General features: G+C 56.8%; 7 protein-coding genes across 13 annotated transcripts; 6 read left to right on the top strand and 1 right to left on the bottom strand.

Moving 5' to 3' along the window:
- Window positions 1-30,658: 30,658 nt before the first annotated feature.
- Window positions 30,659-74,125, top strand: TACC1 (transforming acidic coiled-coil containing protein 1). Of its 4 annotated transcripts, XR_008440860.1 has the most exons (15): window positions 30,659-30,923; window positions 31,438-31,550; window positions 37,109-38,126; window positions 39,182-39,217; window positions 40,885-40,945; window positions 41,184-41,382; window positions 43,033-43,088; window positions 44,867-44,989; window positions 45,322-45,398; window positions 45,806-45,849; window positions 45,949-46,109; window positions 46,346-46,452; window positions 46,989-47,109; window positions 47,561-48,963; window positions 74,115-74,125. XR_008440860.1 is itself a non-coding variant. In XM_054000842.1 (14 exons), exons 1-14 carry the CDS (start codon window positions 30,748-30,750, stop codon window positions 47,627-47,629), a joined length of 2,361 nt encoding a protein of 786 aa, XP_053856817.1. In that variant the 5' UTR covers window positions 30,659-30,747; the 3' UTR covers window positions 47,630-50,723. The 4 variants fall into 4 exon arrangements, 3 of the variants coding, with proteins under 3 accessions (XP_053856817.1, XP_053856818.1, XP_053856819.1); XM_054000842.1 differs by lacking the exon at window positions 74,115-74,125 and having other exon boundaries at window positions 47,561-50,723; XM_054000843.1 differs by lacking the exons at window positions 39,182-39,217; window positions 74,115-74,125 and having other exon boundaries at window positions 47,561-50,723.
- Window positions 55,689-69,041, top strand: PLEKHA2 (pleckstrin homology domain containing A2). 2 transcript variants are annotated; one of them, XM_054000862.1, is made up of 12 exons: window positions 55,689-55,776; window positions 58,682-58,845; window positions 59,218-59,274; window positions 60,720-60,768; window positions 60,896-60,993; window positions 62,809-62,955; window positions 64,828-64,962; window positions 65,055-65,123; window positions 65,232-65,302; window positions 65,865-65,928; window positions 66,174-66,251; window positions 66,365-69,041. In XM_054000862.1, the coding sequence occupies exons 2-12, from the start codon at window positions 58,705-58,707 to the stop codon at window positions 66,707-66,709; spliced, it is 1,254 nt and encodes a 417-aa protein (XP_053856837.1). In that variant the 5' UTR covers window positions 55,689-55,776; window positions 58,682-58,704; the 3' UTR covers window positions 66,710-69,041. The 2 variants fall into 2 exon arrangements, with proteins under 2 accessions (XP_053856837.1, XP_053856838.1); XM_054000863.1 differs by lacking the exon at window positions 59,218-59,274.
- On the bottom strand, window positions 69,882-71,081 carry TM2D2 (TM2 domain containing 2). Its single transcript, XM_054000879.1, has 4 exons — window positions 70,862-71,081; window positions 70,688-70,775; window positions 70,494-70,609; window positions 69,882-70,380 (listed from the first exon to the last, which is right to left on the bottom strand). The coding sequence occupies exons 1-4, from the start codon at window positions 71,047-71,049 to the stop codon at window positions 70,167-70,169; spliced, it is 606 nt and encodes a 201-aa protein (XP_053856854.1). The 5' UTR covers window positions 71,050-71,081; the 3' UTR covers window positions 69,882-70,166.
- LOC128820212 (disintegrin and metalloproteinase domain-containing protein 9-like) lies at window positions 73,156-96,384 on the top strand. The gene is made up of 22 exons (XM_054000837.1): window positions 73,156-73,322; window positions 80,221-80,318; window positions 80,815-80,879; window positions 81,908-81,986; window positions 83,440-83,516; window positions 84,209-84,398; window positions 85,143-85,208; window positions 85,621-85,692; window positions 86,252-86,421; window positions 86,763-86,844; window positions 87,607-87,740; window positions 87,948-88,119; window positions 88,231-88,323; window positions 88,550-88,745; window positions 89,239-89,344; window positions 89,776-89,959; window positions 90,593-90,673; window positions 91,153-91,258; window positions 92,218-92,356; window positions 92,838-92,940; window positions 93,495-93,622; window positions 94,313-96,384. Exons 1-22 carry the CDS (start codon window positions 73,208-73,210, stop codon window positions 94,422-94,424), a joined length of 2,568 nt encoding a protein of 855 aa, XP_053856812.1. The 5' UTR covers window positions 73,156-73,207; the 3' UTR covers window positions 94,425-96,384.
- Window positions 96,385-96,767: 383 nt separating this feature from the next.
- On the top strand, window positions 96,768-104,123 carry LOC128820215 (disintegrin and metalloproteinase domain-containing protein 32-like). 3 transcript variants are annotated; one of them, XM_054000845.1, is made up of 18 exons: window positions 96,771-97,011; window positions 97,149-97,227; window positions 97,358-97,434; window positions 97,554-97,746; window positions 97,926-97,991; window positions 98,258-98,329; window positions 98,964-99,130; window positions 99,538-99,619; window positions 99,791-99,927; window positions 100,511-100,697; window positions 100,957-101,046; window positions 101,353-101,551; window positions 101,963-102,071; window positions 102,363-102,546; window positions 102,871-102,951; window positions 103,032-103,149; window positions 103,552-103,705; window positions 103,921-104,123. In XM_054000845.1, exons 1-18 carry the CDS (start codon window positions 96,833-96,835, stop codon window positions 104,093-104,095), a joined length of 2,349 nt encoding a protein of 782 aa, XP_053856820.1. In that variant the 5' UTR covers window positions 96,771-96,832; the 3' UTR covers window positions 104,096-104,123. The 3 variants fall into 3 exon arrangements, 2 of the variants coding, with proteins under 2 accessions (XP_053856821.1, XP_053856820.1); XM_054000846.1 differs by lacking the exons at window positions 102,871-102,951; window positions 103,921-104,123 and adding an exon at window positions 102,806-102,870 and having other exon boundaries at window positions 96,768-97,011; window positions 103,552-103,639; XR_008440861.1 differs by lacking the exons at window positions 103,552-103,705; window positions 103,921-104,123 and having other exon boundaries at window positions 96,768-97,011; window positions 102,806-102,951; window positions 103,032-103,049.
- A 945-nt stretch (window positions 104,124-105,068) lies between these two features.
- LOC128820224 (indoleamine 2,3-dioxygenase 2-like) lies at window positions 105,069-111,518 on the top strand. Its single transcript, XM_054000864.1, has 10 exons — window positions 105,069-105,275; window positions 105,865-105,960; window positions 106,527-106,646; window positions 106,824-106,942; window positions 107,252-107,266; window positions 107,626-107,725; window positions 107,925-108,042; window positions 108,134-108,185; window positions 109,940-110,088; window positions 110,743-111,518. The coding sequence occupies exons 1-10, from the start codon at window positions 105,177-105,179 to the stop codon at window positions 111,111-111,113; spliced, it is 1,239 nt and encodes a 412-aa protein (XP_053856839.1). The 5' UTR covers window positions 105,069-105,176; the 3' UTR covers window positions 111,114-111,518.
- A 13,209-nt stretch (window positions 111,519-124,727) lies between these two features.
- TCIM (transcriptional and immune response regulator) lies at window positions 124,728-126,324 on the top strand. Its single transcript, XM_054000885.1, has one exon. It carries the CDS (start codon window positions 125,152-125,154, stop codon window positions 125,470-125,472), a length of 321 nt encoding a protein of 106 aa, XP_053856860.1. The 5' UTR covers window positions 124,728-125,151; the 3' UTR covers window positions 125,473-126,324.
- Window positions 126,325-134,910: the final 8,586 nt, after the last annotated feature.

Below are 134,910 nucleotides of genomic sequence, written 5' to 3'. Positions count from 1 at the left end.
TTGGCAGAGCTGCTTGGAGCATGGCAGAGCAGGGATGTGCGGATCCATCCCAGGAAAGGGCTGGCATGAACCAACGTGGTCCTTGCTGTGGGGCTGCCTGCACTGCTCCAGGAGAGCTTCCATCCCCTGGGGGAAGGCAGGGGGTCCCAGGGACCCCGCAGCTCTGGCGGGATGTATCCAGCCAGGCTCGCTAGACTGCTCCTAATGGGATCATCTCTGGCTAATGCACAGGGCACTCTGAGACAGGCATCATCCCTGTGCTTACCAGCTCATTAAATAGGAAAAGGGAAATTAAGAATGAGGAGTGGCGTTTGTGGGGAGGAAGGAGCCCGGGGAGCGGGGGATGCTGTGCTCTGTCTGCAGGAGCTGGGAGCAGCAGCCCCAGCAGTAACACAAACCTGGGCTGTTTTCACTCCTGTAAGTGAAACTAATGCATTATTTACAGGACATGAGTAAAGCATCCAGGGAAGCACTCCAGAGCAGCTCTCTCCTTAAATACAGGAAATGGTTTGAAAACACTTAAAGTCTGTGGGTTCACAGATTTGAGGGCCAGAAACACCATGAGGCCACTGTGCCTCAGCCTGGCTGATGGGTCTCCCGCAGCCCCCCACAACACCCAGAGATGGAGTTACTGCTCCCTCTCCCTCCTCCCCCACTATCCTCTCTCTCACAAGCATGTGCTGGTCCCCAGGCAACCCCCGAGTGCTCCTGACTGCAGGCTCTGGCTGTGCCATCTATTCTGTGGCGTGATTGAAGAGCTCTCCAGTGCCCGGCATTTGCTGCCCACGGAGGCACTTACTCACTGCAATCAGGGAGGCACTTCAGCTCCTTTTGATTAGCTGAACACAGCACAGCCGAGGAGCCCAGGCTCATCAGGCTGCAGGCAGCACCCCGAGGAGATGCAGCACCCCGAGGAGATTATTCCCGATGCTCCTGGAGATGCTCCTCAGCACCCCAGGGAGATGCCCTGGCCCAGTGAAGCTGCTCCCGCTCCCACTGCCCAGAGAGGGGATGTGCTTGGCTGCTGGAGAGGCCCTTGTCTGTGCTGCAGCTCCCTGGCACAGGCAGGGAGGGATTTCTCAGCTCCCTGGCTTGGCTGGATGTGCCTCTGAGACCTCTCAGCCCCGGGACACTGCAGAGCAGCCAGACCTGCTTCTGTGAGCCAAACCCTGCAGATAACAGACCAGTTGCTGGGCAGAGAATAGGCTCAAGGGTGCAATTAGAGCACAGATATTGCACCTTAGAGCTGCCATGGTGCTGGAGGTAGCCCTGGCTCCCAAAATTCGTGTGCTCATAGAACCCCTGCCGCAGGAGCTGCCTCCCCAGCCCCCAGCAATCTGCTCCAGCAGACTTGGTGAGGGCACTCTAGGGCTGGGGGCAGCCAGCAGCCACAGATTTCTCTAAATCAAAAAGTACTACAAAGCAGGAAGGGTTTAAACCCTCCCCTCGGAGCAAGCACAGCCCCCCGGGTGCCGCCGAGGCATGCTGCCTATAAATCAGGGTGATTAGTGGGTTTCTAAAGGCGGGGAGCATCGATCCAGGCGGGAGCACTCAGCCAGCACTCCAGGCAGCCGACCCAGCCTAATGGACGCGGATGTATTTGCAGGAGCATCCGACGAGATCGTTGCTGTGGGGTTTTTGCTTTTCCAGGATTGTGAAATCAATTCCCCTGACCTGGTGTCCTCATCCCAGGGCCCTGCACTGCCTGCTCCGGGCCCACAGGGCTCTGTCCCAACAGTGCTGTGGAAGATGATGTTGGGAATATGATACAGAAATGGAATTTTTTTATAAACCTCCTCCTGCCTGTTCTGCCCATGTGATGAGAGTCTTCCCCCCATTCCCACTGGAAACATCAGTGGGCCTGGTGGGGGGGGCAGACCCTCATCCCTCCTCAGCACCACCTTGGGAACCACGAGTGAACCCTGCCAAAGCTGGGATTGATGCTGGGACCCTTTGGGGAGCACAGAGCACATTATCTCCTTTCCTGAGGCCTAATTAGGGTCTGGAGCCAGAAGTATATTTCCTCTCACTCCATGGAGCTGTGAGAAGTCAGAAAAGGAGCTTTTTGGCTACAGTGCCTGGATAAGGAATGACCACATCCCTGAGCTGTGGTGGCAGAGCCTGAGGAGCCTTGGTCCTGGAGCTTTTAAAAAAGGTTTTCATCCCAACTCTGTTCAGGCATCTAAATAAGATGGAGGATTCCCAACAGGATCCGGGCTGCTGCTGTTTGGAGTTGGAAGGGAACAGGGAAATTCTCTGGAGCTCTGGATGGGAACGGCTGTGTGCTAATGGTGCACTGGAAACCTGAGCCCACCCGACCAGGAATTTGCTGGCAATGGCATAAAACACAGGCTCTGTCCTGGGAAGTCAAAATGCCGGCAGAATTATGGAGATGCATACTTCGGCTTGTCTTCAAGAGAGACGCTCCGCCGCGACCGGCCCAGCGGTTTATGCAAAGGCCATGCAAATGAGGCTGATAAATATGTAGTAGGATGGAAAGGCGACAAGAGGTGGCTGAGTGACTCCGGCACAAGGGCCGGGGGGCCCGCGCGGAGGCACCGTGACACGCAGCCTCGGCTCCGCGGGACCGTCCCCGCTCCGGAGGGGACGGGAGCACCCGCGGGGCCCGTTCGAGCTCGGGTGCCCCCGCTCCCACCAACCCTGCCCCAGCTCCTGGGGTTTGCTGCAGGTGAACCGCTCTGCCCAGAGCCCCCTCCCGAGCTCCGCCCGCACAGCAGAATGCCTGTGAAACGCAGCGGGGGCGGAGGAAAAAATCCCAAACAACAACTGGATGCTGCCAGAGGATGCAGCAGCCGGCTCAGAACAGAAATGCCTCCCCGGCGTCGGGAGGCCAACTGCTGCCACCAGCCAGCGACTTCTCGGCTGCACAGGTCCGCGGGGAGCATCGCTGGGCAGCGACGGGGCCGTCAGGAGAAACGCTGTGCCAGCTGAGCCCAGCACTGCCCCGCTGCCTCCTCTGTGCTTTCCAGTAACCTGTTAAAATAACTGGAATAAATCAATAACCGCATGCTCGATCTCCCCCTCCTGCCAAGGAGCCCTTTGGACGGGCTGTGGGGAGGAAGGGCTGTGGGGAGGAAGGGCTGTGGGGAAGGGCTAAGGGGAAGGGCTGAGGGGAAGGGCTGAGGGGCTGCGGGGGCTCCTGGAACAGCGCTGCCGGGTGCCCCTGCCCCTGGCAAGCCGCTGCAGCGCTGCCCGCCTCCCTGCTCTCACCCAAGTCGGGAAGGGGCTTTTGTTCCGCGTGCCCGGCCTCATTTCAGCGGCTTTGTTTTTCTTGCGGAGCCAGAGTTCACGAATTCTGCTGAATTCAGCTGCCGGGTAACAGCGTGTGTTTGCACAAGTTATCGCCGCGCAGCTTCGCACCCGGAGGGCTTCAGCTCAAAGCAGCCCCTGTTCCTACACATGCCAGAGAAAACACGGCTCCCTCGTCGGAGAGTGATGGCGTTAGCAGGTTTTGCTGCTCATAAATCAGAATTTCCATAGAAATCACGCATCTGGAGCGTGGCCTCTTTTCCCGTGGGCCGGCAGTGGGGTGGGGAGGTCCCGAGCCCCCCGAGTGCAGCGGGTGTTGGTGCAGGGGTGGCACCACGGCCCCATCCCAGCACGGGGCCTCGGGGCTCTCTGGTGATGCCGTAGCTTCCCAGCCACCCTGTGGATGCTGCAGACAAGGGTTTGCTCATGGTTCAGGGGACGAGGCCCCAGCAGCACCCTGCGTCCTGGGGAGGACCCCAGCTTTTCTCCTCGCTCTCCAGTCGCCCTCCTCTCGCTCAGACATTTGTTTAAAAGCGCGTGGCCCGGGAGCAGCTCTCAGGCAGCTCCTCTCCCTCCCGCACCGGTGTCGTTTTCCCTGCGACGCTTCTTCCCCATAATTCACGGCTGGATCCCGGGTTTTGACACTCCGATCACTCCAGATAGGAATTCGCCAGCATTATTATGCAGATGAGCTTATGAAAGCCTCGGAGTGCTTCTTGTCTGTGCAGCGAGGGGGGTTAAAACAAAGCGGTGTTTATTCCTCGGCTGTGGGAGGAATGCCAAGTGGCATCGCAGGGCTGAACATCGTCTGCCCCAGGACCAGAGATGGGGCTGCCGCCACCCCCAGCCTGCTGCAAGGGGAAACAGCCTTTTTCCTGCTCCTTTGCCTTGGAAAACGGCATTTCAGCCCTCTGGGTTTGGTTGTTCTTATGTGAGTTCGAGGCAATGGGGAGGGGGTTGAGTTGCAGCACAGCCGGCCCTGGCCCCCCACCCCAGGCAGGCAGGGAGAGGGGGGCAGGATGAGTTTAGTCTGGAGGGCTCTGTGGCACAAGGATGGGGATGGAGGTGGACATGGCTGCTGTCTCCTGGCCGCTGTGTCCCTGGCTGCAGCTCCGTGGAGCACCTCGAGCGCTGATAAACGAAGGAGATCTCGGCTTGCTGCGGGCGTGGGAGCTGCGGCAGCCGCGGGAGCGGCGCTGGCAGATCCCGCCCGAAGATGGATAGGACGGCCGGGCACTCAGGAAAGATGGGAGAAGTGAAAGATGTGTTAAATGGCAATAACCCCTCGGTGAAGTATTTCTCCGCATCAAGGCACCAGTAAATGATGGTGGTTGTGCCCAGCCTTGATTGTTTCACGTCTGCTTGCAGCCTCCATTAGGAATCATCCACGCTCTCTAATCTTGCTCCCCTGCCCATATATTACCTGTGGGGTCGATGTTCTGCACAAATGCCTTCTAATGAAATTATAAGCAGAAGAAAATCACGTTTTAATAGAAATCCTATTGGGTAACCTGCCCTGCCAGAATCACATTACAGGGCAGATTCGGGGGGAGGGGAGAGACCCTTTTATCATGTTGGGTTGGAAAAAACAAACAGCTGTGGTTGAGGGGACCTGCATTTCCTCGAGTCCACAGCAAGGTGCTTGGAGATGTAACAAAGCCACTCCAGCTTTTGAGGGCACAGCATCCCTGTGGAGACCATCCCACCACTGGAGCATCCTGCCAGGATGATGCCAGTGCCTCTGCCAGGATGGTCCTGGGCTGGGCCTGTGAAATTCCACTTTCGAGGGTTTTTGCTCTGTGCAGACTCTAGATCATTTTCATGGAAAGTTTTGCTGCGACACCACGTTCTCCTAGAGCCAACCTGGATCTATTTTCCAATTTTCCATCAAAAAATTGGGATGTTTTTCAAGTAGAACAAGGCCCACTTCCAAGGAATATGGGCTAGGCTTTGGCCTGTTTTCCAAGAAAAAAGGGGATTTTTGCTTTAAAAACATGCCAAAAAATTGTTTTCTCAAGACTTTTTCTTCTGCATAAAAATTGCAGTTTCATTGAAATCGAAGGAAGAAGGGAATGAAAATCCCCATGCAAGGCTCTTTGAAAGAGGAGCTGCAGCGTGGGGGTTCACCCTCCCACAGCCACAGCCACAGCCACCCCTCGCTGCTCCGGAGCCTTTGCCGGGCTGTGGAGCATGGGAACGGACAAGGAGCAGCCCAGACCTTGGCACTCCGAATTTTCCTCAGCTCTGCCCTTGCCCTTGTGCTCAGAGCGGCGCTGGCGGGCACGGCTGGGCACATCCTGCCCCTGCGCCGGCACCTCGAGCCCGCGCCGCCGGCAGCGTCGATAATTAGATCCATTTCTGCTCCAACAGGGACTTTCTCAGCCCCTGTAATCGAATCAGCCTCGAGGTGCAGGAGACGTCACGGCCGTTGCCATGGTCCTTCCTGGGCAGGGGTGGAGGCCGGGAGAGGAGCAGAGGGGCAGGAGGGGACAGCGAGCCTGGGCAGGGAGCTGCGTCCCAGCAGAGCCAGCAGCGGAGCCTTGACTGCAGTGGAAATTGCAGTGACCGGATGGGAATGCACAGTGCAGAGCAGGAGGGAAAGGGGGAGAGCACGGGGATTCACTGTGTTTGCACAAAAAGCTTGTATTTTGCAGGAGTTTTTAATGGTTTTTACACAGCAGCGGCAGAGATAAAGCCAGTGTTCCCTGTCCACAGGCACGGAGCACAGCACCTCCTCCTCTCAGGGCGCTCTGGGCTGCATCAGACCCCATCACCACGCCACCCTTCCCTGCCCAGTGCCCCCTTCCTCAGAGGATTCTCAAGGGGCTGTCAGAGGAACTGTGGAACGATAACTTGGGAGGCACATCCTGCTGCACAGTGGGCACCAGCTTCTGGATGGATTTTTATGGCAGATTTTCTGGAGTTCCAAGATCACTTGACTTCTCCCCGAGGGCCTGGCCAGGCCACAGTGAGGTATGCCCTTGGTGAGGCTGGTCTTGCTCCTGGCAGCCATTGCAACAGGGTGGGAATGGGAATGGAAACGCCACTGGCAGCTGCTCTGTGTGTGCCCACACGGGAGCAATGGCCCTGTACTGGAGACACCCAAAGCTTTGCCAGGCTGAGAGGAGCAGCTGAAGCAGAAGGACTTGTCTGGCAGCCCGGGCTGTGCTCAGCTGTGTCCAGTGTGCTGTTAGGAACAGGCTGCAGAAGGAGCCTGGCACAGGGCAGCTGCTCCGAATTCAGTTCAGTGAGAACTACTGATAATAACAACCACCTTCCCCTTCACTGCTGATCCCCCAGAGAGGCAAGGCCATGCCCAGCCCCATCCTTTGCAGCAATATTGGATCAGTGGGACAAGGAAAAGCTGCCCCAGTCTGATCCTGGTGCTCCTCCAGCAACCCCTGTGTCCCTATCAATTTAAGAGGAAAGATGATTCTTCATTTGCTTTGGTTACTCTGAGAAGCCCAGAAGAAGCTGGAGCAGCTCCCTTGGGCCCAGAGCTCCCCTACAACGCAGCAGCTGAAAGGGATTGAGGCCACAGCCGAGGGCAGTGGCTCCATTCTGCCAGTGAGGAATTCGACGTGGGAAGGGCTTGGAGCGAGGCAAGGAGCTCCTGTGTTAATGGGAACCTTCATCGGAGCTCCCTCCCTGGCACATCGGCCTGCAAACAACCCACATCAGAAGTGGAGTTACTGCCTCGCACCTGCTGGACCTTCAGTTTAGCGGGACAACCCTTTCCAGGCAGTTTGGGAAGCCTGGCAGCCGTGGCCCTTGCTGTGGTTGCTGCGTGACCTCCTGCACGCCCCGAGCCCGTTGGCAGCGCAGGCGACGTGGCTTCCTCCCGTTCACAGGTGAGGGCGATGCCTGAACACCCTGGGCTCTGCAGACTGGAAAAGCAGTGGCCGAGGGGCGCAGGGTGTTTAGCTGAGGGTGGCTCCCTGGCTAGCAGGGACCCAGCCCCATGGGGCAGGTGAGGGCGGGGATGGGGCAGCATGGATCTGACCCCAAAGGGGACCAACCACTGCGGGGGGCACGTGCATGGGCAGGGATGTTCCCCAGCGCTGCTGCCCCTTCGTGAGGGACGTGGGGAGCGAGAGGCCAAGGCGAGAGAGCTGTGACTCCCCTGGGCAGGGGAGCCCTGGCCCAGTGCTGCCTGTGTGTGGCCTTTACGGCCCGTGACCAATGGCCCCGCTCAGCCCGTGCCGGCACCGGCCGCCGGGGGCTTTCATCCCAGGCAGGAATGCCAATTAAACTTTGACTTTCTCGGTGTCGCTTACCCAAGAGCTCAACTCTAACCCTTTGCCTTTCATATCGAAAATCGAGCCGTGGCACGCCTGTTAACATCTGCACAGATGTTTGGGGAGGGAGAGGAGGGATCCAGCCCCGGAGCGACCTTGCCGGTGCCACTCCTCTCCTCAGCCCCACCGATGTTTGCAGGGCGTGGCTGAGCACCGAGGTGCAGGCGGCAGCTGCAGCGGCTGACACGGGGTGTCACACGCCCTGCCATCGCTTTTGGGTTGAACTGCTGTGCCCAGCACTTGCGTTATCTCAATGTGAGCCCCCCTCAGCAGCGCTGCAGCTCTGCTGAGCGAGGTGATGGTTATCAGAGTGCATTGCTGCGCTTCCACAGGGGACGAGGAACTTCCAGGGATGGCTACGTCCCTGTGGAGTTCTGGCTTGGCCTTGTGCATCTCTAGGCCAGAAGTGCCAGGCCAAAGAAGGGCTGCCATGGGGACTCTCGTGGAATTCCTACATCCTCGCACCTCTCATGCCTTTATCTCTCGAATCCTAACAGAGCAGATGTTGTGTGCATGACCACAGGCAGAAACTCCCTGGCTGGACTTGCAGCCTCAGTTCAATTAACCACCTGAGCCCCATTCTCTCTGCTGGCAGCAGCCTCTCTCTTTAATTAATCATCTCACTGTGCCTGCAGGGAGGACACGCTGGCTGCTGTGCCTGGCTGCAGCAGAGCCCTGCCTGTCCTTATGGCCAGCATGAGGGCTGTGAGATGTGGGAGGAAGGCTGGGTGCTCTGTGGGGAAGGGACTGGTGGCCGTGGCTTGCCTGGGTCACTCACACGTGTGCTGCTGACTGCAGCTTCCCTCTCAGAAGGGAGGGAACAAAAGAGCAGCAAGTGCTGTCCAGCCTGGGGGGCAGCAGACCCCGGCCACAGCCTCGCCTGCTGCCCTGCTAAAGAGTCCTTGGCATGCCAGTGGCAATTATTTCAGCCATAAAATCGAAATTCAGTTCCTTTTCTGACCTCGCCTGTAACTGGATCCAGCGTGCAAACAGTACAGAGCCTGTTTCCACAGACCTCGTTTTCCTCGAGCCTTTCCAAGCTACCCTCGCTCTTCCTGGGAGTCCCTTGGGCTCCTGCAGCCAGGAAGCCTCCCCTGGGTGCTGGGGCAGCTCGGAGTGGTGCCTCCCAGCCCATCCAAGCACTTGGCCTGCAGTGGGTCAGGGATGCCTCAGCCTTTGAGCAGAGATCCAGGTTTAAGCACAGGCAAGTGCTTGCAGGTGGCTTTCTGGGTCAGAACTTCCAAAAATAGATCCTCTGTTTTAATCCATTCATTATTTCTTCATGGCTTGCACAAAGCCCTCGTTGCTCCTATGTGCCATGTCTATTTATCTTCTCCTCCCAAACCCTCCTGCTCCAGACCAGCACCCCCAGCAGCTGGATGTTCCATCCCTGCTGGGGCTCTCAGGAACTGGGCTGGGACCTCGTGCTGGACTCTCGCTGGTCCAGAGCCTTCCAGGGTAGCAGCACTGGATGCTATTTAGATGCCTCTGTGCCCGAGCTGGGCATTTTGAGGAGGTTCCTGCCTCTTTTTCTTTCTCCTGCAGTTGCAGGACAGTACCCAGAGATGCTTTGGGAAATGGATGAGGTGAGAGTGGGATGAGAAGGGGCTCACTGCTGCCAGGAGCGTGGCCTGCAATGGTTATCCCCTTCTGCAGAGGGAAACGCAATTGCTGCTGCCTGCACTGGGAGGAGGCAGGAGCAGAGGTGCCCTCGAGTAATTCCCTTCCTCCCCTGCAGCTGCCAGCAGGGGCTTACAGCTCTTCTCAAGGTTTTATTAGTGCCTGGTACAGACCCAGGCCTCCTGCCTCTGCCCAATTGTCAGATTGCTCATAAACCAGAATGATTTTGGAATAACTAATGCTGAAACTATTCCATATCATAAAGGAAAGAGGGCTCCTTCCCTGCCAGAAATGCTCTGCAGTGATGGTGCTCCTGAGCCCTGGTGAGCCACAGAAAACACAGAACATTTAATTAAACAGAGAAGCACCTCCTTCCCGGGCACCAGGGGGTTGGCACAGAGGAAACCAGCATGGTGCAGGCTTTGCTGGGGTGACAGGGTGTTTACAAACACGTGCTGGGCTCATGGAGATGCCTGGCCACAGTAGGGGGATCACAGAATCCTGAAATGGTTTGGGATGGACCTTGAAGCCCATCCAGTGCTCCCCATGCCTGCCATGGGCAGGGACACCTCCCACTGCCCCAGGTTTTCCAAGCCCTGTCCAACCTGGCCTTGAACACTTTCAGAGATGGGGCAGCCACAGCTTCTCTGGACATCTGTGGTACTGAAATGGGCTCTAAGATCTCCCTGCAACCTTCCCTTCTCCAGGCTGAAAAAGCCCAGCTCTCCAAAACAGAGAGCCAAGTCCCTCGGGAGCTTCCCCAGCCAGCACCCCTCCTGCTCTGGCGCGGAGCTGGGCTGGCAGCCCACCGAGGGGCTCGGCCCCGTCCCCCTGCCCTGTGACACGCTGCTGCCGGCTGTTGCCCTTCCTGGGAGGGGCTCGGGAGCGGGCAGGACCCAGCTCGTGGCAGGATGCTGGTTCTCTGCTCATCTGCCGGGTCGAGGGCGGGAGGCGGCTGCTGGGGCGAGGGATCGGGTTCTCCTCTCTGTGGTGCAGTATCTCCTTGAAGCGTGACAGCCACGATTGCTTCCAGATGTTCGCCTCCTCGCCTCCAGCCGGCTGGGGGGGATGTGGTGAACTCCACGATGGAAACCCAAACGCAGAGCAGATGTACCGTGTCAGCCTCGGCGAGGCGCGCATCTGGCCGCGCTGCGCGGGCACCGGCGCTCCTCCAGCGCAGCCGAGCCGCGCTCGGGGCGCTTCCCGCAGGATCCTCCGCAGGTACCAGCGGGAGCCAGGCCGGGCGGCTGCCAGGAGGCGTTTTGGGAGGCTGTGCAGCAGCTGCCCCGGCTCTGCCAAGCCCTCCTTAGCGCCACTGAGACCGGGACCTCGAGCTGTGCTGTGGGGCAGGGCACGGCCGGTGCCGCGGGTCCTCCCCTGCCCAGCCCCGCTGCCACACCGGGGATGTGGGGAAGGACTCGTGATGGCACTGGCGATGTCAGGATGGACTGGGAGCGGTGACATCATAGGATAAATTGGGACGGAGGAGGGAGCTCTGCCTGCAGAGGCTCTTGGCAGGCAGCAGAGGTTAGGGAAGAGCAGTGGGGAGCCTGAGGACACGCTCGGCTCTCGCCCAAGGGAGGATTTTCAGAGGTGGGAGATGCCAGGACCTCGGGTCTCAGCTCTGCAGTGGCACCACACTGCCCACCTGGGCTTTGCCTTGCCCCGAGGAGCAGCAGGAACATCCATCCGAGATGTTCCAGCAGCAGCCCTGGGGGCCTCCCCTGCAGCCTGCACAGCCCATCCTCTCCAGCCAGCGCTGGGACACCTTGGAACTCTGCTTTTACCTTGGATCCCGCTTCCCCCCTCACACCCAGCACTCATAACAGCTATCCTCATGTTCCCCCTTCACAGAGGACTCGGGAGAAGCAATTAATCTCAGTAACAGGCTTTGAAGAGCAGAAGTGCTGCCTAAGCACTGTGCTGTCTCCTTTTGATGGGGTTAGCCGTGCTGGAATATGAGCGAAGACATTTGGAGTAAATTAATAAAGCATTTAATGACATCCAAAAGTTAGGGGGATGGAGCATTTGAAAGGGGTTTATGGCTTTATGGGCAACGGAGAGCAATGCAAAGGGCGTGTTTTCTACATCAACCCTGTTCTTTGGGCTCCCTGAACACGATGAAGCCTTTCTTTGTGTTTTTTACCAGGGCGGGTCTGTCACCCCACTCAGGCCACGCTCCCACCTCCCAGTGGCCGGTGCTCCCCTGGCAGTGCTGCTGGCCCAGGACACGGATGTGTGGTCGTGTTCTGGCGCTCCAGAACGGGAGGATTTGTGTGAATGCACTGGCTGGCACTGCTGATCCTCCCGCTGCCGATGCCAGCTTTGCCAGAGCCGCGGTGGGAAGGTCGGGGCGCTGCAGGACAGTCATTTAAATCTCAGTTTCCCTACAGGTGATGACGAAGGATCATTAAAATGCAGCAGGTGCCACGGCCCGCTTTGCTCCGAGCTCTCCCTGCTCCAAGAGCACTGCAGAGATAATGCGTTTTCCTGGCGGTGTATTTATGAGAGTCGAGATATGAGCACTTGGCCAAGCTCCCGGAGCGAGCGTCTGATGCCGCACACCCCGTAGATGGTGTTTTTCATGTTGTTTTTATATTTTTAGCCTGATTAATACCCTTGTGGTGGCTGGAGCATGGAGACTGCTTTATGTTTTGCCAGCAGGTTCTCAAGCCAACGTGATTTACGCAGCAGCTGGTGGAGCGGGAGACACTGATGCAGCAAAGTGTTCTTCACCCTCTTCCTCAGCACCTTCCCGATGGGTTGTCCCTGCCTGTCAGCTGGGATCAGCTGGCCAGGGCATCTCCTGGGATGTGATGCTTTCCCTATAACAAATTTCAAGGCACGGCCTTTGCAAAAAATGCCTTTTGCTGATAATCCCCAAGGGTCCCAAAGCAGGGCCTGGGGCTGCGTGGGGAGATGGTTCTTCCCTGCAGATCTGCTTGGGAAAGCAAAGCAGGGAGCAGCCAGGGTGCCCTCCCTCTGCTCAGTGCCTGCAGCTCTGCAGGAGTACCTGGGAGAGTCCAGCACCAAAAGAGAAAAGCCCCCAGGGTACACCCTGGCTCTGGGGCTCCTCCAGAGGCGCTCCAGATGTTAATGTGACATTAATTAGCTGTTAATTAGCAATCAGGTCCCTCCAGGCTATAAAAGCTCTTAGTGACTGTAACAGCCGGGCCCAAGGCTCTGAGAGCTGGGCTGGGGCTTTGGGCATTTATTTCCACAGGCAGAGCCTTGCACGGGGCCCAGAGCCCTGTGCCACTGAGCTGCTGGCACCACGCTCTGCAGAGCTGCCAGTGGGACACAGGTGAGGATGAGGCACTTCCAGGGACAGATGCACCTTGCAGGTGTCAGATAAAGTGTGGTGGTGCAGCAAAAACATGTTAGATCCTTAAAGCCACATGTACATCTATAGAAACATACAGGTATGTGCTTGCACAAGGATACAGCCATCTCTCAGAGAGTCCTGTCCTCGTTTTCCCAGCAAACACATCTGCCTTTGCTCGGGCTGGATCGCTGTTCCATGTTCCACGTCACCGCTGCCCTGGTTTTGGCAGCACATCCTTCCCACCTCCCAGCCTGACCCTGGTTCTTGTGCTGCTCGGAGAGGCTTCCTTGGCCTCTGGGACCCTGCACTGTGCCTGTGGTGCCTCTTCCTGCTCTGATGGGCTCTGCTGGCTTAATCCAAAGGGAGATCTGGGATGGGATACCTGCAGGGCTGGGGCAGACCCCACTGGAACCTTCTCTCAGGCTTCAGCACATGTAGGGCAGTGGTTGGAGAACAGGGACAGGACAGTGCAGCCAGAACACGCCATCCTGCCCTTTCCATGGGGCTGATGCATTGCCCAACAGATCTGCAGTTATTCCTTAATTCCAAGCTGTAACTATGCAATCAAACTCTCCAGTGCAATAATTCCAAACCCCTTCTTGATTCCTGTATTAAATAAAGTACATTTACAGAGTATATGAATTCCAGATTCAGCCCAGGACTCCAGGGATGCATATTCCTCTCCTGGAACTTGTATATCCGGCCTGAGGATGAAAACCCCCCGAAGCCCTGAGCATAACAAGCATTTCTTGTATTTCTCCTGTCTCCGTCACATCGGGCATGTAGCGAACGCTCGGGCTGATAAACAGCATCTGGTTGGAGTCAGGTAAGGACCTCTCTGGGGATTTGGTTCGTGGTCAGCTGCCAACCTTTCTCTCCCTCCTTAATGTGCTTTTGCAGATGGATGAGAACTGCAGCCAGTCAAGGCTGTGGTTTCAGATAACGCTGGGGAAGGGGAGGGGGGAGAAGGTCGGGCTCAGGCTCGGTTCTCTCCTGCTGCCAGGGCTCTTGCTTAATGCACGGCACATGCACCGTGGAGCCCCCTCCCCTCCTCGCAGGGGGCTGAAAGGGACCTCCACTGGATGAGCTGAGCGTGTCAAAAGACCCTGGAGCCCACGTCCCCTTCTGCAGCAGGGCCAGGAGGAAGGTGCCAGGTTCCTCTCTGTGCCTGCCTTGCTGGTGCTTTCAAGGAAGAGGGAAGTGATGGTCCACTTGGTTTTTTTTGGAAACCTGGAAGTTCTGCAGGCACCTCCCGGGATGCCTTGGAGCCGCTGCCAGGTTCTGGAGAACTATCTGAATCCGTGTTTCTTACACAACTTTTTTTTCTGGAGGAGGCGGAGGAAATTCTTGTACAAAAATGGAAACGCACCCCTTCTGCCAAGCTATTAATTCTGCTTCCTATGGAAACCGAGGGGTCCCTGCCTTTGTGCTCTGATTCTGCTCTGAACTTCCAAGTTTATTTTTATGCCCAGATTTGGCAAAGCACCGGGGGCTGAGGCTGGTGTTACGTGTGAGCTGAGGTCTCTCCCTGCGTGAGGCTGTATCCGAAACACCTAACGGCACCCACAGGCACGTGCTCCAGCAAACGCCCCCGCGCTGGGCTTGTTCCTTACTATGAGACTTTCTTTTTTTGTCCTTGCCAAGTTATCGTCTGCTTTAATTAATTTTGCACAGTGAGCCTGGGAGCTGCTGGTGGTTTTGAGCCTCTGGAATAGTCAGGGAAGCAATTTAATCAGCATGAGCGAGCCAAAGTTACTTAAGCGATTTGTAATAAGTTCCAGGCTCTTCCACACCAAAGGGGTTTCAGCCGAGGACAGAAACTTCCTGAGCCTGTTCTGCAGGACGGGCTCTTCTCTGCATCTGACCGACACTTGTGAGGAGATGTGGAGCAGCCCTGAATGAGAATTCATACAATCACAGGGTGTTTGGGGCTGGAAATGACCTTTAAAGTTCATTTAGTCCAATCCCCTGCCATGGGCAGGGACATCTTCAGCTCCAGCAGGGTGCTCAGAGCCCTGTATACGTACAAAAGGCCTCAGCACTGTCAAAAAGTTATGAGTGGAATTTCACCTCCAACCACAACTATAAAATATTGGTGAGCCTTTGTCTGAATCTGTCAGCTGTACACTGACCAAGCCAATGGTGGTTCTGTTTTTTCAGAAAACATAAAATCCAAGAAATTCCCCAGTGACTAAGCAGGCACTGTAAATCGGTTGCTATTGTAAAGCTGTGGGTAACATTCCCTCAGCTTTGAACAGATCAAATATACAAGAGGAGAGTGGGAAAAAGACAGCTAGTGAGGAATGAACACAAAAGGCTGTGCCTTTAATTAATGCTGCTGTTTCCTTCACCATTTCCAAGGAAACTCACTGCTGATACCGAAACTAGATTTAATATTGTGACTCGCATGACAAGATGGTGGATTTTGAGGTGTCTGAATTCTTATCATCCCCTGGGACAGGATGAGAGGAAGAAAGGGTTCAGCAGGTGTTGCTGTGGGTTTTGCACCCCCAGGGATGGGGCTGGCTTTGGGTGCAGGGGGTGCTGCTCCCCCTCTGCAGCCCACGAGCGCAGAGCAGACACAGCAGGTTCTCATTTGTGACTGCCTTGGCTTTCCTCTCCTCTGCCACGTGCCCTGCAGCGAGGGAGGGCCAGGGGGTGTAGGCAGCGAGGGGACCCTCGTGTCCTCCCACAGCCGCCCTGGGCCATCCCCTGCCACAGCAGCTTTTGGCTTCAGGTATTTATGTACTCGAAATCTGTGATGAAGACGCTGTTCTCTGCTTGCTGGGAATTTCACGTGGGTGTGAATATCTCTGTGTGCTTGTTTTTGCAGTCTGGCAGTGCGGTGCCCTGGCTCTGCTGGTGTCGGGCTGAGGATGCTCCTGTGCCCGACCCCCGCCTCGCCTCGGGGGCAGGAATCCCTGCGCTGCATCCGCGGCCGCTCCCGCGAGCCTTGGTGCCCCCTGAGGCCAGCCCAGCTCCTCGGAGGATGCGCCAGGTGGGCTGAGCACGTCCCACATGTGCCGTGCTGCGATGCGGCTGCGACATCCGGCACAGGGAAACCGCCGCGGGAGCAGATGCTGCTCCTGGGGCTCATCGCCCCGTCCTGCTCCCGGGGAAGCTGCTCCTCACGGGGGGCTGAAGGGATGGGATCCAGCTCATCCCCGCGGGCTCTTGGCCGGGGCTGCAAGGCTTTGGATGCCTTTGTCCAGGAAAGCAGCGCAGTGCCACCGGCAGCGGCACGGAGCAGGTGCCGGGGGCTGGCAGAGCTGGGAGAAGTGGTGGGGAGAGCTCCCGCCCATGGGAATGGGAAACGGGCATGAAGAGGATCCCAACTGGTTCTGGGCCCCCAGTCCTGCACTCAGGGATGCCCTGGCAAGAACCTGGTCCTGGTGCCCACCCACAGCCACATTCCCACTTTGCAGGGGAGGCTGGAAGGGAGTGTAAATTAAACCCACACAAAAATCAACTTAATTACCGGGGAATAAAGATCCCATTATTCTCTCTGCCCTGAAGCAAGAAAAAGAAATTTCCCTCATTTCCTTCCTAAATTCAGATGAGAGTTTATGGGGAAGGTGTGCCTGGCACGGGAGCAAGAGCAACAGGAGCTGGTGGTGCGTGGTCCCGGCGGGGTCTCGGTGGCCAGCGGCACAGAGCCTGGCTCCAGTGCCCTGGCAGCATGACGTGACTCACCTGCACACCTCGGGGGGAGGAGGATGTTCCCAGGACAAAGCTCCTTTGGCTCCCGGGGGTTCTGTGATGATCCTCTCCTCAAGGATCTCAATCCACTGGCGCCTGTCTGACGATCTGCATCAGGTTTGCACCAGCCTGGAGCCTGGGCAGGAGAAGGTCCCGCTCCAGCTCCCGAAAATGCAGCCTTGTTCCATGGGAATGGATCTGTCCCCACCAGCCAGGCAGCTCCAGAGCTCCCTGGGACCTGACTTTGCCGTCATGCTGGGAACTAAGTGCTGGTTTTTCCCAGTCTAAGCCAGTCCAGCCTGCACCCCTCGATCACCAAGCCCTGGAACAGGCACACACCTAGGTTGACAATAACCATCAATGGGCCAAAACTGCTGCTTTTGGGAGGAAAACAGCTGAAAATGCATTTTTCTGGCAGCTTGACAGTTGCGTCTTAAACAAGACATTTTAAACTTACACTGCGAGCCAAAAAAAAGTTGTAATTTGAATATACAGCATGGCACATTCCTCCAAAATTGATCATAAAGTTCTGCTAAAACACAGGCACGGCCTGAGTAAAATAAATATTTTTGCTTCCAGAGAAGTGAAAGGTCTGGCCAGCGACTCAATTTATAATATTTTTAGCAGGTGATTCATCGAAGAGGGAAAAAAATACCCAGGGCAGCTGAATTCAGCAATGGCTCTTTGTCTCAGCAGGGCCAACGAGTCCAGGCGCGTCGTAGCTGCTGCGGTGAAGCTCCTTGGCTGGGGCCCCGGCTCTTCTCTGGGCTCTCTGAGCCCTCCAGGACCCGCTCCCTTCAGCAAAGCTGCAGGATCTGTGGCTGCAGCTCCTCCAGGCGCTCCTGGCTGCTTTGGGGATGGGGTTGTCCCCTCAGAGAGCGCTGGGGCTGTGCCTCAGTCCTGCTGTGGCACGGCTGAGGGTCCCCAGTCCTGCAGCCCTGGGTCACTTCTCCCTTCCAGAGCGGGAATGGGACGGGCAAGGACAGAGGGCCCTTTGAGGTTTCATTTGCCCAGAGCAGCTTCATGAGCTGTGGGTTTGGATGGGGTTTCTTGACTGAGCTCCACTTGCTGCATTGCTGAGGTCTGAGGATGGAAAACAAACCCTTTGGCCTTTCCTATCTCCGGCTCCAACAGTTGATTCTTTTCTTTTCCTCCCCACAGGTACTGGCTCTTCCCAGGCACAGGAACTGAGGGAAAGTACAAGCAAAAAGGAATTTGTCCGTGTCCCCAAGGCTGTGTTCTTCATTTTATGCACACACCCGTCAGTCCACGAAGCCCTGGGGGGGCCGCACAGCCCCAGCACTGGTCACTGTGGCTCTGAAGCCCAGGAGTGAGGTGCAGGCATGGCTCTGGTCCTGTGACCCTGGCCAGGGATGCCAGCAGTCACCCGGAGCCCTCCCTGCTCTCATGGCTGAGGCTGGGGTGATGCAGCAGAACCGTGGCCCCACAGGGCGTTTGTGGAGCTGGAGGGCACTGGGTGGTGCCTTGGACCCCTCCAGTGCTTGTGGCCAAATGAAAAGAGTGGTCTTTAGAGGAGCTGCTGGTGATGCACGAGACACCTGCTCCCGGCTATAAAAATGGATTAGCTGCATTGCATCTGGAGCCCATCCAGGCAGCAGCGCCTTCCCCAGCATCCCATTTGGCACGCAGAGCCCACCGCCTGAAAGCGCAGGAAAGGCGAGCGAGGGGACAAGCTGCAGAGTTAAAAGGAGGGTCTGGAGGCTGTGATCCTCTCTTGCTGGAGAATCAGAGAGCTGGGAGCAGCCCCAGACGCAGCGCTGTCACCAAGGCTGGGTCTTGCCCCCAGAGCCCCTTGCTGAGCCTTCCCATTGTTCTTTGTGCTGGAGCCTGGTCCCAGCGTGCTCCCAGCTGGCCGGGCTCTCCGCCGGGACGCAAACCCCAGAGCAGCAGATACTAACTCATTGTATTCCAAGTGCTGGAAGGACTCCATGGTCCAACACAAATTGAGCGGTGAGATATTCAATCGGAGGAAAGGCTCCTCGTTAACAGAGCATCCCGGGCACGGAGGTGCTGCCCCAGCCCTGCCCTGGGAACCTGCACCCAAGCCCAGGGAATTCCCCGGGGGCCTGCAGGGACATCTGCAGGAGCTGCTGCTGCTGGTGTGGCCCTGCTGTCCCCCGGGGTGAGGAGGGTCCCGCTGGCCGAGTGCCAGGGCAGCAGCTGGGCACAGCCTTGGTGGCAGTGCTCCACTCTCCCACGACAGAGCAGCAGTGAGCAGCCACTTCTCCTCAGCAGCGCTCAGGAATATCCCAAAACAATGGCTGCATGCACTTCCTTCATTCACCTGGAAAATCTTACTCCCCTGCTAGACATCTGCCATAATGCAGTCCTGCCTGGATTGTCAACCTCACGTGGAGTTTTATGACGCTCTGAATACCAATTATTTCAGGTCTTCCTGCAGCAATCTCTGGCCCCAAAGGATGCAATAAGGGAATTGGAGCTAAGCTGAGACCACGTCTGGGTGATTGCTACAGGTCTGGTTTTATCATAAGCTTTTTGGTCAGTGTGCCACTTGGTCCCCACTGCTCTGGTTCACATGACACACTCTGCAATCCCTTCACACAAGGCCAGGTGCCTGGGACCAGCTCCTGGAAAACAACTGCCAAGGTCAGGGCTGCCACCAGCAGCTCAGGTTTCTGACTGATTTGCAGTGCCTGGGGAAGCTCCCAGAGCTGCAGCACGGTCCTGCCACATGCCTCATCAAAGGTGGGATGCTGGGATGTGCAGGGTTTGGAGCAAGCTGCTGACCAGGTTGAGGAGGATGAGGGAGGAAAGGAGGCTGGAGAGCTGCAGGAAGCCAGATTTCCCTGGGTGGGAACCCGGGAGGGACTGCTGCAGCTCTCCGGGCAGCCTGGGCCATGCCCTGCTCCTCTACGACCCTCACCTGGAGCCAAACACCAGCAGCACCCCCGGGAAGGGCAGGAAAACAAAGGGGGGACGGGAAATGAACGTGGCCCGAGGCTGAGCTCGCTGACCGAGCTGTGGCCAGGGTGATGCAACCAAGGTCAATTAAGCTGCTACCACACAGCCTCACAGGGCACATTAAGTGCCAATTTTCTGCACTGCTGAAGAGGTAAAGAATGAAAATGAGAGCCAACAGGAAGTTTCAGCTGAAAGGAAAGAGCCACTTGGGAGATGGCAGCTGAAGGCTACACTCGGGCCAGCGATGAGACGAGCAGGCAAGCGCCACTGCTGCAGCGACCTCCGAGGCTGCAGCAGCTGGGAACCCCAAACCCCGGGGAGAGCTCGGCTCCTGGGGCGCCGGCATGGGCTGTGCACGGGGCTGGCAGCACGCAGAGCCGAGCCTGGCCGAGTGCGGCTGCTGCGACAGGCGGGACACAGCAGCCACCCCAGCAAGGTGGATCCTCTGCCTCCTGCTTGGGGCATCGGCCCTCTGCCCTTCCCGAGAGAGAAAGAGACGGATGGACGGGAAGGGCGAGCAGGGAGCAACGCGGGAAAGGCAGAAGCAATGGGGGCTCCTGGGCTGCCCCTCCCCGCCCTGCTTGTCCACGGAAGGTGCAGCAGTGTCCTTTCCAATCACCGCCCTGCTTTTTGCGGGAGGTGGGAGTGGGGAGGGCAGGTCCGTTCCCCTGCACGGATGCCGTGGGTCCTGGGTGTTTGGGAAGGGAATTCCGGGCAGGGCACAGGGCACGGCCCCGGGTCTGGCCGAGCACTGCGGGAACAGACGGCACCTTTTGTTTGCGAGGGGAAGTTCCCCGTCTGAGCGGAGTTTTCTCTTCTCTTTGGACAGCAATACCCCTGCTGACGCTTCCCGAGGACGAAATGGCTGCGCGGAGCCCGTGGCTCATTCCCGCTCCTTGCGCTCCCTCTGCAGGAGCGGGGCGGGAGGGGGTCCCTCTGCCGGGGATCCGGAGGGGCCGGGGGCGGGGGTCGCTGCCAGCCCACGCTCGCAGCCCGCACCAGGCTGGCACTTCTGGCACGAACCCTTCGGGGTGAGGCCGGGGCGATTTAACTGAATGGCTTGAGCCGATCTCCGTGTGCGTGTCGCGGGCTGAGTCCTGCCCGGAGGGACGCTCGGGGACCAGGCTGAAGTTTGGGCTTAGGCAGACTGGGGGGTGATGGCCTCAGAGCTCCGGGGAAAGGGGCCGGGGGGGGACGTGCCCCAAGGGGGAGCGGGAGCTGAAAGGGGACGAGAATGCGGCGTGTGGAGATGCTCACCAGAGCAATACCGCAGAGCCCCTCGCTGGAGTGGGGCCCAGAACAAAACCTTCAGACCCTCACAGCTCCTCTGCTCCAAAATGTGTCCCCAGATAAACCTCCTGCTGTCCCCACTGCCCCGGGGCCGCTACCCCGTGCTCCGGGCGCTGGCTCCTCCTGCCCAGCTGCTCTGGGGAGCTCCGTGGCTCTGTCTGTCCCTGCCGTGTCTCGCATTCCTGGGCTTCCATCCGCGGGCACATCCACCGCCCCTGACCTCCCCGGCCTTGCACAGCTCAGGAACAGCTCCCCATCACCTCTCCCCGCAGCCCCAGGGCCGCAGCTCCCACTCCCTCTGTAAGCGGAGAGGTTCCCTCCCCGTCAGGGGCTAGGCTGCCAAATTCCAGTCGAAAGCACATTTTTACGGCATGACACCAGTGGGGCCCCGGCAGGAGCCGGCATGAGCCCCAGGCGTTCACCCGCGAGGCGCCGGTACCGGCGCAGCGGGGCCGGTGCACGGCTCAGCCAGCGCCGTGCGCCCCTGCCGCCCTCGCTCTGCCCGTGGAAGCGCTCGCCAAATATTGCAAAACATCCTCCTTCCTTCCCCCACGGCTACAGGGTGCAGAGACACCCGCCGCCGCCCGGCCCTCCCCACCCCGTCCATCCCCTTCCTTCCTCCCGGCTCCTTTCCAGGCAGCCGCTTACGCAAGCGGCTTTCGAAGGAGCCCCGGGACAGGTAGCAGAGAGTGACAGAGCTTGGGACAAGTCCGCAGCTGCAAAGGTAGGAAGGAGAAGGGAGCTGAGGGCTGGGACACTCACCCAGAGCTTGCCTGCATCGGGCTGGAGGGAGGAGGAGAGCAGGGACCGAGGGCTCCTCGGCTGCCCGAGGTGCAGAGCTGTCCCCGGCTCCACCAGCCCCTTGCGATGGCAAACCTTGGAGGACACCTTTGGCCAGCAGCAGCTCCTGCCGCTCTGCCCTGCCAGGGAGCTGAGCTCAGGCGCTTTCCCGGGCAGAGCGGGGCACCGGCACCTGCCGGGCGGGCAGCCGGGCCGTGTGGCCACTCCGGGCTCTCCTCCAGAGCCCTCGAACTGGCCGGGATGTGATCTGCCGCCAGGCCCCTGTTGTGGCTCTGTTTGGGTTGCTAAGGAGGAGCTGCCGGAGCCAGACGGGATGATGTGCGCTGGCACGCTGCTCACGCCGCCTGCCCTCCCTCCCTCGGGAGCCTCGGGAACGGGAGATGCCACCGGAGCTCCGAGCAAGCGCAGGACGAGAGGGCTCCGGCACAGCGCTCCCGCTCCGAGGCGCTGTGCTGCTGCTCTGCCAGCCCCGGCGGGCAGAGCCGAGGTGTTCCAGGTACGCCCAGCTACCTCGAAGCCTGGTGCTGCCAGCTCCCGGCAGCTTTGGAGCTGGTGGCATTCGGATGGGAGGCTCCACGGCGGCATTTAAACACCATCCATGTGACACACCGGGCTCTTAGTCACAGACCCTGGAAACCTCTGCAGACCTCTGCCCCGGGCAGCAGAAGGGCTTGGCTGCCTCTTTCCCAGGCACATGGAAATTTCCATGGAATTAGCACGAGGATAATTATTACCAGCTGACAAACCACAGTCGTCCTGCCAGCCAGCTCCAGTGCTCCTCGGGGTGTTGGACAGGTTGGGGGCGAGTTCTGCCGCCAAAGAGTAGGACCTCACAGCTGGGGCACATCTGGCTGCTCTGCAGCCTGGCTGCTGAGTGACTGGCACCCAGCCCTGTGGGCACCAGCCCTGCCTGCAGTGGCAGCTCCCCGGGCAGGGTGCTGTGGCACTGGCTGCTTGTGGCTATTTAGGGTCCTGTGACACTTGGCCCAGCCGGGAGGCAAAGCCTCTCATGCAGCTCTGCTCACCTCCAGACGCCCAGGTGGGACTGGGGGCTGCTCTGGGACTCCTGGGGGTCTCAACAGCACCTGCCGCTGCTCTAAGGTGGAGGCTGTGGCTCACAGGCGGTGACACTCATCCTTCCTGTTGTCCTGAGGGGCTGGAAAAAGCTTAATCAGTTTTTCTTTGCTAGTTTGTCAGGTTGTGGGAACTCTGGGGAGTGTGGTGAAGGACGTCACCATGTGCCCTCAGGGTTCTTGGATTTGGAAACTGGTTTTCTCTGCTGGTGTGCTACAAAATTGTCAATTAGTTTTGGTGCCTTCCCCCTCCTGACTTTCCCTCCAGTGTCTGCCCGGAAAGCCAGCAGTTTCCCAGCAATCTGTGTGTGTTTACTCCTCACAGGGTGGGACCCTGCCAAGGAGGGTGGGGACTGTGGCCGAAATTGCCGAGCATGGAGCCACAGCGCTGGCATGTCCCCCGCTGCCTGTCCCCGCTTGCTTGGCATCCGTGGGCCCTGCCCAGATTTTTTAATGCTGGTTTTTAATGTGTGTGTGTGCTGGAGCCTTGTCTCCTGGTCAGATTCACCCCTCCAGTTTATATCCGAGCTCTGACAGGATGGGCTTTTAAAGGAAATGCTGAATTCCTGCCGCTTGGTAGCGGTCCTCAGCTCAGCAAAGCCTCGTGGAAGCAGATTTCTGGGATGAGCTGCTGAAGCCTGGATGGGGCATCCCAGCCTCGAGTGCAGGCAGGTCCTGGCAGCTCCTGTCCAACAGATGGAGATGTGTGTGTCCCAGCCTGGCCCGGCCGGGCAGGGCAGCATTTCCAAATGCACCACTCAGAAATGGCTGGAGGAAATTCCTTTGAAACCAAAGGCACGGGAGTGGAAGGGCCAAGCCCTGGGAATTCTGCCCGTGCCAGAGCCTGGCCCCCGGGCACGCTGCCTCCACAGGAGGATGCTGTGCAGGGACTGCACATCCACTCCCAGAGCTCATTCCCCCAGCAGGGATGTGCAGAGGCAGGGACTGCACATCCACTCCCAGAGCTCATTCCCCCAGCAGGGATGTGCAGAGGCAGGGACTGCACATCCACTCCCAGAGCTCACTCCTGCCCGTTCCCCCAGCAGGGATGTGCAGAGGCAGAGCTTGTCCTCGGCTGCAGCGGGGAGGAGGCACACGGTGACACACGGCACGCCACATACTGGGCAGCGTTTGGCCTTTATAACCCGTGCAGGAAGGCAGAGCAGTCTAAAACCCACTCCAAGGGCTGCACCTTGGGCCTGGGAACCCAAAAGTCATCTCCTCACCTTCTTCACTTGCTGCCACGAGCCATCAGGGCCTGGGGCTTCTGGCTGCAGCCTGAGTTCCCTGCTCAGAGCCATTCCTGACGGGTTTTCCTTCGCCCACGTGGCCGTGGTGCAGTGCCAGGAGGCTGCAGCGTCCCAGGACAGGTGCCAGCAGCGGTGCAGGTGCCAGCAGCGGTGCAGCAGGTGCCAGCAGTGCCCGGGCTGCACAGCGGGGTGCAGGGTGCTGCCTGCAGCGCTGCCAGGGATTATCTGGCCTCATGCAGCAGGCAGGGCCCCACGCCAGGTCCCACATGGCTGTCACCTGACTCAGCCCCGGTGACCGACCGCAGCCTCACCTCCGACACTTCTCCCCTGGCTCGCCGGCAGCAGAGGTAACTCTCGCTCCCACCGGGGGCATTTCAGGGCTCTGGGGTGGTCGGGCTGTTCTGGGAGCCCCCGTGGTCCCCATGGGTGCGTGTGGCTGAGGGCACGCTGGGCACCGTCACAGGCAGGTGAGCAGTTGAGCCTGGCAGGACGTTTTTTTTCATCCAAGGAAAGTTTGGTTGGGTTTTTTTTTTGTGTTTTTATTTTTATTTTTGTTTTAGGAAGGTGAGAGCTTGCAAGGGCAATGACACTTTTCTTGCCAAAAAACACTTCAGCTCCAGCCACAACACCCTGACAGAGAAAAAAGGAGATTAATTGTCCAGTTTTCAGTCTCTCAAAAGTAAAAAGCCGCAAATGTTGTCAGAAATGGATACATTCTCAGGCACTTTAATTAAAACCACTCCATCCAGAACGTTTCCTTAGCAGGGTCACCTCTGAGCTTTTAAAGAGCGTTCTTAAATCTTCCTCCCGTGGAGGGCTCTGGCTGCTCCTGGCATCGGAGCTGGCTGTTTGGCTTCCCCTGCAGGGCACGATTTGGGAAGAGGCTGTTCTCGGGGAAGAGATTACACCAGCACTTTATCGGGGCTTCCTGACAGAGATCAGGTGCCCTAGACAAGGGCTCAGACCCCAATTGCTCGTTGAATGTGCAACGTGAGGCTGGGCTGGTGGCTGCTGAGACCTGCTAAATGAGCAGGTTTAGTCTGGGGAACGGGGAAAATTTCTTCATGGAAAGAGTTGTCCAGCCCCGGCACAGGCTGTGGTGAAGTGACTATTTTTGGAGGGATTTCCCAGATTTCACAGTGTAGCTGTGGCACCTGGGGACACGGCTCAGTGGCAGCCTCGGCAGTGCTGGGTGAGTGCCGGGCTCCATGGTTCGAGGGCTTTTCCACCCCAAGCGATTCCGTGGATCTCTTGTTCCCGCTGCCACCAGAGCAGTGCCTGCCCCACGCCAGCCCCGCGTCCGCCGGGCTCCTGCGGGGGCCGCGGTTCTGCCCCCGGGGAGGGGCCCGGGGCTTCCCCCGCCGCTGCGAGCGGCACCCAAAGCCCCCCCGAGCCCGGCCGAGCCCCCGCCCTCCCTCCGTCCCTCCCGCCCGCGGAGGAGGGACGCGCCGGGACCGGCGGAGAGGCGGCAGCGAGCCCGGCCATGGGGGCGGCCCAGAGCCGGGACCCCCGGGCCCCCCGGGCCCCGCCGCGCCGGTGAGTGGGGAGGGGGCGCGTCGCGGTCCGGGGAGGGTCCCGTTCCCCCCGCAGCCCCCGCGCCAGCCCCTTCCCACGCGTGGGACTGCTCCGGGCTCGCTGCGGCGAAGGCGGCGAACCGGAGAGTGAGATTTAATTTGCGGGGAGAAAGTTCCTTTCCCCTTTCCCCCTGCCCCTCTCCCGTCCTCCCCCAGCCACGGGTGCCTGAACGCCCCAGCCCTGGTCTCGGCACAGCAGAGCTGCCGGGCTGGGGCTGCAGCTCAGCCCCGGAGGGGAGCTGGGCTGCCTCCGCACCCCCAGGTGTGGGCCAGGGGCCAGCGCTGCCGCTCCCGGGCTGGGCTGAGCTGGGACTGCTGGGGTCTGCAGGCTGGGGAGAGCTGGGGCCGCGCTGGGGGAGCTGCTCCCCACCTGCTGCTCCCCACCTGCTGCTCGGGCACTGGGAACTGAAGGGGAGATACTTGCTGGGATCGAAAGGAAAAGTGGAAACATTTTACCGGTAAATCAACCAAAACATTGCTGGGAACAGACACGTTTGCTTTAAGCAGGGACCCTGTAAAGGCCGCGTGTTTGCAAACAGTGGGCTCAGGCAAAGAAAACAAGTGTGTTCTGCCCTTGTAACTGCTCGGTCCTGCCTTGATTTCCTGCAGTCATCTCCTACCTAGACATTAGAGGTGTTTTCAGGTGGAAAAGCCATCCCAGTGTTCCCTGCATGGCTGGGAACGGGGCTTCTTTCTGCCCCGTTGGACCCAGCTGTTTCGCCTTCCCAACTGTTTGCTCCACCTTTGGCAAACTTTGTTTTGTTCCTCCCTCCCTTTACCATCTTCCTGGTCCCTGTCCCCGTCCTGGCTGTTGTCCTCACTCTTTGCTGTCCCCATTCCTGCTGGTCGCCCAGGTTATGGGGTAGGGTGCTGCCTGTGTTTCCCAAAATGACTGAGTCTGGAGTAAACTCAGGGAACCAAGGCCTGACAAACACCTGATAAAAGCATTCCTGCCACATAGCACAGATATTTTTAGCAGACGGAGCAAAGGAGTTGAAGGGGGAGTCAATAAGCTGCATGATGAAGGCAGCTGCTCGTGTTCATCCGGCATCAGTGTGGAAATGGGGCTGGAGCCTTTTCCTTTTGAAATGAGCTCGCACCCACACGAGTGCATCAGCGAGATTAAGCTGTGCTTGGCATTTTTAAAATGCAGGAATAGCAGAGCATTCATTATCCCATCGGTCCTTTTCAGTGCAGCCACAAATGTCTGTATTTATCCATTTGCTGGCAGTCTGGTGGGGAAAGGCAGCTGGAGCCCGGGGCTGGCTGCTGGTGGCCAGGCTCGTGTGTGACAGTTGTGTCCTTCATTTCTATTTCTGTAGCGCTGTTTTGATGGAATGTGTAGCGATGGGAACTGTCACATCCCAGGCCGGGAAGGGTCCCGGGGGAGCTGAGCTGCTCGGCAGCGCTGTCCCACGCTGGGCATTGCTTTGGAGCTCGGCAGCGCTGCCACAGTGGGTGACACTCTGGTCCTGCTGTGACACCCGGGCTCCTGCTGTGACACTCTGGTCCTGCTGTGACACCCGGGACCCTCCTGTGACACCCGGGACCCTCCTGTGACACCCGAGCTCCTCCTGTGACACCCGGGATCCTCCTGTGAGACCCTGGCTCCTGCTGTGCTCTGGCGAGCAGATGGCAGAGCCCGAGATGGGAGCTTGGTTGGTTTTGTCTGCCTTGAACTCCAGGGCACTGGGTGTGGTTCTGCTCGGTCCGGGCTGTGCCCACAGGTGTCCAGGCTGAAGTTCTGCCAAGGCCAGGAGCAGCAAAAGGAGCCCTGCGCTCCGGGGCAGCCGCGGGGCCCCAGCCCTGCGCTCCCGGGGCCGGAGGGCTCGGCAGCCCTCGGAAACCCATCCTGGGGAGCCCTCTAGCGAGAGCAGCGCCCGCCCGAGCCCGCCGGGCTCCCGGGGCTGCCGCTGCGCCCGGGACATGCTCCGGGGGGGGCTGTCACACCTAGGGGGTACCTCGGGATGCTTTGGGATGCTTCCGCACCTGGGGAACGCCCGGGATGCTCCAGATGCTGCCGCACGCAGGGGATGCTGATCCCTGACCAATAGAATAGGTTGGGAAAAAAAACGCAGCAACAGAAAAATGCTCCTGAAACACCTTGAACCTCCTCTCCTGGAGGAGATAAATGCTATGTGGATAAGGTGCTTATTGCAGGCTGTGGGGAGATTTACACAGCAGTGAAATACAGATTCATGTTTTTTCTGTGTGCTGATCTCCACCATCCCCTGCTGTCCTCATGCCCCATCCTGGCACTGCCTGCAGGGAGCCAGGCCCTGGTCCTGGTGGGGCAGTGAAAGGCCCCAGTGCAGAGGAGCAGAGAGGCAGGAGTGGAGAAGAGAAATGAAACCCCACAAAAGATCTGTTTCTGAGCTGGAAATGTCAGCGCTGGCTGCTGTGCTGTGCCCAGAAAAGCTTCGAAGCCAGAAATAGGTGTTCTCCTGCCTAATGACAGGGCTGAGAAGGGAAATTCCAGGTGCATGCCTTCCTCTGGCTTGGAGCACTGCAGCTCCAAGTGCCACAGGTGTGGCTGTGTGATTCCTGTTCCGCAGCGTTTTTCCCTGCGCCCTTCCTGGGAACCAAAGCACGGGGACGCTGAGAGGAATTGTGCATGCTGTGTTTTTGGGGTCAGGAAGGAAATTCATCCCCGGTGTGAAGGGAAGGTCCATCTGGATGAGAGCTGTTATCCCTGGATGCAGCTTGCTTCCTGCAAGGATAAACATGAAAAGCTAAGCAAGGTTTTCCTTCTTTTTGCAGCTTCTGTGATGACAGGGCTCTTCTAGTTCCAAAATATTTGGGGCTCCACCTGTCCTCTGTGCAGCAGGGGCCGCTGCTGTCCCCTCCTGGAAAGTGCAGGCAGTGTGAGAACTGTGGGTGGGATTTTAGGCAGTTCAGCACTGCCAGAGACGTCCGTGGGCTGCACATGCCCGGTCCCTGAGCCGCTGCGTGTGTGCAGGGCTTGGCACAGTGAGTCCTGTGACAGCAGCGAGCGAGGTGACAGCGGTGCCAAGGACAGCCCGTCCAGCTGCTGCCTGTGTGGTCTGCATCTCTCTGCGAGGATGGAAACTGCTGGCAGGTGTTTTTAAACAGGTCAGCATCCTCCCTGCTCTGCAGAGATGTGTTTGCTGACTGTGCCAAGCAGCGTTTGGCAGGCAGAGCCTCCGGTGTGACTGACAAAGTCAGGTTATCTCCTCGGCGGTGATTTGCAGCCAGTGCTGCTGCCAGGCTGGGTTAGGTGCCAAGCTGGAAAATGCCACTCGAGGCATTTTCTTAATTGCTCATCGGGAACAGCAGGTGGAAGCAGGCTCTGCCCCTGCACTGCTCTGGTATCTTCCTGCCCCAGGGCCCTGCAAGTCAGGAGCTCTGCAGCCAGCGTGGTTCAGTCCTGCTGATCCTGTTCCTGCCGGCTCCTTCCCCGGGTGCTGGCTGGGATTGGGGTTCCTCGCTGGAGGGTCTCTGTGCACTGCCTGCACAAGGACGGGTCCTGGTGATTTCCTGCACTCTGCGCCCCAGTTCCCTCATCCTCAGCCTGTCACAAGCAGCTCCTTCCCTCTGCAGCGGAGGTGGCTCGTCCCTGCTGCTGTGCCAGTGCCGCTGCTGCTCCTGCTGCCCTGGGCTCTCGTTCCCCTGGCAGAGCTCCTCAGCTGCTCGCGGCGGCGATGCCGTCACTGCTGCAGGTCCTGGGGTTCGGTGGGAGGTGGGAAGGGGAAGCGGGAGCAGGAGGAGGATGAGGTCAGGCTGCAGCGTGTTGCTGCAGCGCGGCTCACGCTGAAGATCTGATGTAAAATTCATCTGCAGAAATCAGCTCTGCTGCTTTGGAGCGGGAAGTGGGCTGTGCTCTGCTCACGGCAGCCATGGGCAACAGGATGTTGAGCTTCTGCTTTTTGCTTCAGACTCATGGTTTTTGGCTAAGCTTCAGTAAGAGGCACATAGTCCCCTCTTGCTCGGTGTCCTCTACACGGCAGCAGGGGAGTGTGCAGGGTCTCTTGTCCCCAGGCCCTGGGGATGTGGGGGCCAACATGGTGCAGGGGCCCAGGTGTTCCCTGGGCCTCTCCTGCCACTGACCTGTGGTGGCAACTGGCAGCACCTCAGCTTTGGTTCACCCAGAGAAGTCTTTGGGGAAGCTTAGAAGTATTGCAGAAAGGAGTAAGAGATTTTCTTTTCAAGAGGATGGGCAGTAAAAGCACACAGGAATTACACATATATCTAATAAGGACACCAAGAGAGGGAAGCGTGGAGAAAGGATCCCTGTGGGGAGGTTATTTGAGATGCTCCACGGTGAGTACTGAGCCCTTTGAAGCTTCCGACAGAGGCTGGTGTCAGAGGCAGCCAGACCAGATGGACAGGTCTGCTCTGGCCCGGGGGCCTCTCTGTCCATGCAGAGGCATTCCCAACTCCCAGAACTGGCTGATGATTCACAGGGAAGCGTGGGCTCAGCCTGCCATGGGAGCTCTTGGTGTGGTCAGCGAGGGCCAGCAGCTCTTCTCTGCAGCGGGCCGGGCTTGTTTCACAGCAGGACAGTTGTCTGCCATTCCTGAGGCCATCCCTGGGACCTCTTGCTGGGACCGGGGTAAACCAGTCAGGGCTCCAGGGAGCTGCCAAATGTCCCGAGCCAGCAATGCCACTGCCCGTGACAGATCTGCTGCCAGAGCCCTGGACACTCCTCACAGAGCTGCGGCCGCGGCACGGTGGCAGTAATGTTATCCTCCTCTCTCTAGCAAGCGTGTGGGAGGTGATGAATTTGGGAGTGGGAGCCCTTGTTAGGGGAAAAGTTCCTAAGGGAAAGCTCCCGAGGGAGGCCAGCAAGGTTGATTTCTGTGGGAACTGCTGGCTGTTCTTTTTAAACAACAATAGTTTAATAAATAAATAAACTTGCTGCCACGGAAGGATATAGCATCAGCCAGGGCCGTTGAGGCCGGCATTTCCTTGGAAAATGGAAAGGACAGGTGTTTCCCTCCCCTCTGCCCCTGCCTCCTGTGTTTGGCTCCTCAGCTCAGGGAAGCCCCCTTCCTTGGGCAAGGGGCGAGCCTTCCCGGTGGGACCGAGTCTTCCTGGGCGAGGTGAGGATTCCTGGGAGCTGCGTGCCCCCCAGGGCAGTGCCCCGCCCGCGTGGGGTCTTCTCGGCCACGTGCAGAGTGGAAAGAATCTGTGTCCTGCCGGCTCTGTGACAGCACAGGTGCAGCCAAATAAATGCGGGATGAACTGGCGGGGATCTGGTTTCACAGCTCCCTGCGCGCTCACGCGGGGGCTCCCTGTGGCGGGGCGTCGCGAGGGGTGACAGCGATGTGCCCCGGCCCCGCCTTTGGGCAGAAATCGGCGAATTTGGGAGCTCGCATAGGAAGGAAGAGCGGCGGCCGTCACCCCCCCCGGCCGGGAGGGGCGGCGAGGCGGGGAGCCCCGCGTCCCTCCCCGCGGCCGGGGGCTCCGGGAGGCAGCGGGGGGGCGCCGGGCCGGCCCCTCCCGGCGGGCGGTGCCGGGGGCGGGCGCTCCCCGCCGCCAGTGCCGCGGTGCGGGGGCGGGCGGCCCGAGCGGAGCGGAGCGGAGCGGGATGGGGGCGGCGGCGCGGCCGCAGTGAGCCCGGCGGGCAGCGCAGCGGGGCCGATGGCGTTCAGCGCCTGGCAGATCCTCTCGCCGGTGCAGTGGGCCCGCTGGACCTGGTCGGCGGTGCGGGGCGGGGGCAGCCCCGAGGAGGGCGACGGCGGGGCCGGTGCTGCCGAGGAGGAGGATGAGGAGGAGGACCGGGACCCGCCGGCGGGGGGCTCGGCCCTCGGCTTCAGGCAAGTCGCCCGCGGCCCCTTCCCCGCCCGCCCTCCCTCCCACGGCGCCCGCACCCGTGCGGGGCTGCGGGCGCGTCCTCCCCGGCCCTCTCCCCATCCGCCCCTCGCTCCCCGCTCGCTGCCTGGCTGCCGGGGATCCCGCACCGCACCGCGCCGGGGGCTGGGGGCTGCTTCCCGCAGGATGCTGGGGAGCGCAGGGCCGGAGCGGCCCCCGCGGCAGCCTCCGGAGCGGCGTGGGGGATGCTGCGGGGCTGCGGTGTCCTTGGAGGCCCGTGCTGTGTGCTCAGCCCGGCAACCCTCCCGCAGGGCTGGGGCGCACGGGGCGCTGCTGACCACGATGTTTCACCTGCTCTCCCTTTTCCGTTTGCTAGCATGTCCCGCTGGACAGGAGCGAGTGGCCGCCCCGGATGCCCACGGCCAGCCTGCGGCCTGGCTGGACGTGTAGGCGCTGTGGAGGATTTCAGAGGTAGCCTTGAAAGCAGTAATTCCTCACTCTTTTCCCCCCCCTCGGCAGCTCGGACTCCACTGATAATTTTGAGACCCCTGAAGCAGAAACACCAACCTGCTCGCCACTCAAGGAGTTCTGCGAGCCACCGGGATCGCCGGAGTCTGAGGCCAGGACCCAAGGTAAAGAGCCAGCGTGCACCTCCTGCTCTTGGTGCTCTGCTCCACTGGCAGAAAGGCAGGGTGGGGTCAAGGAGTAAAATTCTCTGACTTTGAGTAATGCCTGGCACACTTTTAGTGGTTAATGGCCTGGACAGTTCAAATGCCAGGGCTGGGCTGGGCGCTCCACAAAGAGCTGTGATGGGCTGACTGGGAGGAATCCGAGGGTGCTGTTGAATTACTTTATCAACTTAAACGTTCCTCTGACACTTCATCTGCAGCCTGGGGGCTGCCCCGACTGCTGCTGGCTGGTGGGACCTTTCTCATGTGTCACACACACCTGGCTAAATGCCAGGTTTGTGTCCCCCAGGCTGCTCAGTGGTAGGGATTTCATTGCACAGGCCATTTTTCCTTGGAGTTAGGTGCCAGGTGTCCTCACTGAGTAGCTGCTGTTAAAGATGCAAGAGCTCAATGCTGCTAAACCCCATTTTCTGAGAAATTGTGGGGGATCTGCTCTAACTGCTTTGGGGTTTCCTTTGCTGGTGGGTCCTGAGCTGTTTTGCAGGTTTATCCATGTGTCCCACACTGCTGCTGCTCCTCTGAGTGTGGCTCCCCGTTAGCCCATGGCCTTCTGAGGACCAGCTCCCCGCTGTCTCCATACCCTCCTCTTCAGGGGTTTGTGCTGGTGTCCATGGCTGATTTTGGTGTTTATCTCTGTTTTTTGTGCTGCTGGGAGGAAGCTTTGGAGCTCTGGCACTGCTGCAGCAGCCCACGGGAGGTTATCAGGGCAGGGAGGAGACCTCCCCTTGCATCTGCTCTCAGTAGGGCAGGGCGGCTGGGCAGTGTCAGGGTGTTTGTGAGCCCCGGGGTTTGTGAGCAGCCTCTCCAAGGCACAGAGCAGTTTGTGGTGGGTCAGGCAGCCCTGGACAGGCTGTCCTGAGCATTCCCTGCCCTCTCCTGCCCCTCACTGCTGCAGACCCTGGTATGTGATGTGCAATGTTGTGCAGCAGCAGCGGCTGGGAACTTTTTGTGGGGCTGGTTTCAGAGCACTTGGGCTCGGTCCAGACCGTGGGTCCTTCTGTGCAGAAGCCCAGGCACAGGATGCTGTGGCTCTCCATCTCCTGTGGTGTTATTCTGCTTTGGGGTGGGTCTGGGTGCTCATCCATCCCTGTGGAAAACTCGTGTTTGTTTGCTGTGATGGAGGGAGTGCTCTGTTCATGCTTCCAATAATCACAGCTCTTGGAATAATCCTTTTAAGAAGGGATGATAGAGACATCTTTACTTTGGGGATAATGCCTGGGAAGGGGGGAAGAGATAAGGGCTTTCCTAGCAGGTAGGAGGATCATTTCTGGCGCAGCTTAGGGAAGTGCATTGCCTCAGACTCCAGGGTGTCACTGTTCCCCTGCGTGCCTGTGCCCCTTGTCCTGGGATGAGCAGCTCCTGCTCGGCAGCGAGGGAGTATCTGCACACAAAGCTCCCAGTGTTCTGGAGACGGGGGCATGATCTCCAGCAAAAGCTGTTTTTCTGTGCTGGCTGGCAGAGAGTGGGATGTCGGGCCTGGCAGAGCCAAACTGCGGAGCCACCACACTTGGCTCCAGCCCTTGCCTGCCCCAGTCTCTGGCTGTGTCCGTTCAGTTTGTCTGGGACGGTGGAGAGAAGGGATTGTCCGGGTGCCGATGGGTTTGCAGTGTGCAGAGGCTCCCTGGGCTGTTACACCACCAGTGCAATCCGTGTGTTAAGGCCCCATCTTTGCATGCTGCTGCTGCACAGCAGCCCCAGCCCTTGGCTCTGGCTGCGGCTCGGGAGCAGCAGCGGCACGGAGGCAATCCCGTGTCACGGCTGCTTGTCAGCACCTGCAGTCCCTGGGGAGCAGCTGCTGGCCCCGCTGGGCTCTGTGGGGGCAGTGCCAGAGCTGCAGCTGGGGCAGACCCGGCACCCCTGGCCTTGAGGGTCAGCGAGGAGCAGGCACTGTCTGCTGTGTAGCTGCAGTCTCACCCTGCCTTGGGAATAAATAGGACAGAAGCTGTGGCTCCAGGGCTGGCTGCTCCGTGCACAGCCAAGAGGTGACCTGGGTGTGTTAAACCCTGTCCTTGGGGACAAAAATTCAGCCCTGGAGGGGGCTGCAGTGAGGCTTTATGCCCACTCAGAATGACTCAGTTTCCTCTTGTGGTCTCGGATGGTGGGACTAATTCTATCCCATTCTTGCTCGAGTTATCTCCAGTCATCTGCACAAGGAAACGAGCAGAAGCAGCAAATCTGGAGCCATCAGTGCTGGGAGCTGCCGTTACCCTGATGCAGGGCACGTGTTTTCCGGTGCTAGCAGCATCCTGTGCCGGTATGCTAATTCTTAACTGAATAGATTCAAAAATAGATCAACGGCCGTTAAACACAAACGGAAAGCAGTGGCTGGTGATGCAGCACTGAGCTGGGTGTGCGGGGCAGATATCCTGTGCCGGGACAGGGAAGTGTGTGACTCACAGCAGGCGCTGCCCTGAGCTGAGGCCAGGGCCCGGAGAGCAGAGGGGTTGTTCTGGCCCAGGGGCTGGGCAGGGATCGCTGCTGCTTCACCTGGAGCTGCCTGTGGGATGGAAATGGCTCTGAGCCTTTGCCTTGCAGCTCTGCCAAGTGCTCCTGGTTCGTTTGAGGGATGGCATGTTGGAAAGCTGTTTAAGTCAGTGTTTGTGTTTAATTTCAGCCCGAGGTAGACGAGCAAAGCAATTATAATGCAGAGGCACAACGTGTCTATTACTGCGGTGCCAGACTGTCCTGTCTGTTTTTCTTTGGAAAGTAAAAAAATCTCTGTTTTCGCTTTGTAGCATCCCCTCCAGGTACTCACCTGGATGTGGAGCAGGTTTGCAGCCTGAGCACAGCCGGGACGAGGGGTGTGGATGAGATTTGGCGTGCCCTGTGCTGGGTGTGTGTTTGGGACGTGCCCTGCAGTGACTGCGTGTGCTCCGACAGTGCCCGCGTTCCTGCCGGGACTGAACTGTCCCCTGCTGCAGGGCACAGTGCCAGAGGTGGAACGGGAGACCTCGGGGTCACCTTTCCGGGATGCTGCAGTGAGGAACCTGCTGGGATGCCCGGCTGGTCGGAGGGGCAGAGCTGCGTGTGCTTGGTGGCTGCCAGCCCGCCTTCTCCTGGGGTGTTCAGCACAGACTTGGCCCAGAAGGAAGATTTGAGCAGTGAGGGGACAGCTGCAGGAGTGGGGGACAAGCTGGTTTCCCTGGCAGGAGCCACGAGAGAAGGGAGTACGTGCGGAGCCAGCACGGCTGCTCACAACGTGACTGCCTGGGGCTGGGGATGGGGGAGCGCTCACAGGAGGAGCCCGGAGAGCTGCAGGCAGCGAGCCGGGCCTGGGGAGGGCTCCGTGGGGGAGAGACAGGGCTGCACTGAGGTATCGCCGGGGCTGGGCAGCTGCAGGGGTTCGGGCAGAGAGCTTGGCTCTTCCTGTGCACCCCAAGGCCCTTCAGGCCGCTTTCTGCAGCCTGTGTAATTGCTCCCACAAGAACAAGCTCCTGTCACGCTGCGTCGGAGGCAGAAGAAATGTAGAGAGGGAGGAACTAGGGGAACCCCCCCCCCCCCAGCCCGAGCTTGCAGGAGGGACATTTCTGCAACAAAAGATTTCCAAAACCATCGGCGAGCACCTGGGCTGCCCTTGGCCTGCGCCTCCTGCCTCCCAGTATATCCCAGTTCCTGAGCTCTCAGACTGGCTGCGGGAGGGGCTGAGTCGCTGAGCGCTCCTGGGTGCACAAAATGAGGGAATCACAAAACTGGAGGACCTGGGTGGGTGCTTCTTCTGATTTTTGTGGGAAAAGGATTCTGAGCTACGGCCACACGCGCCACGCTCCTTTCCTCCCCACCCTGTAGACACCACAGCATGGAGAGGCAGTTTGTGTGCTGGCTGCTTGTTATTCAAGAAGTAATTACTCATTGCTTGGGTTAGAAACCAGGATGGGCTCATGTCTGTGAGAACGGCGGCTGCCAAACCTTCCGCTGGGAACAAAATGCACTTAAATAGTCCTTTTGCCCTGACTTTGAAGTCTGTTCTTCTATTCAGGGCTGTCTCAGGAAGGCTTCAAACAGCTGAGCAGCACAGCAAGTGTAATAAAGTTTTCTTTGGGGTCTGTTAAGGAGGTTTTCCTGGTTCCTAGTGATGGGAAGGCCTGCCAGGCGCTACCTCAGACTGTTTCCTGGCTGCACTCCAAGTACTCATCCACTGGATTTGTGTTTACTGATGCATTTTCTGGGGCATCAAGGCAACGTCTACTTGGAGCTTTTTTTTTTTTTTGCAGTCAGAGGAAGCGTTTTTGCAGTCTCAGGGAGGACACAGACCCTCATGGTTCATTTTCATGGCTTTTAGCATCCTGGGGATCAATTATGCTAACCCTGAGCCATCAACTGAGTCAGGATTGTTGGCTCCACGTCCTGGATTAGTCCTGGGACCAGATATTTGCCTGATTCCCTGTTCCTCTGCCAGCCTGTGACTTGCTCTGTTACCAGCACACATGAGCTGGTTGCAAATGCCTGGTGATAGGAAAAACCTCTCCTGGCTGCTCGGGGATGGGGGTCTGTGGGAGCAGCTGCTGGTGTCCCACTGCCAAACAGGGGGGATGCTCGAGGTGACTCCCCTCTGCAGCTGTCACCTCTGTTCCAGGGCAGGGCTGGGGCAGGGACAGGCAGATTTCCCTGGCACAAGCTCTTCATCACCCAGGCTGCTCTTCCCAGCCAGGTTTTCAAACCAGTTTGGTCCTCGGGAGACCATTGGTTCTGTTCTGCCCTTGCAGGACCCGGCTGATTGTTTCTCCCCAGAAAGGTGCCTGTGAGGGCTGCAGAGACCACATGCCCCCTGATGGGTGCTGGGCATCCCAGCATCCTGTCTCGCCTTCTCCCAGGAGCCTGTGCAATTGTCCCTGGTTGAGGTGCAGGAGAAATGCCAGATGTTTTCCTCTTGTGCCTTGGCACACCTGCACCATGAGCCTGGCTCTGGGTGCTCGGTGGGTGCAGCTTTCAGGGTGTCCCAGTAGGTAAAAGATCTTCTCCATCCCTTGATGTCAAAGCAAAGATTAAACAGTAGAAGGATTGAGGGGAAAGGATTGGAGTAATGGTGATTAAGTCATGGATCAGGATTTGTCACTGGGAGACGCTGACAGCACTGTGGAGAGCCTGGTGTGAGTACAGCAGGATTTCTGCAGGTGGAGAGGCAGCTTGTGTGGGGCAGCTTCTCCTGCCTGGTGCACGTCCAGCCCTGCAGCCCCAGTGCTGGGCGACCCCCAGATCTCCTGCAGCCAGCTTCTGCTCCTTCTCTGAGCACACCTTCCCATTTCCCTTCTGCCTGGGGCCTGCTGGTTCACATCTTGTGCTGCTGTCTCGTGTTGTGCGTCCCTGAGCTCTTCTCACTGATTTTTAACTCTCTGCCCAAGTGAGCAGTGGCTCCCTGTCATCTGGCAGGAGGGAAGCTGAGTTGTGAGTCAGTGGATCCCCCATAAAATCCGACCCTGGAGCAGCTGAGGAGGAAACAGAAAGCCCTCTGCAAGGGAGTGCACTGCAGGTCAGGGTTTAACCATCTCCTTTTATCTTTTCAGAGCCAGGTGGCCATGGTGACCTGCTGGTAGGGGAAGCCCACTGGGACAGCTCGCCTGGGAAGCACCCCAAAGATGAGGCTCAGCCAGAGATTGGAGCCCCTAAAGCCAGCTCGGATGCTAAAGGGGAAACTGACCCCGACAACTCGCCCCTGATGCAGCCCTTGGCCGGGCTGGGCTGCCAGGCTGACCCTGGTCACGCTGCTGTGGAGCCAGCCCCCCTGCCCCATGTGGGCACAGCCACCTGGGAGCGGGCCATGCCAGGAGGGGACACTGGCACGGGGCTGGTGGAGCTGAGGGCTGACGCCCTGGGCCAGGAGCAGCTCGGGAAAGGGAAAACACCTTCACTGGGGAGGGAGACAGACGAAGCCACAGAAGAGACCCAGGCATCCTCCCAGCTTGACCCTGAGCAGCATGACAGGAGTGTGAACCCCTTTGTGGCAGGGGCCTGCCACTTGCAGAGCTCTGCCCCAGCAGCCCCACAGCGCCTTCCCCATCCCGGTGAGCTGGGAGGGGACCCGGCTCTGGAGGGCCCAGGGCAGGTCCCGAAACCTGGGGCTGATTGTGCAGAGGCTAGAGAGAGTGTGGAGGCCAAGCCAGCTTCACCCAGGAGGGGCAGCAGGATCCCAGCCAGCAAGCTGACACCGAAGAGGCACAGAGAGTCCCCCAAGAAAGCAGCTGAGGATGCAGAGAGGGGTCCCTCAGAGCCGCCCCCGCCCCGGGGCTCCTCCCAGCTGGGTCCCACGGGCTGGGACAGCCCCGGCCTCAGCTCTCTCAGTGGCAGCTCAGCGCTGCAGAACTCACCGGTTCTCCCCAAGGGCTCTTATCAGTTTGACCCCAATAACTTTGACTCCATGGATCCGTTCAAGCCCACCAAGACGCTTGCCAGCACCGACGCTGACTCTTGCTCCACTGCAGACAACAGCCTCAATGAAATCCTCGAATCTCAGACACTGGAGATGCAGGACGATGCCCTGAAAGGCAGAGACTCCCCCAAGAAGCCCAAGTCACGCCTGATAACGTGAGTGCCAGTGTGTCAGAGCCAGGGCTGAGCCCCCCGTGCTCCCCACGGGCAGGCAGAGCTGCACTGGTGGTGGTGAAGGAGGAGGTGATGGTGGTGGTGAAGGAGGAGGTGATGGTGGTGGTGAAGGAGGAGGTGATGGTGGTGGTGGTGCTGCTGCTCCTGCCCTGGTGCCTCCTGAGTGAGCCCCAGATCCTGCCGTGCACCTCAGGTTCTGCTGGTGGCTCAGTTTTATCCACCTGTCCCAGCTCAGGGCAGCTCCCCTGGGCTGAGAGTACCCCTGGTGGGAGGAGAGGGACAGGTGTTCTGGAGCACTGCCAGTGTCCTGAGTCCCAAGGGAAGGCTGGACTGGGACCTGCTCGCAGGATCACCTCTTTGGAAACCCCTTGGGGGTCCAGCTGGTGGGTCAGGGTGTAGATGTGGTGTCAGAGGAAATCTGCAGGGGAGGCTGGAGCCGACGTGTTTGCTGGACTTGTGCAGGATGTGCAGGAGCTGGTGGATGCAGGTGTGGTTGGTGACATTTTGTGAGCTGCCACCGAGTTTCTGTTTTATGTCAGAGAAAGAGAACAGGTTGGACAGGTAGACTCTCACTCTGCTGTCGGATTCTCCAGTGAGAAAGTTAGATAGTGGGTTTTAACAGTGAAAGAGAATACTTCACAGACAAAAATCAGGCTGTGTTGGATGTTTTTGTCCAGGAAATACTTTACAGAGAGTAGATAAAAAATTTGTAAGAGCTGTTCCCATGTGTGGCTGTGGGTGAGCAGAGCCAGTGGGGAGGGGAAGCAGCAGGGAATTCTCTGCTCACTCTCTGTCACCTTGGAGCAGCACAGGCAGCAGGATATTGCCTGGCAGTGAGGCTTGTGTTTGGATCTCACCCCGCTGCTGTGGACAGCCAAGGCAGGATCAGAGTGGCCCGTGTGTGTGTGCCTTCCCAAAGACTGAGCTAGGCAGCTCACCGTGCCTCTCCAGGGCAGAGTTAACATCCAGGTCTTTTCACACACTCTTCTTCTCTCCATCTGTCTGTCTCTCTCCCTGTCCGTGCTTTGGTGCATCAGGACTACTGAGCAAGTGAAATTTCTCTGTTTTCTGTTGTAAGTACTCTCTCCTGTATTCCTTTTCTTTTCCTTTGCTGTTTCTGTCCTCTCTCTGGGTGTGTGCTGCCCCACTCGTCTCCGTGGCATGCTGGCTCCTTCTGCCCTTTGACTTGTGCTCTCTGCTGTCTGGTTTGTGTCCCGCAGCCCTTGGCGGGGTCCCCAGGGTGGCCTGGCCTGGTGAGTGCCTGGGAGTGAGGGAGAAGAGGAGAGCTGAGCTGAGCTGAGCTGAGCTGAGCTGAGCTGAGCTGCACTGGAGCACACGCCTGTGCTTGTCCTTGCAGCATGCCGCCTTGCAGTGTCTTCTGATGGTGGACAAGTGCTGAAAACCTTCAGCTCATGGAGGGCAGCAGGTTTTTGTGCAATCCAGAGCTGTTATCTTGGTGCTGGGGGGGAGCTGAAACCAGCTGCCAGGTGTTGGGATAACCCTGGCACAGGAGAGGGTGCAGAAAAGAGGAGGGTGAAGAAATGACAAGTTTGACTTGCTTGTGGCAGGGCATGAGGGAGAAAACCAGTCCTGAGCGATTCTTCAGTGTGACCCAGGCGTGCATGGCAGTGTGCAAAGAACCCCCCGTGTGCCGCCACGCCGCTCGTTGTGCTCTGCTGCGCTTGTGTGCGGTGGGCTGGGGGGGCTGGACAGCAGTAGAGGGTGGGGGCAGTTCCATGGAGCTGGGAACAGCTCGCTGCAGTCCTGCTCGAGCCTTTGCCTGTGTCCCCATGTGGGGAGTGCCGTGGCTGGAGCTGGGATCCCTCCCCAGGTCCCTGCAGTGGCTGTCACACGAGCTGTTCCAGCTCAGCAAGCGTCTCCTGGGGGGTCAGACGTGGCCACGAGCCTGGCAGATCCCTGAGTGTGAGGGGGTGAGACGCAGGAGGAGAGCTCATGCTGTCCCACCCACGTTCCCACTGGGACCGTGCCCGTGCTGCTGTGGGCTGGGCTGGTGCCCGGTGTGAGGGGATGCGGCCGTGCCTGCAGCCCTGCACAGACGGCCTCTGGATGTCTTCAGGAACATGGAATAGAGTTCCAGGGACAGCCTCCTCACTGGAGGGCAAGGAGACCACCTGCAAGACCTACCTGGGCTAAACTTCCCACCCGAGGGGCCCTTCTCCTTGGGACAGCGTTTGCGCCAGGCGGATCGTTTGTTCGAGGCACAGCACCTTGCCCTGGCCGCGCGGGCCTGACCCACCTGGGAGATGTGGATGCTGTGGAGAAGTCCCAGACAAGCTTCCAGCTGCAGGGGCAGGGCACGAGACAGCCTGGACGTGGTTCTTCCTGCAGAAAGTCGACGTGCAGCGAAGCCTCGGGTGCCGTTGCGCTGGACACGCAGGGCGAGGCGCGGCGAGGGAGATCCTTCTGTGCCGGCGCCTTGGCAGTGCCTCTCTGGCCATCAGCCTCTTGGGGTCCTTGCTCTGCTCCTCGCCTTCCTCAGGAATAAACACCTCACACACAAACCCAACTTCTGTGTAGTCGTGTCTTTTGTTTGCCTGTTCCTTCTGTTCCTCCCAGAACTCGCTCTGCCCCGGCGTTCACCGGTGAGTGGGGTGCTGGCACGCGGTGGGCGCAGCGCTGGTGCTGGGACTGCCTCCCCCTGCTTGGGCTTTCTGGCACGCACCCCACGTCCCCCGCAGTGCCCTGAACCCCCCTCAGCTGCTGCTCCTCTCTCCTGCAGGAGCGGCTGCAAGGTGAAGCAGCACGAGGCGCAGCCCCTGGTCCTGGACATCAGCGCTCAGGTACGTGGGCTCTCATCCCCGAGCTGCGGGCTGGGCGCAGGGATGCTGGGGAGAGCTGGGCTGGCTGAGCTCCAGGCTGGCTGGGAGCAGGGATGCTGGGGAGAGCTGGGCTGGCTGAGCTCCAGGCTGGCTGGGAGCAGCTCGCCTGTGGATTTTAAGCCTTCCATGCTTTCCAGCAGCTCGCCTGGTGGCCTGATCCCCGCAGATCTTGCTTAACTGCGTTACTTTGACCCTGCAGGATGAAGGGGTGTTGATCTCAGAAATCCCAGATATTACAAACCGGGATGGACGTGCCACTGATGAGGAGAAGTTGGCCTCCACCACCTCCACGCAGAAACCAGCGGGGCTGGAGAAGAAGGCCGAGGCAGAAGATGACCTGGAGTACTTTGAGTGCTCCAACGTCCCCGTGTCCGCAGGGAAGCACAGACCAGAGGCAGGTGAGGAACATCCTGCTTGCCTTCAGCTCTGGGAATGTGCCATGACTGCACCCAGGGAGCCTCTGCAGCCTCTGGCAAGGAATTGGTGCTGCAGCCTCATCAGAGTTTATTCACACTGACAGGGCTAAAGGCTGCTGCAGGTTCTGATGGAACCTCCCATTGCTTTCCTGCACTGTTTCCAGTATGGAAAACGATGGTCAGGCTGTGTTTATTTAGACTTTGGGTACAGAGCACTCTCCCCACAATGCTGCAGTGGGATTTGGATCAGGCAAGAGGTTCCCTCCCTGTGGTGCTCCCTGCCAGTGCCCCCTGACACCTGTGCTCACTGCTGAGCAGAGCACTTGTCCACCATTCCGAGCATCCTGCCCTGCCTCCTGGGCTGCAGGGTCCCTGCTTAGAGCCTGTGCCTGGAGCAGAGCTGCCAGGACTTGGCACAGGGCTGTGGTTGATGGAGATCTCAATAATGCCTACACAGACCCCAATTATCGCCCCTGGTGGAATTCTGCTGTCAGTTTCCCACGTAATTAGCCTCTCTGACCAAGCCATTACAAAATAATTAAAAGCCAGGCAACGTGACATTTAATCAATAGCCAAGTCCTAGGTGCAAGCAGGAGAAATCACCACGGGGGGTTGCAGCTTCCCCTCTGCAGGAACCCATTAATCATTTCTCCCGATGGCTGTGCTGGGCTGCCAGCTCCATGGAGAATAGTCCTTTGTCCTCAGGGGAGGAAAATCTGACAGTCAGGGGAGAGAGGCTGGAGGGTTTATTTATTGCTGCTGGTCCCAGAGGGCCAGGCAGGTGCACGGGCTCGGTGCTCCCTGCAGCGATGGGGTGGGAGCCGTGGGTGCAGCTGCTGGCACCGGGCTAAACGGAGGGAAGCTGTGGGAAGTCTGCAGTGTCACATTACCTCCTTCCTCTCCAAGCTGAGCTCTCTAAGCACACTGTTCTCTGCCTGGTTAACACATGGATCATGTCTGCAGTTGTGTGAGTGTGAGCCATGAATTACCCCTCATGCTACGTGAGGCAGCACCGTGCCTGCAGCTCGGGGTGTCCCTCCTGAGAGGCAGGGTGTCCTGAGAGGCACCCATGACTGCACCCAGGGTGTCCCCCAGGTCCGGGTGTCCCACGCCTTGCAGATGGGGAGATGTTTTTTACCATGTGGCAGGTCCTTTGGAGGGTGTTGGGCCGGGCTGGCATGGGCTGCTGCTGCTGCTCTGGGCTGGTCTGAGCAGCTGGTCTGTTCCAGCACCCTGCTGAAGTGCAGAACGTCCTGTGCCTCTTCCTCCTCCTCAGCCTCGGTGCTCTCGGGCACGGGGGCAGCCCTGGGGACGTGGGCACAGGCTGAACTGCCACCAGAGGGGAGTGTTGGTTTCCACTCCAGGAGTGCTGGAGGGCTGGCAGGGTGCACGTTGTGGCACCTGGGGACAGGGTTCAATGGTGACCTTGGCAGTGCCGGGGACTCGATCTTCGAGGGCTTTTCCAACCAGAATGATTCCAGCAAGGGCAAGAGCTGGGGGCAGAGACGCCTTTGGGAGGGGAAGCTCAGGGGATGGGGAGGCTCAGAGGTACTCTCCTCTGTCTCAGAAAACGTGCGTGTGCCCAGGGTGCCGTTTCCAAATCAATAAAAGGTTGTGTTTCGTTGTCTTTAGGTTTTGAAAAGGAGATCTGCAAGCAGATGGAAAAGGGAGGGCCTGGCATCTTCCCTGTGAGTGCCTCTTGCTTTTTCCTTTCTGAAATGAGCTTCTTTGGGAGGTAAAATTCTTGACAAGCCCACGCAGGGACTTGATAAAAATAGCAGCGATTTCCCAGCAGGCCTGGAGGAGCCTGGCAGAGATGATCCCTCCTGGGTGGGCGCTGTGCTGGGGGAGGCAGGCAGGCAGGGAGGGGTGCTGGGCACAGGGCAGGAGCACTGCGGGGCCAGGGCTGCACTGCAAGGAGCCTGAAGGACAGGGAGGGCAGAGAGGAGGGGACGAGCTGCCAGCACGGGTTGTGTCTCACGCGGAGTGTCCAGGGCTGGCTCTGATGGCCCCTTGGTGCTGGTGCCTTCTCAGCCCTGCCCTCAGGAAGGCAGCTGACAGCAGAGGTGGGGGGAGAGTGCAAAAGCCCTGCTCTGCAGCCAGCAGCAGTGCTGGGACACCCCTGACGTGCCCCGAGGAGCCCCAGAAGCTCTCTGCTGCCGGGGCACCCCGTGCCAGCCCAGCAGCCCCTGGCCAAAGCTGCTTGAGGTGACAACAGATGACAATGAGATTAAGCAGCATCAGCAAAACCGAGCCCTCCGAGGCAGATTTACCTGTGCTGAGCCCCGCAAGGACGTGGGGCAAGGCGAGCCTTTCCTTTGGTGCCCAGCAGAGCCTGGGCAGGCCCTGGTCCTGCGGGCAGGCTGCTGCCACCCCAGAGGTACCTGCAGGTGCCTGCCCAGGTGTGCACCTGCTGCTGTGGGAGGCTGCTGCCACCCCAGAGGTACCTGCAGGTGCCTGCCCAGGTGTGCACCTGCTGCTGTGGGAGGCTGCTGCCACCCCAGAGGTACCTGCAGGTGCCTGCCCAGGTGTGCACCTGCTGCTGTGGGAGGCTGCTGCCAAAGCACAGTGGGCTGGACCTCCCCCGTGCTGGGGTGCCTGGCCCCAAAGCTGCCCCGGGGGTGGCTCCCAGCTCTGGCCACGGCCACGGCAGAGCTGCGGGGGCCGTGAAGGGCTCGGGGAGCTCGAGCTGAGCAGCTGAAGCGCCGGGGGGAGGAGAGGGGTGGGGAGAAGTGCTCCAGTGCTCTCCTTTCAAACCGTGAGGAGCAGGCTGCCTCCTGCCTCCCAGCACTTCTCTATTTATGGCAGGGAGATGCTGCACGGCTGTCACTCGTCTGGGTGGTGAAAGGAGGGGCAGGCAGTGCCAGCACCTGGGGCTCAGCCTTGCCCCCAGTTTGTCCCTGTGGCACAGGTGGGGCACGGGAGCCGGGCTTTGGGAAAGGAAGGCGGTGGGCAATGGGGGAACAGCCCCCCAGTCCCTGTAGAGGCACCCGAAATGGCAACAGCAGGGTACCAGGATCTCTGTGTGAGCATCTCCTATTTCAGAGCTCTCCTGGACACCTGGAGCACCAGGGATGAGTGGGGCTGGCCCTTGGACCCCTGCTCTGCAGAGGGGTGAAGTCTGCTTCCCCCACAGCTTCCTTTGGGTGAACAGCAAGGCCCAGGAAATGTCCCTGCAGCTGCCAGCAGCAATTCGAGCACGTCAGCTGCAGTGCTGTCCCCACCAGACTGGGAGGGGCTGGAGACAGACAGCCCAGAGCCTTGCAGCCCACCCCCCCTGTGGCTCACAGTCAGCAGAGACCCTCAAGCTGGGGATATTTTTAAACCAGCCGTGGGATAAGGGAAGTTGGATGTGAGCACATCTGTGTGTGCAGAAAGGGGAATGCAGTACGTGAGCAGATGCTGATAAAAAGGGAGGTGGGTGAAAAGAACCCCCCCCAACATCCCAGCTGGGCAATTCCCCCAGGACAATCCCGGGCTGTGCTCCATGGACAAGTGCCCCAGCGTGAGCAGGAGCGAGAGTCCCCTGGCTGGCATCTGCCTCAGCGAGTCCGAGAAGGCAGCCGTGCTCACACTCATCAGAGAGGAGGTAACAGCCCTGTCCCTGTCCCCTGGGCTGCCCCTCGGGGGTGACAGCCCTGTCCCTGTCCCCTGGGCTGCCCCTCGGGGGTGACAGCCCTGTCCCTGTCCCCTGGGCTGCCCCTTGGAGGTGACAGCCCTTTCCCTGTCCCCTGGGCTGCCCCTTGGAGGTGACAGCCCTGTCCCTGTCCCCTGGGCTGCTCCTCACTGCACCTCAGCACAGGGCAGCAGGGGCAGCTCTGTTCTGCCCGGGAGGGGGGATCTGATCCCCTGCGTGGGTGGGACAGAGAGGGGAAGCCCCTCAGAGCACATCCCAAGGGTCCTGTGTCTGGTTATCCCCAGATAATCACCAAGGAGATCGAGGCCAACGAGTGGAAGAAGAAATACGAGGAGAGCCGGCAGGAAGTGCTGGAGATGAGGTAGGAGCTGTCCCCTTGCAGGGCTCTGCTGGGGCAGGAGGCTGAGTGGGACGTGAGGGGTGAGCCTCACCAGGCCGGGGTGTCCTGGCAGAGACTTCTCTTAGTGCTGGTGCTGTGTCAATGTTCTCTTAGTGCCAGCTGTGTCCTGCTCGTTCCTTTGCTGCAGAAATAGAATCCCGTGAGCTGTGCCAGCTCTCCCAGCGGCACAGGCAGGTTTTGGAGCAGCGCTGATGGGTGGTGCAGCCCCAACATCTGGGCCCTGTGACCCTGCTCCTGTGGGGGTGCACTGGTGACAGGGCATGGGCCAGCAGGGCCTCCTGTGGGGCAGATTGCTGCCAGCACAGCTGCAGGTGCGTGTTCCCAAAATCACTGGCCTCTCACCTGTTTGTTTTTTCTCTTCCTTCTAGGAAGATCGTGGCTGAGTATGAAAAGACCATTGCCCAGATGATAGGTAGGGTGCTGTCACCTGCCAGGTGTGCAGGGCGGGGAGCTGGCTGTCACAGCTGTCCCCACTCAATCCCTGTGTCCTTCTGTTTGTTCTCCATCCCAGAGGATGAGCAGAGGACAAACATGACATCTCAGAAGAACCTGCAGCAGCTCACAATGGAAAAGGACCAGGCTCTGGCAGACCTGAACTCGGTGGAGAGGTCCCTGTCAGATCTGTTCAGGAGATACGAAAACCTGAAGGGCGTCCTGGAAGGATTTAAGAAGGTCCTTAGCTCGGTTTGCCCTTTCTCCCTGCAGCTCTGGTCCCTGGACACAGGGTTCCTGGGCAGTCACACTCCGTGTTTCTATGCTGCTGAGCTGGATAAGGAGCTCCAGCACAAAGCAGAAGCTGGGTTTTTTTTGAAACCTTTTTTCTTACACTCAGAACAGTATCTATCATCCTGTCAGGGCAATGTCTTTGTGCCCAGTCCCAATGCAGATGGATGTACTGTCTTTTCCAGAATGAAGAAGCTCTGAAGAAATGTGCTCAAGATTATCTAACCCGTGTCAAGCAGGAAGAGCAGCGCTATCAGGCCCTGAAAGTCCACGCAGAAGAAAAATTGGACAAGTAAGGTCATGCATGAGATTGCTGGGTGCTTCAAGACCTTGTAGGGAAGCAGCTTCATTTGCTTTCCAGAGGCTGGAAGGCAGGAGCTGAATGATGTGAAAAGCTGCATTTTACAACCTCGGGCTCAAGCGTCTCTAAGCAAGGCAGAGCGAATCCCTGAACGCATTCTCTGATCTCTGCTTATTTATTTTTTAATGGAGAATCTGAGGGTCACGGTCTATTTACGGTCACTTACCAAGTTCCCATCTTTCAGAGTGGTGCACGAAGGGGCTGCGCAGCCCTGGGGCTCAGCTGATGAGCAGGAGCTCACCAGCACGTGTAACCCCGAGTGAAGTGGGTGGTGAGAGGGTTTAGCTTGGCCCTGAAGGAGCAGAGGGGGCTCGAGGGGCTGAATTAACCCAGTTTCATCCAGTTTCCATAGGGGCAAACCCCCTCTGTCGTATCCAGGCGAGCAGAGCCGGGCTCTGCAGTTGCTGCATGTGCCGTGGTGCTCCTGCCTGCCCCCTGACCTGGCCACTGGCCCCCTCTGTCCCCAGAGCCAACGAGGAGATCGCCCAGGTGCGCACCAAGGCCAAGGCGGAGAGCGCGGCGCTGCACGCGGGGCTGCGCAAGGAGCAGATGAAGGTGGAGTCCCTGGAGAGAACCCTGCAGCAGAAGGTAACAACCTGCCCCGGCCTCTCCGCAGCCCTGCCAGCAGTTCCTGTGGCTGCCCTGAGCATCCTGTTGATGCCGCAGGTGTCCTCCAGATTTTTGGTCCAGAAGGTGTTTCGTGGGTTTGGTTTTTGGGGTGTTTTTTTGTTCGCTTGGGGTTTTTTTTGTGTTTTGTGGGGTTGGTTTGGATTTTTTGGGCAGAATGGGCATTGCTGGCTTACGTGTGCCGGTTTGCAGAGGTGTGGGCTGGGGCTGGCTTGCTGCAGCTCTCTGCAGCACCGAGGTCTGGCTGGATGAGGAGGGGTGAGCACAGTGCCTGGATGCACAGAGGAGCTGTTGCAGGGCCACGGGTAGGAGCTGGCTGCCCTTTCCCACGCGTGCTTGATGGCAGATGGGCCCTGGTGTTACTCCCCACCTGTGCCACCCCAGAGCTCCCCAAGATCTGCTTTTCTTCCAGAACCAGGAGATTGAGGAGCTGACCAAGATCTGCGACGAGCTGATAGCGAAACTGGGAAAGTCAGACTGAGCCTCAGCCCCCCTCGCCCGGCACTCTGCACTTGGCTGCTTTTCTCGTGACGTTGATCACCTTGCCTTACCCCGGAGTCCCCGCAGGAAAGCTCACGTGTCCAGCTGCCCCCCGGCTGCCGGACCTGTGGCTCCTGAGCAGAGCCGCTCCCCTCGCTGTCCCTGTCTGCTTCCCACAGCTCCGGGGCTGGGATCCCTGCGGTCAGCCTGGGAATCCTGTGATCAGCCTGGGATCCCTGTGGTCAGCCTGGGAATCCTGTGGTCAGCCTGGGATCCCTGTGGTCAGCCTGGGAATCCTGTGGTCAGCCTGGGATCCCTCCCCTGTGGTCAGCCTGGGAATCCTGTGGTCAGCCTGGGATCCCTATGGTCAGCCTGGGAATCCTGTGATCAGCCTGGGAATCCTGTGGTCAGCCTGGGATCCCTGTGGTCAGCCTGGGAATCCTGTGGTCAGCCTGGGATCCCTCCCCTGTGGTCAGCCTGGGAATCCTGTGGTCAGCCTGGGATCCCTATGGTCAGCCTGGGAATCCTGTGATCAGCCTGGGATCCCTGCGGTCAGCCTGGGATCCCTGTGGTCAGCCTGGGAATCCTGTGATCAGCCTGGGAATCCTGTGGTCAGCCTGGGAATCCTGTGGTCAGCCTGGGATCCCTGCGGTCAGCCTGGGAATCCTGTGGCCAGCCTGGGAATCCTGTGTGTCCCTCCCAGGGCCTGCTGCCCTGTCCCTCTGCACCAATGCCACCTCTCGGGTGGGAGGTGACACACCTGGCTCTGTCCCCCTCGGTTGGGCTGGGTCTAGTTGTGTCCCCACCGCGCTCTCTGTCACTGATTGTCCTCACGTGCTCAGCAGAAAGGCCCGGCCACGTGGTAGGTCCTGCCCTGGGACGTGGCTGGTGGCAGGGCTGGACCTGCTGGCTCTTGCGCTGGGGAAGGGCGCCTGGCACGGGGATGGCTGGTTTCTGGTTGGTGGGTGAAGCACAGCCCAGCCTCTCCCTGTCCCTGGCTGTGCCAGCCTCAGAGGAAGGGAGCTGACATCTCTGCATTCGTGCACTTTATGAGCATTTATGGGCACTTGGGCTCTCTGCTCGCTCCTTCCAGTCAGGCACGACACAAGGCGTGACCTGTTCCCCCCAGAGCACTGAACAGTCACAGAACCTGCAGTAACTTCAGTCCTCTCAAGGGAGGGTCTGGGTGAGGGGAGGCAGGAGGATTCTGCACCCAGGGGTGTTTGAGAAGCAGGGGAGATGTTGGTTCTGGAGAGCTGGGACTGCCCGTCCATCCTCCCCGTGGCCACGCTGCCTGTGGCCCTGGCCCCTGCAGGGGCTGGGTGACCTGGAGTTGTTGACTCCCTGTGCCATGGTGAGACCAGGGCTCCATTTCAGAGGCTGCAGGAGGAAGGAAGTGAACCCTGAGCTGCCTCGTGGGTGCTGCAGTAGCTGCAGTCATGGAGGGTTCTCTGCCTTGAATGGATAGGTGTGAAATAAGGGAAATACTTGCAGTTTGGACTGTTTCCTGCCCAGCCCGTTGAACACTTTCACAAACCTTTTTGCTGCTACCTTTTTGTAACAGAATTGAGCTCTTTTCCTTCTATTTTCTAATTCCCTGTGTTGAGCATGCAGAGCAAACACCTGTTTAAGCCAGAGCCATACACTTGATTATATTTTATTAGTTATATAATATATAGAGAGTTTATTCTACACTTAAGCAAAGGTGTCAGCAGCCTGCCCCAGCACACAGCTTCCCAGCCTGTTCTCCACGCCCCCAGTTAGCCCAGTGACAGACTGGTCACAGAAGCCAGTGGCTGATGCCACTCAAAGCAGTGCACCTGTTGCTTGTGCTGGATATTCACCCTTTGCACAATTGACAGAAAAGAAAAACCCTTTCCCCCCCCTTTCTTTTTAACCCCCTTGACCTCCCCACACGTCCCCTCCTGGGCTGGTGAAAAAGCTTCAATCATATGATCAACAAGGACTATTTCTGTTCCCCTTTGGGAGTCTGTGCAGGTAAAGCAAACCCCTGAGACCCCGAGATTTCTGGGGCAGTTGGCTTTTTCTCTCGAGGAAGCAGAGTGCAGCATTGCGTGACCTCTCGGGGCTGGTTTCTGGCTGGGGCCCTGGGCACTGTCCTGCCCGCAGCAGTGCCCACGCTGCGGTGTGAGGCTGCTGGAGCCCGGGTGGGGGCTGTGGCAGCCCTCAGCCTTCTGCTGTGCTCTGGGCCGTGGTGCTCGCGTGCTGTCCTGAGACGGGCTGAGGTCAGGCTCTCCTTGGACCGTGGCTCTGGCCCTTGGAGCTGATGGATAATTGCAATTTAGATTTCACCGCTTGCCCCTTCCCCAGAGGCCTGACCTGCACGCAGCAGTCGCTGTCTGCAAAGCTGTTTGCTGTCTGCAAAGCACGGCTGCACTGTGATGACCCACGGGACACAGCCCTCCATCCCTGTCCCTGCCCCCCGGTCCTGCCCTCACCCGTGCTCCTGTGCCCGTCCGCACGCACCCAGCCTGGGCAAAGAAGATTCCTACGGAATGATTTCTCAACTATAATATGGTTGTAGTTACATATCTATAAATACGTGCATAATGGGTATAGGTCTATAAAATAGAAGGCGTGTTTGCCAGCGGGCAGCGTGGCTGCACCTCGAGGTGGTGGTGTCCCCGTGGCTGGCACAGGGAATGGCAGGTCCCTGTGCCTGGCGTCACAGCTGGGTGTGTTTGTCCTCTGTTCCTCGCAGTAGACTTTAAATGCCCTTTTGGCAGCAGCGGGGCCTGGCCCTGCTGCTGTGTTGCTGTTTGCAGTGTGTGTTTGCCAGCAGATCTGTCTGTAACCAAGTGCCAACCAGTAACCCCCAACTACTGATCCCATCCCCCCAGTGTGGCCTCCCCCAGGCAGGAACTTCCTCTGCATTGGCTCCTACCCCTCTGCTTCCAGCCATGTGTGTAACTGCCATCGCCATCCGTTTTATATGTATGATAATTTCCCTTTTATATGTCAGGTAAATATTTGTAAGAGTTATACTCACACAAATGAGATTATTATAATGATTACTAATATATTTTTTCCATGTTTCATTGCCTGAGTAAAAACTGTGTTTATCACTCTGGAAAGCTTTCTTGGTGTTTGTGAGGTTGGTGAAGAGTTTTGGGAGGAGTTGGCTTTACCTTCCAGAATGGGCCGTGTTCTGCCTTGTCTTTATTAATGTGGTTTACATGGCAGTGGGTTTCAAATAAGTACAGTTATCCTGTGTTCCTGAAATCTGCATTTCTCAGCTCTGACAGTCAGGCCTGGGATGCCTTTTGTGGCCCCGTGAGTCCTGGCACACTGTGGTGGTACTGAGCCATGGCAGTGAGCCCAGACAGCAGGAAGGGCTGAGGCAGCAGCGGGATGGCAGCGGGAGAATCCTTGGCCTAATCCCTGCACTGACCCTGACAACCCTCTGAGGCCCTGGGTAAATCCTGCTGGGAGGATGGAGCCCTGGGGGCTGGGGGGTGCAGGAATGGTTCCACTGGGCTCCCAGCCCTCTAGGGGTTTTCTGTTGTTCTCTTGCACTTCTCTTTTGGTGGGTTGGAAAATCTGAAGTGGTTTTTCCCAACTTGGCTGCTACTCGTGATGAGAAAGGGCTTTTCTCTGGATGGAGCAGGTGGGCTTGATCAAGACCTTTGAAAGCCACCGCAAGGTTCCGTGTCCAGAGATGGTTTCCAGAGCAGGATATGGAGCAGAGCCCGGCCCATCCACCAGCACCAGTGTGGTGCTCTGCCCCAGTGCCAGCGCCCAGCCCATGTCCTTGGGGAGCTGTGTCCTGTCCCCCCAGCTAAGATGGCATTATCCCAGCCCCAGCACTCTCCCAAGCAGATTAGCTGTAAGACCTTAAGACAAAACAGCAGCTACGCACCCCACACTGCACACTGCTGAGGATGCCTGCCCTGAAGACCCTGCTGGCCCTGGCCATCGTCACGTCCCTGGCTGGAGAAAGTAAGTGTCCCTTGGCTCCAGGCAGCACAAGGTCGGGTAAATCGCTGTAGCTGCTCCTGTGCTTGCTCCTGCCCCGTCCCCATCACCTGCCTCGGGCTGGCGCGTGCCCACTGCCCCACGCTGCTCCCACCCCTGCAGGAAAATGATGTTTTGGGGGGGAGAGTGGCTTTCTCCTCTGAGTAGCACCAAGAGAAGCCCCCTGTCCCTTGCCTCTCTGCCGCTGGCACAAAGCCCAGGCATGCTGTGCCCAGCAGGGACCACAGGGTCTCTGGTCTCCAGCTCTGATGGAGGCTCCTGAGCCAAAACCCTGCAGCTTCTCTTGGCTAGAGCTGTGTTTCCCTGCTAACCCCTGGTTCCTCCAAGGCATAATCAGAAAAAGCCATTGTAAGAGCCAGGGGGGTGGCTGCACTGCCTTGGAGTCGGGGCAGCTCTGGACACTTTCAGGATCTTTGGACCAAGGCAAGAAGAACACGACTGTATTTTTAGCTCAGGGCAGATGAAAGGCTGTCCCGTGCTGTGGGGAACAGCAAAGGAGACACAGCACAACCCGGCAGCGGAAGCCGGGTCATTGTGGGTTAATGGAAATCGCTTGCTGGCATCTGAGCCCATGAAATCCCACTTTTCCCCATTCGCGGGTTTTCTCTCCCGGAGATGAAGGTGGAAGCTCCGGGCCGAGCCGGCCCCGCTGCCACGAGAGGGCTCTGCTCTGTCAGCAAAGCAGAGACGAGTTCCACCTCCAGCACCGGCGCTGGTTCATCCAGCCCCATCAAAATCGAGGATTCGTCATTCCAGGCAGGAGCAGGATCTTCAGGTTTGGGTTTTTCTGGGGTGTGTGTATGCGTTGAGGGGTCACACAGCTCTTGCACCACTACCAGCTCTGAGGCACAGGAGAGAGGGGCTGGCTGCTATCCAACCTGCCTGTGGACCTCCTTCAAGGACGATCCGGAGATGGCTCGTCCCTCCCGACTCCCACACCTGCCTGGCACTTTACTGCCTGTCACCCTGCTTGTCCCCGGGCAGCACCCTCGGGATGAGCTTCCTGAGCACAGTGTGGAATGTGGGAGCTGCTCCCACAGGTTGGATGGATTCTCCCTTCTCCCCCCACAAAATACTTATTAAAGTGAAATCTGGCACAAGAAGACAAAGATCTATGATGGTTTTAAAATATTATGTCTACCTATTTTTACTGTAAAAGGAATTCCAGAACTCTCAGGGAGTCTTTGCAGGGCAGGGACTCGGCAGAGCTCACCTGCCAGGTTTAGCTCTCATCATTTTGAGTCACACTTGGAAGAGTTTTGCATTAATTTTGTGGACAGGTGAGGCCCCATCCTGCATCCTGCTGCATGCCATGGCAGGGCTCATGGCTCGACTCTGGTGCCAACCCTTACCTGTGACCCCGCCCCGGTCCCTGGGCTGGGGGCCACCAGTGTCTGTGGAGACCCGCAGGGTATCGGGGCACTGGGGGCTCTGGGACAGTGCACTGCTGTCACTCTCGCTCCTCCTCCTCATCTTCACCCAGGCAAAGCTCTGAAATGCCACAAATGTGTCGCATCCAACGAGAACGACTGCAACCAGCAGGGATCCCACAGCTGCCCCCAGTACGCCGATGCCTGCTCCACGATCACCGCACCCAGTGAGTGCCTTGGCTGGAGGGCCGGGCTGCTGGGGGGCCTGGGGGCTCCAGGGGCAAAGGGGGGCAGCACCGCAGGGTCTTGGAGGGGACCGGAGGGCGAGGAGAAACAGGGGACCTGTGGGCAGGAGAGAAATCCTTCAATTCCGCACCCGTGCCGCGCTGTGCTGCACTGAGGTGTTCTTTATCCCGTGCCAGCGCAACCCGGGTTCCCGGGAGGGCCTGACCCCGTGTCGCCTTGCCTTTCCTTGCAGACAGCGTCATTAAGTCCTGCTCCTACAAGTCCTTCTGTGACCAGGCGCGCCGCGGCGGCTCCGGCGGGGCCACCGTGCGCTGCTGCTTCAGCGACGACTGCAACGGGCCGGCGCGGGGCTCCCGGAACGGCGCGGGGGTCACGGCGCCGCCGCTGCCCGGCCTGCTGGCCACCGCGCTGGCCGGGCCGCTGCTGCTGGGCCGGTTCTGAGCGCTCCGGGGGCCCGGCGCGGCTGCTCGCTGCTCTAGCCTAGGGACGCGGGCGGGGATGCTCCGTGGGAGGGGTCCCATCGCCGCCAGTCCAATAAACGCTGCCGCTGAGAACCGCGTTCGCAGCCTCTCCTTGACAGGGAAACCAAAACCGCGAGAGAACGCGCCGAATCGAACCGGTTCGGCTTCTGGTGCCGTCCCGGCGGGCTTTGCTAGGCAGAGCCCGGGATCCCAGCGCAGATTCCCTCCCCGCTGGTCCAACAGAGATGCTTTTGGGCTGCTTTCTGCACCCTGAGGCTCGGCTGTGGAGAGAGGTTTCGGTGGCTGCTAAGACATGGGGGAGATGTGAGGCTGCTCTGTGGTCTGGGGCCGCAGGAGGTCCCACAGCTCAAAGCTCTGCTAGAAGGACTCCCAGGAGTGGCCTGTGAGGCTTGCTTTCGCGAGGGAGAATGGGAAAAAAAGTGAGTGAACAGAGAGGAGAACAGAAAGGGGAATAATGAAGGGAGTGCAGGATGGCTGGGACCATGAGAATTTGACTGCACGAACTGTAGTGCAGGGGGAGCAGCAAACAGCAGCTGTCTGCTGGAGTCTGCCCCAGTCAGCACACGAGGAAAAGGGGAACAGGTTCCGAAACTGAAAAGAGCAAGTTTGAACAGAAGAAAAGAAGTAATTCGGCACGTGCGGAGGATGCTGCTGGAGCAGAGACCTGGGTGAGTGCTGGAGGGTGAGAGGGTCAGAAGTCCTGCAGAACATGGACATGGTCTTGTGAAGGTCAACACGTGCCTAGAGGGGCGCTGGACTGCTGCCGCTGGAGCGGAGCATGTGGAAAGCAGATTATTCCGTGTCTGCTGGGCATCCTGCTATCCTGCTCCTTCCCCGGGGCACACGGAGGGTGTTCTCCTGCGCGGGGCTCTGGCTGCTGGTGGAATCTCCAAAGGTGCTGGGGCAGAGACGTGCCCTGCCCCGGACTTCCCTCGTGCCCCCTCATCTGCTGCTGGGGTGTCTCAGTGAGTGCCAGGGGCTGCTTGCTTGCACCCGCACACGGGTTACAGCAGAAAAACGCACTGGAAAATCTAGGAGAGCTGCCAGGCTCCCGGAATGAAGGGAGAGCAGCGCTGTGAGTCGCTGCCGTGTGACCGTGCCCGGAACCCAGCGCTGCCCCGGGCGCCGGCGGGTCACGGGGGCTGCAAGAGGTGCCTCGGTATGAAAATACTCCGTGGAACAGCTTAGTCCTTGCAAAGGGAGGGATGGGGAGAGGGGGAGGCAGCGGCGGCGGGGCAGGGCTCGAGACCGCCAGGATGCTGGGAGCAGGCAGCCAGCAGTGGGAAGGAGCGGACTAGCGTGGGACGGACAGGGGCTGCGGGTGTCCGTGAGCAAGGTCCCTGCGTGCCCTCGGCGGCGGCAGCACCAGCATCGGTTTCACCCGCGCCGGGAGAAAGTGCGTCGGGGCCAGACGGAGTTTCGGAGAGAAAGTGCGGCTTCCCCGGGCCGGCACGGGGGAGGCAGCGGGTGTTTCCTGCTCCCAAATTCACCCCGAGCTCACTCCAGCAGCAGCTTCCCCAAGAGATGCTCTTGCAGGAACTGCGACCCGAAGTGGGCGGCTCATCTCCATCAGCGCCAGCCTCAAGCACCGACCGAGTGGTTTTGTGTCGGGTCGGGGGGGATTCACCGGGAAGGCCCCGAGCCCGGGGCCCCGAGCGCGGGGGACGCAGAGGACCCGCAACAGGCTGGCTCTGGGGGCGCCCCGGGCTGCCCCTACCCCTCCCGGCGGCTCAGCCCCCGCGGCGGCGGCCCGGGGCCGCGGCAGGTGCGCGGGAGGGACGCGGACGGACGGCGATGGGACGGAGGGACGGACACCGACCTCCCGCCCCGCGGAGCCGCCCCGCGCCCCGCACTCACATCCGGGGCCGGGTTTGCTAATGACAGACGTAATTAACCCGGAAAGAAGCGACGGCGGAGCCAGGGGCACACCCCCTCCGCTGCCCGTCCGTCCTCCTCCCAGCGCTGCCCGGCGTGCGCAGCGCCCGCAGCCCCGGCCGGCCGCCCCCCGCCGCCCCCGGCCATGCGCGGGGCGCGCAGCCCAGGGACGCCGCGGGGTAAGTGCCGCCGCGGGGACACGCGTGGCCGCGGGGCCGCCTGCAGGCAGCGCTCGCTCTCGAGAGACCCCGCGGGCCGGGCCGGGAGCCCTCGCTGTCCCATCCCCGTCCTCCCCCCGGCCCCTGCCCCCGAGTCCCCGCGCTCCCCGGGCTGCGGCGCCGGAGCGGCTGGAGGCGTCCGTGCCCCGCGGCGCCGGGGGCCGCTGGGGAGGCGGCCCCGGGGCTGCTCCCCTTGTCCTTGGCGGAGACTCCGGTTCCTGCGGCTGGATCATCCGCGCCGGGGCTGGAGTCGAGCCCTCCCGGTGCGAGCGGCTTCTGCTCGACGGTTCCTGCAGCGAAGCGTCGGGGGCAGGGGAGCGGGAGGCAGCGAGGGGGGCGGAGGGGTCCCCGTGGGAGCTCCGGAAATGCTGCAGGCACCATCCACCATCCTGGCCGAAAGTCTCTGGGGCTGGAGGCAAGCGTGTGGCGGGGATCAGGGGTTTGCAGCCATTCTGTGTGTTCTCCGATTCTTTGTGGCAATGAAGAGCTGTATCCAGCCTCCTCCTCCCGACAGGCTGATAGTTTCATTAAGGCAAATATCTGCAATTAGTAGGAGCGAGTTGCTGGGCCCTGCCTACCCCGTCTGTCTCGTGGGTCGGGACAGACGTCGCGGCGTGAGCTCCGGGAGCTCCTCTGCAACCGCAGGTGAGAGGAAGTGGTGCTGCAGCCGCTGCGGGACCCTGGGCAGCGCAGGTCCCAGCCCTCCTGGCATGGAGGGAGGGTCATCCTGCACCCCAGGCGGCACCAGCACAGCCCGGGCGGACAGGTGTGAGAGAGGAGGACGCTGTGGCTGCCCACCGGTGCGATGGGTGCTCTGGAGGGAGGTGCCGAGGAGCTGCCTCCCGGCAGCGCAGCTGTGATGCTCCAAATGCCGGGTCTCCCATCGCCTCGGGTTTTTCTGCTGCAGGGCGCTCCTGGGTTGCTCCTGTGGCTGTAGCTCTGCCGGGAGCGAGCAGAGCCCCTGTGCTGGGGCCGAGCAGGGCACAGGCAGCTGTGACGGTGCAGGGCATCCTGAGCTGCTTCCTGGAAAGTCTGGCTGTGTGGCTGCACACGAGGCCTCTGAGCCACCCCTGGCTGCGGAGGGGACTTGGGTGCTGCACGGACAGTGCCCTGCACCTCCTGCCTCTCCCCGGGGAGCACTTCCCTTTGGCTCAGGCAGGCAAGGCGGTGGTTTCGCTGCAAATCTTCTTCTGTAGCCCAATTGCTTGCCATGTCATTCACTGAGTCAGGAAAGGGGTGTCTTTTTGGGTGAGATACTGTGATTGAAAAAGCTGGCAAGTCAGTTGCCTCAGAGGTAGGAAAGAGTCCTCTGATGCGCTTCACTAGGAAATTGAGCATTTTCTGGCCCTCCTGGATTTCCTGAGCAGGGTGCCCCACATGTTAGCACAGCTGGAGATGCTGCTTTTATCATTTTCTTATGGAAGAGTGCAGTTCTTGGTGGCTCCAAAGAGAGACCATTTGTGTTCTGTGGGCAGTGGGATGTGAGGGGGCAGGAACCCGGCTGACTTGGTGCAGAGTGTGGGGCAATCCCAATCTCCTCTCCAATCCCATCTGCAAGAGCAGCCTGAGGTCGGTGTGCACAGAAGGGCTGAGCTGGTTTGTGGTCTCCCAGATGAGCCCGTGGTAATGAAGGATGGTGCTGGGGGGACATGGAGACTCCAAGGGGTGTCCCATGGGGCTGGGGGCTCATCTCTGTGCTGCCTGTGGCACATTCTGCTCCTTCCTCATCCATCTCCTTAGCAGAAATCTCTGACCTTTGCTGTCAGCCGAAGGAAAGGTTTATGAGGTTTGGTCTGAACGTGTTGGTTGAAGGTACCTAGGGACTGGCTTTCCATGTGCTTCCCCACCACAAAAATAACCCCACAAAAAAGCAGTGAGACTTGAAGTGCCCACAGAAACCCTTGTGCCAGGGCACTGTTGTTGGTCTAAAACAACCTCTCCCCCTGCAGCAGCACGGTCCCCATGAGCCAAGATACCCATCTCTGAAATGTTGGTGGTAGACTGAGATGCTGACTGCAGGTTGACTTGTTTTCTGCCTCCTCTACCTTTGCAGCTGCACCCCAGCTCTTGCACAACCCTCACCTCCCCGGGCCCCACTCCACTGCAGCTCAAAAATAGTATTTCCTCCTTTTCTGCATGAGTTCTTTTATTTGTGTAGCTCTGCTTCTGGCACCTGCGTGATCACCACTCTCCTGCCAGACAAACCACACTGGGTTCACTGACATCCTTTGGGTAACGGCTGCTCTCATCCCTGCCCTCTGCCCTGTGCCGTGGGGAGAGGGCTCTGCCCGGGCAGTGGACATGTCCTGCCCACCCCTGGGGTGCTGGTTCTGCTCCCCACGCAGGGCTGGAGGTGATGACAGTTCCCTCTGCAGCCCAGGGGTCTTGACAGAGACCTCCTGGCTGGGGGGCAGTGCTGGGGAGGGTCCGTGCCCGTGGCAGACCTGGGGACACAGCGTGGCCCTGCTGTGATGGGTCATTGTCTTCCCTGCTGACTCGACATCCTGGCTGCATGGATTTTCTGCTGGAGTTGCAGATTGTTCCCCGTTTCCTGGGAGTGTGCTCAGGCTCTCTCTAGCATGCTGCTTTGGGATTATTTTTCGCCACAGTTCTCAGGGATCTGGTGTCTCGTGTCAGATCCTTTGTGGCTGCTCTGTCCTCCCTCATGGGGTTTGGTGGCTCTTGGGGCTGGGAGTGGTGGGTTGGCTGCTGTCCCTCCCATCTCCCTCTAGAGAGCTCGGCTGTGGCCGAGTGGCTGCGCTGCCCTCCTGGAACACCTGGCTGGGACGGGTTGGGTGCCATGGATGCGGGGCAGCTCCCTGGGGAGCAGACCACCCACGTCCCCCTGCCTGCCCCCACCCCACAGGGTGATGCCAGAAGGAGCCCGGCATGCCGTACCTGGACCGACAGAACCGTATCTGCGGGTTCCTGGACATTGAAGAAAATGAGACCTGCGGCAAGTTTCTGCGGAGGTATTTCATCCTGGACACCCAGGCCAACCACCTCCTGTGGTACATGGACAATCCTCAGGTGGGCACGTGTGCCGGGCACGTCCGTAGAGTTGTCACTGAGTCTGTGGGCACATCCCAGCCTCCCTGGAGCTGGCGTCTCCTCCGGGGCTCCCCAGGTCCCTGCCTGCTGTGTCAGAGTGTCCCGTGGCTGAGCGTGGCCATGACCAGGCTCCAGCCCTTCTGTGACCTCTGTGGTTTCCAGGACTGTCCCAAGGAGCACAGCAGGGCTGGTCCCACTGCTGAGGGGTCTGAGCTGAATCAGGTGCAGGACAGGGAAGTGGCTGAGGATGGCAGCTGCTGGCTGACCCCAAGGGCACAAACGACAGGCTGGATTGCCCCCGCCACCTTCTCCCTGTCATTTACCTCCCACTGCTCATGCTGTGTGTTGCAGAACCTGGCCATTGGAGCAGGTGCTGTGGGATCTCTGCAGCTGACCTATATCTCCAAGGTAATGTTGGGGTGGGGCAGAGGGAAGGTGAGTGCTCCCTGTTTTCCCCTTATCCTCGCGGCATTCCCAGGAGAGGCGATGGCTTGTCCTGGAAGCACCCAGGGGCAGCTCCTGGTCCTGCCTGGGCTCGTGACCATCTCCCTGGGATGGAGCCTGAGCAGGGCAGTGGGAAGCAGGGAGGGACCCCACAGCACAAAGATCCTGGTGCTGGGACCACGCTCATCTTCACCCGTGGAGTGGCGAGGGACGGGGTGCAAGGCTGGGCTGCAGGAGGAAGAGGAACTGCTCTGCTGTGAGGAAGGACAGGACTGAGGGGGGACAGGAGCGTGGTGTCGGCGTGAGCTGGGCACGGAGCTGGCAGTCGGCTGGGCAGTGCTTCAGGAGCTCCCCCCTGTGCTCAGAGGGCAGTGCCCTGAAGGATGAGACCTTCTGGAAACTCACTCGTGTGCCCCAAGGCTGTGATCCAGTCTCCACGGGAAGGCAGGAACAGTGCAATAGGCACCAACTGCTGCAGGGCCGGTGACTGAGACAGTGGAGCTGTGGCTGCGTGTGGAGAGTGGAGCTGCCACCATCCTCCTCCTGCAAGAGGCCCCTCGGCTGCTGAGGGAGCGGGGGGCTTGTGGCTGCCACGCCAGGCGCAGCTCAGCTTTATCCTGGAGCTGGATATAGCATTGGACAGATCTTCCTGTTCCTGCTGAATCATGATTTATAAATTAAGCGCAGATGAAGCAATGCTGGGAGGCTGAGCCTTCCCCATTTTGGAAAGAGCCTCACAAATTACATAGGTTTTAGTTTAAATGAAAATTGCTGCAGGACAGCATTTGGTCACAAACTGTGGGGTTGGGTTCTGTCAGTGGCTGGAACTACCAACATTAAATATACCAGAAAAATGGAGGTTTGCTTGAGAAAACATGTTTAAAGCATTATGGACTGGCTTTGAAGCAGGAGGACTGTCAGAATAAATACTCCACGAATGCTGTTTGTGGAGCCTCAAGGAATATTATTCTTATATAAATGATTCCTACTCTTCAGGGAAAAACCACCACTATTTTCCCTCAATTCTCTTAATTGCTGATGAGAGTGACTGTGTTAATCCAGGAGAATGGATGTTTTCAGGTCCTTTGAAAGCTTTCTGTCCTCTGCTGTGCAGCTCAGCCAGTGCCTGGGGGGATGCAGGGGATGAAAGTCCTGGCTCTAGCTGACCTTCCCCTGGGACCCAGCACCCTGTGCTGCATGTGCTCTGACACAGGCCAGTTCCCTTCAGCTGGCACAGCTGTGCTGTAGCTCCATACCCTCATATGTGTGGGGTCCTGCTCAGGGGTCCTGTCCAGGGTGGCAGAGCCCAGGCAGGGAGCAGGGTGGGTGGGTGGAAACTTCCAGCTCTTGTGCCCACCACTGGCACGTGCTGTTATCTCTAATTTCCCCCCTGATTTGCTCTGTCACAGGTTAGCATTGCCACCCCGAAACAGAAGCCTAAAACTCCGTTCTGCTTTGGTGAGTGAGTGGGATCTCGGTGGGCTCAGTGGGGGGACACCCTGCCACAGGAAGCTGCAGTGTGGGTGCCTGCCCCGTGAATCCTCCCGGCTGCTGCCAACTCTCCTTGTGCTTCCTCCTCTGGCAGTCATCAACGCTCTATCCCAGCGCTATTTCTTGCAAGCCAGTGACCAAAAGGACCTGCAGGACTGGGTGGAGGCACTGAACAGGGCCAGTAAGATCACGGTAGGTTACTTAATGCTCTTCTCAATTGTTCCCTCCACCATCCCCAGGGATCTTTATGGTTGAGGTTTACTTGTGTATCTTCCTTCGCCCTCCCCTCCCAGCCCAGCTGCGGGGGGACAGCAGCTGTGCCCCAGGAAGGTCCTGTGGGAGCCATCCACATCCCCTCCTGCTCCAGGCCCTCCTCCTCCTGTTGCTCCTGCTGGCTGGGATCTGGCCCAGCCAGCTCCTCGCTGTGGCTGCCAAAGGGTGGCTTTATCGTGCTTCAGTAACTTATTTATTCAGTTTTTATTCTTCCTGGAATGCCGGCTCTTGTGATGAGGCGCAGCGAATGCCCTGCGCTGTGGGGCACGGCGAGGCAGGCTGTGCCTGCGTCCAGAGGGCTTCATCTGCCGTCCCTGATGTGCTGGTGTGCTCACAGGGCCGTGAGCTGATGGGCACTGACCCGCTCCCCCGGTCTGTGTGCGCAGCTGCCGGCGCTGCGGGATGTGCCGCGCTCCCTTCCCGGGGCAGCCACAGGGGCTGGGAGCGCCAGGACGGCTTCTGCCTGCATGGGGGTCCCTGGGAAAGGGCTGGGGGCTTCTGCTGAAGTGCAGCGAGCAGTGGGGCCAATGCATAACGTGAGTCGTTTTACTAGGTCTTGTACTGATGTGTGTTGTTTATGGTATGTAAACTAAATGTAAGGAAAAATCATGTAAACACTTTGATTGGGGCCTATCCATGAGTTTTTTCTTTTAAATCCCTGGAGTGCCATGGTGTAGACTCTGTGGGAAACTCATCTGCAAGATCAGACCTAGCTTGTATTTTCTTACTCTGCAAAGACATTAAGTGTGACAACCTTTGCACCTGCAGCGGCCAGGCTGCTCTGGCTCGTGCCTTCTCTTTCTGGGTCCAGCTGAAATTGGCCACGGAGCTCCAGAGCTGGCCAGAGCTGTAGCCAGAGCCTGCCTGGGCTCTGTCTGGGTGTACTGCCAGCAGTTTCCTCCAGGGTCGCTGCCTCTGGGGCGGGGGGATTCTGCCAGGCTGGCAGAGGTGGGAGCTGGGGTGACAGGAGAACGAGATGCATCCTCTGCTTGTGCAAGAAGCCGTGGTGGTTTCCGTGGCCTGATTTCGGCCAGCCCTTCCCGGCTCTGGCTGCGTCCCAGCTGGCCGACCGGCTCGTCCAGCCCTTCAGGGAGGAGCTGTCACAGGGCTGCCGGGATGTGGGTGATGCTGCCACTCTGCCCTGCTCCGCGGGAAGGCACTGGGGGGTTGGCATTAGGGGAGCTGAAGTGCAGGGCTGGGAAGGGAAACTTGGAAACTGCCCTTTCTGTCAGAGCCAGGTGCCAGAGGGAAGGAGCTGGGAAGGGAGAGGGGAGGATGGCAGTGCTGGAGCCGTGTTGCTGCAGCCCAGCCTCTGCCCAGGGGTGTGGGGCCGCTCACGGGGGACACAGGCAGCGCTGGGGTCACAGCAGTGCCTGGCTGTCCCTGCGGCCACGCGGCTCAGCCTCGTTAGCCAGACCCAGCTCCTCATTAAGCCTGGCTGTAAGTGGAGCGGGGACAATTAAAGGAGCAAGTGTCCCACAAACTCACTGAGCTGCAGAGGCAAATCACAGGCGCCTGTGAAGGGATGCTTAATCACTGAGCTCCTCTCATCTCTCCTCTGGGTGTCTCCGGCCGCCCAGGGGCTTCCACACCCTCCCTAACTGGGGTGCTTGGCCAGGAGTTGTTTTTCTAAAGGGACGTGGCTGCATTAGACAGAGATGGGGTGCCCACTGCAGGTGTGGGGATGCCCAGCATGGTCACCCTGTGCCCCTCATCCCTTCCTTTCTCCCACAGGTGCCAAAGGGAGGCAGCGTCCCACCGGCCACGGAAATCACGAAGCCTCCGGTGGTGCCCCAGGCCCAGGAGAGGAAGCCCCAGGTGGCCTACAAAACAGAGATTGTTGGGGGGGTAGTGGTCCACACACCCATCTCCATCAACCAGGTGAGCTGGTTTGCACTTTCATTTCTGGAAACAGTGCTCCTGCAAACCCTCTCCCCTGCAGGTGTGAAAGGCTGCTCTGAGCACCCTGAACACCTCTGCTTTTTCTCACTCTGAAGTGTGATGAGATGAGGGAGCGTGAGGAGGAGGAGGTCATGGATCTGCTTGGCCTTCTGGCCATCGCCATCCACCCACGTGTCTTGGGTGCAAATCCTCTTTAGGTACCCAGGGCAGAGGAACCCTGTGGCTGGTGCCCCCACCACGGCAGCCACAGGGACTGTCCCAGGGCTGCTGGGCACCGCTTGCCGTGGCTCTGCATCCCTTCCCTGGCACGCAGCTGGGTGTGCACGTGGCCATCAGCATCTCCCATGTTTGGGCACTTGTCCAGCTCCGGGTCTCACTTCAGCTCTTATCAGTGGCAGCACTAAAAATAGAGTAGAGAATTAGATCATTGCAGCAGTTTCTGCTGGCAGATGCTTTTAACCCTTCCCTGGCCACAGGGTTCGGCAGGATGCAGAGGTGTATGGAGGGTTGTGGGGTGCAGAGGGGGTTTTTTGGAGGTGGTGCATCAGCTGCCAGAATATTTCCGTGCTCTTGCTGCTTCCCCCGTGTGAAATGGCCATTCCCCTGCTGCAGCTTCCTGGGCGTGTCCGTGGTTTCCTGGCCGTGCCCCAGCCGGTGCTGCTCCACGACTGCAGAGTCCCACGCTCTGGCTGCACCCCAGACCGGCCGGGAGCATCACCCCAGCTCCTGCGCCTGTGAGCTCCCGGCTGCAGGAGTGTCCTCACTCTGCTCTGGACACCCCCGCTGCAGTGCCCGGCAGAGCTGGCACAGCCCCGGGCGTGGCTGGCGTCCCCATCCCGGCCGTGCTGCAGCTGTGCTGCACTGCTCTCCGCAGGGGCCGGGCGGACAAAAAGCTGCTTGTCTGTCCTGGGGACACGGAAGCAGCTGTGGAAGGTGCTGGGCGGGCAGGTTCACCCAAACCGCTGCGGGGCCATATAAGGTGGCGGTGGCCAGGGCCACCCCGCTGCCATGGCAATGCTCAAACCTCAGCCGAGCGGGAGGAAGGGCTCCGAGGGATGGGGAAGAAGCTGAGTGCAGAAGATGTTTCATCTCAACCATCCTCTGTGCTGCTGGGGGAAGGGAGGGCACTGCTGGGATGGTGCTGGAGGCAGGGCAGGGTCTGGCCCGTGGGGTGCACTGGGATGTGCTCAGGGGAGCCAGGGGTGGGTGCTGGGCACGTGGTCATGACCACAGCCCCTTTGTGCTTACAGCACTGGGCACTGCACATGGGAGGGACAGCTTGGGGCCAGAGGAGGTGCAGCTTCCCTTCCTGAACTCCAAACACCCAAGTATCTTTGGGAGAACTTGGCTCTGAAAATGAGAACCAGGCACTTTATGGCTTTTCTGAGCAATTTATTCCCGTGGTATTTTGCCTTCTCCCGTTGGAAAGCATTCCTTTCTAACTTGTGTTTGTCTGGTGGTTCTTGTTCTCCTCATACCTTCAGTGGTGCAGTTGAGTCACCTCTTCGTGCAAGATGAGCCAGGCAGGTGGGCTCTGTTAACTTCCCTGCTGCGGGGGATTATCTTCAGCCCTCAAATTGCTTTTCTGGAGCCCTTCAGATATCTTGCTTTTAACACATGGCTGCAAAAGGCTGAATAGAACCAGGGCAGCAGCCCAGGAAGCTGCAGACAATGAGAGAACATGGGCTCTGGGCTCTGGCTCATTCCCTGCCCATGTTCAGCACTGCCATGAGCCTTGGCTCACTCGTTTCACTCGGGGCTTGTGTCAGGTGGCTTCTCTCTGCCGCTGGGGGTCCTGCCTTCAGCAGGGACGCCTCCCTGCTGACGGGGGCTGTGTTCTCTCTGCCGCAGGACGGGGAGGGCGGCGAGGCGGGCGCGCACCCGCTGCTGCGGCGCTCGCAGAGCTACATCCCCCCCTCGGCCACCAAGCCGCCCGCCGGGCCAGCCCCGCTCAAGAGCGGCTTCTGCGTCAAGCAGGGCAACGTGGTGAGTGCTGGGCAGGGGCCAGGGGTGCTCTGGGTGCAGCACCTCGACAGAGAGAGGCAGGGCTGAGCACCGAATCTCCTGCTCTTTTCCAGAGGAAGAGCTGGAAGCGGCGGTACTTTGTTCTGGATGAGTTTTCCATCAGCTACTACAAGTGTGAGCAGGTGAGCGGCTGCCCGGGACCCCGAGCAGGGCTCTGGCACCCTCTGGGGGAGGCACATGCCAGCCCCAGGGCCAGCCAAGCCCACCACTGTCTCCTCTCGCCTCTGCAGGACAAGGAGCCTTTGCGTTCGATTCTCTTGAAAGATGTTTGCAAGACCCACGAGTGCCTGGTCAAGTCTGGGTAATGCTCCCACCCGTGTTTCCCTGCCGTGGCCCCAGGCTGGTTCAGGCCCGAGCAGCCAGTGGGAGCTTGGGCTGCTCCAGCTGCTCGTGGGAAGCGGCTCTCTCTCGAGGTGTTTGTCTTAAACTAGCCCAGGCAGCTGCAGTGTCTTGGGAACAAGTTATTGCAGCAAACACTGATAAAATCAAAGTAACGTAAAGGCTTGCAATGAAAAATAACCTAAGAAAACAAACCTCTTCAGCTAAAGTAAAAATATTGTGCATTAATGTATCTCTGAACTGTTTATTCCTAATAAGTAATAGCAATATGGTATTTAAAACGAGCTGGGAATGCAGTGGATTATGGTGAGGGAGGGCAGGGGTTTGCTGGCTGATGGTAGAGCAGAGGGGTTTCTGGCTGAAGCTCTCTGGGGATCTGGACTCTTCTCAAAATCCCAGTGAGATCCAAGGTTTGCCTTCAATACGTTCCTCCCTGGCACACTCCAGAGATGAAGATAAACACAGGGTTTTTTCTGTCCACCATGGCTGCTGGGGTGTGACTGTCTCTTTCTCACTGTTTCTAGCGACCTCCTGATGCGAGACAACCTCTTTGAAATCATAACGAGCTCCAGGACCTTCTACATCCAGGTGAGCAGCTGAGGCCAGGATAAATTTTGGGGCAGAAAGTTCAGCTCTCGAGAAATGGGCTGTTCCCCGCAGCCCTTTGCCAGTGAACACGAGCAGATGGGGCTGTAACACACGAGCGTGAGGGGGATTCACTTCTCCCTTGGGATTATTTATAACAGGGGCTGTTTGTGGGAGCAGGAGAAGGCAGAGCTGAACCTTGGGAATGCCAGGACAGCTGAGCCTCACTGGGACTGCTGTGTTTGCAGGCAGACAGCCCCGAGGAGATGCACAGCTGGATCCGGGCAATCACGGGGGCAGTGCAGGCCCTGAAAACCCGCCCCAGGGTAGGTCACTTACGTTCTGTTTCCTATTTAGTGTCAAATGGAGATTATGCCAATGTGCAAGGTATTTATTTTGTGGGTTGTCTAACCAGCCTCGCTCTGCCCTGTCCCTGCAGGAGATGTCCTTTATGAGATCCACCTCCGTGGCCAGGCCCGGGGGCTCCTCGGGCCCCTCGCAGCCGCGGCCGTCGGCGGAGGAGCGGCGAGCCTCCAGCAAGGCGCCCTCCACGAGCTCGTGGCAGCCCTGGACGCCGGTGCCGCAGGCCGAGGGGCAGCGGCCGGCGCTGGGGGGGCTGCCGGCCCCGCTCAGGGACTCGGTGTTCGTGCCGGCGCTCACGGAGCGCCAGGGCAGGGCCGCGCCCGGCGCGCGCCTGCGGCACCGCTCCGAGCCGCAGCACCTCAGGGAGAAGCCCTTCGCCTTCGACCTGGACGATGAAAGTATCCGGACCTCCGACGTCTGAGCGGGCACCGAGCCACCCCCGGCTCCACACGCCGTCTCCCGGGATCCCTGCGGGGCGGTTTGGGGTACGCGAGGTGGTCCCTTCCCTCCACCACAGCCCTTCCCGGCCACGCAGGATCCGTCTGCGCCCACAGCCTGGTGCCCTGCTCTGCAGGGCGCGGGGTCCCTGGCTGCTCCTGCCCAGGCTTGGCCCCGGCTGTTCCGTGTCTTGGAAGCTGCTTGCGGGCACTGCCGGCGCTCACTGTGCAGGGCAGGAGGTGCTGGGGACCTGTATGAGGGGACATCTTCTGCAGTTGCGTCGTTTCCCCCACCAGCCAGGTCTGGAGGAAGTGGCAGGAGGTCTTGAAGGCGTGAGGGGGAGTGTGGCCTTTCTTGTGTTTGTAAAATGTTTCTGTCCCCTTTGCTGCTGCTCAGATTCCCCAGGGCAGAGCTGGGAGCCACCAGCCTGCAGCTGCCCACACAGAGGACTCACTGCAGCTTCCCCTTATGGGACTTATTTCCTCAGAGCCCGGATCTTCCCACTGCCCACACAAGGGTTTATCAGCAATCTGCTGGCTTTTAATTATGTCTTTTTATACCTGTGGCTCCTGTTGAACCCCAGCCTGGGCAGGTGCTCAACCCCTCCAAAGGCTTTTGGTACTTCCTGAGCATGAGCCAGGGCAGGCAGCCGGAGCGACAGTGGCTCCCAGGTGGGGGCACCCTCAGGTGTGATGTTGGTTTTGCACTGCGCACACCTGGGCACAGGTAGCTGTGCCTGATGGTGAAGGGCTTTTAGTAAAAAGCAATGAATAGCAGCCCTGATGGAGCTGGGCAGACTTGTCCGGCCAACTCACCACTGCCTGCCCAAGATGGAAACCAGCAGGACTTTCTAGAGCAATGTGAATCGTCATTTCCATAACCAAATGAGCTCCTGTAGGTGTGATAAGTAGTGTGCAGAAAATCCAGGTGTTCCCTCGGAGATCGTCCGATACCTTCACCCCGCAAGTGTGTGCAATCCCCGCGTGCCGGGCGAGAACTCGGCTCCCCTTTCACTTCCCTGGCTGTGACACGTCCTCTGCTCTGCAAGCGCAGCCCAGTGTGTTCCCCGGGAGCAGAACATCTGGTTTGTCCCAGCCCTTTTGGGGCCTCCAGCTGTTTGGCAGCTGCGCCTCAGCCTGAGCCTTGAGTAGCCCGACTGAGCTTAACTTGGTGCCAGTTGTTCCTTCCTGCCTCAGTCCCCGTGGGAGCCGTGGGGCTGCTGCAGGATGGGCACAGTACGGTTCCTCTGTGCCACTGGGGGAGGCAGGAATGGGGTCCCCCAAGTTCAGGGGGAAGAGGGTCTCAAAGGGGATTGTGTGGAGGTGCTGGAGGACACAGAGACCATGAAAATGAGTGGGAACCGATGCAAATGGTACAGGGCGAGTGTTAATATTATTTAATTGTAGCTACCTAGATCCTGCTGTTCCTTTTTCTGCTCCTTTTTGCTTTATTTGCACTAGAGTTTGAAACTTTCATTTTTTTAGGCTGACTTACTGTTTGGCTCCTAACACTGTTTCAAGAATGTTTTAGTAGTTTGGTAAGCCCATCCATCAGAGACCCGCAGCGTTGTGATGTCAGTTTTGGAGAGCAGGGAATGCAGAGAGATGATGGTTCTTTTGTGCAAGGCCTTGGAACCACAGACTCCTGAGTATTCCTGGTGCTTGATAATTGCAGTTTCCTCAGGCCTGGGAAGGTAAAGCAGAGGCTTGTTGCACAATTAAGGTAATTATCCAGGAGCAGAAACTACCAGTGGCTCCAGCACTATTGCAACATTCCTCTTGCTCGTTCCCACCCTCCCGCATCCCCAGGACAGCACAGAGGCTGAAGATGAGGTTCAAACGAGTGTGGAGCTCAACTGGGCTCCAGAGCTGTCCACAACACAGGTGGTGTCGGGAGGGAGGGATTTCCCTCCCGTTCCAGAGGGCTGGGTGGCTGCAGCCACACCTTGATGGAGCTTTGTGGTTATTTCAAAGCAAACTGGCTTCCCCTCAGCTCTGCATTGGCTCCTGGCTCAGGCGTGGATGGACGCATCCCCCTGGAGCTGCTCCCTCCTGAACTGTGTGCTGTGGGGCTTTGCTGGGGGTGCCTGGTGGGGTAGAGTGGTGGGAGAGAGGGGTTTGCTATTCCCACGTGCTTCCAGGTGTTTCTGGAAGTCTGGCTGGGGATTCCAAGTGCTCTTAGGGCTTCCCCTGGCGCGGGCAGTGCTCCGTGACTCCCGGGGTGGGGCTGCCTGCCTCCCACCCCTCGCCTGTACATGCTGCAATGCCCTTTCTCCCCGGTGTTTTTAAATAAAGAAGGAAATCCCAATTACTTTCCCAAGCTGTCCATTTGCGCTGTGTATTTTGGGTGAGGGTTGCTGTGGGGGTTGAGTGCTGTCCCCAGCCGGGTCGGGGGACAGAGTGCAGCAGCTGGGGAGAGCCCAGGAGCACCTGGGCTGCTCCCCGTGCTCACGGTGCTGCTGCCCTGCACAAGGGAGGGAAGAGTGCATGGCGAGGGCAGGGACATCACAACTCCTTCTGGATCAAGGTCCCAGATGTTCCCTGGGGAGGAGGGAAGCTGCTGTGAGCTGGCAGTGGGGGCTGGAGACACGGGAGCTGTTAATGATAGTGGGCTTTTTCACATGGGATTGGTTATTTTTCTTTTCTTTCTGCGTTGCTGCAGAGTTTTTTCCCCTCCATGGACTTTCCAGCCCTGTTCTGCTGAGGAATGGCATTTCCAGGACAAAGCTGCCCCCTGCTCCCCAGCTGAAGCTGCCAAACTGGGAGTGTGTGTTTGCTGTTTTATCTCAAATGTGACTGGACATTTGCATACACAGATTTTCTGTCTGGCTCTGGCTGGGACTTGTTGCAGCTTCCTTTTCCCATTTTATTCAGCTTGGTAAGTTTTAACCTGCAGCTGGTGGGGCTTCCTCTTTCGGGTGTGAGGTTCTTGCACCCTTTGGGTGCTGCAGGTGCCCTGTGCTGGGGCTGGAGCCAGAGGGGTGCCTGGCACAGACAGGAGCTGCCCCTTCCCAGCTCCCTGAGTGCTCCCAGGTGGCCCTTGGCCCCAAGGTAACCAGGGCTCAGGACTCTGGATTAATGGGCTGGCTGGGGGGGCTCAGGGCTAAACCATGACCCCGTGTGGCCGTGCTCTACTAATCCCCAAAGTACGTGGAGTCAGCTTCTTCCAGACTTTATTGTTTGCTTGACCCCCTGTGTTTGCAAGCTCTGATTTCTGAAGCTGTCGCTATTTGCGGTGGGAAGCCAGATTATTTTAAACAAGCAAAATAAATCCCGAACAACTTTGTGTCCAAGGCTGGAACAGAGTCATTATCAAGAGTAACTGCTGCGCACCCTGAGTTACAGTTCTGTAGGTCCACGTTGTGGCAGGCAGAGCCCGGGCTGGTGCTCGCAGCGAGCAGAGGCAGCCAGGGCTGCAGCTGGGGCCAGCCCTGCCCCTCCTCAGTACACGGTGCACCAGTTGCTGCCATCACTGGGCATCAGCCCCCCGGTGATGAGCAGAATCAGATCCACGAACCACCAGATGCCCAGGCCCCCCAGGGTCAGCAGCTTCCCCACGGCGGTGCCGGTGTGGCCCAGGCAGAACCGATCCACTCCGAAGCAGCCCAGGAAGAAGGAGTAGAGCAGAGTGGTGATGAAGTAGTGTCCCGTGTACCTGCGAGAGAAGATGCGGCGGGGTCAGGGAGCGCCAGCGCTCCCCGCCGGACCAGCCCTGCTCCCGGGGGGGGGCTCGGTCCGGTGGCTGCGGGGGGACGGGGACTCTCCTACTTGACGCAGGGCCGGCTGCCCCGCAGGAAGCTCCGCGGCTCGGCGCACTCGATGCCGTCCAGCGCCCGGCACTGCACGCGCGTGTGATCCACCTCGCCGTGGGCCTGGCCGCCGAACTGCGGCGGGGGCAGCGCTCAGCGCTCGGCGGGGCCCGGGGGGCGCCGGCACCGGGGCCGCCCCCGCCCCGCCCTCACCTTCACGCAGCCGTGGCCCAGCTCCTGCTGTGCCGTGGCGTTCCCGCCGTGATCCACCGGCTCCTCGCACTCCACGAACTCATCGGGGCTGCGGGGAAGGAGCGGCTGGTGAGGGCGGCCGGGTGCCCGCGCTCCCCCCCGGCCCGGCCCGGCCCGGCCCGGCCCGGCGCTCACAGGTAAGTGCACAGGACGAGCGGCGCCCGCGGATCGCTGTAAGCCCAGGCGGCGGCGGGCGGCCCCGGCGGCGGCTCCCGGGGCTCGGTGTCGTTGCCCGGGAGGCCGCGGCCGTGCAGCAGCAGCAGGTTCCCGAGCAGGAGCGCGGCCTGCCCGCACAGCAGCGCGTACCCCACGGGCGGCGCCATGGCGGCACCGCCGCCCCGCTCGGCTTCGGGCCGCCCGGCCCGCAGCCAATGGGCGCCCGCCGCCGCGCCGCCCGCGGCCAATGGGAGCGCGCCGCCCGCAGCCAATGGGAGCGCGCCGCCGCGCCGCCCGCAGCCAATGGGCGCCCGCCGCTCGCAGCCGGTCAGAGCGAAGCGGAAAAAGCTGCGGAAGCGGCAGCGACGGGCGTGGCGGAGGGAGTGCGCGCCAGCCGAGGAGATGATTGGCTGCCGCGGTGGGGCGGTGGCCAATGAGCGAAGGCGAGGGGCGGGGCGCTGCTGCGGCGCGCGGCGCTCGGGACCGAATCCCGGGGCTCGGCCGGGGCGCAACGGGCTCAGACGGGGCTCAAACGGGGCCCAACGGGCTCAAACGGGGCTCGGCCGGGGCCCAACGGGCTCAGACGGGGCTCAAACGGGGCCCAACGGGCTCAGACGGGGCTCGGCCGGGGCGCAACGGGCTCAGACGGGGCTCAAACGGGACCCGGCCGGGGCCCAACGGGCTCAGACGGGGCTCAAACGGGGCCCAACGGGCTCAGACGGGGCTCAAACGGGACCCGGCCGGCTCAAACGGGGCTCGGCCGGCTCAAACGGGGCCCGGCCGGGGCGCAACGGGCTCAGACGGGGCTCGGCCGGCTCAAACGGGGCCCTGCGCGCTCACTCGAAGAGCGGACCCCCTTAGCACCGGAGAAGGGCTCTCAGGGATCTGCGTTGCCGGTAACGGGCAGCGCGGCGGCTCCGCGGCCGCAGCAGCGACTGATTCGGTCCGAGCTGGCCGTGGTGCTGCGCGGCTCCCACCGGTGCCAGCCCGGCCCTTGGGAACGGGAGGCAGCCTAGGTTCGGGTGCATTTGTGCTCTTTTCCACAGGAAATTGACTCCGCTTTGCCGTTACTTGCTCCCAGTGTGATGGGTTTGTCAGGTGTGTGCTCCTGATTTTTTTGGAGGATGATGCAGGGCTCCGAAGTCGCCCTGGCAGGTTGTGCACGGGCGATTGGTGGAGCAGGGCAGTATGCCCGGAGGGCAAAGCCTGTGATGCCTTCTCATTCAGGGGAGTTTCCTGTGCTCACCTGTACCTGTGGCGTTGCCCAGCCAGGCGCTGACACGGTGTGCTCCCATGTGCTTCCCACATATTATGGAAAGGTTCTTTCCCTAGAGGGCTGGCGGGGCACTGACCAGGCTGCCGAGGGGAGGGTCACAGCCCCGAGGCTGCCGGAGCTCCAGGAGGGTTTGGACAACGCCCCCGAGGACGCACAGGGTGGGATTGCTGGGGTGTCTGTGCAGGGCCGGGAGTCGGGCTTGAGGATCGCTGCGGGCCCTCTCCGGCTCAGGATATTCCACGGCTCCGTGCTTCCAGCGTGCAGTGCCGTTTTCGGCAGGGAGGGCCAGCGGAGCCGTGGTGGCCGCGGTCTGCGCTGACACCAGCTCCCTTCGCGGGCGTTTCCCTCGGGACCCCAGCGCTTTTGGTACCTGAGAGTTTTTAGTCCAAAAAAAGCACTGGAAAGCCTGATGCTCTCTTCCCGCCCCCGTCCGGGCCGTGCCGGGCGGTGCCGCTGCCCAGGTCCGTGCTGGGTGCCGGGGCTGTGCCGTGGCCGTGCCGGGCCGTGCCGGGCCGTGCCGGGGCTGTGCCGGGCGGTCGGGCCCGGGGCCGTGCGGGGCGGTGCCGATTCCCCGGTCCGTGCTGGGTGCCGGGGCCGTGCCGGGCCGTGCCGGAGTGTGCGGAGCGGTCGGGCCCGGGGCCGTGCCGGGGCCATGCCGGGGCCGTGCCGGGGCTTTGCCGGGCCATGCCGGGGCCGTGCCGGGCTGTGCGGAGCGGTCGGGCCCGGGGCCGTGCCGGGGCTGTGCCGGGGCCGTGCCGGGCCGTGCCGGGGCCGTGCCGGGCCGTGCCGGGCTGTGCGGAGCGGTCGGGCCCGGGGCCGTGCGGGGCGGTGCCGATTCCCCGGTCCGTGCTGGGTGCCGGGGCCGTGCCGGGCCGTGCCGGGGCCGTGCCGGGGCCGTGCCGGGCCGTGCCGGGCTGTGCGGAGCGGTCGGGCCCGGGGCGGGCGGTCGGGCGCACGGCTCCGCCCCGGGGCGGCGCAGCGCAGGCCCCGGCCCGGCTCCATAAGGCCGCGGGGCCGCCGGCCGGACCCAGCGCCCCACGGGAGGGGCGATGAGGGCAGGGGGCGTCATGGCCCGGGCCTGGAGCTGCCTCTGCCGCCTCCTCCTCTTCCTCATCTTCCTCATCTTCCTCCTGCCGCCGCCGGCCGCGCCCGGGCAGCCCGCGGGTGAGTGCGCGGGGCCGGGCCGGGCCTGCCGCCCGCACCGCGCTCGGCCCCCCCCGTTCCCTTTCCCGGACAGCGCCGTTCCCCCTTCCCCGTCGCCTCCGGAGGGTCGCGCCCCCCCTTGTCGCCCTCCCCGGGGCAGCCGCTTCCCCTCCCCTGCCCTCGCAGGGGCCCGGTGGGGCAGAGCCCCCCACAGCCTGGCCAGAGCGCGGTCCTGCCCGCTGGCCCCGTGTGCCCCGCGGGGTCCCCGGGGACGGCCGGTGCCCGCAGGAGGCTCCGGGGGCGGCAGCACCGCCTGTGCCCTGCCCAGCATCGCCGGCGCCAGCGTGCTCCGGCTCGGGGATGCCGCGGAGGGCCCGGCGGGGCTCCGGTGTCGGGAGTGGGACTCCAGAGGGGAGCTGATCCCGGCAGTGGCCTCGGGTCGCACCTGCCCGAGAGCGCCGGCTCTTTGCCGCTCCATCCTCCCGTGTCAGGGCCGGCCGTGCGCTCCCGGGAGCTCCGGCCGGCTCTTGCGGAGCAGGGGGCGAAGCACCCCGGCACAGCCCCGAGGGGCGCAGGGCTGCCCGGCCTTGGCCGGCCAGGAGCCCGGGTGAGGGGCAGAGCCGCGCAGGCTGCTGTCCCCAGGGAGGTAGGGCAGGACTCAGTGCCATCGTTCTGCGTGGCTTGGTCCCGTGCTGTCCTTAGGGACTGTTTATGAATTGAGATGGTTCTGTTTATGGGCTCTTGTGGTGCTGATTCAAGGCTGTACATAGCAGGCAGAAATGTCTCCTCTGTCATTGTTTCCCTCTCCTGAAGGGACACGTGCACTGTGTAAAACTTTTGTGTTTGTCATTAATGCATGTTTTTCTAGTCAGGTCTTCCCAGCTGAGGAATATACAACTTGATACTGGTGCTTCGTGCTGAGGACAGTGCTTCTGTGGTGTGTGCCTCTCCCTGAGGGATTCTGTGCTGGAATCTCTCACTTGCTGCGTTGTTGCTGGAGGGTATGTGGGCTGTGTGAGGTGAAAGCCAGCTTTGACAGATGGTGCAGCACGTTGGGAGCTGCCTGACTGGAGGCCGAGGAGTGATGTCTGGAGTTATGCATCTCTGAGATGTCAGGTGCTTGTGCTTCCAGTGGGTGCTTGGTGTTTTGAGGAATTAGGTTTTAGTTCCTGCCTGTAGGAAAGGAACACCGGTGCCAGTTGCCGATGGTGGATGGTAGTGTTCCTCTTTGCCTTTGTAACTCTGTCCCAGTTATTAATGCCAAACCTTCCATGAAATATACCATGAAATAAACATCCCTTGCCTGAGTATGAGCATGAAGGAGAGGGTAGAAACCTCCAACTCTTGGGTTATAATGTAAGTGCTTTTGACACACACGGAGATGTAAGGCAGAAGTGGAGTCTTACCAGAAACTATTATCTGAAAATTCCTGAATGACCATAATCACATAGTGGTGTGTAGCCTTAAGGGATTTGTGTGTGTGGCTTTCCCTCTCCCGTTTGTGTCCATAGAAGCCTTCAAGATTTGACTATATGAATTCAAAAAAATTCACAGGCAGAGACTGCTTTGTGCTACTCCATCTCTTTCTTGGTACTTGGTGTCATACACACACCAGGATGTTCCAGCCAGGCTTGACCACAATTCTTGAAGTGTCTAAATGCTTGGGTTTAAATTTCTGGGGAGATAGGGTGTTTGGTTAAGGTAACTCTTTTCTTCAGATCACAGAAAACACAGCACTGCCTCACCCCTATTGCAATAAATCTGGGACAATCATTCAAAGAGTGGGTTTGTGGTGATTTCCTCCATGTGAAAAGGAAAGACATTTCAGTGTAGCTAATGTTGCCTCTTGTAATGCCTTGCTTTTGGAAAAAGGAAATTAGGACCATGACTTTAGAGTTTCTGTATGTCTTGATCATTATTATTTCACAAACTAAAAATCAAAAAAGAGGTAAGAATGTGCATTTCACAGTTCCCTTTGGTGGCCAGATGTAAAGCCAGGGATGTCTCTAAAGAGAAGCTTCCCACGGAGTCAGCTGAGAAAGCAGAGCTGACATTCACAGCTGGTAAGATGGGGAGGAAGTGAGTGGGCTTGGTGTGCTCAGCCCCTGCCCATGGGCACGCTGTCGTGGCTGGGAGGGAGTGACTCAGGGCCAGTGACCCCCAGGAGGGTTCATCTTGCTGCAGATAGCACAGCTTTACCCTGCTTCCCCTTGTGAGCAGGTTCTGAGGTGCAGAGGATGTTGTGACAGCACCAGTGGACACGTGTGACAGTCCTTTTTGTAGAACAAGGGGAGCTGTTGTCTTGCAGACAAATTGGGCTTTAGGAAGGGCAGAAGGAATGGGGAGAGTCTAGACAGGAAACACTTACAGCATAGGTCTGGATTTCAGCAAGGGGTGTAAGAATTTTCTAGGAAATATTTCTGTGGAAGAGCTCCGTAACCTGATCAACATCCAACATCCCCAGAGGAATACCAAAAGAAACTTCATGAACTGCTCTGGCCAGATTTAATGTTATACAAATATTCCAGGTGAGCAATACATCCAGAGGAATTTGCTTCTCTTGCCATGATAATTGGTCATCTCTTCCTGCCTCCTAAAAGGCACCAGCACAGCAGGAGACCCAGCAGTCTGAAGACTGAGAGCAGGGGAGGGAGAGAGGGAAAGAAAAGTCCCAAGGAATTGTGCCTGTAGAAGAGCAGCTGGCCAGATGTTCCCAGGTGTTTCAAAGATGAAGCATCACTGAGGCACTCTTTAGTGTTTGAGGTATGGGAGGAGCAGGAACTGCTGGCTCCACAGAAAACATTCCTGCCTTTAGAAGACTTGTTATCTCTGTGTTTTGTATAAACCTCTAAGCATTTTTAAGTGGACTTGGATAATATTTCCATAGTGAAAGTGAAGGAGGTTTTTGCTTGCAGTAGTCCAAAGAGTAAATCCTACTTCAGCTGTGACCTTAGTGCAAAAGTCAAGTGCACCAAAAAAATGCTTTTCCTGGTGTGTCATGGCCTGGAGAAATCCACGGCAGCAGTTCTGTTGTTTTGGAGGACATTTGTAAGTAAGCCAGGTCAGGGAAGTTTCTCCTCAGACACTGCTTGGCAAACTCCTGTATGATTCTGAAAATAGGATATGGAGAATGCAGATTGAGCTGGCAGCTGGTACCTCCCAGTCAGATGGGATTCAGGCTCCATAAAGACTGGGATAGCAACCCCAGTGATTTGAGCACGAGAGAAGTATCTGTCAGAAGTAAGTGGCTTTGAAAGGATGGTGCAAAGTGTTCTGAGCTGGAAATAATTTCTGTACAAGTATGAGAGGGTGAAAAATGGGGAGCAGGAGCATGTTGGCAGGAAAGGAAATGAGTGTCAGAGTAGGTTAAATGACAAGTGAATCAGACATGTGCTGCCTGTTTTGAGTTTAACCTGTGGAGATCCATAAACACACACAGCACGTGTGCCTTGGTCTGTGTGAGGCCTCGCTGGGCTGTTGTGTCCTGTTGTGGGGCTGTTTTGGATAGGTGTGTCTGACTGGAGAGTGGAGCCAGAGCAGCCTGATATGAACAGGCAGAGGTGAAAGGAAATACTGACTACTGATGCTCCTTAGTTGCAGGAAAGGAGGGGCAAGTATGACAGCACGCTGGAAATGTAAAGATGTGGAGCTAGAGAGAAGGGGGTGAATGGTTGCCCTCCTCAGGGGCTCAGAGGTGCAGCCTGAAGCACAAGGAGCTGATGGCTGGGGACTGGGGATGCTCCATGTGGAACTGGTCCTGCCTGGCCCTGGGGGGGCTGCATGGCTCTGTAATGCTTTTGGCACTTCTGGTGAGCAATCCCCTGCCAAAGTGTGGAATGACTCGTGCAGCTGACCTCAGCTATTAATTGTAATCAATTGATGATAACCACAGTTAATGAGTTTTGGTATTTGCAGCTGACCTGCTCACATGCTGATGAGCTTGTTTTTATGAAATTAGCTTGTTTTGTGGTGTAACAGGCCACGGTCTGAACTTTCCTCTTTTTAATTTTTTTCCTTCTGCTGAAGAGTGTATCTTTGACCTTCCGTTGCTAGGCCTGGGAAGGAGTCATAGCTCAGGAAGGATGATAATGGAGGGGAAGTGTGAGTGTGGGGGTGGATGTAGCTGTGTGCTGTGATTCTGTAACTGACCCAATGACCCACGGGCATGCCAAGGTCTAGCAAGACAGGGGATGCAGTCTGACCTTTGCTGAATGCAGATCTTACCTGTCAGGCACCCCCAGAGCACCTGAACATCCCCAGAGCTTCCCTCAGTGTCTGGAGAGTCGTTGTGGCTGTGATGTGTTCCGGTGGTTTTCAAGCTCCCACATGCCGTGGAGCATGCATGGAATTCCTATGGAGGATTTGGGGTGGGGATGATGAATCACATCTTCCTGGTTGTCTCCAACGCTTGGTAATTAATGGCAGCCTTCAATGAGATAAGATGAGATAAATATGGTCAGGGATGCAGTTGTGCTCTTCTGATCGGAAGCAAGCCCTCGGCTCGGAAATGGGTCATCAGCATGCCACGTCCTCAGCAGTGACGTGCTACAGCTCCAGCAGCTGCCAGAAAGCACCTGACGGTCAGAAGTCCTGTGACTTGCTGAAAAACGCGTTCCAAACTCTACCTGGCCTTTGTAGAAGGAAAACGTGGGAGCAGGGTTTGGCTTTCTGCTCGGCTGCACTTGTCCCTTGGGTTGGATTTTTGTTGAACTACTCTGTGCCCTCTTTGAGGGTTGCTGGTGATGTGTGAAATGCTGCACAAGGCACTTGGCATGGAAACAGGTTATTTGGGAAGTGAGGGGCAGTGCCAGGGACATACCTGCTGGAGACTCCCACCCCCATCAGCTCCCAAACTGGGGGTGCTGAAGGATGGGAAGGTGGGGAGAGAACTGTCAGAGCATTCAGAGACTTGAAAAGTGGCCACTTTTAGTGCTGTTGCTCTAAGAGGATCCTCTTCCCAGAAATCCCTCCCAGTTCTGCTTCATGTGATGATTCACTTACTTGTTTTCTGCGTCCAAGCTGCTCTTGGGCAAACGTGTGGTATTTCCAAGCAGTGCCAGGTCTGCCTGTGTCCTGCTCTTTGTGTGACCTGTGCCTCCAGAGCCTGGCCCGAGTGTCCCTCCCCAGTGCTGTGGGTGGGGAGGGGACAAGTGCAGCCCTGCAGGAGCTCGGGGCTGCTACGAGTGTGTGGTTGGACATGACAACAGACAGAAGTGATTGCTGCAGTGTGTGCTTTTGGTGGTTCATTCCAGGGAAGGAAGCAGCCCTTCCCTCCCTCGTTTTTGGGCCAGGGAGGTACTGACACTGTGTTCTGTAGCCAGTGAATGTCAGGGGCTGTTTTCAGGAATTTTATCTCTGCTTTTGTAATACCTTTTGTCTACAAACAGCATAGTAATGAACGTTCTGCTGCAGTCTGTGCCCTGTGTGAGTTCCTGAGAGGCAGTGGGGCTGTGCCTGTGCTCGGGTGACAGAAATGCTGTGTGGCAGACCAGGACAGTGCAGTGCCTCTGAGGCCTCCTGCCATGGCCACGTGTGCTGTGACAGGAGGGAAGCTGGGAGTGGTCTGATGGCTTGTTCTTCGGGGATTGTGGTGGGAAGAGTGTGGAAGGGACTTGCTTTTCCCTTGGGATGCCTTTTTGAGTGCTCACCCAAGGTGATGATGCTGTGTGTCAGCTTGCCAGGGATGGGAAGAGGAGGGGAAGGCATCTGAAGGAGCCTGAATGTCACTGCAGCCTGGTGCTTTTTGGGGAACCCCTGGCATTTAAAGCCTGCCCATTTTCCAAAGGATGGAACAGGCCTCTCATGGAGGCTTTGAGCTCACAGTGCTGTCCTGCAACTTAGAGAAGCCAAAGACCCTTTGGAGATGGAGTGTGAGTTTTGGTGTGCTCAGAGGGGCTGGTTTTAACTGGATGCAGCATCTCAGTCCCACTTGAGAGATTTTGGAGGGTCTTGGACACCAAACACTTGCTCACCGCCCCAAATGTGGTGATTATTTCTGGAGACAGTGAGGATAACTGTTCCCTTCCCCCTGCCTTTGTTGGGAAGCTCAGACTCTTCTGATGAGCTCATCGATTCCCCTGCCATGAGCCAGGAAAAGTATTTCTCTGGATGCTGCCTGTGATCTGGCTTGGCCAACCTCCTGCTTCCTGGGTGAGCAGCTGCGAGCCAGGCACCAGCAGATGCCACCACTGATGGGAAAAGTAATTTGCATGCACAATTTCTTGTTGTTTACATAGTTAATATACAACAGCTTGCAAAAACTGATAAAGGGAACTTGGACGGTGGACTTGTTTGGTTCAGGGGATCTGTCTGATGTTGCATATGCAAATATATAAAGGGATCTGTGACAGCTTCTTTGTTGCAGGGATTTGTCTCACCCCAGTTGTTTTGATGAGGCCCTTGAGAGCTCTCTAAAAGCATAATGAGTATTAGCACCAGCCTCAGGTCAGGAGTTTGGCTGTGCTGTGCAGGGCCAGGGTGTGAGGCTGAGCTGTGCCATGGGGAAGAGCAGGAGCTGCTGGAGCTCTTGAGAGAGGCTGCAGGGGCAGTTCTGCAGCTTTGCAGCACAGGACACTTGGTTTGACTCTGGGTGTCCTTGAGCGAGTCCTTGCTGTGCTGACCTGCCTTAAGTGCTGCTTCTGCTGGTGAAGAGTGGTGCTGCATGAGATGGGTGCTGGTAAGACAGTATTTGGAATGTGAAGACTTCAATTTGAATCTTTCTGGAAAAACTGGTGTCTCCTGTGCTGTTTGTGTGTTGTTTTCTCTGGGCCCTTGCAAGGCAATCCAAGTGTGCCTTGCTCTGAGGTTTGCTCTGTGCTCTTCTGTGTGTGGGCTTTTCCTGAAGTAGTGTTTTCTTCCTTGTGCTTCATCCTCTTGATTGCTTTGTTCCTCTAGCCAGTGTTTCTGTTCTGCTTTCCAGGCTTCCAGGAGATTTCCCTGCTCACTTCCTACGAAGTTGTAACTCCACAGAGGTTGGGAAGAGAACGACGAGAGGCTTCCAACAGCTCCTCCATACAGGTACTGGGCAGTCTGAGACACATCTTCAGTTTAGTGCCTACTTCCAAATAAAGTCCGCCCCAAAGTGACCTGAAATGCCTGTGGGATGCTGCTGGATTCACCTGGCAGCAGGGAAATGTCTGTCCTTGCAGAGGGCATCACCTCTGGCACTGCTGGCAGCTGAGGGACAGGAGTACCTCCCTCCTCCAGAGGTCGTGAGTTGCTGCGGTGGATTTTTGATCTTGCATCATGTTCAGTAAAAAAACTGTGTTGTCCTCTTTCTGGCTCTGACTTGGAACTTTCCTGTGGAAGTTTTAGAAGGACAGAACAAGAAAACCACAGTTCTATTTTGAAGCCATTTCTTTCATGGGATTTTTTCCCAGTCACACAGGAAGGGATGCTAGGTTCTCGAGGCAGGGACAACTATAAAATAAATTTCAGGCTCATCCACCTTTGTTGGTTTCAAAGACTGTTTTATTCATTAACCTTAGTAAAATGCACCTTTCTTTATACTCAGGACAAGGTGTCATATGCTATTGAGATTGAGGGAAAAGAATACACCATTCATCTAGAAAAGAACAAGTAAGTGATTAACTTCTTTAAATGATTCAATTACTCAAACTGTTACATCCAGGTGACAAGCTGGCAGGTACCACACGAGTTTTGAATCCTGGGGTTCTGTGTGGGAAGTGCAGGTACATCCCAGCCCTGCAGAATGGGAAGAGGTTGAGTCCTAGTGTCCTGGCCATCAGCCAGAGATGTTTTTTGATTCCTGCAGCCCTCGGGAACCCCCTTCAGAGCAGGAAGCTGCAGATTACTCTGAGGAGACCCAGGGAATCTACAACTCTTTCTATTCACAGCTAAAAATAAATGAGCTGAACTGTATTTCAAGTAAATGTTTTCACTTTTGTCTGGCTCTTGTTTATTGTTTTAGTTTTGTGTTTTTTCCTGTCTCAGTAGCACAAGGAGGATAATAAACGAGGACAGTGACTCTCTCTCCAAGGTCTGAGCACTGAGACCTCACAGCTGATACAGACTCTGGCTGGCTGGAGTTTAAGGGCTGCTTGCAGCACCAGCACATGGTCACTTACCAGGCCACTGCTGGCCAAACTGCCCTTGTGATAGAGACACAACTGTGTGAGCCCTTGGGGACTCCAGCTGCCACTTGCCAAGGCCCTGACCCTCAAATGTGGGAATTTAGCTGCACCACACCAGTGGAATTGCCAGGATGGTGCAGCAGTCTTAGGCGTGGGAGACTTTCCAATGCATTTCCTCCTCAGTCTGGGGAGGAGAAGGCATATGCAGCAGTCTGAGGGCTAGATTTTTTTTTTCTGCTTAGAAACAGGCTTTTAGCACAATTAGTGGGTTTTGCTGCTTGTTCTACTCTCTGAGGTGAGGTGGTTTGCTTGATTTCATTAGCAGTTCTCTACCATTCTGCTCTCTTGAATTTTGCTGTGAAAATATACTATTTCTTTGTTAATTTTAGAGGGTTTTCCTTTTTAATGTTTCCTTATTTAATTGCAATTTACCTATTTTGATTAGGGCTGTATTCCAATGTCACTGTCATTCCATGAAATTCCTCTTGTATTCCTTGTCCCCTTTCATTGCAGAGAACTGCTGCCCAAAGATTTCACAGTTTATACCTATGACAAGGAGGGAAAGTTGCAATTGGAATATCCAGATGTCCAGGTAGGACTTCCATCTATTCATACCCTCCCTGAGGGTGGCTGGAACAGAGCATCTGTGGGATGAGGGAGTCAGGGTTACAGAAGGATAGTTGTATTTTCTGCTGGGCTCCCTTCAGTACCCACTGCCCTCTACCTGAAGAGAGTCCTTAATTTTGGATGAGAAAGGAAGACCTGTATTTTCTGATGTGGAGGTGCCTGCTGTCTCATTAGAAGCTGCTCCTCTCTACAAGGCAGTGCTGCTCTCAGCTCTTGGTGTCACCACTGGGGTGCTGCTGTCCTTGTCCCACAGCCCGGTGCAGGGCTGGTGTCACTTCTGGCCACTGCCTGCCTTTCTCCAAGGCCTGGAGCTCACACTGGCTGCTCTGGGGGCTGAACAGGCAGCTTTGCCTTTGCTTTTGCACACAGTGAGCTTGCAGACTGGTCCCTGAGCCACTGTGGGCCACTGGCCCATCCATTGGGCAGGGCTGGCTGTTAGGAACCAACAGCTCCTCAGGGTGGGCTGGTCTGTTAGTCCTGAGCTGCTGGAAGGGATGGAGCAAGTCTGAAGGACCTTTGAGAGGGATGTGACCTGTGTAGTGTTGGAGTTACTCCACAGAAAGCCTGTTTGCAGCCCTCACTCTGCACGAGCAGGCTGCCTGACGTGTTGCATTTGGAAATGTAGAATTGAAAGCAGGTTGTGTGATACAAAATGCAAGAGAGCTTTCCTAATGGCTTCACTCTTAGGGATCAGTGTTGTTCCTTTGAAAGGGAAGTATTAGTCATACATGATTCATAGGATCTTGTTCTTGAAAGTAGAGCACCTGAGTCAAATGACTATTTGCTTCCTAGTTAAAAGGGATTGGTTACAGGAAAAGTGCTTTTTCAGCATTAGGTCACAGAAGTCTCGCTGGCCCTGAACAATTAGCACAAGCCCTCTGTGCTTTCTGCGTTCCTTGCTGAGCATCAGAATCTGCATTATAGACCCCTATATCAATGTCTAAAGATGCCCTTGCCAGAGAAAATGGAGTGTGTTTGCCCCATGCTACCCCTTGTCTAGTTCCCAGAATTTGGATGTCCAGAGTACCCAGTGGGAGTACCCCGTGTGTCAGGGCTGCACTGTGCAGCCAGAGAGCTCTGGCAGCCCAGCTCTGGCTGGGTGCACAGCAGGTGCTGTCCCTCCTCCTGCTACAGAGAGGTGACAGACAAGCCAGAAGTCTCTGCCAGAAGCCTGAAGAGTAATTTGGCCCAAATTGGGAGGGAGGGGCTGGCCTCGAAATATTTGAGGCAGGGTGGAGGACAGAACAGGAGAGGGATAGCCTCGGTCAAGTTAAGAAATCCAGCTGTGGTAAATTGAACTGAATACATTTTGTCTTCTTGAGCTGTAATCACTGCTGGTCAGTGGCAGATCAGAGGTTGCCCTGGGTGTGCAGGCACGCCTGAAACACGTGTGTAATGCACCTTGTTTTCCTGTCCAGGATCACTGCCATTATCAGGGATTCGTGGAGGGGACCCTGGATTCCCTGGTGGCTGTCAGCACTTGCTCGGGGCTCAGGTAGCACAACTCCTCCTTTGTTCCCTGCTGTCACATTGTGGCTGCTGAACCCAGCCAGGGAGTCACTGGCTGCACTGAGCTGCCTTGCTGCTGTTGTCCTGTGGCATCTTTTATTCAAGGAGTTCACAGATATTTGAAGTACCATCAAATAAGTTATTACTGCAGTTTGTTACCAGAATGCAGTAAGTTGGTTTCAACACATATTTGGATTATTTTTTAACTTGCACAGATAGTCATGACAGCTGTACCTATTGCAGAAGTGGAATGTTGAACATTAGTCTCCAAATTTCACAAAATTGGCCCTAAACCTTATGCACCTAAGTCTGATGGAATTGTTTTCTACTTTGGGCTAATTGCCATATATCGTGTGCCACTGATTTTTTGCAGGGCCATGTCAGGAGCCCGAGTGGCAATAGTGTATTTGAACTCGAGTATTTCTGTTTAAGACCTGTGATGTAATTCCTGGGGCATTGCAGGGCCTTACAGAGGTATTTAGTGTCCTGCATTTGTAAGGCCTTGCTCAGTGAAAGGCTACAGCCAGGCCTGGAGTGAAGTGTGCTGGTTCACAAGAGCTGAGGTATAGGCAGGCTTTGGTTATCCAGGAATAACTCTTCCTTTGTTTGGCTGTAAAAATTCTGGGTTGCTGTCCTCTGTGCTCAGTGCCACATGTCTTACACACTGCCTTATTTTAGGGGTTTGGTGACAATAGGGAATGTCACCTATGGGATTGAGCCCATGGATCCCTCTTCTGGCTCTAAACACATTTTGTATCGACTGGATAATGTGAAGAAAGAGCCCACAGCGTGTGGAGTAACTGCTGAAGGCCAGGAAAGGGAACATGCAGAGGGAAATCTCCATCCCACTATGACCCAGCTGCTGCGGGTAAGTCCTCCCCAGTCCCACATAAGGGGTTTTGTGAGTTCATTTTAGAGCGTGGAAGCAGCTTATCAGATTTCCTGGGACTTAGCACATACCTAAAGGTTTATGATTTTTGCACTAAGGGACAACTCAGTTTCTTCCCCGAAGCAGCCACAGTTCTCCTCCTGCTTCTGCACACAGCAGTGAGGGTGGGACAGCTGATGAGAATATTCCTAGGCTTTTTTGGGAGACTTCTAAGGGCCAGAACATGACCCTCATGGAGAGGCTTGTTAACAAAGTACTGCATCAGGAGCCAGGAGAATACTGTCATGTTTATTCCATCTTCCTCACCATCACAGTAGAGTTTGGTGTGAAGTCCCCCTTGTCCTTCAAGGACTGTCTGTACAGGAACAAGATGGAAATGAAAGCAGAAGAATGAAAAATGTTGTGTTTCACATCAAAATCATTGGCATTTGCTTGTAGAATCTTTCTGCCTCTTTATCAAAGCGTGTGGTGACTTTCCAAGGCAACCTGTGCAGAGGTCCCTTGCTTTTGAAACAAGGGAGGTCTTTGTGCAGCTGAGTTTTAGTGTAAAACACAGAGAGTCTCATAGCATTGGATTACACTGCTCGGGTTTGGCACCGTGTGCTTTGGGTGTGTCTCAAACCACTGGCGGTGTCAAGTGAAATGTGACAACGTCATGAGGGGTTTTTTTGTTTACGCTTGAATTAATAAATCTGAAGTTGTCTAAAACATTTTTTTCCCCAGAGAAAGAGGGCGGTCCTGCACCAGACAAGATACGTGGAGCTGTTCATAGTTGTGGATAAAGAAAAGGTGGGAATTCTGTGTGACTTTTCATTTTTTTCTCCTCAGGAGAGGGCCTGGAAAGCCCTCAGGTTTCATTACTCCCAAATTAATTGTTGAAAAATACTTGATCATTTACCCAAGTTGTGCAAATATGCTACCCTGGAAGTGGATAAATGTGTGCAATGCAATCCTCCTCAGAAAAGGAGTCAGCCATCAGACAGGGAGAGGTTCTGTTAGCAAGGAATCTCCTACGTAAGGAAAGCACGTGGTAAAAAGTGCCTTTGCTGTTGTCTTTGGAATGCTGAGCAGTAGCAGTGAAGATGTTGTCTTGGTTAGCATCTTCTTGGAGATTTGGAGCCAGGCAAAAATGTTTTGTTCCTTTTTCTGACTGGTGTCTCTATCTCTTCTCTTCATGAAGCTAAGTTTCTTTGTCTTGCAGTTTGAAGATTTTGGGAAGAGTGAAACAGAAGTAAGAGAACATATGGTGCAGCTGGCAAACTTCCTTGACAGTGTGAGTAGGAGGGATGCTGTGTGCTGCAGCCCTGCTGCCTTTTGGAAATGTCCACCTTGGGGTCTCTTCTGGTACCACTTTGGGGAATGCATCCCCATGGAAGCTTTTCCACCTCTAATCCACCTTGAGAATTAGTTTGGGAAACTATTCCAATCTGTGCTACATCCACTGAGTGACAGGACAGATTGTTGCAATTACTGCAATTCTTGTGTCTGTAGATTATTGTAATTCTTGTGTCTTGTGTGTAAAGGTTAGAGAAAAAGCATGTCTGTAACTCCACTATTTCACATGATATTTGGCAGAATTGAGACTTTTTTATTTCTGTTTGGTATTGTCTTACACTGTAGCCAGTGTGGCATTTAAGCATTGATCCTGTAGCTAATGAAGGTCTGAATCACAGGGAAAATGCATTCTGGTGGTTCCAGTTGTGTACTAGCTGTGAAAAAAAAAATCAAACCCACACAGAAAAGATGGATGCTTGCAATAAGATCTGTAACACCAGGCCAGTTGTTTTTGTCTGAAGATATTAATGACTATCTCTCCTCCTTTTTCTCCCCAGATGTACGTTATGTTGAACATCCGCATCGTGCTGGTCGGTCTGGAGATCTGGAAGCACGAGAACATCATCAGCACGGATGGGGGGGCTGGGGACGTGCTGGCCAACTTCGTGCAGTGGCGAGAGAAGAACCTCGTCCTGCGGCGGAGGCACGACAGCGCCCAGTTTGTCCTGTGAGTGCCAGCTCCTTCCCTCTGGCCCCAGGAAGTTCCTTCTGTTCCTGCCTGCTCAGCCCAGCTGTAGTGCCTGTGCTCTTCTCATGCACAGGGATGGTGTGGAAGAGGCTGACTTTCTCTGTAAACACTTAAATTAACAGAGTAAAGGAGTCTTGAGCAGACAGCAATAGGTTGACTGGTGCCACTTGTGCTTGCAGTCAGTAGCAGTGCTCCTGTGTCAGCCTGGGAAAGCTGGAGCAGCAGGATTTGTGCCCCACAGGCAGGAATGGTGTGCTGATATGGACTCTGTGTGTCTGTACAGATAGATGATGGCCTCTCCTTTCTCTTCATGACTGCAGGAAGAAGGGTTTTGGTGGCACAGCTGGAATGGCCTATGTGGGAACAGTGTGCTCCAAGAGCCATGCAGGAGGCATTAACGTGGTGAGATTTCTTCAGTGATCTCTGAATGTGATAGAGGTCAGAGTTTGCACTCTGAAAGTCTTCCTGGAAGTGCAGAGTCTTTCATAACAAAGCTGAAGTGGCTTAGTGGGGCTCTTGTGTTGTCCCCAACAATTTCTGACACTTCCAGAGTATCTGGATCACAACTTCTCTGTAGTCCTGCTCAGCTTCAGCTCTGCTCAGTGTGCAGTACTCATGCAAAAGGATTTCTCAGAGAGGATTTCTCGGTGTCGTTTTAAGCATCTCTGCCTCGAAAGTATGTGGGAGCTATAGGGGTTCTCAGATCTGTCCTGTGCTGTCTGACCTGCAGCTGTAATCTCCCTGAGCAGTGCTGGTTCACTGTGTGTTTTATATGGAATTGCAGAGCCTTAATGAACCAAGCTGCTGGTCTCAGATAACTCACAATCCCAGAAATCTGGCTTCTTTGGACCAGTGACACAAGTGCTGGAATTTGCACATTTTGGGAGAGCTGGGCTGGTGTGGAGAGTTCTAGTTTTTGTGTTAATATTGCAGCTGCTCTGGAAAGTGGAGGTTGTTGGGTGGTGTCCCAGAGAGGTTTCTCTGAGGGCTCTTGCTGCTAAGCAAACTCCATGCACTTGGTTGGAAATGCAGCCCTGTTGGACTGAGAATCCTGATAGCATACAGACAGAATGGCAGAAGGGTCTCCTCGGCACAGAAGTAAACATTGACTTTGTCAATGTTGTAAGCTCTGTGCTGACTGCCTTCTGTGTCACTCCTGTGCAGTTTGGAAGGATCAGCATCCAGATGTTTGCATCCATCATGGCTCACGAGCTCGGCCATAACCTGGGGATGAACCACGATGACGAACGCGTCTGTCAGTGTGGGGCAAGCAGCTGCATTATGAGCTCTGGAGCGTCGTAAGTAGCTGACCAAGGGAGGGCAAAGAAGGCTCAAAATGCCCCATCCATGTGCTTTGTTTTTATGGATTACTTTCACCTTCAAATGCCCCTTGCAAAGAGTCCTGTTGTGCTTGTAATGGGGAAAGCGAATGTCCCCCTTGTTCTGCAAACACAGGGGTTCTGGCTTGGCTTAGTGTAAAGCTCAGCTCATTTTCTCCATTGCAGGGGATCGAGGAACTTCAGCAGTTGCAGTGCAGAAGACTTTGAGAAGCTGACACTCAACAAAGGTGGGAGCTGCCTGCTCAATGTCCCAAAGCCTGATGAGACCTACAGCGTCCCGTACTGCGGGAACAAGCTGGTGGATGCTGGCGAGGAGTGTGACTGTGGCTCACCAAAGGTTTGTAGCTGGGTGCTTTCCCAGTGGTGCCAGAGCAGTCTTGTGCCCCCTGCTCAGAGGGGACAGTTTGTGACAGAGGGGAAGATTTTGTGACAGCCCTTGTGTCCTCAGGAATGTGAAAGCGATCCGTGCTGCGAGCCAGGAACTTGCAGGCTCCGATCCGGTGCTGAATGTGCTTATGGTGACTGCTGCAAAAACTGCCAGGTAGGAGACTGTGGTGGTGTTGGGAAGCTGAGAAAAGGAGAGCATTGGCTTAGTCAGTGCATCTGTGAGAGGGAGGTGTCCTGTGTGTCCACGGCCCCACGAGGACACTCAGATGAGAATTCAGATCAGTCCCGTGTTTGGGGCGTACCGCGGGTCAGGCGCAGCGCCAGTCTCTGCTGTGAGGTTCCTGTTTTCTGATGCAGTTTTCCCTCCCCTCTCTCCTCAGCTCCTTCCTGGAGGCACAGAGTGTCGGGCCAGCACCAACGAGTGTGACCTCCCGGAGTACTGCAACGGCAGCTCCCAGTTCTGCCAGCCAGACTTCACGGTGCAGAACGGGCACCCCTGCCACAACCAGGAGGCCTACTGCTACAACGGCGTGTGCCAGTACTACGACGCCCAGTGCCAGGACATCTTTGGCTCCAGTAAGGAAGGGCACAGTGTTACAGTCTTTCTAAGAGATGTAGCTAAAGAATACACGAAGTTTATTTAAAATACATTTATTTGCTTGTCACTAACAGAGACCAGCTGGCTTTGGCAGAGTATTTGAAGCAGTGGTAGTAATGGCTTAGCATCGTGGTCATGCATTCTTCCTGTGTTACACTTAGTTCTGTGCTGGACATAGTTTTGTTGCACTTACCACTTCTGGTACAGTGGGATTTCTGCTCTGTAAAGAAATATCAAATGCTAGAATTGACTCAGGTTAAATAACTGTTTTTCTCCATTTTTAAACTTGGAACCTTGTAATTCTGACATTGTAACCTCTTCAGTGTTTTGACCAAGTTCCTAAGCTCGCTGCTGCATGGCAAATACTTGTTGTAGCAGGGTAGTTGCTCGGGGTACAGGAGATCCTGTGTGAGATGTTTCTGTGCCTGGGTAACGTGGCTCCTCTCTCTGGGGGTGGGCTGTTGTTTGCAGAAGCCAAAGCAGCCCCCAACATTTGCTTTGCTGAAGTGAATTCCAAGGGGGACAGATTTGGCAACTGTGGTTTCCATGGCCATGACTACAAGAAATGTTCCAGCTGGTGAGTTGAGCCCAGTGCGTTGGGAAGTTCTGAAATACATGGCTGGGAGTCTGTATTTGGGTGCTGTGGTGTCAGTTTGGGATGTTGTAGGGGGTGCACAGGGGAGGGATGCAGGGCTGTGCTGAGGAGAGCGTGTTCCACATCTCCTGTCAAGGATTGTGCTTTCCCTAAGTGTTCACATATGGGAAGATGAGAAGCAAATCATCATGTTTTCCTTAATGTAGAGATTCCAACAGCTTACAGAAAGAAGGGATAAACTACTCTTGCAGCACTGGAGTGAAGCCCAGTTCAGTTTTATTTGTCAAGTTGCCTCAATTTTGTTTTCAAGTAGCATCTTCCAGTAGAAAGGAAAGATCGCATCAAACACATGGTAGTCTGGTTCTCAGAATAAATCCAAGTGTCACTACAGCGTTCCTGTGTTGCTGTTGTAGGAATGCCATGTGTGGGAAGCTGCAGTGTGAAAATGTGAAAGCCATGCCTGTGTTTGGAATCAAGCCTGCTATTATCCAGACTCCCATCAAAGGCACCACATGCTGGGGGGTGGATTTCCAGCTGGGCTCTGATGTCCCAGACCCAGGAATGGTGAATGAAGGCACCAAGTGTGCTAATGGAAAGGTAATTAAAGATTTTAAAATGATATCCTAATGTAATAATTTGGGGTATTCATGGGAATAAAATTTTCAGCTGCACTGTTTCATGAATAGTTACGACCATTATTTTTGGATGCCTGGAGTTAATGTGAAACTAAACGAGTCCATTGATTCCCCCCACTGCCCAGTACTGCACTGCATGTGCATCAAACCTTTAATGAGCCTTTCATTTGTAGGTGAAGCAAAAGGAATTGAGTTTGTTGAGAGCCAGAATCTTTGCTCTGCCAGTGAGCAGAAGAGCCAGGCCCACACAAATGCCTCGAAGACAGCTTTCAATTAAAATCCAACTAAACTAAAGAGTGCAGAAGCTTAGCCCTAGCAGAGGAATGTGCATTCCACATGTCCTTACTGGGCACAATTTAATTGCTGTTCCTTTACATTCAGACTGCAGACAAAAGGCTCCAGTGCCAGCTCAGCCCCATGCTGAGAGGCCTTTTGTGGAACAGAGTTTCTGCAGAGTTTGGAATTATCAGTGAGAGTGTGCAAGGCTTTGTGGCAGCAAGCACAGCGTGGCTGTGGGCTAGGAGCAGGGATCTGGGCAGGCAAGGGGGCACTGAAATGCCATCATCCCTCATCTCTGTGCATCTGTCTTCCCCAGATCTGCAGGCACTTCCAGTGTGTGAGTGCCTCTTTCCTGAACTACGACTGTGACGTGGAGAAGCAGTGCCATGGGCATGGGGTAAGCAGGGAAGAGAGAAAGCAAGTTTTAAAATTGTGATTAATACCTTTATTTTTCTGTTTTTAGAAACTGTAAAAGTCTCTATAAAATGCCTTTAGGCAAGAGAACCTGTAGCAGTGTCAAAAAAATCTTTGACAAAACTCTGCCAGGCAAGAATTCCCAATTCCAGTATTGCTAATGAAATTTGACTCTGCATCTCACAAAGGAAAAAAAAAAACAAAAAAAACAAGCAAAAGCTATGGTGTGTAAGCTGTTGGGATAGCTAATCATTGGAAGCTCTTCCTGAACAGTGCTCTGTGTGCTCAGTCATGTGAAATCTTGGCATGCCTGGCCAAGGACTGTTTGGATTTGGCTAAGGAGTTACTGGGTAAAATTCTCCAGGCTGAGCAGTGCGAGGGACAGAACAGGTCATGGCTGCTGCAAGCAGATTTAAATGCACACAAATGGAAGTTACTGAGTATTTGTGTTTTGGACTACAGGTGTGCAACAACAACAGGAACTGCCACTGTGAAGCAGGCTGGGCCCCTCCTTTCTGTGACTCCAAAGGCTACGGGGGCAGCGTGGACAGTGGCCCTCCATACAATGGCAAGTGGCTGTGAGGGCTGGGGCTGGCTGCTCCAGGGCAGCCCACGTGTTGGGGAGCTTTGGTGCATGGCTCTGCACGGGCTTTCACTGGTTTTCTGCTCAAGGTGTTGCACTCCTGTCTCGGGATGCTGGGGGAGGGATCTGGACTGTTTAGTTCAGGTGACTTCTGCCACCTTGGAACAAAGATCCTCTTTGTATCCAGGCTGGGAAGGGAAGCCCCAGTGAAGGGAAGCATGATTCCTGCACAAGAGAAAGCAAACTGACACAGCTAGGAAGTTTGCTTTACTCACTGACAGTTTCAAAGTGAAATAGGAAGCCTGAGCCAAGCTCTGATTTGGAGAAAACTTATGCTGTGTCCATGTGGAGTGTATAAAGATGGGATTGGTGTAACTTCTGTGGGCTGCAAGAATGATCTTGGAGACTTTTTCATAAGCTGGTGTGGGTTTGGGAAAGCTAGGCACTCTGATGCAATGACAGGCTGGAGAAGCACACTGGAGCTCGGGCAGATCCCTCAAATCCTCAGACAGAAAAAGGGAAAGGCTGTTTTAGTACAGCCTGCAGGGGAGAAGTTGCTGCATGTAAAAATGTCAGGATTAAGAACCCACGTTCTTTGTTTACAGCAAACAGTGGCTGGAGAAGAGGTAGATTTAACATCAGACCAAAAGGCAGAAGCTCTGTTTCCTCTCCCATAAGATCTTTAATAATGAAACATTACAGTCATGAAAAACGAGGACTGATCTACTGATCTAATGTGCTGCTGCAGCCCAGGGTATCAGCTCTGAAAGATAAACAGAAAGGATCATTTGGGCATGTATCTTATTGGATTCTTTTGGGTTTTTCCTATGAAAAATGGAAAGCAGTTACAGAACCATTCCTAGCTAATCCTCTGTGCTGTTACGAGTCAGGTGGTGGTGACACCACGTAAGGCTAATTTCTTCTCCGTGGTTTTGTGCCCTCAGACAAAGACACCTCGCTGCGCAATGGGCTGCTGGTGTTCTTCTTCCTGGTGCTCCCCCTGCTCGTGGCTGCTGCTCTGGCCTTTGCAAAGAGGGACAGGCTGAGGCGGAGCTGCAGGAGGCTGATGTCCCGCTGCCACTCGTGAGTGCCTCCTCCTCTCTGCCTTCTGCTCTGCCCTGGAATACTCCATGGGTGTTTGTTTACACCAGCCAATGCCAAAGTGTGGAGGCATGTCCCAGTCCCAGGATGTCAGGTGAAAGCTCCTGCATCCAATGGCACATGTGGCTTGCCTCTGGCAACGACAGGAAAGATAAATCCATCCCAAATCAAGAGAGCAGAGAGTTTTCTCTTTACTGTTATGTTTGTTCTTGTGCATTGGTGATAGGGATTTATACTTTGGGTCCCATCTTTTTATAGAGGGGCAAAGGGAAGCTGCCAGAGTCCTGAACAGAAAAAGGGCTGTTGTTGTTGATTAGATTTGTGTAAATACTGTCTTTCTCACACTTGATACGTGCTAAGGTAGTATAAATCCAGCTCAGGTTCACAGTGCCTGGCTTCACAGCCTGCACAGTCACTGTGTCTGGGTTATGTGCTCACACAGTCCATATCCACTGGATTTCAGGTCACTCCAGTCACCTCCTCCTCGGCCAGACACTGAACCCAGGGACTACCAGCACAGAGGCTTCTCCCGTGGCATGCCTTATCCTCCGAGAGCTGTACCCATGGTAGGAATCAGCTACTTTCCCTTGCTCTATTACTCAAGTAAAGAGATTAAGGCAGTTGCTCTAACTTTTGCCCTAATAAAAGCTTTAAAGTTACTTCTTAATTTCTGAAAGTTATGTCTCTCCTTGATAAAGCAGAGAGAACGTTTGTTTCCTAAGGGTTGTGTGGGGGGCTCCTCAGTGTCCCAGTTTAAGCGTTGTCCCAGGCTGTGCTTAGTTTACCTGCTTTGCTGCTCCCTTTTCCTCATGACAGATGCCCAGCCCACGTGAGAATCCCTCTCCTTGTCAGAGCAGTTGTCCTCTTAAAGCCACAGCCAGGCAGAGCACACTCCCAGAGCAAACCAAGTGCTGTTGTGACCAGCCTTTCTGTGTTTTTCAAAATCCAACAGTTCCCAGACTGCTGTTGCTTCTTCCTACTGAGTGTCTCAGAGGAAAGAGCACCTCTGACGTTGCCAGGCTGGTTTGCAAGTGTTCTTGAGCGTCACTTATTTAGTGAGGCAAATATTTTGGTACCCTGTGTGCAATTGGTCAACGTTCTCTGTATATTTTCTTTGTAGGATATGCATCCAAACACCTTTCCTGTCCCAGCTTACCCAGTTAACCAGCACCCTCAGCAGGCTTTCCACCAGCCCTACTACTCCCCGCCGCAGTACCCGGCGCAGCAGCCGCAGAGGGTGCCCAGCAGGTCAGTGCAGTTACTGCAAATGCCCCCTGGCAGTGGCACTGATGGGATTTCTTGTCACTCCCGGGAGCCCTGGCATGTTCCACCACAGGCTGTGTGTGAGTGGGGCTGACTTTTCACTGGGAGAAGTTTCTCCTTCACTTCACCCTGGAGGGCAGCGCGTTCATCCCGCGCTGTCACGGCTGTGTGGTGATGAACGAGGCTCAGAGCGCTGCTGTGCGCGCAGATTAGCCCGGCAGGTGGACGAAAGGCCTGTTAAAATAGTCAGTTTAAAAGCAAACTACTCACAAATCTGTCATTGTGCTGATTTGTGAATGCTATGGCCAAGTGCAAAACCATTTCTCTTACCTTTGAGCAGAAAGTTTTCCCGTATTTTTCATCTTACTTTTGAATTGAGGTTGTGAGATGCAGTGCTGTGCGCACACAGACCCAGGAAGTGCCGGGGGCTGGGTGGGAGCACCCTAATGTAGCTCATGTTGGTGGGGCTCTTGGGCCGGGGGTCTTTAGAGAATTTTGGGAGAAAAGGTGAGTTTTAACAGATGGGTGTTCCCAGAGGATTTCAGGCCATTGAAGGCACAGTCTGAGCGTGGTGTGTTCAGAACGAGTCCTGGTGTGGAGGCAGGGCTGAGGTGGCCGGGCACGGTGGGGTGTGAGGGCTGTGGGACTGACTGCTCCTCCTGTGTCCCCTTGCAGGCCCCCGCCCCCGCAGCAGAAGGTTGTACCTCAGGGACCGCCAGCACAGCAGAAATGTTTACCTCAGGGACAGTACTTCCCTTCCCGACCGGCACCTTTGCCTCCCAAATAGCTTTCGGCTTCCTCGGGGCCTTCGTGCGAGCTCACCTGTTGGCTGCGACAGCTGAAATTGCAGTTCCCCTTCTGGCATCCCGTGGGCAGCCTCCCTCTGCAGCCTGGGACAGGGCAAACCAGAGATCCCCACCAGGAATGTAGAACTTTACACTCAATAAATACCTCGACCAAAGCTCCAGGGGCTGAAACACCCAGCCCGTCCCTCGCTCTGTCCAAGCTTTGCCGCTGCAGCCAGGCTGGCAGCAGGAGTGCAGCAGCCTGCAGGGAAATAATCCTGAAATCCAGCACGTGGGTTTGGGTCTCCCCATTTCTGCCACGAGCCCTGGTAAGGAAGTTGTCCGATTTGTTGTTGTCTCTCTGACTGTGCAGTGAGGAATTGGAGTAACCCGTTTGCAAAGCAAGGAGATCTGGTCAGTTAATTTTCAGTTACTCTGCATGGACTGGAAAGTGTTTCCCAAGTACACCTTAATGGCATAAATGGAATGAGGTCTCAGAGGACTTTTTCAGGAAGACAGATTTTAACCATGTTTATGCATGTATATATGTTTATAGATGCATAATAATGCACTTAAATTCTTAACTCCATGCTGACTGACACTAAGCTGTGCTATAGGAGCACTGAGTTTAATGCTTTTTAATTAGAGAGTGGCTGAACGAGACTCCTGTACTAATTCCCACTAATACATGGATGGGCAGTGAAGATAAAGGTACGAGAAGACACGGCCATATTCTGGTTTTAAAAAATGGGGGGTGCTGTTAGGTTTTAATTCAGGTCTAGAGACAGCAGCGGTCCCTGGAGAACACTGGGAAGTGGGAAGCGTCTCTGCCTGGACCACCAGAGCTTCTCTGAGCACTTTAAATGGGAGCCTGGTGATAGGTGCACCCTGTATTTAACAGCCAAGCCCTTGTAGTGTCAGTCAGGATGCTTCTGGGCTACTGTGTGTCAGACCAGACTGCCTCTGCTCCTGCACCATGGGCTAGACTGGATTTTGGAACTCCTCCTGAGCAGAGGTGCTCTGCATCCACTGTGCTGGGAGAGGGAGCTGTAGATCCTGATCCTGTGGTGCTGTGGGTAGAAGCTGGATGTCGTGGTCAGAAATAGAAATCTATTGCACAAATTGCTAAAAGTGAGGTTCTATTGCACAACTTGCTAAAAGTGAGATAAGTGCTGAAGAGTGTGCTGGGCTGTTTCACTCTGTGCTCGACACAAGCACAGCTCAGTCTGTAAAATCCCCCTAATATTGCCAAAAAATAATCTTTTCCTTTGTATATACATACATAAATATATATATAGTGTGCGCAGTAATAAAATACTTGAACTCCTGTGGTTTCCCATAAACTTAGATTAAGATTTATAACACTATTAAAATCTGTAAAATGTCACCTAGAATTTCACCAACTGTACTGGTGGGGGGTCTCCTTTTTGTTCCAAGATAATCAATTACTTCCTAATTGTGTTTCTGTGTCCCGCTCTGCCTGAGCAGGCTGTCTGTCTGTCTGTCTGTCACAATGAGCTCTGCAGCTGGATGCAGCCCATCTCCAGCCCTGGTCAGAGGGTGGGGAAAGAGGAGGGGATGCAGGGATTGAAGTCATCCAGAGAGATGTACTTAACTGTGTGTGACACGCTGTGTGTGTGAACTAAACTATGCTGAAAATGGTGCCTTCACTAGACAAAGAGTTTTTGTACTCCCGGCGTGCACGTTGGAGTAGCCGCAGTGCAGGGGGCAGGCACTGCTTTGAGAAGCGATCCCAGGGACAGGAAATGGCTCCAGTTTTTGGTGTTGAATACTGAAGATGACTACTGACTTTCTTTTGTGAAGTGTACGGACACCTGTCCCGGGCCGGGCGGGAGCCGTGGCCCCCTCTGCAGCCGGCCCCGCGCTGCTCTCTGGCCCAAGGGCTGTTCCCGACCCCTTTGTACAGACCCAACAAGCAATAAAGATGCCAGTTTTGTACAAGTCTCTGCCTCGGCCTCTGCTTTCAGGGGTGGGGCTGTTACCTGTGGGGCAGTTACTGGTGGGCTGTGGGGCCGTTACTGGTGGGGCCGTTACCGGCCGGCCATGGGGCCACTTTGTGCAATGCCACCACTGCTGCTCCTGCTGCTCCTGGAGCTGCTGCACGAGGCTGGGCAGGGCCCCCCCGAGCCCCCCGCCCGCCGGGACCGGGCTCAGCCATGGGGGTCTCTGTCCCCTGTGGGTGGGCGGGTTTGGTCCCGGATCACAATCCCACAGCAGCTGGGGGCCAGCACAAAAGGAGTGGTGGGGCTGAAGCAGGCACGGTGCTGGGGGGCTCTGGGGAGGCTGGGAGAAGGGAGGGGAAAGTGAGATTCGGCTGCAGATGAGGGCTGGGGGAGTACAGATGTGGTGGCAGCTGTAACAATGGCACCACAGCAGAGCTGCCAGCACCATGATGGCTGCAGCCACTCTGTGCTCCCCCTTTGCTGTTCACAGCAGGCCTTGGATCATGCTATTGGCAACTCCCTGTTCCCAATTCTCCCCTTCTCTGCTTTTCTGTATGCACAAGGAGGCAGTGTCCTACACCCTGAGGATCGAGGGGCGGCCGTACACCATCCACCTGCAGCAGCAGTGAGTTGGCCCTGGCATTGCCCTCACTGACAGTGGCTGCCCTGCTCCCTGGTGGCTGCAGGACCTGCAAGAAGCTTGAGAAGCTCCGGGTAATGGCTGCTGTTGTAAGTACCTCACTTTGCGCCTCTCTCTTGCAGTGCCTTTTTATCGGATGATTTCCAGACTTACGTGTCCAGCGAGCAGGGATCTTTGCACTCTGGTTCTGCCCACATTGAGGTAACCTGGCCTTGCCTTGGGCCGTTTGTTTGTCTCTGCCCACGGCAGCTGGTGCAGCTGTCTGGCTGGTGGGTGAGGGGATGGCCTGCCCAGCCATGCAAGGGGCTCCCTGTCCTCTGTCATGTCCCAGGGAGGCTGCCACTACTGGGGCTACATCGATGGCTTCCCCAGCTCGGCAGTGACCCTCAACACCTGCTCGGGGCTCAGGTAAAGCCCCAGCCCTGTCCCTGTGCTGCCCTCCCTGGCAGCCTGGCCTGGAGACAGCTGGTGCTGGGGCAGCTGTGCCGGTGCCCAGGAGCAGGTGGGCAGTGCTGGTGCCCTGGCAGGGGTTTGCTGCAGTTTGAGAACGTGAGCTACGGGATCCAGCCCCTGGGCCTCTCCCCTGCGTCCCAGCACGTGCTGTACCGAGCGAGTGAGGAGCAGATGGCAGAGACCCCCCTGGCCCCCAGCCCCCCCGAGGCAGGGCTGGGCGGGCTGGAGGCCTGGGAGATGCTGGACAAGGCCCCCGGGGATGACGAGGTGAGCGGTGCCTGTTCTCGCAGTGCTGCTGCTGTCCCTGCCTCTGAGGAGGGGTCTGATTCTGCTGGCAGCTTTGGCCAGACACTTGGACACAAGCTTTGAAGAAGCACAGCCAACAGCAGCAGTGAGGAGACCAGAGAATGCAGAACCTGTTCTTTGAAGCCCATTTTCTCTTTTAGCCCCTCTCGGCCGCTGCACAATCTCCCAAATACCTCACAGTGTACGTGGTTATGGACAAGGCTTTGGTAAGTCCACGCCGGCCACTTCTTCCTTGTCTTTGCCTGACTTCTGTGAGCATGGAAATGGTCACATTTCCCAGCTTTTACATGGATTTGTTTTCCCTTTTGAAAAGTTACGCGTACTGTGGCTTTTGTAGGAAAGAAGGAACGTGAATTTGTAGCTCATGTCTCCATGGCTCGGTGTTGGGAATCATTTCAGTGTTCCAACATTGACATGCTTCACCCTGGTATGCACCTTGTGTGCCCTTGTGTCCTCTTGGGTTGTTTTTCAGTACAGCTATATGGGATCAGACCCGAATGCTGCGACACAGAACATAATCCAGGCCTTCAATTTAATCAACAATGTGAGTCCTTAAGTCTGGTTTGTACTGCAGTGAGATGGGGGGTGAGGAGGATGTTGATGTTAGCAGTGGCCACCTCTTTTCTAGCTGCTTTTAGGTTTAGGAGGATGTTATGTAAAAAATTCCATGTTTCCTGAGAAGGTTTTTCCTCTGGACACGTCAGTCTGCCACAAAAGAACATCTTTCCCTGTGTGATGGCCATGTCTCGTGCAGATGTACAGATAAACAGGCAGTTTGCCTCAGGGCAGCCAAACCCCAGAGTGCATTTTGAGGACTCCTGGGTTGCTTCCCTCTCTGTGCAGCAGATCCCCAATCTCACTGATCAATTAATCTGCTTTCTCTCAGGTGCCTGTAACCAACTTCCAATCCTGTTCTTTACTCCACTGGTGGTCTTATGGTTCACTTGTGAAATGAGAAGTTATTCCCAAAACCCCTAACAGTTATGAAGTTATTGGACTTTGGCTCAGGCCTCTTGCTATAACTCTTTATTCTTTAGGTGTGTTCATTCTTTTTGGCTACAGATGTCATTGGGCACTGACAGCAGCAATTTACTTTTCCCCTGTGTTTACTGTGTGCAGAGTGGTGACTGCATGAAGGGAAGGTGTGAGAGCAGATGTTTCCTCTCTTGTACTTCCAGATGTTTAATCCCCTTAATGTCACCCTTGTGCTGTCCTCCCTGGAGCTGTGGGCAGAGGGAGATAAAATATCGACAGCAGGGGACACAGATGACCTTCTACAGCGATTTTTACAGTGGAAACAGTTGTCTCTGGAGCCACAGGCACACAACATTGCTTCTCTCTTAGGGTAAGATAAAGGTTCATTAGTGTTAAAGGTTCCGTGGTAGCATTCAGTCAAACCAATGTAAGTTCAAACTTTGACAAATGCTTTTTTAAAGATCCATATTTCCTAAATCCTTAATATTCTTAAAGCATTTCTTCCAGGACATTCCTCCTAGCGTTGCAGCAGCTGCAATGCTGCTGTCCATCCCCTGCCACCCACCCAGGCTGAGGAGCTGGGAATGGTGGCAGCCCCCAGTCCCTGCCCAGCACCAGGCACCAGCCTCCCACCACGCAGAGCCTGCCCCAGCGTCCCTGGGCACAGCAAAGAGTGGGGGGCACCAAGGGCACTTGGGCTGTACAGAGCCAGCATCCCCCAGAGACCACAGCGAGAGGGGGTCCCTGGGACCAGCAGCGACCCCACCTCTGTTCCAGGTACAGGGACCGAGGAGCGCTCGTGGGCGCAGCGGCTCCAGGAGAGGCATGTCAGAGAGATGCTGCTGCCACGGTGGCCCTGGTATGGTCCCACCTGTCCTCTGCCTGTCCCTCCCCAGCCCACGCGGCTGTGAACTCGGCCGTGGGCAGCAGGAACGGGGGTGGATGGAGTACGTGGGAGGCTCTGTGTCCGGAGCAGGGATCGCTGCAAGGAACGCTCAGCTCTGGCAGCTCACCTCTCTCCTCCCTCCAGTACAGCGGGAACGTGACGCTGGAGTCCTTCTCCGTCCTCCTGGCGCAGGTGCTGGGCCGCAGCCTGGGCATGAGCTCCGACAGCCGCCGAGGCTGCAGCTGCCCCGGGCGGCTCTGCACCATGAGCCCCGAGGCGCTGTGAGTCTGCCCGGGGGGCTGGGGACAGGGGTGGCTGCGCGGTGTCCCCTTGGCAGAGGTGTCCTCTACCACTGCCATTCCACTGCAAAAAGGACAACAAACTAGAATCACAGGCTCGTGGGATCACTCAGGCTGGAAAAGGCCTCCAGGGCGTGGAGTCCAACCTTAGACCAATCGCCACCCTGTTGAGTGGACCAGAGCACTGAGAACGGTGTCAGTCATTTCTCGAGCACCTCCAGCGGCGGGGACTCCACCACCTCCCTGGGCAGCAATTCCAATGCCTGGCCACTGTTTCAGTGAAGAAATACCTGCTTTTATTCCTCTAAGAAGAAAAAAAAGAATTAATCAAATTGCAATTTAGTGCTTAATTTGACAAAAGAGACCTTTGCTCTCTAAAATGAAGGTACTTCAGAATGCTTTTCAATCTGTTAATAATGAGCTGTAGATCAGGTGAATTAATAGGCCCCTGGGGCCATCGTACCCTGTGCCAGTGTCTGGGCGAGCCCTTGACTCGCACAGAGCTTCGGCGAGAGAGAGGAGCGGTGGATGTGTAACATAAAAGCCGGTAATTGCTTTATTTTAGACATTTCAGTGGGGCGAAAGCCTTCAGTAACTGCAGCATCAGGGACTTCGAGACCTTCCTGAAGCAGGGCAGAGGCGGGTGCCTCTTCGGCAGCCCCCGGCTGAGCCGCCGGTCCCGCCGGAGCGGCGCCGTCTGCGGCAACCGCGTGGTGGAGCCGGGCGAGCAGTGCGACTGCGGCACAGCCCAGGTGCGGCGGGGCGAGCGCGGCCAGAGCCCTGCCTTTGTGCTCCGAGCGCAGCCCTTGAGCCCGGGAGCGCCTCTGCAGCGGGGAGCAGCCCAGGGAGGGTCGTGTTGGGCTGGAGATTGTTTCTGTGAGGCGCCGACCTGGTGGCAGCTTCGCCCGTTTGTTCTGCTGGATGTTGCCCAAGGAATATGGGGAGAGGAGGAGGAGAAGCTCGGGGGTGCGACAAAATAAAATAACCTGGGTTTGCCATGTGTCCCCCCAGGAATGCCTGAAGGACAAGTGTTGCACTAAAACGTGTAGACTGAAGCCAAAAGCAAGGTGTGCCTCTGGATTATGTTGTAGAAATTGCCAGGTAAGGGACATCTTTATAATTATCACAAAATCATTATTTATTTTTGGACAAATGGTATGTTCCCATGCTGACGGATAGAGCCAAACTCGCTGCTGTGCAATGGGAAAGGATTCTGGGGCTGGGCTTCCCAGCTCAGCTCTTGGGAGCCCCTGGGGGAATATTACCGGAGCCTGTCCCAGGCAGTGTCACACACGTGTCGCACCGGAGCGCCTCAAGGGAGAGGGACCCTGAGGCCACGGTCGCAAGGGGCTGTGCGGGCTCAGGCTGGCGGGCGAGGGAGGCTGCAGAGCTCCTCCTGCTCCCCAGTTCAAGTGGAGGAACTCGCCGTGCCGCCCGGCCGCCGATGCCCAGTGTGACCTGCCCGAGTTCTGCAGCGGCTCCTCGGCCTCCTGCCCGCCCGACGTGTACGTGCAGGACGGGCACGAGTGCGGGCGTGGCACTGGCTACTGCTACCAGGGACGCTGCCAGTCCTCGGACCTGCACTGCAAGCGGCTCTACGGGAGAGGTAACAGGCTGTGCCTGGCACTGCTCGGGGCAGGGGTGGCCACAGCATCACGGTCGCACATCTTGTACCTGTACTCTTCAATGCACCAAGCTTGGGTGAGAGTGGGGCACCTGGAGAGAAGGCACAGCTCTAGGAAAGCATTTCAAGCTCTGGTTAACAGAGTCCCCCAGTGTTTCACGGATAACAATGGAAAGAACAAAAAGCAAATTATTTTCTGTGGGCCAACTCAATGAGAGAACATCCCCATTTGCTACTCCCCTGCTGATTTCTGAGGTTCAGGATTGCTGGAGGTTTGGGCGGGGATAGGTATGTTTTCTCTAATTAAATAATGAAAAATGAAGTTATTAGATACCATAACATGTTCCTTTGTGTTCCTTTTAACGGTGACAAATATTATTGCTAAACGTGTAGATTCAAAGAACGCTCCCAAGGTGTGTTACGAGGAGATCAACGGCCAGCAGGACAGGTTCGGGCACTGCGGGTTCCAGACCGGCCACAAGTACCGGCGCTGTGCTTGGAGGTACGCTGGGGAGGGGGCACTGGCTCTGCTAAAATGCATGTTCAATGGGATTGGGCAGTCAAGAGAAGCGCCAAGACTCCGGTTTATGGGGAGATTTGTGAAGCAATACTTCTCTGTGTGTTCTCCTTGAAATGGTGTCTCTCGTTATGTCCCAGATCCTCCCTTGGACCTCCCAGTCCTGCTGATGTTTTCTCAGCAGACTGTGCTGTTTAATGTTCCAGCGTTCATCAGGCAGGATGCGTGTGTGTCTGTGTTTGTTTGATACACATCCTGTGCAAATTGGCTTTCCAGGGATCTCACGTGTGGGAAGTTAATCTGCACGTACCCATCCTACAAGCCCTTCTCATCACCTGCCGCTGCCGTGATGTACGCCCGAGTGCGGCAGCATTTGTGTGTGTCTCTGAACTACCTGAATGTATCCATATGGCTGGATCCGCTTCTGGTTCCTCCAGGGACAAAGTGTGGCTCTGGCAGGGTAGGGAAATATTCTCTAATCATCTGAAATGGCAAATAGAAACTGTGAATATGAACAAGGTCATAGAAACACTTGTTCCTTGCAGCAGCGTGCTTAATATTTAAAAACACTGTAAAAACCTGCAAACATTGCATTAAAGGTTTGGTGGGCTGTGAGCACTAAAATGACCTGGCTTCAGGGCAGAACTGTGGCTTCTTTGTCTTTTTTTTTTTTTTTTTTTTTTTTAAATAGTGTGTTTTCATTTCCCTTTGGGCCATAGCCTGATGTGCTGAGCGCTGTATGGGTGAGGCAGTGCTGGGCTGGAGCTGCCACGGTTTTTCCCAGGTGTGTATAAACAACACGTGCCACCCGCTCTCGGTGCTGGGACAGAACTGTGACAGCAAAGCAAACTGCCACGGCCATGGCGTGAGTCCCACGGGTGCTGGGCTGGGGGGGGCAGGCTGTACCAGCCCACTGCACACCTGTACCCCTGCCTGGCCTTGCAGGTGTGCAACAACAAGGGCAACTGCCACTGCCACCCGGGCTGGCAGCCCCCGGACTGCCGGAGGAGGGGGTCACACTGGGGGGGCAGCAAGGACAGCGGCCTGCAGCTGACAGAGGGAGGTGAGTGGGGCAGCCGTGGGGATGGCGTGGGCAGGGCTGGCAGTGCCTGTGTCCGGTTGGGCTGGCAGTGCCCAGCAGGGCTGGCAGTGCCCGGCAGGTCTGGCAGTGCCTGTGTCCGGTTGGGCTGGCAGTGCCCGGCAGGTGTGGCAGTGCCTGTGCCAGGCAGGGCTGGCAGTGCCTGTGCCCAGCTGGGCTGGCAGTGCCCAGCAGGTCCGGCAGTGCCAGGCAGGGCGGGCAGTGCCCATGCCCAGCTGGGCTGGCAGTGCCTGTGCCCGGCAGGTCTGGCTGTGCCAGGCTGGGCTGGCAGTGCCCAGCAGGGCTGGCAGTGCCCATGCCCGGCAGGTCTGGCAGTGCCAGGCAGGGCTGGCAGTGTCCGTGCCCAGCTGGGCTGTCTCCCGCCAGGCCTGCGGCGAGCACTGGAGGATGACGAGATGGCCTGGCTGGTGCTGGGCTCCAGCTTCGTTCTGCTCATCCTCACGGCGGCCCTGGGGCTGGGCCTGTGGCGGCAGCAGGTGCTGGGCCAGCGCCGCCGGGAGCAGCCGCCGGGCACCCAGGGGTGAGTGGGGCCCCACGCTGCGGGGTGCCCGGGGGAGGAGGGCGTGCGAGGGGGCTCCGGGGATCCCTGGAGAGGGGAGGGAGGGGGATAAGGTGATTCCCATGGGGACATGAGGACACCGCCCAGCCTGAGGTGGTCCTTGGGCAGAGGTGACTCAGGCTGAGGCGCTCCCTGAGCCAAGTCAGGGCCAAGGCCCCACTGTAGGTCCCCCACAGCACCAGCCGGGACACGGACAGGGAGCTGGAGCCAGACCTGGAGCTGAATCTGGAGCCAGACCCAGAGCTGATGGCAGAGCTGCAGACAGACCTAGAGCTAGAGCCAGAGCTGGAGATGAGGACAGACACGGACCCAACACCAGAGCCAGCGCTGGGGCAGCACCACGGGCACTAATTAAAGGTGTTGGGCAAAGCTGGTGTCATGGCTGGTGTCCCGTGGTTTTATGCTTACGTAGTTTATGTTTTTTGTCAGAGTTAACCCTGCTCTCGGGGCCTAGGGGCCACAGCTGCTGAGATTGTCCCCTTTTCTCTGTGGCCACAAGGTGGTGGTTGGGATTTGCCCATCTGTGAGGGCTGCGAAGCTGCCTGATGCTGGGGACTGTTCAGCAGGGCTGGCTCAGGTGCTGTGGCACTCTGAAGTGCACCTCTCCTGTGTGACTGTGGATGTGTGTGGTTCATGGCCCCTCTCCTCAGAGCTGGGCACCAGGGAAGGCCAGTGGTGGCCGCGGTGCTGACTGTGAGGGTGTCACCTCTGTTTTGTATGTGAAGTGTACGTTTCTTGCAGTGCCCCTGGACCTGCACCCCACGGGGATGTCAGTCCTGTTGTTTGTACCCCAGGGCTTGGACCTGCACCCCACGGGGATGTCAGTCCTGCTGTTTGTACCCCAGGGCTTGGACCTGCACCCCAAGGGGATGTCAGACCTGCTGTGGTACCCTGGCCCTTCCCTTCCCACGCACTCACAGTGCCTCCAGCCCCAGCCCCTGTCTGCACAGGCAGCACTCTCAGGGCTGATTTTCCCCCAGAAAGCTGCTCTTTGGGAAGGCCCTGCTCAGAGCATCCTGCTGACCCCACCGGCAGCCCCAGTGACCCCAGCACCATGGGGAAAGCAGCAGCATCCACTGTGTTTGTGCATCTCTGGCCAGGCTGGGAGGCTGGCTCCTGCCTGAGCTGCTGCCCCGGGCCACCTCCCACCCCACGGCAGCCCCTCAGGACAGTCCTGGGAGGAGTCAGCTCACAGCCCTGCTGCCCCAGAGACAGGTCGCCCAAGGCTTTCCCATGGGTGGATGCCCACCCCGCGGGGACAGAGTTTAATGTTTCTCCAGACAAAGCCTTATCAGCAACCTTTAGCCGTGTTTGCTCGGACCCTCTGGCCATTGGGCAGCCAGGCCCGACCCCAGGACAAGGTGCTGGTGCTGGCTCAGCACACACGGCCAGCGGGGTGGCCAGGCCAGAGCACGTCCGACAGCGTCCAGCAATGGAGGCCAGCGATGACACGGAGGAGCCCCCGCTGCCCCTGGCACTGGCCAGCTTTCAAGTCTCCGAGGAGTTTGGCTTCCTGCTTCCCGATCCTCTGGTAGGAGCTGGCTGTGCCTCCCCCTCCGCATGCCACAGGAGGCAGACAGGAAAATGGAGGGGTTGGCGAGCAGGTTTCGGGGGGAGCTTTGATTTAGCATTTTGCTGTGACACTTTACAGAGAACAATGAGGAAGGCAGGTGCTATTCTGGCACGGGCAGTTTCATAGGACAAACTCCTACCCTTTAAAATGATGAAGGCAGCTGCAGCAAGCAGCACAGAGGAGAGGTGGAGGAGCTCTGCCATTTACACACTGGCTGTGGTGCTGCGGGATTTTGGGGAGCACAAGAAGGGCAGGTGTCCCGTGCCCAAAGTGGGGCTATTTATCACTGGCCTGGCTCCACGGTGGGAGTGGGTGGGGACAGACAGATCTTGTTCACCATCCATTAGTTTGTGACCACCTTATAGGAGGGGGAACCAGACACAAGCCATCGGCAGTGGTGTGCGGGGCTGGGTGGGTGCCGGGAGCCTGGGCACGTCCACAGCCCTCCCTCTGCCTCTCTGCACCAAGACAGAGCTGTGTGCGGGGCTGGGTGGGTGCTGGGAGCCTGGGCACGTCCACAGCCCTCCCTCTGCCTCTCTGCACCAAGACAGAGCTGCCGGCGCCCTACGGCCCCTGGATGGACATGGCCCGTGAGCTGCCCCAGCTGATCACCAGCCATCGGCTCCGCCCGCGCGTTCACCAGGTATGGCGTTCTCCTTCCTGCCTCCAGAGCTCCCTCAAGCCTTGGTCTGACACAGCAGCGTCTGTAAAACCTGCAAAAGCAGCCCAGCAGCACAGATGTGTGCTGAGCCAGGACTGACACCAGGCGACAGCAAAGTCTTAACTTTGGCACAGAAATAACTCCTGCACCAGATCCAAGCGCTCAGCAGCCAGCAAGGGCTGGAGCAGGGCCCCTCTAGGTGTCACAAGAACCATGTCTCATCCCAGCCACGCTCCCTGCCAAAGGAGCACAGGTGCCCCATCAGCTTCCTGTCAGGCTCGACCCTTTTGGGATCAGCTGCTCCCATGGACATCCCAGCACCAGGAGGAGGGACTCCTTTTTGAGGAAAACCCCATGGATTACTGTCGCTGCTCACAAACCAGTAACAGTGCAGCAAGAACAAATCCTGCAGAATGGGTGGGAAGGGAGGCATAAAGGCAGGGCAGAAGAACTAGGAGGGTTCCCCCTGGCTGGCGGGGCAGCCCCTCCACCACAGGGGCCTTGGCATTGCTGGATCTGCTCCTTGCTCCCAAGGGTTTCCCTGGCAGATGCCGCAGCTGAGCACCCAGCACCTCCGAGGACGTGAGGAGCTGCACTTGGCACACCTGGTGCTCAGCTTCATCACCATGGGCTACGTCTGGCAGGAGGGCGAGGAGGGCACCGTGCAGGTAAAGGCAAGGTAAAGCAGGCTCGCCTGCTCCTTGGGGTCTGGGAGCTGATGCTGCTCCCTTAGAACTTTCCCCGTGGGAGCAAAGCCCCTTTCCTGTGGCTGCAGCAGGAGCGTGCCCCCTCCTTTCTGCAGCCTGACCACATCCCCACCTTCCCCTGTGCTTTGTGACACTCAGGTCCTGCCCCGAAACCTCGCTGTCCCCTACTGGGAGGTGTCGCAGGCCCTGGGCCTCCCGCCCATCCTCAGCCACGCAGACTTTGTGCTGGCCAACTGGAGGAGGAAGGACCCCAACGGGTAAAGAGGCAAATGCCAGCGGAGCAAGCGCGGGTCTTCCTGCGGTTGGGCAGCAGTGATGAGCAGGTGTCAGGGACAGACTGTTCCCAAACTGCTCCTGTTCTGCCAAAGCCCCTTGAATCCTGCCTTTGCTGGGGTTGGCCTCATGGGTGTGGACACAGGAACTCTGTGGGGACATGGGTGTCTCTGGGAGCAGCCCCTGGGAACAGCTCCTCTATTCCCTGCAGAGCATGGACTGTTACTGGAACAATTTATAATCTCTCTCTCTCTCCTTTTCTTGTGCATTTGTTGGCCATGAAATGCCTTCAGGCCTCTGGAAATTGAGTAAGTAGTTACTGCTCATTTATTTTCTAACGGTGCTGGTTTTGTTTGGATTGGCTCAGCTCTGTAGCACCGCTTGGGCTGTGCCTCTCTTGATGTGTGTTGTATTTGTCACACGAGTGCCACTGCGACTACAGCAAAGGGACTGCGGCAGAGCCGCTGGCTGCTCTGGCTGCACAGACCACTGGCCATGGGCCATGGGGAGGGCACGGGGAGGATGGCAGGGCTCCTAAACCAGAGCAGTCCTGCTCCCCGTTCACTCTGCCAGCTCCTCTCTGCAGGGGCGGATAAGAGGCTCTGGAGTCTGGGATGGTTTTGTTCCAAGGGCTCAGTGGGTCCCTCTCCTCGGCCCCTTTGTGCAGGAACCTGGACACGATCATCACACTGCCTGGGGGAGAGAGCCTGCGGGGCTTCATCCTTGTCACCCTGCTTGTTGAGAAGGCAGCTGTGCCTGGCATTAAGGTGGGTACTGCCGTGTGTTTGGGCTCTTTGCTTGCCTGCACTGTAAAGTGCCCGAGGTGCACCCACAAGGTGTTCCTGTCCCCTGAACCCGGGCTGGGGAAGCGGCAGCGCTGCCATGGGTGGCAGCAAATGTCCAGAGCCACTGTACACACACATCCTACCCCTTTGTGACGCGCTGCTCTCCCTCCTCCTCCCGCAGGCAATCACCCGGGCCCTTGGTGCCGTGGTGCAGTGTGATGAGGAGACCCTGCACAGAGCCCTGGAGGAGCTGGCAGGGGCCATCGAGGCCATGAGTGAGGCGCTGAGGCGGATGCACGGTGAGAGCAGCTGGTGCCTGTGCATGCTGCAGCTCATGACACACGCTGCTGTAAGTGCCCATCACCTCTGACCTGATTGACTTCCTCCTAGACTATGTGGATCCAGAAGTATTCTACTCTGTGATCCGGATCTTTCTCTCTGGGTAAGTGGAGCCTGTTTCCCTTCAGAGCCGCTGTGCTGGCAGCTCCCAGGGCTGGGGGCAGCTGGGAATGTGCAGGGAAGGGGCAGCCCAGATGGGATGTGAAGTTCCCCAGGGCAGGGTAGGGACCAGCATTGTGCCTGGCAGTGATGCTCCCTAGAGCATTATGATCTGGCATTCAGGAATTCCTAGGCACTGGATCAGTCGGGCATGGACTGTGGCCAGGGGCTGGGGTCTGCCTCCCTCCAGCTTCTCTCCATCCCACACTTCAGCTCAGCCCTGGCAGCCCCAACAGCCAGAATTGTGCACAAATGAATCTTTCCTGCTCTTGGCTGAACAGTTTTGACAGGAGAAGAGGAATTTCTCTTTCCTTCCACACTGTGTACACAAAGCTGCAAAGCTGAGCAGAGGCTCTTCCCACTGCGTGTTCAGGAAACATGTGTAACAATCCTCTTGCTGCTGCTGTTACAATTCTGTCAGTTCAAAAAAAAGAAAATCCCCCCCTAATAATGCAAATGCCATTTGGGCAAGGCAGAACCACAGCCCAGGAGCCCAGCACGGCGCCTTCACCATCCCTCAGCACCCCTGTGGGGCTGCAGCATCTGCAGACACTAGGTCCCAGGCTTCTCTGGGGGATTCTATTTTTATTTCTCTCCATCTTATCTCAGCATTCCCAAGTAAAATGCTCCATGTATCGTGATTAAGTTTCTCTCATCTTTTATCCAAGCTGACCTTGTCTCCATGGTCATCAGCTTGGGAAAACATGCCTTTTAAATTCCCTTCTGCTTATAAGAACTTCCCACTAGTAGAGGTTACTATAAATACAATCCTGGGAGAACTAAAAATATTCTGGTATCTGATAATGAATCTATTTTCTCTGCAGTTTGTGTAAAATCTGTTCCTGTAGCCCAACAGACACTGCAGCCAGCACCGAAAGCCTCATGGAATGGTGCATTCTGCTAAAGGCCAACAGATATTTTTGTGCCAGGCACTTCACCTCCCTGAAATCATAACTTCTGTCTCCATTTGGGTGTGAGCACTTCTCCATTTCGGCACAAGGGGGGCTGACAGGGTCTGAGCCCAGGGTGTGTGTGGGAGGCACCAGCAGTGCTGGCTCCTGACCTGCCCAGGACCAGCAGCTTCAGAGGGAGGAGATCCCATCCTTGCCTTGTTATCTGCAGAGATAAATAGAGGCAGGCTGGCCTGACCTCTATTTTGCTTTTAAATGCCTTTAAAAAGACATCACCTTGAGTAACAAGAACAAAGGAAAATCCAAACTTCAGGGGCTCAAAGGAGTGTTTGGGTGACTACCTGCTTCTCCAAACGGCCACTGACATTCAAGGAATTGATGTAAAGTGCCACTGTTGCCCAGACAAGTGCCCCCTCCCCTCTCGCAGCTCTGCTTGCAGAAACCTTCCTGAGCTGGAGCAGGAGGTGCAGCCAGGCAGGGCAATGTGTCCCAGCACCGTGCCACGGGGTGCTCACCAGGGCATGGAGAGCCCAGAGAACGCTCTTCTGGCAAAGGAAGATTAAGGATTTCTCCTCACCCCCATGGCCTCACTGTGTGCTTTGGCACAGTGTCTGATTTCCAAGTTGATCTCCTGTTTGAAGAAGGCTGACATGGCTCCTTCTGGAGGAGGAGATCCGTGGGCTGGGCCAGGAAAGTTTTGCTCAATCTTGCCAGCCCAAGGTCCCTTCTCACAGGCCCCTGTCCCCAGCCCCATGGCCGCTGCCTGACTGCCGTGTCTCCTGCTCAGCTGGAAGGACAACCCTGCCATGGCACAGGGGCTCGTCTACGAGGGGGTGTCCCCGGAGCCCATGGCGTTCTCGGGGGGCAGCGCGGCGCAGAGCACGGTCCTGCACGCCTTCGATGAGCTCCTGGGGATCTGCCACCGCGAGGACAGCGGTGAGCCACGGGCTTTTCCTTCTCCAAACAGATGAGGGGCCGGGGAAGAGATGAGCCAGAGCGATTCCCATGACTGTGCCAGCTCTGTCGGGCAGGAGGACCAGGCTCTGCCCAGTTCCGGGGAGGAAGGTTATAAATGTGGCTCTGGCAGGTGCTTCCTCACCATGATAAATTCACAAAAGCACACATTTGGCTTCTTGCATGTCAGCTTTTTGCTGAGGCTCTCTATGGGCCGAGAGATGAGGGAGCAGAGTGTGCAGGCATCCTGCCAGTGAGAGGCCATTCATCAAGCTCCACTTTAGTCCAGCCCACAACAGAAATATTTACCAGAAATTAGCAAAACCACTTTACTAGCAAAAAAAAAAAAAAAAAAAAAAAAAAAAAAAAAAAACCCCAAAAAAACCAAAAAACAAACCAAAAGGCTGAGAGCAGGGCTAAACCCTGCCTTTTAGGGTTAGCACCAGCCCTAATAGGACCTAATATGGGTTTTCTTTCTCACTTAATTGGAGGCAGAGCAGAGGAGGCTGTGCAGGCTGTCAGGGGTCCCTCAAACGGTGCCAGCACCACAGCTCCAGGCCAGCTTCTCTCCTAGAGGGTCGGGGCCGTTAATCCACTCACCCACAACTTATTCCTTCCTTCGCTGGTGTCTCGCAGCTGCCTTCCTGCGCAGGATGAGGGAGTACATGCCCCCGCCGCACAGAGCCTTTGTGGAGGAGATCCGCGGCGCCGCGTCCCTGCGGCAGCTCGTTCTCTCCTCGGGGGCCGCGCGGCTCCGCGCCGCCTTCAACCGCTGCGTGTGTGCGCTGGCCGACTTCAGGTCCTACCACATCACCATCGTCACCAAGTACATCGCCGCCGCGGCCGCCAAAGCCAAGGCCAGGCGGGCAGAGCCGAGCGCCAGGGCCGGCCCCTCTGCGGGAAAGCCCCCGTCTGCCCTGGAGGCTAAAGGGACCGGCGGCTCCCACATCTTCAGCTTCCTGAAGAGCATCAGGGACACCACCAGGGAGGGGATGATAAGTGCCTGACCTATCCCGAGGGTTGCCCGAAGCGGGCGCAGGAGGCCACGGGGCTTTGGAGTCTGTTTGCAACGCACAAGCCAAGATCCAAAACCTCCCATCAGCAGCAGCCTTCCCACCTGTGCACGTCTGGGACACGAGGGACACGCTCGGGGCTGGTGAGAGAGAACAGTGCTGCTGCTGCTGCTGCTGCCTCCCCCCAGCAGGCACTCAGCGAGCTCAGCATCCTCCCCTGGCAGCGGGACGGGCGCAGTGTTCTCCTGGCACTGGCACCAGCACATCATCCCCGGGCCCCAGGGAAGAGCTGTGTCCTTCCAAGCCCCGCTTCTTCCCCACTCCACCCCGGCGTGGGGCCGCAGCTCGGCTGGACACGGGTGGGTCGCACGGACGAATAAAGCAGCGATTGCTGACCCATGTGTGAGGCCGGGCCTGTGTCCATCACCAGGTGGCGGCAGAAAGCCGCGTTTGGCAGCAGGGGACCCGAGCGGGGCCGGGATGGCCGGGTGGACACGGGTGGGGATTGGGGGGTGCAGGGCGGAGGGGTTCGGGGGACAGCGGAGGGCGAGAAGGAGCTCCCCGCTGTGACCCCCAGCCGCTGGCACCCGGACACGGCTCCTGTCCCGCCACACCTGCAAAGGGACCACGATTACTCCACACGGGAAGTCCAACAAACACCAACTCTCCCGTCATGGGAGTGATGCTGAAGCCACTCAAACCCAGCCGCGAGAGGAGTGTGGATGAGAGAAGGGATCCAGGCGGTGACAAATGGGGGGTGTCCAGGAGGCTGGTGTGCACGGGAAGAGGCTGTACCGAGGCACAGGGGACAGGGGTTGTACAGGGGTTGCTCTCCATGGCCAACTCCATTGCCCCTCCTGGGTCATTAAGGGCTCAGGATGGCACAGGGGCAGAGCTGCCACACTGGGGGTCACATGGGCTTCACTTTAAGTCTCGGTGATAACACAGTGCTGTAGTAGGGGGCATGGGGACACATGGCTTCTCCATGGGAAAAATACTTCTGACAAACCCCTGATCCTCACTAGGTACTGGCAGCAGAATAAAACACAGCCTGCTGCCAGGGTCAGCCCAATAGAGAGGCTCGTCTGACACTGCTGCAGGGGAAGTGAGACCCTCGAGCAGCCCCCGTGCTGGGCGTGGCTGCTCCCGAGCGTCACTGCCCGGCCGGTGCCACCTCCCGAGTGTCACTGCCCGGCCCACGGCTGCTCCCGAGCGTCACTGCCCGGCCGGTGCCACCTCCCGAGTGTCACTGCCTGGCCCACGGCTGCTCCCGAGTGTCACTGCCCGGCTGGTGCCACCTCCCGTGTGTCACTGCCCAGCCCACGGCTGCGGGAGTGGGCTCACCTCGCACCACTGACCTGGGCTCAGTGGGCAGAGCCCTGTGCCAAGAGCCGTGCTAAAGCTTTTTTTATAATGCCAGGTGCCTATGTTGCCCTTTTCTAGCAAGTCAGCACGCCCAGATTCCTTGGAATTTGCATCTTTAGGGAAATCGGGCCATATGGCTCTGTTTTGCCTCCCCAGGTTTTGCTGGCACAGCCACCAGAGGCAGGATTCACACCCAATCAGTGTCTTGGTGCAAAAATAGCCCTGGCAGTGCCCCTTCTGCACTCCCAGAAGAGAGTCAAGGTCCTTTGAAATGAGATGTTGTTCCCATAAGGGAAAAAACAAGCTCAGCACACTGTAGCTTGAATTATTAAACTCTTGCTAAATTGTATTTTGTGCTCTTTTTTTGAATATAGACCTAAAACTGGGGCTTCAGAGATGACTTCAGTAAACAACCCACGGGAACGTGTCAGCACCTTTAAATCTTTGCCTGGCAGCCCTCCTTCCACTTGATCTTCATTTCTGAATAGCTGCTGCATATTTCATGTAGGAAATATTTCATCCCGATGATTGTCTTGGCCTATTACATTTCAGACCATTTCAGGAAAACAGCAAACTTGGACCAGGGGGAGGAATCACTCCATCTAAATGAGGAACGCAGCCAGGACTGGAGGGAGCTGGGGCAGGCTGGCCCTGCACGTGCTGGAAATGCCCAAACCCCGCTGGGAGCAGCGATGCCGGTGCCAGGCAGGGCCACGGGACCCCCAGCTGGGGGGTTTTCTTCCTTCTGCAAACTCCCTTCCCCGAACACGCTGCCCCGTGCCACCGGGGCCAGGAGCAGGTCCTCAGGAGCAAGGAGGATGGATTTGTGTCACCTCGGAAGAGAAGAGGGGAGATGGGAAATCAGAGAGGCTGGTCATGTCAGGGGCTCTGGAGAGCCAAGGGGTTTCCCTGCTCTGGAGAGCACACTCCCCTTCTTCTGGTGAACGAGGAAGGTGCCTAAGAAACTGCAGAGAAGGAAACTGCCCACGGCGTTCCCAGGCCAGCAAACTACACAGCACAGGCTCCGTGTTTCCAAACGCTCTGCCACAGCCAGCTCACAGCCACTCAGCTGCAGCTCCTTTGGAATGGAGTTCCGTAAGGATCCTGCCACTCTGGAAGTACCCAGACAGTGAGGCACAGTGAGGCACAGGCCTCTCCTGTGTGCTCTCCTGGCAGGCTGGGACAGCTGCTCCAAGAGAGCTTTGATTCCTCTCTGTTTTCAAGCCACTGCTGTCTAACATTGATCACAAGACACAGACATCTAAGGTCTCAGGTGCATTCTGACTCGAAGCACGTGGCATTTAAATAATTTATGCCTGTGCCTAAAAACGGCACGATGTGTTTGAGGATAACCATGTGCTGCATCCATGCTGCACCCAGCAGTGGGAACTGTGCTGCCACAGGCTGCCAACCTGAGGCCCTGCTCCGTCCTGAAGGGTTTGTTTTGGCAGGCGCTGCACACCCCAGAATGTGAGGGGTGAGTCCAGCCACAGCTACCTCCCCTCCTGAGCAGCAGTGTCCAGGCTCTGCTGGGACAGCCTGAGCACTGGAACAGGCAGGGTTGAGGCCACTTCTGCAGCTCGGTGATAGAATTAATGGTATTTTAGCAAGGGAAAAGTAGCAGAAGAGCTGCTCCCCTCACTCTTTCAGAGGTGCTGCCCCCCTGACCTCAGCTCCCAGAGGTACATCTCTGCAGTGAGGCTGGGATGTGCAGGCTGCCCAGGATCCACATGACTGAGAAGGGGATTTTGCACCAACTCCCTGAGCCCAGCAGTATCTGCTGGGTCAGCTGGGACTGACGCCTGCCAAGGAGTGGATGGAAAAACAGGAGAGATGTCACAGCCCTTGTCCACATCCAGAGCAGCAGCTCCAGCCCCAAATCAGTGCCACCCACACAGAAATCTCCCTTATCTCTGGAGCCAGGCCCTGTCCCTGCAGCACTGAGGTGCATGTTTCCATTGTGGAGCTGCCACTCAGAGCTGCCCAGCAGCCCAACAGCTCTTCCAGCCACATACTGGAGTGTCCACCTGACTCCTGACTCCTTGCTTTTGTTAAGCAGAGATTTTCCCCATGATATCTGATGGTCAGGCCTGTGTCATGGAGAAGGAAGCCTGGTGCACGCCCAAGGTGGCCTCACCTGGGCACACCTTCGATGCACCAAACCTCACAGAGCCTCACCAGCCCTGGGAGCAACCCGCAGGAGGTGGCCAGCCCTGCCTGCCAGGCTCCCTGGGCCATGCCCAGCCCGTCATCCCACCCACACTGTTGGCTCAGACTTTCCATCATTCTCAATCTCTCTGGCCTCCGGGTCCCTCCTTGCCGTGCCCAGGGCTCACCCCGGTGAGCACTGAGACAAATCTGTGCAAAAGTTCCTGAGCAGCTTTCCTGGTGCCAGCCCCCCTCCAGGAATTCCCACAGCCCCCAGGCAGCCTCAGCCAAGTGCTTTGGTGCTTTTGTCCCTGTGAATATTTGAAATCGAACAGGAACACAAACATTTGGATTCTAGACACTTCCCGATTCCGGCCTTATTTATCAGACTTGGCTCTGCTCCTGGAGCTGGGGCCAGAAGAGGCTCTGAATGATTTAAGTGATTTAGCATGCTGTGCATAGATCAATCTCACTCTCCCCTCCAGCCATAGGTTTCCCTTTGTGGTTTGCTGCGCACTTATTATATCCATCAATACCCAAGTAATTAAAATCCCCCATTATCTGGGTCCTGGCTCCCTTACAAACCCCTCATAAGCCATAAACGCATTCATGATCAACCTCCCTAAAGTGTCTGGGAGTTTGCAGCCCCATCTCAGGGTCCCCAGGCTGCTGTTACATCGTGAAGGTCCCACTGGAGCCATGGCCAATTCCAGTCTGAGCCACGGCTGCCATTCCTCTCCCTGTGTTCCTGGTCTGTGCCAGGATTGCTCATTTCTATCCCCATCTTTCTCCACTCTCTGCTGAGTTTATCTCAGAGCAACTCCCCCAGCTCCTGCCTCACTTGTGCTGCTGGAGCAGAGCTTTGGACCTGCTGCATTCCTGGGAGCCCCCAGGGGCTGCCGGGCTCCCAGTGCTGCATCCCAGACTTTGCCCTGCTGCAGAACCACTTCCAGTACCTTGGAAAGGCAACAAGTCCCCAGTGCTGTCACACCTGTGGCCCAAATGTCCCTGCACTGTGGCCAGGGACCATCCCAGGGCTCTTCTGGGGGGACACTTCCTTGTCACCTGGCTGGGCTCCATTCTGCACACCTCAGCCACAGGTCTCGGAGCAATTTATTAATAACAACCAAATTTGCCCTGTGATTTCCCAATGGCAGGGATGTGAGAGCACAGAAAACAATTGCCTTCACCTTCTTTCTGTGCTGCCACTTGCCCCAGACCCGAGGCTGTGCCTGGAGCACCGTGTCCCTCGGAACACGCAGCTTGGCACAAGCAGAGGCTTATCTGCACCTGGGGAAGGGCTCACCTCTGCAGAGCTACGGCAGGCCAGATATGATTGCAGGCCATGACTCAAGCCAAAAAGTGCTAATTACAGCATGGGGGAGGAGAGAGGAGCTGCTAAATTACACCTAATATGGAGAGGGCTGGGGAACAGATTGAGAAGCCAGCACTGCTAAGAGAATGACACAGGGCTGGGAGATGGCAAAGTCTTTGTTATCGGATAAAGGATGCCTAGAGTGACCTTTGGGAAAGGGTTTTATTTCCCTAAAATCCTTGGTGTCTGGCCAGTGTTTGTAGAACATTGCACTATTACAGCTGTTGGGAAATAAAGAAACCAGAGACCCAAACATTGACACTAGAATAAAAATAGCTTAATGTGGGGCAAAGGGTGGGAACAAGACAGGCAGGTCCTGACGAGGGTCTCATCATTTCTGTGCTGCCCGGGGTGCCCAGTCAGGCTGGGAGCAGGGTTTGAGCAGTGCCTGCATGGTGGCACGTCACTGCTGTCACACGGGGGATGTGCCCCGGCCCCCGAACGCCTGTTTGCCAAGTTAGTCACCACAGCCCGCAGCCGCCAGACCCGGCAAACAAGGGCAAACACAGATACTGGTGTCCAGGAGGCACGGTGAGCCCATGAGGCAATCACCACCCGGCATCCTGGGAGCTCTAGTCAACCCCATTTCTTAGAAAAGAGAAAAAAAAGGAAAAGAGACAAGGCGCTGCTATTATTGCAGCAGGAGGCTGTGTCATGCTGGGCTCTGCAGCTAAATATATTCGGTGTTTACTGTAAGCAAGGACAGTGGGAAGCCTTCCGAAACGGCACGGGGGCTGCTCCCATTTTTTCAGCTATCAATCACGCACGGCTTGAGCCATTTTTATCCTGACACAAATGGAAAATATTTTCCTGGTTTAATTTCTACTGATCAAAGATACTTCCTCAACAGAGAGGAGCCCCACAGCCCCGGGAGTGGGGGGGAGGAAGAAGTCCCCGAGGAAACTATTTGCCTGAGGGGACGTGGGACACAGCTCAGGAGCAGATGGGGCACATCAGGACACCATCCCTGAGAGTTAGGACACCATCCCACAAGTCAGGACACCATCCCACCAGCCCAGGGGCACTTGGCCAGGCTATTATTCCTTTCTCTTCCCCAATTAATTTGCCAAACAAGAGACTTGGTGCTTACCACATGCCTGCCAAACACAGCGCCGGGAGCGCCTTGGCACTGCCCCAAGGGGTGCGGGTCCCCTTTGCTGCCCCAGCATCCTCCTCCCCAGCTGCTGCCGTGATCAGAGAGGCCTGCAGAGGGGCAGGGTTTTGGGGTCAGATATCTGTTTACTTTCTCCGTAAGATTTCCCTAAACAGCATTGGAAAGTGCTCCTTCCACAAAGCTCATCACGGCCGGAACTGACTCAGCTTTCTGCACAGAGGGTCCTGGACATGAGCTCACAGGCCTCAGTGACCTGACGTCACACTCAGCACTGTTTACTGACAGACCACATTGTATTTTATTTTGTTTTATTTATTTTATTTTATTTTATTTTATTTTATTTTATTTTATTTTATTTTATTTTATTTTATTTTATTTTATTTTATATTTTATTTTATTTTATTTGTGCCTATCAGAGTGGTGAGAGCAGGGCTCCCCGTGTGTCCCCTGACCCTGCCACCCCCTCAGTCTCACACAGACCCCTGTGATGGGCAGATTCTCTCCACAAGGCAGACACAAAGTCAAATCGGATTTACTTCTCCCAGGCAGATGCCACCAACTCCAGAGCACAAACTGCTGGCTGGGCTTCTGGTTTGACCCCGAACCACTGAGGGCTCAGAGCCACAGTGGGAGCTGTCAGAGCCTAGGTTCACCATCAGCACTTTTCTGCTCAGCCAGACCCTGCCAGAGGAACTGCACTGCTTGCTGTATGCACAGCATCACCCCTCTCCTCTTCCCTCCCCTCCCTCACGGAACTAAAATCTACTGGCAGCTCTAAACTGGTTCTTTTTTGTCTGAACTGCTGCATAAATAACCCAACAGACAGCCTGAAGCCCCTGCACACTGACACCTGACAGCGAGTCAAGGGCAGATCTCGAGAACAAAGACAGTAAACAAGGCATCAGTCACGGAGACTGCAACTGTGATTGTGGGGAAACATCTAGAAGGCATTGCTGCGAGAGCTGAACGCGCCCCAGAGCAGGGGCTGTCAGTAGGCTGCTGCTCAGTGGCAGCACCGGGGCTGGTGGCTCTGGCTGGGACCAGGACACAAGGGGAAGCTCTCTGAGCTGTACAGAGCAGGTCTGTGCCCCACAGATGATTCAGGGCCCCAGTTCTGCCCAGCTCAGACCTGTGGCAGGCGACACTGCTCCGGTGCCTGGAGCTGCCAGCCTTGCCTGCCCCAGAGATAGGCTTTACAGCCCTGCTGCTGCTCTTTGAGCAGGGCTGACGTGTGCAGCTTTCTGGGGAAAACAGCCACTGGCAAACGTTCAGTTACCTGCCCTAACAGCTGCGGTGGCCCTGGGGGCAGCCAGAGCCCAGGCACAAACCTGTGTGACACGCATGGAGCAGCTCCATCCTCCTCCCCAGCTGAACCTGGGCAGGATCTGCAGCTGAACCTGGGCAGGATCTGCAGCAGGGCCTCAGCAGGCAAAAAATGCCCCCGAATACCCCGACACAGCCAGCAGCCCCTGTGGCTCAGGCACGGCCACAAGGATGGGAAGGGGATCACAGAAACTGCTTTTCTAGCAGCTACAAAGCAAAGTTGCTGGGCCACCAGAGATGGTGGTAGGAGCCAAACACCATCTGTTCTCTCCCAGAAACTCTTTTGTTAGTGGAGAAATGAGCTATAAGGCTGATAACTCCACAGTGCCAAGCTCATCTCCCAGACGATCAACACGGCGTTGACTCCCTGATAAATCTCCACAGATGCAGCTCTGCTGTTTCCCTCCTTCCCTTCCTTCCCGGTTTTCTTCTCCCAGTGTTACTCAGCCACACATACCCAAACCTCAGCTATTCCTCTCCAAAACACAGCCAGGTCAGGAGCTCCCTCTGCCACATCCCACTTTGACAGAGAATTAAGGAGCTGAAAACTAAATTCTGCTCAAGAAGCCTGCCCCTCTGACCCTGGACCTGGCTTGGCTCTCCCAGCATGAAGCCGGCGTTTCCCAGCCTGGACCACTTGCAGGCTGTCAAACATTGCACAGAGGTCACCCAGGCTTTCCCTCTGCCCGGCCCCAGACAGAGCCACGAGCCTGAGCCTTTGGTGTCCCCTGCCTAGCCCGGGATCTCCTCCGCACGGCCACAGCCCTCCCCGGGTACCCCAGATCACCCTTAACAGCCCCGGCTGCCCCGGTGCCGCATCGCCGCCGTGCTGCCCCACCCGCGGCACCCGCTCCGGTCCCGCTCATCCGCCTCGGAGCCGGCTCCGGAGGCAGCCACGGAGGCTTTGGGAGCCGGGGGGCACCGCAGACCCCCAGAAGGCGGAGCAGCACAAAGGCACAAAGGCACATCCTGTCTGCCACCTCTCCTGCAGCAGAGGAAGCGGCTCGGGAGAGATTAGAGCCCGAGGAGCGGGGCACTGCGGCGCCGTGCGGGTGCTGGGGGCTGCGAGCGGCGCTGCCACAGTGACCCGAGCCAGCCCTCGGCCCAGCCCCACGGCAGGATTTCCCGTGAGCCCGTCCCCTCGGCAGCAGACAATGAGCTGTCTGACAGCTGGAGACGGCTCTGCCTTCGCCCCTCTCCAGCGACGGGTCCTCGGGACCTTCAGGAAGATCAAACAGGAAATTGGGCAGAGAAAGAAAAGGTTGTTCGTGCTCGAAAGTCCAAACTTTCATTCCTGACCCGGCAGGAAGATGCTGAAGTCAGGATATTCAAATACTTTCCCTGGCTCCCAGGGGAATAGCAGGACATGGTGAGCGGGGCTGCACGAGCGACGGGCTGGTGCCATCCCAGGGTGTCAGTGCCATCCCAGGGTGTCAGTGCCATCCCAGGGAGCCAGTGCCATCCCAGGGTGTCAGTGCCATCCCTGGGTGTCAGTGCCATCCCAGGGAGCCAGTGCCATCCCAGGGTGTCAGTGCCATCCCAGGGTGTCAGTGCCATCCCAAGGTGCCAGTGCCATCCCAGGGCACCAGTACCATCCCAGGGTGTCAGTGCCATCCCTGGGTGTCAGTGCCATCCCAGGGTGTCAGTGCCATCCCAGGGTGCTGGTGCCATCCCAGGGTGCCGGTGCCATCCCAGGGTGCTGGTGCCATCCCAGGGTGCCGGTGCCATCCCAGGGTGCTGGTGCCATCCCAGGGGGCTGGTGCCATCCCAGGGTGCTAGTGCCAATCCCAGGGGGCTGGTCCTGCTGGCTCACACCTGATGGAGTTTTCCCACTTAAATTCCTCCCCTGCCCCACACCCCGGGTGTCGTTCACCTGCATCCCCACAGACAAGGCTCTTCTTTTTGTGACGATGCCCTGGCTGGAACCCACTGCTGTATTTCAGGCCACTGTATTTCACAGCCAGAGCTTCTCTGTGCAAGATGGATTTCGGAAGTCTCAAGCACCAAGAGAATCACCTGTGGCTTCCTTACACAGCAAGCCCTTGCCCCCCCAGACCCTGCAGTCCCCTGTGGCAGCAAGCATCCACACCAGATGTGTCCTCAGCTCTGCTCTGCTGCGTGCAGGGCTTCTCCCAAGGGGTCCTGCCTGGTAAAAGTGCCAGAAGTTTCTGTTTCTCTTCTGTTTCTTACCAGACGTGATTTACTTACTGTAACTGGCTATTCGTTATGCCCTGCGCTGCATTATTAACTTGGTGATCGTACATTTAGCAGAGAATTTATGAGAAATGAGGAGACATTCATTATCAGTAACACCACAGACTTTACTCTTATATGGTCTCCCTGCAGGGAGCGATGCTTGGCTCAGCCTGCGCCCACCCAGCTCCAGCCATTCCCTGGGCCAGAGCAGGACAGGACTGCTCTGCACACTTCTGGGGCTGCATTCCCCTCACTTAGGCCAGTCCTTATTTTTTCCCCTATTAAAATATTTTCTGGTGGAATTTAACTGGCTTAATTGTGCCATCATGCCTTCTGTTGTCTGTTTTTCCTGTTTTCAGGCAGGGAGCTGTGTGAGGATTGTCTGAGACATATCTGTGCTTCCCAGCAACTGAACTGCAACAGAAGTGCCCTTAAAATACCCTCCTTATCCTGAACCTCTGACCTGGGGACAAATATTCCCTCCTTCCTGTACCTCTGAACTGGGGACAAGTACCTGCCCTGTCCCATATCTCTGAAATGGGGACCACAGGAGGAGTCACAAGGAACACAGATGGCCAAGTTAAGCTCTTGGGGTTTCTGTGAGCAAAGGGTGCAGAGTCCTGCCGTGATATTTGGACAAGTGTTCCCAGATGTTCTATTAAAGAAACAACCACCACAGAAAAACCCGAGCAACAGCCAAACAAACAGAAATCTCAGGTGGAGTCCCAGAGGCACACAAGTCCCAGTGGAAAGAGGCTGTAGGCAGGTTGGAGCCAGGGCAGGCACTGCCATTCGCATGACCTGGATGTCTGACAACCTCCCAGGAATTTGGATTCCAAGAGCAACACAATGAACCAGTTCCTCCTTGACCTTAGAGCCACGCCACAGCTGTCTGCAGAGCACTCCATCTCGGAAACCTTTCCCAGCAGACCGTGACATTTCTGGCTCCTGAGAAGGGCTGGGGTTCCCCAGCTGCAGGCTGGTGGCAGCTGTGAAGGCTGTGAGGAGCCAGAGCTCCAGACCAAGTAAGCCAGGGAAAGATGGGAAGAGCAGAGATGGCTGGAGGCTCCTGGACATTTCCCATTCTTAGGTTTTCAGTGAATGGCCTGAACACAAAGCAAATATCTACCTATATCTATATCATCTATATCTACACCATCTATGTCTATCTGCTGTATCTCACAGGTATCACAGGACATTCTGGTCCCAGCTTCTGAATGTCCCATGCCTGGCTGGGAAGGGCTGGGCAGCACGGATGCTCCATGGGGGCTGCTGCATCCTCTGATCCCAAATGGGTGCTACAGACCGTGCAGGCTTTGGCAGCAGCCAGTGGAGGGAAAGCTATGCAAAACATGCCCCAGGGAACTGCCAGGCATCCCGGATTACCTTCTTTGGAGTGGTTTTGGAGGTTACGTGAAGGCAAAGCCAGTTCTCTGCAAGTTTGTGGCGCGGGCACTGGCTGCAGCCGGGGCAGCCCCTGCCTCTCTCCAGCTCCTGCCCTGGGGCTGCCAGCTCCCTGGCCAGTCCGGGGGCTTTCCTGGCAGCAGAACCCCTCGCACCCCTCGCAGCCCGTCACGCCGGGAGGAGCAGAGCGCAATTAGAGATGTGGCTGCGCCTCTCTGCAGACGGTGAGGATGGGAATTAATCCTCCCATTAACGGGTGAAATGGAGCGTTTGTGTCTCACAAAGCAATTACACAATAATAGCAGGAGAACGATGATAGAAATCACATCTTCTCTGAAGTTGCTCTCCAATCCAACACATGAATAATTCCTCCTAGGCATTACTCGGAAAGCAGTATTAAAACACCCATATAAACAAAAATTACTGGGAAAAAACAGATGAGGCATGCCTCATCGCTCTGTCAGAGCCAAGCACAACTAAATTTATACAAAGTGGGCAGAGAAGCTTGAAGGGGCAAAGACATTTGTTACTGCTCTGTGCAAGATGAGCTCACAAGGAACGCGTGCTTGATCTTGGCAGCTTTCTGATGTCTTACTCTTAAAGCATCAGCTTTAGTCTCGGTTTCCATGGCAGATACTTTTCTGAGCTTGTATCTTCCACAGATATTGCTAATTTATGCTGTCAGCCACATCTCTGCAAATACCTGCAGAGTGATTCCATGTGCAGTGGGAGCAGTGAAAACAAGGCGCACGTGAACCTGCCTCAGCTCTTGTTTTTGACCAGGGGGCAAGAAAAGGTTTCTTTTCTTCAGCCCACAAGATCCTGGCTGATCTTCTGGCACTGAATTTTGCCCCAAGCACCCTGACACTGTGTTATCTGTCCTGCGAAGCAAAGCACTTTCAGCATTTCATCTGGGCACGTGTTTTGGGCAGATTTACCCCCCAGTGCTCGGGCAGCTCTGAGCAGGAAGGGTTGGGCAGCACATGTGGCCCTGCTTCCTTCTGCTGCCCCATCACATTTCATGTTAGCAGAGTCTATAAACCATGAGATCTTTCCCAGGCAGAGATCCAGCCACACCAAAACGGTTCTATTTTCAGGGTGGATTTATCAGCCCTGCAAATGCTGAACAAGCAGCTAACAAATTGGTCTCACCAATTTGGCAAGACCATGGCAAGGTGAGAGGCTGCATGTCTGGCTGGTGGAAGAAGAATCCCAGGGATTTGCAAAGCTGTTGTTTATACACTGAAAGCACGGAACATCCAGCACATACAAAAGAAATTGTGGAAAACTTGTAAAAAGTAACTCACACAGTGACAGAACCACAGGAAGCGATGGCACGTGCAGAGAGAGCTCATGCCGGAGCAAAGTCCTGGCAACAGCGGGGAAATCCACGTCCTGGCAGGATATGGGGACTGCAGGGTTCAGGGCTGTTTCAGGATGTGCCCAGCAGCACCAACGGGTGAGTCCCAAGCCCCAGGTAGGAAAGTGGCCAGACACTGAAATGAGACCACTCCCTCTCCTAAGGACAGAAGCCTGGCAAGTCCTGGCCAGCTGGAAGTTGATCTGAGCCCGGATGGAGCTGGGTTTACCAGTCATTCTGAGTCCCAGGCAGCCACCTGCCCTGCTCACACCTCACCTGGTGACCAACAACTCACAGGTAATCCCCTTCTCCATCCTGAGCCAGCACAAACACCTCCACACAGGCTTCAGGTGTGTTCACCTCTCCACTGCTCCCGCTGACTGCTAGAGAGGCGTGCTTGGCTCAGACATATCCCCTCCCTCTATCCAAAGGAACTGAAGTTTTAAAGGGAATGTGGAATAAAAAGCATCTGGGTGATGTTTCCTTGGATCTGTTCTTCAGTGTGGTCAGAGGTGATTTCCGCAGCTCTCTGGTAAGTGAGGGAAACCCCTGGTCTGAGTGGGACAGGGAGAGAGGCTGTTCCTAGAGCCTTTCAGCAAGGATGAGTAACAGGGCCAGCAACAACAGTAAACAAGCTTCTCGTTTTCCAAACAGAGCCTCTGCAGCATCCGGCTGCTTTAAAACATTAACCAAAATACACTTATCTCTGGCTCCTGGCCTTACGTGACTTTTGAACCCACAGCTGTCCTGGGCCAGATTTGACTGTGCTCAGTACAATCCAGGTGTCTAAGGCCTGGATTAGGCCTGTGGACCCTAACTCTGTGCACAATGCACCTCGAGTGAGAAGGGACACAAAGGGTCATCGAGTCCAGCTCCCTGCTCCTCACAGGAGCCAAAACTAACCCATATGACTAAGAGAGAGTCCTCCCAGCCCAAGGGCTTGTCATTGACCAAGGGTGGTATGGAGAGCACAGACTCTTGTGGAGCAGAGGTGAGTTTTCTTTCCAGCACTAATGACCATGAAATTTAAGCAAAAGGACACTGGGGGCAGGAGCAAGGCAGCAAACTGAGTTTTCTTGCTCCCCCTGAGACCACTGTCATGTGCAGCTGTGCAGCTGAGGGTGTAACACCCAGCGAAGTCACCTCAGAGGATGTTATGGATCACCTGCCTTTGGGACAGCACTTGTCAGTTAGAAACTGCAGCTCTGTGTGCACTAAAGATGAGTTGTATCTGCTGGGAAGCAGCAGAAAGGAACCCATGCCCAGACAGGAGCGGGTTTGCAGTGCTGGCAGTGGAGACAGGGCCAAGTTCTTGGATGTTTGCACAGGCTCCAGCCTCATGCTAGCATTGCAACAGTTCTCACCTGGAGTTTTTCCTGTTTATGATATGATACATTGCTCACGCAGTGCTTTTCACATGCAGCAAGAGCAGGAATGGAGTTTGGGCTGTGCTGGCTCAGTCCCACAGCGATGGTTGAAACTTGTTCTGTGGTGGGCCAAAAAACCCCAACATTTCCGTTGCAGAAGCAGAGAGGACTTTTCATCTCGTCCGCACGACAGGAAAGTTGGCAACTTAAATGTTAAACTTGCCTGCGACTGTTGGGTGTTGACATCATGGTGATCTCACCGCTGTAACCGGAGCCCTCCAGCTTTTCCTCCAGCCTGCCTTTAAATACCGGCCCTGGAGCCAGCGCAGCACGCGTTCCTCCGACTGGAGCCCGGGGCAGAGCCGGCAGAGCCCACGTCGATGAAAGCAAAGACAAGCTCCAGCAGCCCAGCCATGTCCACGTCGCTGCGAGTGAGCCCCTCGGTGCACGGCTACCGCTTCGACACGGCGCTGCGCAAGAAAGCCGCGGCCAACATCTTCGAAAGCATCAACGAGGCGTCCCTGCAGAAACTCTTCAAAAACTCCGGGGACAAGAAGGCGGAGGAGAGAGCCAAGATAATCCTCGCCACCGATCAGGACATGGAGGAAAAAACGAGAGCGCTAATGGCACTAAAGCAGAGGAGAAAAGACAAACTGCTGCAGTTCCTGACCTTTCGGAAATACTCCATTAAAGTTCACTGAACTGGCGGAAGGAGCAGAAATGGAGAACATTTTGTGACGGGACTGTTTGAGACCTCCTACCACGCTCAGCATGCTCCGCTGCCCCGTGGGCCTGGGCAGCTGACAGCCCACGCACAGGGCTTCAGCCCCGCCGCAAACCGCGAGCTGGCAGCGGCCCCGCTGCCGCAGCAGCGCCGGTGCCCACGGCAGCACTGGCACGGCGTGGCCAGCAGCATCCGTGCCCATGGCACATCGGTGTGGACAGCAGCCTGGTGGCCAGAGGCTCGCAGAGAGAGAGCGGCTCCCAGCCGGAGGCAGCCGAGCCGGGGGAAACCCACACGCCCGGGTGTGACGGGACCTCCTGATGGACTTGGTGCCCACAGACTTGAGCCGGGTGCTTTGCCTCTTCAGCCTCCCTTCCCTAAAGCCCGAGCCCGTGCAGAGCCCGGTGGGGGCTCTGGAGGCCGTTCAGCCGCTGGCCACGGTCACCTTGCATCTGTTAACTGCACCCAAAGGCAGCGTGTGGTGCAGTCGGTTCAGCCGTCCGGGAACGCATTTGCTCCAGAGACACTCTGCACAACTGTGCCTTTCCTTCCCAAGCTGTATGTGTGCAGGAAAAGTCGTTTGCACTGAAGCAATAATAATGACAGATTTCCCTGAATTTACTGTGAAGTTCCCTAATATTATGTTCACTTACCACTAACACTAAAAATCTAAATATAATGTCTACAGTTCTTCTCTGTGTAGGTTACAGTCACTATTAGACGAGTACTTACTTCATGGCAATATTTTATGACAATGTTATGATTATATTGGCTATAATTTATTGCATACAGTGATGTGAAAACCAATAAATTATGAAGTAAATATAAATTATCTTGTCTGAAATGCTCAGTTCTCCTGGAGTGGTGGGGTTAGGCTTTTTTGTCATTTCACAGAGACCCAGTTTAGGAGCAGACTACCTGCACCTCTCCTTCATTCCCCAGATGTGGCTTTGGCAGCTCATTCTCAGGACGTGGAGCAGCCCTGGCTCCCCCACGGCCCCACCATCCCACCTGGCAGCACCAGGTTGCCCCGCAGTTGCTTTGGCAACCATGCCATTCCCCCAGAAAGGCCTCACCAAATTTATTGCTAGTCAACTCTAATGTCAGTTTCCCCTCCGTAATAAAGCAGAGTAACATCTTCTGCACTGAGGAAAGAAAGGTGCAGAAAAGGATGGTTCAGGACCAGGCTGGGCAGCAAGGCTTGTCAGCCTTTGACATTTCTGCAGAGCAGAGAAGGAACCTGGGCTTGGCTCCTCAGCACCCAAAGAAACAGCAGTAAGTTACGAAGCTTTGGCAGCAGAACTGGACTGTTTTTCTGCAGGCTGTGCTGTACTATCATGATAGATGATGCTGAAAGTACTTAAAAATAGCAAAGAGTGGTTATTTATAAGTCTGTCCTCTAATAACCTGATGGTTTAGATAAAAACATTCCCATGACTCTGCTTAGAGCAACAAAGATAGAGCAGCTTGGAAGAGTGATAGCCCAGCTACAATTTTTTTTGCCTACAGTAAGAACTCCAAATTGCCAATAAGTCAGGGAGACTGGAAATAATCTTTTAAGTCACCTAATAGAATGAGCAATTATAATTATTTATAACTGGAGCGGGATGCACGGTGATTTCCCCTCCCAGGAAGACCAGAGAGCAAACTGTTTTGGGATGAACCTGTTCGAAAGAGCTTCCAAAGGCTTTTCAGAGCTGTCCTTGCTCAGAAAAGCCAGTCTCAGAGCAGGTTTGCTGCAGAGGAGTTGCCACTTTTCCAGCATTCTACCACACTCGCTGCAGCTGCTGCACCCATCGGTGACGCATCCCCACAAACCATCCACAGCGACAAAACCTGCCTCAAGTGGGCTGTTCCCAAAAAAGGCCAAATTCAGTGCTTGCCCACAGCTCAGCCCAGCTCCACCCAGCCACTCTGGGCCCTGGGGATGCCACAGCTCCTCCCGCTCTGCTGGGTGCTCCCGCCAGAGCAGCATCTTGTGACAAACCTCACAACACAAGCCAGTGGGGAAAGGAGCCCCCAGGCCCACCTGCCTCAGGGCTGCGTTACCTGCCAGGACCCGACCAGGCTGCTGCTAAGGATACTCCAAGAGCACCCTGCAGGGACCAGATCAGCTCTTCACCGTCCTGCTCTTCCCTGGCCCTGCTGCTGGAGCTTTCTCCCCATGACCATTGAGGTGTCCACAATGCACCCCCCGTGCCAGGCTCAATGCTTGTCACTCCCTGGGTCCCCAAAACCAAACCCAGCTCCCTGGTGCTACCAATGACCTGGGCAGCCTGGGTATCATTTGCCAACAGCCTTTCCCTGAAAGAAGGAAGCAAATCTGGCAGAAGCCATGCTTGTGGCAGACTGAAATCAACACCCACTGAAATGGCTGCTGCTGGCACGTCCTAGGATTGCCCAGACAGTCCCGTTCACAAGATTTGCATAACATGATTCATAACACCCGCTGACTTGGGGCTTTTATAGTCCCTCTTGTCTCATTACATTGATATCATTATCCCAAGTGGTATTCCTGATAAATAAAGGTCACTTACTAAGAAGTTATGTGATTATTGGACATTTACAGTGAAAAAAGGCATTGTGCTCCAGGAACATGCCTTACAGTGGGCTCAACAAAACTGCAATGAATTCTCATGGAACATGGGCCAAAGAGAGTTTGAGGTACCAACCTCCAGCCATCCGAGGGTCCTTGCACACATTGTGCTGCTGCTCTGCTTATCTCCAGGGCTGCACCTGGATGGCTCGGAGCAGCTGGAGCCATCCCCGGTGGTTCGTGGCATCCCGGTGTTTGCGGCAGCCCGTGTGCCAGGGGGGCAGGGCCAGCACTGCCAGGAGGGGTGCCCAGGCTGTGCTGCGCGGTCCTGCCGCGGTCTGCCCGTGCAGAGAGGTGTGGGAGGGCAGGTCACCCGGCGGTGCTGTCACCCGGCGGTGCCGTCACCCGGCGGTGCCGTCACCCGGCGGTGCCGGCCCTTCCTGAGCGCCGGGTGCCGCAGACGCGGCGCCTGCGGCGGCCACGCCACGCTCCGGGCCAGCCCGGCCGCGCTCCGGCCAGCCGCGGGGCCCATTGTCAGCCTCCCCGCACAACAAACGGAGGAAAAGGCTGTTCAAGGAATTTCCTCCCTCCAGGAGCCGGGCGTTTCCATTAATTCTTCTCCATGAGTCAGGCTGGCTGTACTGGGTGTCCCCTGTCCCAGCATCCTGAGGAACATGCCTCTGAACAGCTAATTTTATCCAGCTTGTCTAACGCCCTCCAGCAGCCGTGCTGGGAGGGTGCTGGTGGATCCCCACTACCACAAGCCATGGAAAGGCAGGACAGAAACTGAGGAGAAGACTTTTGGCAGAAGCTCTGGCTTTACAGACTGGGGAAGGTGGGGAGCAACTCACAAGGTGCTGGAAAGAGAAAGACCAGAGCAAAGGGGGTGTCGGTGACAGCAGACCACACAGAGGTCCACCCTCTGTCCCCTCATCAAACACCCATCTCCATCTCGCCAAAAAAAATCCATGAAAAGATGGGGTTGGAACAAGTCAGCAGCCCGGCTCAGCCTGACCACAGTGTTCAGGAGGAGATGAGGATGTTCCCAGTTCTGAACACCCAGTACCGTGACCTTCGGTGTCTGCTGAAATCCAGCATGCAGGGCAGGAGCAGAGTCCAAAGTGAAGCTGGGCCAGCCCTCACCTGGCCGTGGTTGTGTGTGGGGGGACACGGTGCTCCAGTCAACAGCAACACCTCCCTGGCAGCTTCCCCTACACCATGGAGCAACAGGCAAGTTAAAAATTAACCGCTGAGCTGAGCTTCTGCCCGGCTGCACCCAGAGGGACAGACTCTGCCTGGCAAACCAGTCGAGCAACAGCCCGGGTGTCCCTGGCAGCCCCGGCTCGGCACTGGCATTGGGGGTGCCTCGTGCTTGTGAAAATAGTCACAGATGAAGCATATTTCATCTGCAGCTGCCAGGGGAAACCTCTGCTCTACAGCAGGTTAAATGCGAGTGATGAGCTGTAAAGTGTGAGATTTGTGGATGTGTTAGTGTGGTTTTCACAGAAAAGAGCTGGTCTGGGGCTTCAAAGCACAAATGCCTCACGTGCAGCAAAATGATGCTCCAGTGTCAAGACAAGGCTATTTATGAGAAGAAAAGCCTCTAAAATACTGCAGCCAACAGGAGATGGCACAGTTACCATTTATCTTTGCTAAAAACCAAAAGTTGGGCCGTGACCAGAATCCTAATCCACAGCCCTGACAAAGCCCCTTATTCCCACGGAGCTGCACCCTGAGCTGTGCCCGTGGCACAGCCCGAATGCTGTGCCGTGGGAAGCTGTGACATTTTCTGGTTCACGGCTCCCAGCTGGGGCCCGGACAGTGAGTCAGAGCTCAGGCAGCGGCACCTCCCGGGCTGCGGCTCCTCCGTGCGCCCCCGCAAAGGGAGCATCACCGGGACAATCACCGGCACAGTCATCGGGACAAGCACCGAGCGAGCGCAGGCAGCTGCTGGGGCTCTGCACCGCGTCCTGCAGCCTCCTCCGCGGAAAACCCGCTTCTTCCAGGGGCTGAGCGCTGCCCCCGGCCTGGGGCGGGTCACTGATTCACCCTACAGCCATCATTTCCCAAAACGCGCCTGGGAGCAGCGCGGAGCGGCAGCCCTAGCCCTGCCTGCTCCCTGCCATCCCCCCCCCAATCCTCCTGCCGGATCCTGCTGGAATTGGCCCTGGGGGCCGGGACTCATCACGCCGGGGGAAGGAGTTCCCAGGGGTAGCTGTGTGAAAGCTGCTGCTCTCCCACATCATCAGAAAATTCTGTTTTTAAAACACTCATGCACGTGAAAAAGTGGGTTTCCATTGTCTTTGCAAAGTAGAGATGCTTTAATGCCTCAAGGAATTAGGGAAAATCTGACTAAAAGTACTTTCTCCACCTGCTGTTGTTTCTGCCTGGACCATAATGGAAAGGGAAGAGAAACTGCCATACTGTGCTTCCCAGACTGGCTGTATTCCAGCTGGGCTCTGTTTAAAATTCACCTGCCATCTCAAATGCTGAAAATATTCCAATCCAGACATGTTTTTTTTCTCCCCCTCTTCCTGAACGGTAAAGTACAAGACACAATTTTTCATTTAGAAATCTGCTTGGGAGCCATCAGACCCTTTCTTCCCCCAGGGCTTCCTGGGAGGCTCTGATTTGCACCCTCACCCTGGTACCATTTTCTGAGCCAGTTTGCAGGAAGGCAGCACAGGCTGCCAGAGAGCACAAGGACAAATTTAAAACTCTAAGGCATATTGAAACCTTGAGCAGAGTGCAGTCCATGGAAAAATTCCAGGTGACTTGAAGGATTTTATACAGAAGTAAAAAAACCTTTAATATATTATGCAAAACGTGCTGCCAAACACATGCTGGTTTTACCCTGATTCAAACAATAAATTCCTTCCCAAGCACTGAATGTTTTAGCTACAATAAAAGTATGCAAAAACACATTATGAGGTTGGAGAGGCATTTACCAAAGTCAGGGAGCAGGGCCCACGCCGAGGGGCTGCCCCAGGGTCTCTGTGCCTGGGACACCCCAGATTTACAGGGGTCAGTCCCTGTGTCCCCTTGGACCGAGGCTCAGCAAAGCCCCCCAGTGCACTGCCAGGCACGTCCCCTGACTCCCAGGAGAGCTTGTGACATAAACCCTCACACACTCGATTGCAGAGCTCACAGTTTGCCATAAGCAAATAAATTAGGTCTAATTTAATATTTGATTGTAAGATTTACTGTTCTACCCTTTACAGCTTCACAGGTGGATACCCCGTAATTGAGCCAGAGGAAGAGCCCCATTAATTCTCAGCGGCGTGGACAGGCTGGGGAAACCTTCCACCACGTGCAGCCCGAGCCCAGTCCCTGCTGGGGAAGATGAGGAAGCTCCTCCTGGCTTTAGGGGGGCAGTTGTTGCTCTTTGCCTGTGGCTGATGCCCGGAGCCACACACCCATCACGGGGCAGAGCAGAGTTCAGAGTCTCCTCACAGAACCCGGCTTGGTCTGGCACAAAACTCAGCAATGACCTGAGGCTGCTGTTTACAGAGTGAAATTCAACTTTGCTGTGACTTTGAAACCCTTTCATTCTGAATAATGTAACCTAATTTTTATAAGATATTAAAGCTCAGCCAGAACCTGAACTTGAAGCAGTGCCCCAATATATTTTAGCAACTTCCCAGTGCTAGATTGCATCACACCCTTGCGGAAGCTGGGGGCTGGGGCTCACCTCCCTTCTTGCTTTCAGCTGTGTAGAGAAGGTTTTCCCTACTATAACATTAAAATATCATCCTTTTGTGGAGCATTTAAGATCAAGTGCTCCTCAAAGTTCTCTAATCACTCTGTCTGTTGTAGCACTACTCTCTGCAATCTGTTGTTTAGGCAGCATGTTTGGGTCCTTCTCCAGGATGGGTTCAAACACAGTCTGATTCCTCAAAGTCCCATCCTTTGGGAATTAGGTTTGCAGTGCGAGCTCTTCCCACACAGCTGCAGATAAAAGTATGCAGGTGTCAGTGCCAGGGAAAAGCTAATAAAAGAATTCCATTTTGGACTCTTTTTTCAGGGTTTGGCTAGTTCAAGTATCGATTACCAAATGCTGTCCCTTGTCACTTTGTGCCAATTCTTAGTTTAACCCGGAGTGGTTGCAGGGACCTCTCTCAGAAACATCTCACTTCAACAAAACAAACAAACCTTTCTGGAAGGCAATACCCTTGCCTTGCTGCAGACTGAGCTCTGATCACAAAATTAGCTTCATTTGCAGAAAACATCAGCGGGGCTGGCCTGGCCTGGCCTGGCCTGGCCTCAGCCTCACACACCCCTCAGACAGGCAAATCCCATTCACATGAGCGGGGCTTCAGGTTAAACATCAGCTGAAGCTGCAGAGCATTGCCAGCAATTCTGCATTTCAACATCATTTATATAACTTTCCCCTTATTTAGTCAAGCAGGAGATTGAGCAGGATCTTTAAGGTCATCCCTGGGGGCTTCTCTGTGGCTCCGGCCACCCTTGAGCCTCCTGACCCCACAAAAGCTGTCCCCAGAGAGATCCACTGCTCACACATGGGTCTCTCAGCACCCACTCTCCACTCATTTTCTCTTTTAATTATTTTCTAAGCCACCAAATTAAATCTTTACCCTTTTAAAAGAGATATTTGAAATGGTAAATGATTTGTGAATGAACAGTGCATTATGTCGCTGTCCAAGTCTGTTGCAGCACATTTAGACCATGCAAAGGTGCCACAAAAGTCCTGCTGGGTTTCTAGCCCCCCCAGCTCTTAGAGGAAACAGGGTGCTTCTCCTAGATCACTTCATGGGGGGCTTAACCTTCTTTTGATACTTAAAAAATTATTTAGGGATAAATCTTGCTTTGAAAAGCAAACACTCTTTCCCCCTGTATTTGCACAAGGGCTCAGCGGGGCTGGGTGATGCTTGAGGGTTCCCTCCTTCCTTCCTGTTAAACAGTTTTATTTCGTAATATGCACATAAGTATATGCGAATTTGGGTTTTGATTTTGTTTTTCTAACAAAACCAAACTGTAACCATCACTTTGGCAGTTTGTGCTGGTGCCGCCCTCCTGTGGCTGGAGAGCCACTCAAGTTGGAACAAAACCAACTTAAAATTCTGATGAAATGTCACTGAGTCACCAAACAGAAGACACCAGAGTAAGGTGGGCATGAACAGCCTGGACACACTAACTGGTCCCAGTAACTCCCACCAAGGACTGCTGGCTCTCTAAAGTTCATCCACGCCAAAAGTTTTCCAAGACTGGAGGTTTGGGATAAATGCTTCACCCCAGTGACTCACCAGCTTCCACCCCGTGTTCCAGGTTTGCTCGGTGTGCTATGGCAACAGCAAATGCAACAAAACACTTTGTGGGGTGTTCCATGTGCTAATTTCCCTTTGCTGGGGCTGCAGCACTCAGGAGACCAGGCTCACCATGGAAGAGCATCAGCCCCGGTCCCAGCCGTGGGCAGAGCCCGCCCGGCTGCGGCAGGGCCTGGCAGGGATGCACAGCCCCAGCAGGGAGGGGCAGGGATGGGCAGGGATGCACAGCCCCAGCAGGGATGCACAGCCCCAGCAGGGATGCACAGCCCCAGCAGGGAGGGGCAGGGATGGGCAGGGATGCACAGCCCCAGCAGGGATGCACAGCCCCAGCAGGGATGCACAGCCCCAGCAGGGATGGGCAGGGATGCACAGCCCCAGCAGGGATGCACAGCCCCAGCAGGGATGGGCAGGGATGGGCAGGGATGCACAGCCCCAGCGGGGATGCACAGCCCCAGCAGCCCCAGCAGGGATGCACAGCCCCAGCAGCCCCAGCAGGGATGCACAGCCCCAGCAGGGATGCACAGCCCCAGCAGGCAGGGCAGGGGTGCACAGCCCCAGCAGGGATGCACAGCCCCAGCAGCCCCAGCAGGGATGCACAGCCCCAGCAGGGATGGGCAGGGATGCACAGCCCCAGCAGGGATGCACAGCCCCAGCAGCCCCAGCAGGGATGCACAGCCCTAGCAGGGATGGGCAGGGATGCACAGCCCCAGCGGGGATGCACAGCCCCAGCAGGGATGCACAGCCCCAGCAGCCCCAGCAGGGATGCACAGCCCCAGCAGGCAGGGCAGGGGTGCACAGCCAGGTGCCAGCGCTGCAGCCACACCCCGGGCAGAGGGCCAGGGCCACTGCTGGTGACGCAGCTCTGGCTGCAGAACGGGAAATGCAGGTGGAGGCCACGGGAAGAACCAGGGACAGTGGGGCCAGGGCAGGAGGAGGCCGAGGGACCACGGTGGGGAGCGCCGCTGGCAGCCCACCACCACCTGCCCCTCTCCGTGCCAGGGCCCTGCCATCACTGCACCAGCATCTGCTGAGCAAAACCCATGTGCCACAGAACCCGTGAGACAGAACCCGTGTGAGACAGAACCCCTGCACTACAGAACCTGTGTGCCACAGAACCCCTGTGCCACAGAACCCCTGTGCCACAGGTTCAGCTCCTCTGGGTCTCATGTAGCAGCCAAAAATCACACAGCAGGAAAGCGGTGATGGACAAGGGCAGTGACGCAGGCATATTGTGACTCTAGAAAACCCAGAGACAGAGGAAACTGCTCAATCAATCAACAGCCCAGCACAAGAGTCCTCTCTCTGCATTCCTGAGGAATGTTCAGGGCCAACATTCTGACAATGAGCCACTCCTTGTCAACGTGCTGCACCAGCCTTGGCAGCCCACACTGCCAGGAGCAGCAAAACCACACCAACAACTGCCCAAAAATGTGCATGCTTCTGATGTTCTGCACCAACAAAGCCCTGGGCGAATTCAGAATTAGAGCACCCTTAATTCACTTAAAGGGATATGTCAAAGCCTCCCTTAATTGTGATAAATCCCATTCCTTCATCTGAGAAGGTGACATTTCACAGCAAATAGACCCAAAAAATT

This window comes from Vidua macroura, chromosome 28 (genome assembly GCF_024509145.1).
Source record: "Vidua macroura isolate BioBank_ID:100142 chromosome 28, ASM2450914v1, whole genome shotgun sequence".
Lineage (NCBI taxonomy): Eukaryota > Metazoa > Chordata > Aves > Passeriformes > Viduidae > Vidua > Vidua macroura.
This window is presented reverse-complemented; position numbering and strand designations above follow the sequence as displayed.

Bases quoted from the DNA above. Each gene is read 5' to 3' on its own strand.
- TACC1 (XM_054000842.1), top strand. From the start codon at position 30,748: ATGGCGTTCAGCGCCTGGCAGATCCTCTCGCCGGTGCAGTGGGCCCGC. The intron at 43,089-44,866 runs GTGAGTGCCTCT...CAATTCCCCCAG, and splicing joins GAGGGCCTGGCATCTTCCCT to GACAATCCCGGGCTGTGCTC. The intron at 45,850-45,948 runs GTAGGGTGCTGT...TCTCCATCCCAG, and splicing joins GACCATTGCCCAGATGATAG to AGGATGAGCAGAGGACAAAC.
- PLEKHA2 (XM_054000862.1), top strand. From the start codon at position 58,705: ATGCCGTACCTGGACCGACAGAACCGTATCTGCGGGTTCCTGGACATT. The intron at 59,275-60,719 runs GTAATGTTGGGG...GCTCTGTCACAG, and splicing joins AGCTGACCTATATCTCCAAG to GTTAGCATTGCCACCCCGAA. The intron at 65,303-65,864 runs GTAATGCTCCCA...CACTGTTTCTAG, and splicing joins GAGTGCCTGGTCAAGTCTGG to CGACCTCCTGATGCGAGACA.
- TM2D2 (XM_054000879.1), bottom strand. From the start codon at position 71,049: ATGGCGCCGCCCGTGGGGTACGCGCTGCTGTGCGGGCAGGCCGCGCTC. The intron at 70,776-70,861 runs GTGAGCGCCGGG...CCTTCCCCGCAG, and splicing joins CTCGTCCTGTGCACTTACCT to CCCCGATGAGTTCGTGGAGT. The intron at 70,381-70,493 runs GTAGGAGAGTCC...CTTCTCTCGCAG, and splicing joins GGCAGCCGGCCCTGCGTCAA to GTACACGGGACACTACTTCA.
- LOC128820212 (XM_054000837.1), top strand. From the start codon at position 73,208: ATGAGGGCAGGGGGCGTCATGGCCCGGGCCTGGAGCTGCCTCTGCCGC. The intron at 88,324-88,549 runs GTAGGAGACTGT...CTCTCTCCTCAG, and splicing joins ACTGCTGCAAAAACTGCCAG to CTCCTTCCTGGAGGCACAGA. The intron at 90,674-91,152 runs GTAAGCAGGGAA...TTTGGACTACAG, and splicing joins AGCAGTGCCATGGGCATGGG to GTGTGCAACAACAACAGGAA.
- LOC128820215 (XM_054000845.1), top strand. From the start codon at position 96,833: ATGATGGCTGCAGCCACTCTGTGCTCCCCCTTTGCTGTTCACAGCAGG. The intron at 100,698-100,956 runs GTGCGGCGGGGC...GTGTCCCCCCAG, and splicing joins GCGACTGCGGCACAGCCCAG to GAATGCCTGAAGGACAAGTG. The intron at 102,072-102,362 runs GTACGCTGGGGA...TTGGCTTTCCAG, and splicing joins TACCGGCGCTGTGCTTGGAG to GGATCTCACGTGTGGGAAGT.
- LOC128820224 (XM_054000864.1), top strand. From the start codon at position 105,177: ATGGAGGCCAGCGATGACACGGAGGAGCCCCCGCTGCCCCTGGCACTG. The intron at 105,961-106,526 runs GTATGGCGTTCT...TTTCCCTGGCAG, and splicing joins TCCGCCCGCGCGTTCACCAG to ATGCCGCAGCTGAGCACCCA. The intron at 108,043-108,133 runs GTGAGAGCAGCT...ACTTCCTCCTAG, and splicing joins GGCGCTGAGGCGGATGCACG to ACTATGTGGATCCAGAAGTA.
- TCIM (XM_054000885.1), top strand. From the start codon at position 125,152: ATGAAAGCAAAGACAAGCTCCAGCAGCCCAGCCATGTCCACGTCGCTG.